Source organism: Rhinichthys klamathensis, unplaced genomic scaffold, assembly GCF_029890125.1.
Source record: "Rhinichthys klamathensis goyatoka isolate OS25496 unplaced genomic scaffold, OSU_Roscu_1.1 h1tg000141l_1, whole genome shotgun sequence".
Taxonomy (NCBI): Eukaryota; Metazoa; Chordata; class Actinopteri; order Cypriniformes; family Leuciscidae; genus Rhinichthys; species Rhinichthys klamathensis.
This window is the reverse complement of record NW_026606676.1, coordinates 1078326-1179572: the sequence shown is the minus strand read 5'-3', so window position 1 is coordinate 1179572 and position 101247 is coordinate 1078326. Positions and strand designations below refer to the sequence as shown.

Here is a 101247-nt window from a genome sequence, read left to right as displayed (position 1 = left end):
TGTTGTATTTGTTAAGTTACAGCGCGTGAATTCTTCAGTTTCTCCCGAAATACATGAAAGTAAGTGGCCGGTGAACTGGGAGAAGAATAGAGTAAACTTTATAGTTACTTACACTGTGTATCTGATATGAATAAAACACGTCGCCAAATATATTTGAATGGATTGTTATTGCTGCTTCCATAGACACCATTGTGTATTTTACAAACTATAAATTTATTGTTTTGCTATAAATCATATCTATTTAAATGTCTGAAACCTAAAATAAACATGTGGTTAAAAACACTGAATAGTTGTGATATATGACAAGCGCTGAGCGCGTCCGTCTTTGAGTGTACACTCATTTAAAGTGTAAGTTACCTATTCACACTATTTTTTCCCCGGCCTTAATTTGAGACCGGCCTTTATTTGTCCGCGATGACCACGCCCCCGGCCACTATCAGAGGCCCGGCGTTTATTTGAATACCGGTCTTTATTTGAGGAATTACGGTAATCAAGTTTCAGTTGTGAACATTTCTAAGTGTTTAAATTCACCTGAAAGTGTACCAACCTACCCATACTTGAAAGCCGTTTTTACCAGTATTTGATAGAGATCATTAAGTCAAGTCAAGTCAAGTCACCTTTATTTATATAGCGCTTTTTACAATACAGATTGTATCAAAGCGCTTCACAGTGATAAGGCTCCTCTGGACGATGCATTATCATGCATACTGTAATTACCATAATAAGAGAGCCTTGTTTGCAGTTGTGCCACCCTGACATGCAAATTGCTAGACAAAAGGTTTTCTCAACAGCTATAAATCTACTGAAATGTATACAATTTGTTTATATGAAAGGTTCAAATGATGCCATAGAATATATTTTTTATTTTTTTATTCTTAAAACACCATTTTAAATAGTATTGTAGACGGTTCATTTGTGCGGACAGTTGCACAACCTGACATTTTGGGGGGGGGTTTAAGATAACAAAACATAAAATATGTATTATCTAAATGTACTAAAAATGAATTTAAATTAAATAGGTTTTATAAAAATTATTTATTAAAGTGATGTATGTCATGAATATATCAAATTATGTTAAGGAAATAATGTACTTGGACACTGTATAATCATGTTTTGTTTTAAAATTAAATATATTATGTATTAATTTATATAGTAATAAGTGTATAGGGTGCATAAGCATTGTAAACATTAAGATTTACATTTTACTTGTTTGCAATGGCTTTTTAAGACCATCACCTGTTTCCTGGAAGTCTCCTGTCCTTGTGAAACCATAGTGAACATTACATGATAACCCTAAAATAACATACAAGTTTAAGAACACAAAAATACTTCAAAACAACTGCAACACGGTCTGTAACCAAGGTAAAGTTAGCCAGAAAATGTGTTTACAAAGGCAGGCAACGCTGGTTGACCACAATAAACATTAAATATTAGCAGATTTTTATCTTTTAAAAACAATATTGCTGTAACTACAGACACATACTACATCCAAATGTCAATGTATTATATACATATTATAAATCAATGCATTTGCTGACTACAAACTACCAAAAGTCACAGTTCCGCTCTCTACCTCCATCGATTTGAATTGGCGCCGAAGCACTTCCTGGAACTATCTGAGGTCTGTGCGAATCACGTGACGACTAAGCATTTTGAACTTCCGTTGTCGCAACTCTCTCTCTATAGATGGGTTTCCATTTCTCAAATTACCCATTATCCTCTGCGGCGCGCCGCCATGTTGTGTGTCAAACGCTGTCAAAAACTTAAACTTTCTATGGTCAAAAAGGGGAGAAAAAATTTGCATGCGTTTTAAATCCGTGTGTTATTCGTTCAATCACATTTTTGTCCCGCCAAAGTCTGATTGGTGCGTAATGTAGATGAACTGCTGCGCTTGTGACAGTTTGAAAGAACGAGTTACGAGCAGAAAGAGAGAGCTGGTTACACACGCGCACTCCCTCTCTCGGAGCCAGGCAAAAGTCAGTTTTGAAAAGTGTAAACAAGACTTCACCGTCTCCAAACTAAGCGTTGTCCCTCGTGGAAAAGTTAGTCTGGAGCCCTGCATTGGCGGTTCACATGCTGTAGCCAGGCGGCTGATATCTGCACAGCCCTTATATATCTGGGTAAAAAAAAAAAAACACGACGCTCCGAACTAATTCAGTGAAGGAGAGAGATGGATAGCAGAGGCACGGAGCGATGTGCTTCAGGTGTAAGTTAGCCTCTGCCTCGTCCAGCTGATGTGGCCACAGAGCAAGTGATGAAGGTGGACAATCGTCAGAGTGTACTTCTGCCGAGCCAACACCTCTCAAGGTCTGTGTCGATAGTAGCCCCCTGGGTAACGTTACAGTGATTTGACAGCCGATGAGAGCTAGCGCATTTAGCTAGCCCATCTTGGAAATGATTAGATATAGTGTCACATCTCCAGAGCACAAAACCTCTAAATGTTCACAAGAGCAGCACATTACTGAACATTAACTCGCATTAACTGCATTAACATGCAGCTCAAAGCTGTTAAGCCTGGAACACACCAAGCCGACGCCGATGAACTAGCGCCGATGAAAGCCAACTGTGTTGTCGCCTCTCGTTGCCTCTCGTCGGGGTAAAAAGCTGCACTTGAACACACCGAGAGAACTACAGCCGACTGTCAGCTAGAATGCGCGTTCTGCGCCTGCGTGTAAATGAGACAACTGTCTATTTCTGCAGATATATTCTCTATATTCGTCATTCAAAAAGGGGAAACCGACGCTGTCGGCTGCAGAGACACAAACCATAAACAAAGCAGTGCGTGCTTACCGTTTTAAATATCAATCCTGCTAAACACTTTCTTTATTCCACTCCGCTCGTGTTAATATTTAAATATTCGCCAAGGAACACCCAGGTAAGATGACGTAACATAAGAACAGCCTTCTATCTGTAGAGTTTTGACTTCTTTGCTCGCTGTTTTGCTATTATTCTCGTGCATGACTCTTTCACTAAGCTGAACAGCCAATCAGAGTTCCCTCTTTCACCGACGGCCCGACGCCGATTCAACATGTCGAATCGGCCGAAACAAAGCCGACGAGGACCAATTTCAGCCGACGGCACGGAACCGTGCCGAACACACCGAGGAAACTCAGTCGGCCGACGCACAAAAACTGCCCGACGGCCGACCGTCGGCTTGGTGTGTTCCAGGCTTAAGTCTTTCTGCGAAAATGTGATTGCTTGGTGTTTGAAAAACCAGATGGGAAAGTTCATGGCGAAATATTTAATGTAGAGTGTTAGATGCGCAATCAACAGATTAAGCTGGGCCAATGAGAACAGAGATTAGTGATGTTGAAAAAAAACATATAAAGAAATATTTGTGGCTACCACCACGTGATCCATGAATGTATATAGCCGAAGCCTATAGCCAACAAACAGTGATGGGAATAACGGCGTTATAAATAAACGGCGTTACTAACGGCGTTATCTTTTTCAGTAACGTGTAATCAAACGAATTACTGTTTCCCCCGTTACAACGCAGTTACCGTTACTGACAAAAAAAATGTGGCGTTACTATAATTGAACTCACTGAAGCGGCTTTGATCCGAGTAGGCTCTCTCTCCGCCATAGGACCTGCAAAGTTTTTTTCTCTGGTGTGTGTGTGTGTTTATGAGGCGCCGGAGTGGACAAAAGCGAAGTGATTGGCGCGAGCGCGCTCAATGCGCGAGAGAGGTTATAAAAATAAACTCCCAAAATATTATATTTTAGTATTATATTTTTTTTTTGGTAAATTGCTCAGTATTATATTGAGATAGCACTTGTTATATTGTTTACTTTTGTTAGGAAGAAAATACTCAGGCTACAGTATGTCTACTTGTTGTGAAGTTGTGTAACAGTTTTATCATTTTAATATGCACAAAGAGTATGTATATTTTTTATTATTATTTATTCATTTTTGGTACATTTCTTAAGAAGCATAATTTATTTTTAAACTTATTTGTTGGCCAGTTGGGGTCTGTGCGATATTAAGTAAACCATCTATAATGTTTTATTGTTCTACTATAGTAATGCTAATATTTAGAATAATATATTGAATTTAATAGGCGTCTCTCACATTGTCCCACAGCAACATTAAAATATAATAAATTATTATTATAAAACATTGAACACTAATCTACGCTATTAAGTGTCCATTTCATTAATTTAACATATTTAATACTGGGGGCATCCAAATTATTTGACATAGGCCTATTTGATTTTTTTTTTTTTTTAAGTAATGCAATAGTTACTTTCTCTGGTAATTAGTTACTTTTATAATGATGTAACTCAGTTACTAACTCAGTTACTATTTGTGAGAAGTAACTAGTAACTATAACTAATTACTTTTTTTAAGTAACATGCTCAACACTGCCAACAAATGTGTCTTGCAGCTCCTAGCTTATAGGCATTGGTTAAATTGTGCCTCCTCGTGTCCACAACACACCTCAGCTCTGCTCTGTCTCCTTCAGCACCAAATGTATACATTTTGTTGAGTGTATATAATGAAAGTTATGAAATAATTGGCTAATATTAACTCGAATTTGGTGCTGCAATGATTCGCCCATCGCAACGATAACTGACCTTCTCGTCGGAGCTGCTTCAGCACTCACCCGCTCGTCAATGTCAAAATGTTTGAGTCCAATTAAAGCAAGTGGGATTTATGTTCACAGAAGCGCAAGCCGAGCGCGAATCCCAACGCAACGCTTCACGCTTCAGTTAATGGGCATACAGTGCGAGATAAGATGCAAGTAGCTAATCTAAACAGCTGTTTGTCGATTTAAGTTTTAAATGATCGACAGAAATAATCAGTTTGATCAAAGACAGTGGATAGGCTTACTATAAGCTCAATTTAACAACACAAGCACCCTATTAAATATATTGCCATTATTATTGTAATATATTTGTATGACGTTACCTCGAATGTGTTCGACTTTTCACTGTTTGTTTGTATCACTCCGCTTGTTCGTGTTTGCGCAATTAACTTGCATCATTAAGCCAGAAGGCGGCGACAAGTGACTGTCTTTATGAGAGAGCAATTGAACCATTGATTAAATGAACAGATTAGCTAGTCCAAAAATATTGATTAATTTAGGAAAGAAAAAGTAGCTGAAACTGATCTTTGATGCTCATACTAATTGCTCATATGCCTCTGGGCCCAGAATGATTGCATTGCCGTTTGTTTAAAATGTAACATCTACAAAACAATCCTTGAATCATTTCTTATTTAAGGACATTCCCGTTTCGAATATGTGATTGTGTATTGTCAACAATATGCATAAACATTCTGCATGTCCATTTTATAGTGTGGATCACTCATTGCGACATTTAAACTAATTCAAACTAATTCTCATGTTAAAGGATCTGTTATCTGATAAAATAGGCCTAGCTACTTCATGCTACTGAGCACTGACATGCTTTTAAAGCTAATGTTGTCCATTTTTTTGGCCTTCAAAACAGGAAAGAAATCTTCTGGCTGGGAGATAGCATCCTTTTTGCAAAATTGATTCTTAGACCCAGGCATTCTAGATGGCTGATAATCCAAGATCTGTGTGTTATCAACTGACTCTCTGATTGTGCTAGGACCAGCCAATCGTCGAGATAATTCAGTATTCGCACTCCCTGCCGCCTCAAGGGGGAAAGTGCTGCGTCCATACATTTCGTGAATGCACGGGGTGCCAGGGACAGGCTGAACGGAAGTACTGTGTACTGGTAGGACTGTCCCTCGAAAGCGAATCTCAGAAAAGGCCTGTGATGAGGCGCTATTGGAATGTGAAAGTAAGCATCTTTCAGATCCACTGAGAGAAACCAATCTCTTGGGCGTACTTGCGCGAGGATATGTTTGGTTGTCAACATTCTGAACGAGCGAATCATTAGTGCTTTGTTCAGGTGTCTGAGATCTAGGATGGGGCGGAGACCGCCATCCTTCTTCGGGACGAGAAAATAGCGACTGTAAAAACCTGCCTCGCTCATTGAGGGGGAAACAGTTTCCACAGCGCCCTTTTCTATTAATTTGCGCACCTCGGTGCGTAAAACATGTGAACACTCCTTTCTCACTTTCGTCTCGACCACAGTCATAAAACGTGGTGGTCTGCGAGCGAACTGGAGCGAGTATCCTTGTTTTATTATGTTCAACACCCATTTCGGCATATCTGGAATGTTTTCCCATGCCGCTGCATGCGCAGATATGGGCTGAATACAGGCTAGGGGCGGGCCGCTGTGACGTAGGGACCCGGCCGGTGAATCGCCTGAGCTCGCAGCTCTCAGAGGCTGTGTCTGTAACGCTCATAGCCCGAGCTGGGGCTGGGTTTGACACTGTATGAACAGTGCTTATAAGTGGGGGTGCATAAACAGTGGTAGGCACACTCGTCACTTTCATAATGTTTCCCGCTTTTACTGGGGATGAATTTATAACCGTGTGAACAGTGCTTGTGTGTAGTGGTGCGTACATGACCGTAGGCACGTGATCTACATTTATGGGGCGTCCAGCCTGAGCTGGGAATGAATTTGGCACTGTTTTGACAGTATTTGGGAATGCACACTTTGTGGACATGTGAACCCTTAGTGACACAGGCAGAAAATGACTCTTTTTGTGATTTCTGTGTGTCGCCGTAAAAACGGCGTTTGTTTGCAGGTGAGCGAGCTCTGTGACTGGCCCATTGGCTGCTGTATGGACATTTCCAGCCGCCTGTGAGGGGACTGGGTAATGCTTGTGACTTTGTAGAGAGAGTGGTCCGGCTTTTGCGAGACACACACTCTCTCTTTTTCTTCCTATGGCTAGGAAGGCTTACGAGGCTCAGTGTTCAGCGCAATCTTGGGCCGAGGTCCCCGTCGCTCAGGAGGCGGCTTGCGGCTGTGGGAGCGCGAGCGGCGTCAAGCGTCAGTTTGTGGCTGAGAGGCGGTGGGGGCTGTTCTGGCCCGCTGCGGCTGAGACGGTCTCTGTCTGCTCTGTGATGAGCTGGAGCGCTTGGGCAGAAAATGGCGCATAGCCTGTGAAGCATTCTGGGCTTCAGTGATGCACTCGGCGAAACCTTTAACTGCCGGTCCAAACAGCCCGCTGGTGGAGATAGGCGCGTCGAGGAAGGGGGCCTTATCTGCGTCCTTCATCTCCGTCAAAGTCAGCCACAAATGGCGCTCTGAGAACAGTCAAATTAGCCATGGCGCAGCCAATAGACTGTGCGGTGGCCTTCATGGCTCGCAGGGCTATGTCAGTTGCGCTGCGTAGGTCCTTGAAGGCTTCGGGTTCGGGGCCAGACTCGTCCATGGAGCGGAGAAGCTTGGCTTGGAACACTTGAAGTACCGCCATTGAATGAAGTGCCGACGCTGCTTGACCGGCGGCGGCGTAAGCGCGACCGGCGAGAGCAGAAGTAGTGCGGCAGGGCTTCGAGGGGTGGGAAGCCTTGGCTTTCCATCCGGTGGTGGAGGGCGGGCAGAGATGATTGGCCACGGCCTCCTCGAGGGGCGGCGTTCCCTCGTAGCCTCTTTCCTTCGCGCCGTCCACACAGGAGAGCGAGGAAGAAAAAGAAGGCTTCAAGCGTGCAGAGTACGGGGCCTTTCCATGACTTGGTGAGTTCGTCATGTACTTCCGGGAAGAAAGGAGAAGGCCTTTGCCGAGGGGCCTGTTGACGCCCCTGCAGAAACCACTCGTCCAGTCGGCTTCGGGTTGGCTCTTCCTTTGAGAGGACGCGAACAATCTCCGTGTCCATAGAGTAGCCCCCACTCGTGCTCGCTAGCGTCGACGGCGCGGGGTCGAAAGCGGAGCCCGGCCAGTCATCAGATACAGCGTCGATGGATAAGCTGTCATCTCCTCCCCCGTCGTCCTCGGACGCGCCGAAAGTCACAAGGCCCACCGCTCTGTTGGAGGGGTGTTGGTCTGGCTGAGTGAACTGAACCGGCGGAGGGGAAGTCAAGAGCGGCGGTGAAGCACGCGGAGACTGGCTCGGCGTGACGTCACTGAGCTCAGGTTCAGGAAGCCTCTGTGAGCGGCGCTTCTTTTTGCACGGCTCAAATAGAGGAATGGTGGCGGTGGGCTCGCTCACGGCGAAGGCGGCGAGGCGAGCGCGCAGTGTGGAGTGACCCAGGTCGTCACATTTAGGGCATCCGCCCTTGGTCAAGGCAGCTTCTGCATGGTCCCGGCCCAGGCAGCGAGCGCAGATGATATGACGATCCCCGTCCGGGAGAGGGCCTCTACACGACGCGCAGGAGGGCATTTGAAACAACGCCTCAGAAATTTGCTCTTTTACAAAAGTCGCAGGGCGAACAGCTGTAAAAGGATACTTGCGTGCGAAGCGCGCCGGATGGCTCAGTAGGATGGCGTTCGTAGGCGGCTGATGGTGCCGACGTCCTCGTAGCAATCCCGCTGGTGTGCTTTTCTACGGCGGCGAAGACTTTCAATAATCCGGAGGATCCAGCGAAGAAGGTGTTCGCTGAAGGAGATTAAATCTAAAGAACTCTCATGACGGGGCGCCCAATATATAGCTCTTGGCCATGCCCATCTTGGCGGGCTCTGACACGTGCAGGCGCGAAGTGCGCTCATTGGTCGCGCGTTCAGAGTCGCCCCGTCATTGGTTCGAGCAAGTTGCCGCAGCACAGCCAATGACCGAGCTGCCTCGCTCATTGCTGTCTGCTGTGCAGCTGCAATGCGTTTTACATAAAGACTTCAATATTTCTCGAGAAAAGGAGTTTTCCCATAGCGTAAGCTACTTACGCAATAGGAGAGACCTCTCGAAAGGGAACCCCCCTAGCAAGATAATTTTTGGGAACTTTTATTCAGAAAAACCCCTGTACAGCCCTGCATGTCGGTGTGATTAAATCAAACAACAAACTGCCAAAGAAGTTGGCCCTGATTCTTTTAAATCAACATAATTTTCTTGTTTTAAAAGATGCCAACCAATATTTTCAAACATGTTCAATTTCATACATTTTCAGAGGGTGAAATCCGTTGCCTGTCTAACATTAAAGGTAAAAAAGAAAAAAGAAGTGAATTGTAAAGTATTTCTCTTTGTTTAAATTAGTACTCAACCCTACCTTACACATTAATACTGGAAAAAGACTGAGCCTCTTTGGTGTAAAACACATTAACAGACTTCCCAACCTGCAAGAAGTCATTTCAGGGAGGTATATCTTGGTGACTGGCGGCGGGGGGGCAGTCGACCGGGGGGGGGGGGGGGGGGGGGGGGGGTGGTGTCGGGTTGACTAGGTTAGGGTTAGGCACACTCGCAAGGTCTCTCGCTCTCTGCGCACGGAGATGTCATGCGCGACTATGCGCGCAGTCAGAGCCGTTAAATATGAGTTTTTCAACGGCTCTGCGTGCAGTATGTTCTATCTCGCTCTAGATTCCGGGAGATTTGAACTAATTTGCGGGCATCAGGGAGACGCTAGCAATATGCGGGAGACTCCCGGAACTTCCGGGAGACTTGGGATGTCTGCATTAAGTAATTTTGAATGACGACCATTCACCGTAAACAAGGGTAAACCCACCGTAAACCCTCCCTATAAAAGCCAATTTAACCACTGCTTATAGGTGTAATCAAATCATTTTGAGGCAAAAAGAACAGTTTACTCAATAAGTAGCCTAGAGGCTGTAAATCACTTTCTGGCGAGTGTAAAACGGCATTTTCTAGGTTGTATTGTCCATTTAAAAGGTATTTCATCAGGTAAAATGAGTGTATACACACTTACACTACAATCTGTCCCTCGTGAATGAAGCCGTCATTTTTAGGCAGAAAGAACAGTTCACTCAATAAGTAGAGGCTTTCAATCACTTTTTGGCAAGTGTAAAACTACATGTTACTGGTCTAATTTGCCGTTTAAAGGCATTGCAAGAGGTAAAATGACTGGATAAGATATAATCTGTCAAATATAAAAACCATGAATGAAATTAAGTAATTTACCACGGACAAAATGGTATGTCTATTTGCAGGTTATGGTCATTTGTTCCTGATAAAAGAAGCTAGACGTGTAGAAACTGGGGCGATACAACTTTAACCATAGATATCCATAATAATATACTTTATTATGGATATCTATGGCTTTAACACGCTGTGCGCGCTCCCGCGGACAGCAATCAGTTTATGGCACAAGATCACTTTTCGGCACGACACCTTTCAGCTTTTTCATTCAGAGTGACTTAAGAAACGGGAAACTCATGAATATTAATGTAGCCCCGCCCGTTGACACAGACCAGTGGTAAAACGTGACGCGTTGTTTTGTCGGACTCTGATTGGCTATTGAGCGACATGAAGGCTAATGATTGGCTTAGCAGGAAATTTGAAAACGTTTGTTGTTGCCAAAATGCAGTTAGCAGAGCGGCGCTAGTTAGCAGAGTTATTAGCGATTGATATCTTTATTAATATGGTTTAAATGAGTCTCGCTTAGCCGTAAACATCTTGCTTCGGACTTTTTGTGTTCAATAAGAAGAAACAATGGACATTAATTCTTATTTTCAGTAAGTAATTTAGCGGCCTGATTATGTTCATGATTCAGGTTCCATTCAGGTCGTTTAGCTGCTATTGTTTTTGTTTTCATATGGTTTCTGACAATATCATGATGTTTTGTTCTATATGACACATCTGTGTGTCTTTCTTTTCTGTGCTAGTCGTGTTTCTAACACATTTTGCACTCGTGCAGACTATGACAGCAAACTTATGACAGTCTTTGAATCCGTGGCTGCTTCTCACACTACTCATAGTGTTCAACTGTTTACTGTGTGAAGATTAATAACACGAGAGAACATTAATAACACCAGAGAAGATGAATAACACGAGAGAAGATTAATAACCACGAGAGAAAATTAATAACACGAGAGAAGATTAATAACCACGAGAGAAAATTAATAACACGAGAGAAGATTAATAACACGAGAGAAATGCATTAAACCAGCTCTATCTTTGTGAAACGTCATCATCTAGTGTGATTGTCACTAATTTATCAGTTGATGTCACTGCTCTTCATCATCATCATCGGTGTGATTGTCTCTAATGTGTATCAGTTGATGTCACTGCTCTTCATCATCATCATCGGTGTGATTGTCACTAATGTATCAGTTGATGTCACTGCTCTTCATCATCATTGGTGTGATTGTCTCTAATGTGTATCAGTTGATGTCACTGCTCTTCATCATCATCATCATCATCGGTGTGATTGTCACTAATGTATCAGTTGATGTCACTGCTCTTCATTATCATCATCGGTGTGATTGTCTCTAGTCTAATGTATCAGTTGATGTCACTGCTCTTCATCATCATCATCGGTGTGATTGTCACTAATGTATCAGTTGATGTCACTGCTCTTCATTATCATCATCGGTGTGATTGTCTCTAGTCTAATGTATCAGTTGATGTCACTGCTCTTCATCATCATTGGTGTGATTGTCTCTAATGTGTATCAGTTGATGTTCACTGCTCTTCATCTTCATCACTGCAGGGCCTTTGAGCTGAGCGTGCGCAGTTATGCTGGCGATGACCCGTTAGACCCCTGGGATAAGTAAGATCATCTTTAAAGTCTTTATTATAGTAATGATGAAATGACCCCCTGTCTGTCCGTCACTCATGGCTGGTTTGGCAGGTTCGTTCAGTTTCTGGAGAGCAAGCTGTCCCTGGAGGAGAGGAAGGGTTTGTCTGTGGTGCTGGAGCGCATCGTTCAGACCTTCCTTCAGGATGAGCGATACCATAACGACCCGCGATACGTCTCGCACTGCGTCAGAAGTGTAGGTCCAGTCTCGCTCTCTCTCAGTCAGACTCAGGCTCAGGATCTGTGAGATGAACACACACCTGCCTCTCTCTGTGCAGGCCAGCTTCTACAGCGACCCGACGGAGGTGTACAGTTATCTTCACGGCCGCGGCGTGGGCACGCAGACGGCGGCGCTGTACCTGGACTGGGCGCATCAGTTTGAGGAGAGAGGGCAGCTGTCCCAGGCTGAGCTGGTGTACCAGAGAGCGCTGGAGAACAGGGCTGAGCCGCAGGACAGTGTGTTGCAGCAGTTCAGGTGAGTCTCTCAGACAATCATATCACATTATTATATATACAGGTGAGATACTCTCAGACAATCATATCACATTATTATATATACAGGTGAGAGACTCTCAGACAATCATATCACATTATTATATATATACAGGTGAGAGACTCTCAGACAATCATATCACATTATTATATATACAGGTGAGATACTCTCAGACAATCATATCACATTATTATATATACAGGTGAGAGACTCTCAGACAATCATATCACATTATTATATATATACAGGTGAGAGACTCTCAGACAATCATATCACATTATTATATATACAGGTGAGATACTCTCAGACAATCATATCACATTATTATATATACAGGTGAGAGACTCTCAGACAATCATATCACATTATTATATATATACAGGTGAGAGACTCTGAGACTCAGTGAATCATATCTCAGGGTCTACACACATTATCAAACATCACACTTCAACAGCAACGAGCATTTTTTTATGAGGACGTCCTCCACACACTCCGCCTCTGCTTCACTCGTGCACTTTAGGTGTTCGTGGGAAGATCGATTTGAACTTGAAACAGACCAAACTCACAAGTAAGCACTAAGCTTGTGTCCAGCGTATTTGCTAGCCGTAGTCTCCCAGGGCGTCCTGAAGTCTTTAACTCGGTTTCCCGTAATATGAATTCTGAGTGTATTTTCCTTAAAATTTGTTTTTTTTTTTAAACTGAATTAATGATCGTCTTTAATGATTTCCACCCATACCGTAACTAAATTATCTTAATTATCACAATTTAATGCTAAACATGTGTGTTCAACACAGAGGAGTGGAGCTGAAGCATCAAATATGGTTTAAAATCCAAATCCACGTCTCAAAAACATTTAATGCATAGAGACGGCGTAAATACATTAGCAGGAATTACAGTTGCAGGAAACAGTGAATACTTTTGTTTTTACAGTTCATGTTCTATAGTTTTTCAGATAACGTGCTTTACCTGAGAACATCTTAATTAACTGGTTTCATGGAAATCACAAATGTCAATTAAAGTCGCCATGAAATCAAGATTGACCCGTTTACTTTTGCTAGCGCACGTTACAGTGGCGAATAAGAAACCCATGCAAGGAGCTTTCATCGAAATCTGAAAATGTTAGACCAATATAGGTCTAAATCCATGTGATCACTTATATCGATGTTATATATATCATCATATCGTCCAGCACTAAAACTTGTGTAGTTTTTATTTAAAAACATCCAATTATGCACAATATACGATGGTTAGGGCTGGGTACCGAGTTCGGTACTTTTTAGGTTCCGACCGAATTGCCTCGATACTACCGAGTATCGAAACATGTCTTGTTTTTCGGTACCACATTTCGGTACCTAAGTGGTTAATCTCGTCAACGTCAGTGAAACAATAAGCATGCAGCATGATTGGCTGTGGCGGAAAAACACTAGTTTACGCGGCTGCCCAGAGACGCGGCTCGTCGCACGTGAGGCTGCAGTGTGTGTGTGTGTGTGTGTGTGTGTAAGCGTGCGTCCCAACCCAGATAGATAGAAAATATGTGGAAATGATCCAAAGTGTACCTATGTCATGTGCCAGACTCGATGCCAGATGCACGCGATGCAATATTTTTGACAAGATCATTGCTGCCAAGATCGACCGGCAACACGGTAAATCTAGGCACTGAAGCGCACAGAATACACTTGAGAGTAATGGTGTTCACATCGAACGCGAATAGAGCGTCAAATACGCGTCTATCGCGTCTAGTTCGACGCTTGAATCTTCAGCTCGAGTTCAAATTTTTCAACTTGCGCGGAAGACGTTCGCGGCAAACGTGCGCGTCACTCGCGACGCCCGGCGCGAATGATGCGTCTATTCGCGTCTTTGCATTGACTATGTATGTAATCTACTCGCACAAATAATTAAATTCGCGTTCGGTGTGAACACACCATTAGTAAACACTTGTTCATTAATAAACAATTAAAATATCTCCTTGCTATTGTTTCCACATCCATAATCATTAGGCTACTTTTGCCAGTGCTTTGCTGCAAGCTTCACGTGCAGGTATATATCCCGCCCCCCAGTAGCCTATATTTAATTTAATTCACATTTATTTGTATAGCATTTTTCACAATACATATCGTTTCAAAGCAGCTTTACAGAAAATGCATGTCTAAATTACAATTTAGAGTGATCTGTTATCAGAGGTGACAGTGTAATGCATTTCAATTAATTTTCATTCAGTTTCATCGTTAATTAATGCATTAAGTTAAAGCAGAAACAATGAGCTCATTGAAGTAAAGAATACATGTTGTTAAATGATTAGGAAACATAGAAAACTTTAGCATTGGTGCTTTTTTACATACTCAAAATATGAGTGTAAAAAAGTCAACAAACTGAAATAAAAATTAGGTAATGTTATATTGTTAAACCTGGTTACATAAAATTGGTATCGAAAAAAGTATCGTTCAGGAACCGGTATCGAAGTCAAGGTATCGGTATCGGTATCGGTACCGAACATTTTGTTACGATACCCAGCCCTAACGATGGTAAATATTTAATAGATGAGTTGTCAATTACAATCCTTGTACTCATTTTATACCAATGAATGACTGTTTTTCTCACCATGATTCAGTCAAGATTTGTAAATTTGCAGATGATACCACTGTTAAACAGAAGTGTCCTTGCTGGCTGAGTGGTGCTCAATTAACAACTTGTCCCTCAACATCCCAAAAACCAAGGAGATTGTTGTTGATTTTAGGAGCAAAAATAGTAAGTTGCTCCAGACCAGTGGCGTAACGAGCCAACACCCTTATGCAGGATTATCAAGGCAAGCACGTGATGACGCAATGTCTTCGAGTAGGCTAACATGAATAGGACAGGATAGGATCATAGAGACACAGGCAGCATATAAGAGGTGAGATGACTGACAAAATCAGGAGTGGCCTACGCACACCAAAAACCCCCCAAAAAACCGGTGACTGCAACATAAAAAAACCACACTGCTGGTGACGGCGCACCATGACACATTGTTACTCACTGGGTGATTCCACAGTTTAGGTCTAACTGCAAGGACAACAGCCTGCTAAATCAATCTTCATGGAGAAAGCCATTCTCCTCAGGTTAACATCCTGAGAAAACCTGGGGTACAGCTGTGTGAAAGGCAGGATAAATCTGGCAATGGTAAACTAGTAAACTTTGATCAAAGTTGAGTTGATGTCAAATTTAATGTATTTAACATGGACAGAAAAACAGTGTAAGTTCAAGCAAAAAGTGTACTTAATCTAATTCAGTTTAATAAAATTCTGGTTGAATCCCAGTTCATGTTTTGCTTTGTTCCTAATTTGGTATAGTTATGAGTCATGCATTGTGTATGGTTCACAAAACTGTTAATAGGACATCCATTGCGGCAGGGTGGCCATCTAATATTATCTGTTCTATAAACTTGAAGGTGCATTTTGAGTCTGGTATGTTCATTAACTGAAAGCCAGCAAAATGACTAACAAATACCACAGGTATATTTTTCAAATTTATTTGCCAAATGTTGAAGACAAAGGAACTCCTACAAGTGTGCTAAGTTATAACGTGCGTAACGTGGACGGAAAAAATTAAACAATCCTGCAAGATTGCCTCTGTAACACAAAATAATACCATTTCATGAAAACTGGCAAAGAATAGAACAAGTTCATAACACATTAAAATAACCTGTTATCAAACTATCAAATTTAAAGATCGTACAGATTGTGTTAACGCACTATTAACGTGTTAACTTCGTCAGCCTAAGCTATATTCTTACGAACATTGGAGAGAAAAAAAAAATTGTCAAAAAAAACAAAAACAGAAAAATGTCATTGACGTTGTTGAATTTTTAATGAACAGCTTATTGAGTCAAAAATACGCCGAAAACAACGTTGGAAGTTGGACAGACTGAAAATTTCCGTCTAATTTACGAACAAGATGTGCAGAATCTGTCAAAATGTATAAAACCACCATTCATGCATGTTCTTTCACGGAGAACGACGCTTTCGGTCCGAAACCACTCGCAATCATCCGACTTGCACACTTTTTATCCTTTCTCACCACAACGATCCTATTTAATGTTTACTTAACAAAAGTTTACCACGTTCGTAACATTTTAACGTTCGTAAACTTTTGGACAGAATCCACAAACTTACCCACATTCGTCGAAATCCGTGAAATCCTTTTAACTCTTCCTCCCACGCAGAGCGACCATGACCTAGACAATCTTATTTCTGACAGGAGAACCGTTGAAACGTTAGGAGATGGAAATTCAGCGTCAGAATAAAATGTTCGAGCGGTATGATTTTTTGACAGAAAATCTCGGCCCCTGTTTCGTCCCGATTTATTAACAGTTTATCATGTAGCAGCGCATATGAGAATTTAACCCACACAAGATGTTTTTATCGTTATGCTACTGATAGAATTACATGGAAAATGTATATCTCCGCTTCCTTTAGAATTTCATTCTATTTAGAACTTCCTTTCATATTTTAACGTGCGTAACTGCTTGGACAGAAAGTGTAACGAACGTTAGTAAATGTTTCCATTGCATCGTGGTAGATTAAGGGAATTATACTTTAAGTGTTAGCAGTAGTATTTTGTAGAAGACGCACCAAAATAAATGTTATGCGCCAAAATTCAGGATTTTATTAAAGGAAATGAAAGAAATGACTTAGGAAAAATCCAGATGCACTGAATGTCCCACCCTGACATCCGCAATTTCTGGGGACGGAAATAAAATAAAGTCTCATTACACGATAATGCCAAGGCTTAGTGGGATAAAAGTAACTTTATTATTTCTTACATCTATCTTTAACAAAATGGTGAACTAAAAATAAAAAATGACAACAACTGGGTATTATTCAATATATATTGTTCATCACACCCCTTGTGGACCGAAACTGTGGAATCGCCCCACTGCTATGACTACACACACATAGGCCTAGGTCCAAATATATAAAAAAAGATGCTCACTTGCATTATAACAGCATTTTCCGGGCTTTCCTCTGTGCGAAGTTGTCGATTAAATCCTTAAGATCCAGATGGCGCGCACGGGCATTCTCAATTGACAGTATGGCAAGTCGCTTCACTCTCTTGCTCCATCTCAATGTCGATCTCCCCCTCCTGTGTCATCTTTTTAAAGAAGCTTCCTAGTTTTGGTAATTTATTAATTTATTTGTCGAATTCCTCTTTTTGTTTGTGCTTTTGAAATTCACTTTTGTGTTTGTAATTTGCCGACTCCATATCTGTCTCAAGTTCAAGTTTTTACTGTTTTGCACGCAATACACGTTCACCCGGGGATTCCCCAGCCCCAATTCGAAACAAATTGCACCAAAATCCATCATTGTTCGTTTCAAACACGTATTTAATGATCAGTAAAATATGTTGTTGTCCAGTGTTGTTTTTGGCAGCCCTTTTAGTTTTAGCCTTAGTTTTAGTCTTTTGGACGAAAATGGTTTTTAGTTTTAGTCACATTTTAGTCACTTAAAAACTTGATAGTTTTAGTCGCCGAAAACGCAAAAAGGTTTTAATCAAGTTTTAGTCAATTTTAGTAAAAAAAAAAAAAAGTCTTTAAAAAATAGAGAAAATAAAATGCGGCTGTGTCAAAATTGGTATCAAGTTCAAAAATAGAAAAGAAATATAAGTGCCACTTTGCAATCTGTTAAAAAAGAAAAGAATAGAAATCCATTTGGCTATTCTATTGATCTATTTATCTATTTAATCTATTTATCCCTGCATTAGTGGCTGCAATGAGCCTGTTTTGAATTGCACAATTTCTCAAAAGTCATGCTCAATGTTCAGCTGAGATCTGTACTTTGTTTTCAGTGAAACTGAAACAGCTGAAAGCCCATCTCACAGAGATATGATGTGGCAAAGGGAAGAAGAAGCACACAGCTCTCTGGCTTTAGCCTACTTAAAAACGTGATATATAGGCCTATATATTTTTTAAATAGATAAAATAGACATAACATACTGTGTTTGATATTGGATTAAAATGATGGGTAGTGTATGGGCAGTGTATAAGATATAAACTAATGATTAATTACTTTAATATTCCTTTGTTCCGATCAGAGCATGTGAGCGGAGAGCGCATTTCTCAATATCCCTCCGCTCGCTCATTCAGCTCAGGCTCGCGCGCTCAACACAGAATGGCCTGCTGGTTCGAGAATATGTGGAATAAGAGCTGCCTCCGACTAAAGTCTTTATTCTAGTCGACTAGTAGTTGTTCATTTAAGCCATAGTGGACAAATCGCCCCTTTATATTAATTTAATTACTTAAATAGGCTATACGGGATATTGAGCGTTATAGCCGCACTCAAGCGCACGACCGCACGCATAAAGCTTGTCACAAAGAACCGGCAAAAGTAATGATTATGAATCTGTAAAAAAAATAGCAAGGAGACATTTAATTGTTTATTAATAAACTGGTGTTTTCGGTGTCGCTGCAAAGATGATTTTGACGATGCGGACTCGGCATGAACGAATAAAGATAAAAAGGCATAAAACGGAAAATTTCCTCCCGTTTTGGAGGAGACCTGTTACGCCAGTGGGGCGCACCCCACACTTTGAGAACCGCTGGATTATACTGAAACTGAAAGTATGTCCATAAATCATATCTCGTCGTTTCCGACCACCAAGCCCGTTTATTGGCTTCGCCGCCATGGTCCTTCGAAGATGTGTGGTGAGTGACTAGCCGCAGCCGCAGTGTGTTGTTGTGTGGAATCTGGTGCGCGCGCGGCATGGGTACCCAAAACAATGATAGGAAGCGGCACCATTGCTGATACTTTTTTAGCTCAAAACAGGCAGATTTCACGCAAAATAGGCAGAAATGACATGCATTGCGAACGCCAGACTTATAGTCATTTTCGTTCAGTCTCGTCTTGTCAACGAAAACTCGAAAACGTCTCGTCATGTTTTAGTCACATTAGAGCCATTTTTAGTAGGGGTGACCCCGAATAGTCGAAGATTCGATGCTTCGATAGGAGGAGCCTGATTCGACTACCAATCTCACGGTCGAATCTTCGCAGATGTGTTATTAAACGAGGATTATGTCATTTTGGCTATATGAGTGTGCTCAATGTCTGATTTCACATAGAACTACTGGTTTTCTGTCAATACGTTAATATACAGCCTATTATGATAATGCTGTCAATAAAAATGTGCAAAGAAAGAAGCTTTTAATAAATATTTTTTTTACGTGCGTGCAGCGTGAATAAATCCAAACACCCCGTGACAGATTTAAGTTTCACTTTCGATCCGTGACCGACAGAGGAGCGTCTTGTCGGCAGGGATTTAAATCTTTAAAAATGTCTGGGATAAGAAAATCTAAAGATGCACACCATCAGAAAGGATATTCTCCAAGGCTGGATTTAGCATCAGGAAAACCATGATCGCACTTCTGCCGGCCAACGTTAACAGGTTGGTTTTCCTCGGGACGTTCTAAAACGCTTAACGTGAAAAAAGCTTTTAAAACGCTTAAATGGCACTTTTACGTGCTTAATGTATGTACACAGTAGGCTACACACCTTAAGAAACCATTCTATGTGCAGATAAGCAGATGAACCCAGAATATGAACGCAACGCGTTTCTCCTATAGAAAGTCACGTAAAGCTTTTTCTTTAACGGTTTTCTATGGGAGGAAAATGCTTAACGTAGCCAATAATAAAACGCATTGCGTTCATATTCTGGGCTCATCTGCTTTTCTGTAGGCTATATAATATGCTTTATTAATAAGGTGTGTACAGAATTTGATCTTTTAATATAACAGTTTTAGGACCGTTAAGCGTTTTTCACGTTAAGCGTTTTTCACGTCAAGCGTTTTAGAATGTATTTTATCCGCGCACACAATTTGAAAAGACTCAAACGGACACAGGCCGAGTGAAAGACTGGATTTTGTTTTCTCGATCAGGTATGGGTACAAGTGATTTCAAAACATTTCAGCCGGTTCTAATTTGATTTTTGGATACTGTGAGCACGTTTAGCTAAAAAGACTGCCGCTCCAGTTTAGCGTTTATTGTTGTTTCTGCAGTTAAAAAGACAAAGTTGACAATCCTGGACATACTTTCGTTATTTTAATAATTTCTTTATTTTTATTTTATTAATTGATCACTCAGGGTGATCTAATTTAACTATTTGTGACTTGTGTTTTGAATATTTGTTCCCCTGCACTTTAGGCATTTTGCACACATTTGTTCTGCTTCTTGTGACTTGATTCTGACTTATTTCGTTTTGTATTTTTATTTATTATAAATGTATATTGTGTTCTTAATTGTTGATTATTTTTCAGTGCATTGATGTTGCGCTGTAGGCTTACTTAGAGCATGCTCGTACAGGCAATTCAGCCGATTTAATTTGATTTGCATGTGAAATGCAAATCCTATCTGCAGTGTGGCCTTTCTGCAGTTATTTATGTTATTTCTTAGTTTTATTGATCCAAAATCTTTTTATACATTTTCTTCTATATCTTTGTGTGATGTTCTGTACATCGCGGCTTTAAAATGTTAAAGCCCCGCCCCCTCCCCAACACCACACACATGATTCGACTATTAGTCGACTATAGGCAGGACTTGACGAATCTGATTCGACTATGAAAATCCTTAGTCGGGGACACCCCTAATTTTTAGCTAGTCATCGTCGCGTTATCGTCATAAAAAAAAAAGTGCGTCAACGAAATCATTTCGTCATCGTTGACGAAAACAACATTGTTGTTGTCATTATTTATTCAAAAAACTTCACGAAAAATTAAAATGCGATCAGACTAAAAGTAGTAAAATGCGATAGTAATAAGGTGCTGGATCGTTGAAACAGACCCTATGATTCTACTGTGACCCATGACCGTTTCCTGAGCGTCACTGCAGCACATCAGCCGTGATGATGGTCAAACTCCTTCACTCTTCCTCCTCTTCATCACACTCTTCTTCACTCCCTCCTCTCTGTGCTGTGCTTACAGGCTCTTCCAGGGACGGGCGAACACTCACATTGCAGCATCAGGTACAGTAACCTTACACTCTTCCTCGCTCTCGTCCTCCTCGCTCTCGTCCTCCTCGCTCTCGTCCTCACACTCTTCCTCGCTCTCGTCCTCCTCGCTCTCGTCCTCCTCGCTCTCGTCCTCACACTCGTCCTCGCTCTCGTCCTCCTCGCTCTCTTCCTCACTCTCTTCCTCACACTCGTCCTCACTCTGGTCCTCCTCACTCTGGTCCTCCTCACTCTGGTCCTCCTCACTCTGGTCCTCCTCACTCTGGTCCTCCTCACTCTGGTCCTCACACTCGTCCTCACTCTCGTTCTCCTCACTCTCTTCCTCACACTCGTCCTCACTCTGGTCCTCCTCACTCTGGTCCTCCTCACTCTGGTCCTCACACTCGTCCTCACTCTCGTCCTCCTCACTCTGGTCCTCCTCACTCTGGTCCTCCTCACTCTGGTCCTCCTCACTCTGGTCCTCCTCACTCTGGTCCTCACTCTCGTCCTCCTCACTCTGGTCCTCCTCACTCTGGTCCTCCTCACTCTTGTCCTCCTCACTCTGGTCCTCCTCACTCTGGTCGTCCTCACACTCGTCCTCACTCTGGTCCTCCTCACTCTGGTCCTCCTCACTCTGGTCCTCACTCTCGTCCTCCTCACTCTGGTCCTCCTCACTCTGGTCCTCCTCACTCTGGTCCTCACTCTCGTCCTCACTCTCGTCCTCCTCACTCTGGTCCTCCTCACTCTGGTCCTCCTCACTCTGGTCCTCCTCACTCTGGTCCTCCTCACTCTGGTCCTCCTCACTCTGGTCGTCCTCACACTCGTCCTCACACTCGTCCTCACTCTCGTCCTCCTCACTCTCGTCCTCCTCACTCTCGTCCTCCTCACTCTCGTCCTCCTCACCCTCGTCCTCCTCACTCTGGTCCTCCTCCTCACTCTGGTCCTCCTCACTCTCGTCCTCCTCACTCTTCACTCTCTTCCTCACACTCGTCCTCTTCCTCACACTCGTCCTCTTCCTCACTCTCTTCCTCACACTCGTCCTCACTCTTCACTCTCTGCCTCACTTGTCACTCTCTTCTTCATCACTCGTCGTCCTCTTCCTCACTCTCTGTGCTGTGATCTTCACTCTTCCTCCTCTTCCTCACTCTCTGTGCTGTGATCTTCACTCTTCCTCCTCTTCATCACTCAGATCACGTGCGGCAGCCGCTGCAGAACTCACAGCTGGTCAATCAAACCCCCCGGCAGAGAGATGTTCAGCCGCAGAGCAAGGTACTGTCCACGTCTGCTCAAGTGTTAGTCTGGAACCTGGGAACTTCGAATAACACTGCACTCTGTCATTTCTGCACGTTACGTCTATATTACAGTGTTTCCGCTACATTCATTCTGCCGTGGCGGGCCGCCACACCTAAAATCATCCCGCCACGGCTGCAGCTTCTCAGTGAGCTCTGATATTGTGTATAGGCTACTATTGTGTTATTGTTAAGCTAAAGGCATAAAAAAACATTGTAAAGCACCATAAAGTTTTCGCACTATATTCCAAGACTTCTAAAGTTGTTCAATAGCATAATGTGAGGTAAAAATGAATATTTAAGTCTTTAAGTTAAAGTTAATGGATACTCATCTCTCCTCAGTCATTCTCCATTCAGCATTCAAACAGCACGTCGTGTTTGGTTACGACAGTAACACGACGACACTCTCTTCAAGATCAATGTTCCCATTATTATTCTTTATTTGTAGATAAAGGTCTATGGTTTGCACTTTGCATAAAATGACTTTATCTTGCTGGAATTTATAGCGCTTTCTAATAGTGCTGTCACTTTTGTGAAAAAATCCTGTTCGATTTTTGAGACATAAGTGTTCATTGAATCGATTGTAAAATCGATTTTCCATGTCTAAAGACGTTTCCATTTTCAACACAAAATATAGGCAAATCCACGGACACCTAACAGGCATTATTAGGACGAGCGTGGGCGCGCTTGAGACGCGCACAAAAATCATTTCTGATGATTTATTGGCGTGAAGTTTCGTGCACAATGACAAACAGGAGTGCAACATTCAGGGATGTAAATTAACACCCTCCAACCCGCCAAATGCGGGTAAAAATGAACTTTGGCGGTAAACGCTGTCAAATCACTAACCAATCTGGCGTGTTTCTATGTTTGTTTACTTTGCTGGGGAAGTTCATGTAAGCCAAATCTGCGTGGATTTAGCGCAAATACGCAACTCGTGAGTCCTCATGATATATTAAATAAAGCGTATTGCGCAGAATCTGCGCATTTCTGGCTTATTTGAACACACACACACACACACGTCACTTGTTGGCATCCCTCTGTCTTCGAGAGACAATGGTTTAGAATCTGCACCCAGGTCAGTCTGTGGTTTGGTTGCAGACTCTACTATGACTGTAGAGTCCGATACGGGAGCGACAGCACCGGTGGCACTTGCTACAGGTGTAAGCAGTGGTGATGTCAATGGGAACAGGCTGAACGCTTTGCTGCCGGCGAGTCCTCTTCTCCTCCCACTGCATTGCTCTTTTTTCTTCGGCTAAAAGGACACCAGTCTTAACGGTGGAACGCCAATTTTCGCGGTCCGATGTCACTGCTTCCAAATCAGCCGGACAGATGCTGCACGTTTTCAAGTCTCGCTTGCAGGCGTCCTTGTAGCGCAGGGTTGGCCGTCCAGATGGTTGTGTTCCTGTGGCAAGCTCCCCGTACAGAACGTCCTTTGGGATACGACCATCATCCATCCTGCACAGGTGACCAAGCCAGCACAGTCGCCTCTGTGTAAGGATGGTGAACATACTTGGCATACCTGCCTGGGCCAGGATGGCTATGTTTGTGTTACGATCCTGCCAGGTGATGCTCAGGAGTCGTCTGAGGCAACGCATATGGAAAGCATTCAGTCTTTGCTCTTGGCGAGAATATAGAGTCCAAGCTTCACTGTCATAGAGTACGGTGCTCAAGACGCATCAATAGTGTTATCCCAAGCCCTCTTTGCTAGTCGAGCCATGGCGGTGGCTGCTTTGCCTATCCTTATATTGAGCTCAGTATCCAAGGATAGGTTGCTGCAGATGGTGGAGCCAAGGTATGTGAAATTCTCCACTACCTCCAGGGTGTGGTCGCTGATAGTGATTTCAGGAGTGGTGTTGACATCTTGCACCATTATTTTGGTTTTCTTGATACTGATGGCAAGGCCAAACTCTGTGCATGCATCTGCAAAACAGGTGATAAGTCGCTGGAGGCCACCCTCAGTGTGTGCAGCAATAGCAGCATCATCTGCAAACAGCATCTCCCGCATGAGTACCCTGCGGACCTTAGTCTTTGCTCTGAGGCGGGCAAGGTTGAAAAGGTTCCCGTCACTCCTAGTATGGAGGAAGATCCCGTCTTCAGAGTTGCAGAAGGCATAGTGCAGGAGCAGGGAGAAGAACACGCCAAAAAGTGTTGGCGCCAGAACACACCCCTGCTTCACACCGCACTTGATTGGAAAAGGGTCTGAGGATTAGGGCTGGGTATCGATTCAGATGTTCAAATTCGATTCGATTTCGAATCACAAGCTCACAGTTCGATTCGATTTCGATTCTCGATTCGACTATAATGAATATAGATGAAATACAAATCTCAGTCTAAATATCAGTTATCATTTTTTAGACAATTTTTTATTACATTGATCTCACCTAAATGTTTGTTTTTACAATGGGGTAATTTTTTTGTTAAGAGTTTATGCAACACATGGAAGCTTGATTTCAATCTTTGAATTAAATTGAAAAAAGTAGCACAAATAAATACAATAGAATAGGCCTAAAAAGACAAATAAAGAGACATAAAAAGAAAAGTTTTTGGGTAGGTCAGAAATACTACAGAAACTGAATAAAGTAATCCAATGTAAAATAACACTGGATAGTCTTTTAGTCCTGACTGAATTAAATACATAGGCTATTAATTCTGATTCCTTACAATTAATGCTATATTATGTTGTTTTGACAACAAAATTAATGACAGACACATATAGCTGCGTTCACTTTAAGAACTACTGCACGGATCCATTACTGTTTCATTATACTGTCTGTCACACGCGTTTTATGCTTATTTAAGACAACAGAGTTTTGGCATCATTTTGCGTGTTTTTAACTGTTAAAGCGATATAATCCACGAAAAAGAACTTTTGTTACTGGCGAGCTGTTTGTTGTGAGGCGGATTTAGGCTGCACGCAATGAAAAACATGCACGAGTGCGCGAGCACAGGATAGTTTAAAATTGCTCCAAAAAAGACGTGAAAATGATAAACGTTAGTTACGATGCAATGCTGGCCCGATTGTGCAAGTGAATCATGTCCCGACTCCTAAACACGAGTGTGTATCGACGCCTGCAGCGCTTGACGCTTGCCTTGTGCAGAGTGAGAAGACGCAGCACGCGAGCCCTGAATATGGAAAAAATCAATTCGTGGCCGTTGAGAATCGATTTTGAATCGACCACATTTAAAAAAACGATTAATAGAAAAATCTATTTTTTTGCCCAGCCCTACTGAGGATGACTCGCCATACTGGACTGTGCCCATCGTATTCTCATGAAATGATATAATCAACTTCAAGAGCTTGGGGGGGCATCCAATCCTGTGTTGGAGAGTGGAGAGGCCAGTCCGACTGACCATGTCGAACGCCTTGGTCAGGTCTATGAAGGCAAGGAACAGAGGACGTCTCTGCTCACGGCACTTCTCCTGTAGCTGCCTAAGGGTGAACACCATGTCAATTGTTGACCGTTTTGCTCGGAACCCGCATTGCGACTCTGGGTACACACGATCGGCGAGCAGTTGTAGGCGGTTAAGGATGACACGTGCAAAGGCTTTCCCCACAACACTGAGGAGGGAGATCCCACGATAGTTATTGCAGTCACTGCGATCGTCCTTGTTCTTATAAAGCGTCAGGATCTTAGCGTCTCGCATGTCCTGGGGTATAATGCCCCCTTCCCAGCATTTGAGCAGGAGGTTGTGGAGGTGGCCAAGAAGAGAGCTCCCCTTTCCTGCCTTGATAATCTCTGGTGGAATTCCATCACTGCCTGGTGCTTTCCCACAGGCCAGTGAATCGATGGCCTTCCCAAGTTCCTCGATGGTGGGTGGCGAGTCAAGCTCCTCCATGATGGGCAGAGGCATGGTATTTCGAATGGCTGTGTCAGCAACAATGTTCTCTCTTGAGTACAGTTCCTGGTAGTGCTCAACCCATCTCTCCAACTGCTTTCAGCGATCTGTGATGATCTCGCCGGAAGTAGATTTTAGGGGAGCAGTCTTGATGGCATTGGGACCAAACGCTTTCTTCATGCCTTCATACATGGCTCGGATATTACCACAGTCTGCCGAAGTCTGAATATCGCCACACAACTTCAGCCAGTAGTCGTTCGCACACTTTCGGGCAATCCTCTTTGTGTTATTACGTGCCTCTCTGAGGGCAGCCAACGTCCTTGCAGAAGGCTGTCTCTTGTGCTCAAGGAGAATGGTACGTTTTGCAGTGATGGCAGGCTCCAGCACCTCGATCCCTGCCACAAACCAATCTTCACTCTTTTGCACCTTTTTCCCAAAGGTGTCTGAGGCGACCTTATACACGGTGTCACGGATGTACTCCCATCGCGTTGTAACACTGTCTACAGGGCAGTTCTCCAGGGCCTCATCAATGGTCCTGGCGAAACATTCCCGCAGCTCTGGCACTGATGTTCTTGCCGTGTTGATGCGAGGGCGGCCCTTCTGCTTCGAGCGGTGGGCTCGTCTAAGTTGAAAACGCACCTTACTGCTGACCAGGGAATGGTCCGTGTCGCAGTCAGCACTGTGATACGTGCAGGTGACGAGCACGTGCTTGAGCATGGGTCTCCGAGTAACAATAAGGTCAAGCTGGTGCCAGTGTTTGGATCTGGGGTGTCTCCAAGACACTCTGTGGTGGGGCTTAGTGGGGAAGAAGGTGTTGGTAATGCACAAATTGTGGTAAGAGCATAGCTCAAGTAGTCGCTGTCCGTTCTCATTTAGCTTGCCAACGCCAAAATGTCCAATGCATTGTGGCCAGGAGATGTAGTCAGCGCCCACCCGGGCATTGAAGTCTCCGAGCTGAACAGGTTGTCTTTCGGTGGAAGCTCCGCGATTTTAGCCTTAAGTTCGTAATAGAAAGCATCTTTATCCTCAGCTGTGGAGCATAGTGTGGGGGCGTAGACGCTGAAGATGTGCAAGGGTCCCGAGAAGGTTGTGAGACGGAGGGTGAGGATACGCTCAGTCCCCTGAGAAGGAGGTTCTACTGATGGTAAGAGAAAATTTCGCACTGCAAAGCCGACCCCATAGAGTCGGCGCTTGTCTTGCTCCAGTCCTTGCCAGAAGAAAGTGTAATCTCTCTCCGTTAGACTTCCACTGGATGGAAGACGTGTCTCTTGAAGGGCGGCAACATCGATGTTGAGCCTTAACAGCTGGTTATTGATGATAGCGGTTTTTCTAGCGTCGTCGGCTTGCTGAAGATCGTCACAGAGGCCGGGGCACAATGTTCTGACATTCCAATTTCCTGGTGCTGGGTTTTACAACCTGCCTGTCGATTTTGTCTAAGCTCCATGCACCCGCTGAAGCAAGCAGGTTGTGGCGGGGTAGTACCTAACTGCCCGGGGGCTGCCCGGGTTAAGGCGGGCGGTAACGACCCAATGGAACACGATGGTTCCTCCCACCGTCGGGAGCAACCCCTAGCGCCTGGCTCGACGCCAAATGAGCCATGACTTATCACTGGTAGACTGCTGCTCCCCGTGTTGTTTCTGCACTGAAACAGTGCAGCTGGAGTGACCTCTCCAGGTGCAGGCCTGGGCTAATAATATGGAGATCCTGGGTTGCCCAGATGTCAGGACCCCCCTCTCAGCTTTGCTGGCAGGATCTGGCAGAAAGGCGAGCCAATACAGTCAGTGTCAGCGCAGCTGCAGGAGTTGCCGGATGGTGACAAATTCCTTCACCATCCGCCAAAGGGGCTCCACTCCTGATTTTCTGTTGGGGTTTACTCCCTTAGCCTTTTGCTTTCCCTGGAGCTAACCACAAGGCAGTGGTGATGGAGTCTGTACAGTTTTCCTTCTCTGTTGAGGTATGATGGTATATCCCTTTGGGTCACTCTTTGTCTGGAACCTCCCCCTCGACCTTACCGCCATGGGTGACCCTACCAGGAGCTTAAGCTCCAGACGGCATTGCTCTCAGGTTCATCGGAACACGCAAGGCTCTCCACCACGACAAGGTGGCAACCCAAGGAGAGCACCCAAGGTGGCAACCCAAGGAGACACACACACACACACACGTCACTAAGGAACAAATAACGGCGCGCTTGCTCACTTGCATTGAAGTAATAGCGAATATTAAAAAGCATTTGGTGAACAGAAAAGACACTGCTATTTTCCAACATCCTACATGTTCTGTGTACTGTATTGATCTGTCCACCTAAAACACATTTTTGGTAAGAAAAAGAAAAAAAGGCGAGGTTAAAATCGATTCCCTATTTTCGCTTTCGATACTTGTGTTGGTTGGTCCGATCGATTGTGCAATCGATTTTCGAACGTAAAGTGACAGCCCTACTTTCTAAATCATATTCCTTTCTCCCGGGTGTCTTTTACAGCACTGGAGTAGAGAGCGCTATGAATTGTTCTTCATGCACACTGTAACTGAAATTTAAAACTGTTAAAAGAAAAGGCTCAATAAACTGTTGCATAGATATAATACATTAAGCATAGATAGATATAATCCAGGGCTTAAAGTATTCCGGCACCGTGCCGGATCTCCGGCATGCGGCCGTGAGGACAAAAAAAAAAGGGAACTTGCATGCAGTTTAATATTTTCGAGTCAATTGATTTCACCTACCAATCATATGAGAGGAACGCAGCTCTAACTAACGTTACAAGCCTATCAGAAGCAGAGCAGGGCGGGTCCTGGCAACACAGTGTGATTGAGATCCACACGTCACGTTAGCGTCGTCGGTGAAAGCATGGAGCGCAAGTTCATGAAGCCTGGGGATGATGTCCTACCCACCGGCGTAATTTCCTATGTGGACAAGGGGGACATGCCCCCCCCCCCCCCCCCCCACTTTCAAATTCGATTATCATTTTTAACCGCACGCCGTCATTGCCACGGAGGAGCAGGACCGAGCCTGTGTAAAATAGCTCACTGAAAGTTCTAATGAGCAAGTATAGCGGTTGCGACCATAGACTGTAAAAAAAATGGATTGCGACACAGTCAGTGATGAAACGCCAGAAACAATAACAGGTGACTAATGTCATCATGGATGAAAAGAAAGAAAGGAGATGTGAGTTGGTTGATTCAGGAAATTAGCTCAGGTCAGGATAATGGGTAACTTCAGACTGTTAGCTAAATATTTAATGTAGAACATTCTGTGTAGCTTACTAAAAAAACATTCGGTGTAACGTTAGGCCTACCATAAAAACGAGTCCACTTCAAGCTGCAATATTTTCTGTCAGCAATGTATGACAAGTGCTGTCAATGTTAACGCATGCGATTCATTTTTGTCCAGCTTTGCAATTAACGCAGCATCCGTTCTTTCTGTCATCCTTTAGCTAGGATTATGATCACGCTCTTATTCACGCAAATGCTTTAAACCATGCATTCATCATGCGCGACAAGACGCGCCGTCAGTGAATGTCCTCCTGACACACACACACACACACGACGCACAGAAAGACGCGCGCCAGTATCGAGTTCTCTTTCGCACTTGAACGAACAATAACACACTTATGCCAAAATGTCCGTTTTGTCGAGTATCCTCACAAGAACTGTGTTAAATGAGTTAAATAAAATCTTAAATGGAAGTAAATAGTAGTAAGAGAATGAGATGCATGAGATCCTGTCAGCAGCGGCAGATCTTAAAGTGACAGGAGCCATTAATTCTGTCTGTCAGTAAAGTTAACCTAAAGAACAGAGGGAACAGAGAAAATTACTCACTGCTCTTGACTAAAGAACGCTTGTAGCTTTGATAAGGATTAATCTATATTTCATTTATAATTTATGCAGTGCGGACTGTTTTATAACCATATTCAATTTCTGTATGGCACAGGTAAATATGACATTTATTATGGGTTTAAGTGAGGATTGTTTTAAGTTCACTTAAATTATAAGTCTAATAAATGTTTAAAATGTTGGGGAAAATCATTTTCATCGAGATATCAGTAGCTATAATATTAGTAATACTGGCCTTCATTCATAAAAAGATGCCATTTAAGATACATCTGTAATACGTGGTGCCAAAATAGTGCCATTGAAGATAACACACACACCCCCCCCCCCACACACAAAAATTCAGGCTCAGGAATGTTTTTCACTTTAATCCCTATATAATCTTTTCGCTTTGTGCTTTGAACTTTTCAATGCGAAGCGCTGTGCGCTGTGACTTCGCGTTGCTTCAAGTGCATCACTCTGCGCACGGGATGCGCATAATCGCTTTGCCGCTCTTATTGGAGACTTTCATATTATAATACTTAGGGGAGGTTTAAACACCTGGGGCAAGGGGGCGTGGCCAATGGGAATATCACTCATGGGCCAGGGCCACGCCCCCTGGGGAAATGGGCCTGCCACCACGGTTAAAAAAATCCTAGAGGAAACACTGATATTACCAAAGCATTTGTCAGTAATACAGTTATTGTGGGGCAAAATGTGATTAATTGCATTGTGTGCTTTTCCTTATGCAGGAGAGCAGAAGCTGAGCTCAAGAGTTCTGTTAAATAATACATGATCTTTTGCTTTGTTTTTCACCGAACTGAATCGAATACCTTCAGAACACTTCAAATATGCAGCACGAGTCACATGGGCTTATTTCATGAGGCTTTTGTTCTGCATCCTCTTTTAAAGCTTTTGAATTTTATACGCAGTTCATTATTGATGTTAATCAAGCTTGTCCGGTCGGGCAAGTAAAATTCACTTTCACGCAACAGAATCATAGCTGTACATGTGCATATCCAGTAGTCATATAGACTCATGCACTGTACTTCAACTCTTCTGAAGTCACATGAGGCTTTGTGTGAGAATCAGACCCATATTTGTTATTTACTGAATATCTTGTTGTCTAGCTCTCTTTGGCATGATCGTGAGAAAAGCAGCAATGTTCGATTCATTCATGAGCAAACGATTCTTTTGAATCGACTTTCTTTAATGAATCAGTTGATCCAGTTCTGAATGATTTGTTGATGAATTGGACTGGCTCTTGAGTTGAACTCCGTGATCCAGTTCATTGGTCAACAGAAAACGATCAGTGCATAACACATGAAGCCTCGTATGACTTCAGACGCCTGGAGTAAAGTGCTGCTACTCTCATAGTGCTTTTGTGTTTTTCTTGAAGCTCGAAAGCTCAAGACTTCATTAACTGTTTGTTCACTCATGTTATAATCCATGAAACTGCAGAGTGAACTGAGGCGTTTCTGTTGCAGGATCCAGAAGCCTCTCCTGCTCCTCGAATGGTGCGCATGTAAGTGTGTGTGACATGGACTTCATGTTCAACAGTGAGTCTCAGACTCAGCCTGTCTGTGTGTGTTCAGTAGAGGCCTGTGCAGGGGCTCTGGAGATGAAGATGAAGATGATGGTGTTGTTGTTCCTCAGAATCTCGCGCTCGGAGAATAACCCGATCCGGCCGGCCAGCAGCAGTGGTGTGGAGTGTGTGTCCATGTACTGTGTGAAAGAGCTGCAGTGTGAGGGGTCCGAGCTGTCCTTCGAGGAGCTCCGAGCCAGACGCTACTTCACTAAACGCAGACAGCAGGAAGAGCAGCGGCGACTGGGTGAGGAGAAGACCTTCACTTTACACACACATTCAGTTACACACTGCAGGAGCTGCACCGTTTCTGTTCAGTGATGAACCTCACACACACACACGCAGTGCTGCGGTTGTAATGTGTTGTTTGATCAGCCGAGGAGCAGCGCAGGCTTTGGGAAGAGGAGGAGGAGGTGAGGAAGATGAAGCAGCTGTTGGAGGATCTGGAGAAGAACGTGACTCTGAACCCAGTGACTCTTACGGTACAGACCCAGACATCTCCTCCTGACCGACATGCTCCGCATGAACACTTCTGTGCCTGTCCCTCTTTACACACACTGGCATCAGAAATGTGAGGTGTCATTAAAAGATGCCGATCTCGATTCACACACCCACATGATCTTATTCCTAAATGACCACGCTTTATCTGTCTATTAAAGCTTAGACAAGTGCGAACATTCAGATCTGACCCCGAGAGACAGTCTAACAACATCACAGTATCAGTATTTCTGTCCTACAGTAACTCAGATTATCACTGAAGTACTGGATTAAGTTAATAGTTCAGATATAAACACTGATGTCTACAGTAATGATCAGAATAGGTCGATTACATCATTATACCAGGAGATGCGACACATGACTTGTCATTGAATCACGCATTAAAGAGATTTCTTCAAAAACGCTGATTCATCCAGTTATGAAAGAAGTCAAGTCTTAGAGTGAGCCATTAAATCATTCATTCAAACCAATTAAAAAAAATTATTTATTTTCAAACCTGGCTGAGCAATTAATATCTTTTTGTCAGAATGTGTTTAGTTGTCTATTCAGAATCGTGATCTCTATTTTAACCCCCCAAAAAATTGTGATTCTCAATTTATCCAGAATCGTTCAGCTCTAGTGTGAGTTACTTTGAATGGATCATGAAAAGTCACCTATAAAATATGTTTTTATTATTATTAGTTAATATCAGGTCAGTATTGATGTACTATATAGCAAATCTCAACTGCTGGATTGTTTACATCACCACAGAATATTGCCCTGCTCAGCTGTAATCTGCATAATGTGACTATAAGGCATGAAGACTGAGATCTTATAAACAAAATTAACACCATGATTTTCTGTAAGGCTGTTTTAAAACATTGTGTATTGTTAAAAGAAAAAAGTACTTGACTGATATTGCATTTCCCCACCCGTGAGCTCGGTTACAGTGAGAAGTGCTTTCAGAGTGTGTGTGATGATGATGATGATGATGATGATGATGATGATGTGCAGGAGAGTCAGACAGCAGCCGAGCCAGTGTCGTTCTCCAGACCTCACACTGGACTGCAGCTGCGCTCTGAGACCGCAGGGCATGCTGGGACAGAGACCAGCCGCTCACTGACGGAGCCGTTCCCCAGCGCAGCGCTCCACTGTAGAGAGAGTCTGAGGACACACACACACCAGCCGTCAGAGAGACACACAGCATCCCTGATCCAGAGCAGCTACTGCACCCAACCCGAGAACACAGACCTGTGAGTGTCACACACACAACACATGACCGTCCCCGAGAACACAGATCTGTGAGTGTCACACACACACAACACATGACTGTCCTCGAGAACACAGATCTGTGAGTGTCATACGCAACATCCTCTGTAACACACACACACTGCTCTGTGCCTGCCTCGGTTGTGAGGTCAATACAGCAGGTGAAAAAGAACAGTCCAGTGTTTTAAAAATCAAAGTGGTTCACTGAACAAACTATTTGCTCAAAGTGAGGACTCTAGTGTTCACTGAAGTGACTCTGATGTGCGTCTCCTGTTTGAACAGAGAGGAAGTGCTCAGTGAAGAATATCACCTCCTGATGTGCGGAAACATTAGGAAACATTTTGACATGTATGTTTTTGTTAGTTTATTTAAAGAGAAACCGAATGCACTACGTTGAAAGTATAAGAATACTTGGCAAGTTGAAAAGTTTGAACTATAAAGTATTGAGAGATGAATGATGATTCGATGCGGTTGTAACGTGTGTGTTTGTGTGTTTGTGTGTCTGCAGTGCTGCGTGTGATCAGGGAGATGCGGATGAAAATGTTACAGACAGTGAGTATTTCTCCTCATTTCCTCTCGCTCCTGTAGAGCTGCTGGAAGTGCACTCACTCACTATCTCTCTCTCTCTCTCTCTCAGCATCATATGGGGCTTTCAATCACTCTCATGTTACTCCAAACTCCTCTCTGGGCTTCGTTCAGGCCACACCGTCCCGTGTTCTCCCTTCTCCCACTGTCAACACACGTGAGGCTTTGGGTAAGACACACACACACACCTGATTCAAAGCTTGAGATCACATGTTCACTTGGGCCACATGTGGGTCTGGATGCTTCACATGTTATGGACCTGCGTGACACTTTTTTATAATTGATGCACAAGGGTTAAAGAGGACTTGTTCTGCCCTCTCTCAGAGTCTTGCTGTAGTTTCAGGCTCTACTAGAACAGGTTTTCCTGCTTGAATGTTGATTATTCTCCTCATATTCTCCATTAGGGCTGCAGCTATCGATTCTTTTTGTAATCGATTAATCTAGCACTTAATCGATCGATTAATCGAGTAATCGGATAAACTTTTTTTAGTGTTTTTAAACAACCAAAACAAATAATGCATAACGAAATGATGTGGCTGTAAAATGATCAAGCATTTGGCTTTTATTTATCAAAAACACAGCAAAAAAACTGGTATTTATTCCAACTCCAACATTTGGCTCCAAAACTAAGCCTATTTATTGCAATTTTTACCCATTTAGTATAAGTGCCAACAATGTTCTATGCTCAATTACTTTGGTAGCCGATTAAAATGTCTTCCCCAAAAGTACGAGTGGATTTGGAGAAGCAGGCTGGGGAATTTCATTTTTTGTTGTTGTCTGTAACTATTTGGAAGACGTGACATACAAACAAGGTCTCGCAAAGACTGCAATACTGATAATTCCTCCATCACGTCCCGGTGTATACAGTGAATGCATGCTGAAATTATTGTTGCGTGGCTACATAAAAGTTTAAGCATATGTGATGCATTGCCGCAATTGGTCTGACTGGTGCGTGAGAGAGACGAGGGTGCGTGCGTGTGTGTGTCTGTGTGAAGGGGTTCTTTTTTAGGCTTTACTCTCTTGCAATTGAACGTGAATAGGTTTACTACTTAAAAACATCAAAGCTAAACATCATATCTAGTCAAATCGCATCACGACATCGCAACAAATACAGTATGGGATTAAAACCAGTGAACATCAATGTATCATAGGTTCACACCAAGCGAAAATTTTATTATTTGCGCGAGTAGATTACATACAAAGTCAATGCAAAGACGCGAATAGACGCATCATTGGCGCCGGGCGTCGAGACTGATGCGAATTGGGAGACGCGTTTGCCGCGAACGTGTTCCGCACAAGTTGAAAAATTTTAACTCGAGCGAATGTTCAAGCGTAGACGCGATAAACGCGTATTTGACGCTCTATCCGCGTCCGGTGTGAACCGTTGTTTCAGCGACGCTTGGTGAGACAGCATGGAGTGGATGTTTTCAGATGCTGAATCATTGAAGTCGTACTGTTGTGGTATGCCAGGTCTACTTTGCAGTAGACACATTGCACCTTGTTCTCTTCCTTTTTAAGTATGTAATGATCCTAAACTTTAGACATTCTCTGCCGTTTATGGACATTTTTACTCTCCGCCATCGCGCCAACTAAATTCAAAATGTATCACGCGCTATTGTATAGTATCCCTGCGCGTATAGTGCGCGTCATAGGAATTTAACGAGGCTTCGAGGCAGAGTTTTTGCCTCGAGGTATTTTTGTAATCGAGTAACTCGATGAATCGTTTCAGCCCTATTCTCCATTGTTGCGGCTCCTCTCTTCCCAGTCTGTCAGTAACGCTCTGTTTGCGTCCTGTCTCTATGAAGCCCCTCCTTCTGAAAAGCACACACTGCTCTGATTGGTCAGCTGGAGCAGTGTGTTGTGATTGGTCGAGCGCTTAGAGTGTATTTGGGAAATGTCCCGCCTCTTACCATAACCGCCAGTTTAACACACTACTAACTAACTCAACCAGGCCCCACCCCTTTATTCTGCGCATGAATTATTATAATGAGGAATGTTGTGACGTGTTCGTTCCCGGAAGAAACTCAAGACTACAATGGAGGCGTTTCAGGAGTTCAGAAACACTGACACTGATATAGAGGACAACTGGAGCTTTACAGAGCTTTTTCATTAAAAAAAAGAAAAAAAGTAAAGTGTGTTGATTAATTTGGTGCACTGCTGGTATTGTTTCCGTATTGCTGTTGTCATTGGTGTGTGTTCCTGCAGGTGTGATCATGGACATGTTTCAGGCACCCACCCTCCTCCAGGAGTCCATGTTCAACAGCATCGTTCAGCCGGAGGACAGTTTCGAGAAGAGCTGCAGAATCAGTACGTCCTGCTCTGAGAGCACACACACACACACACACACACCTCTAACTCATCTAATGCTGTGTCAGATCGTTCTCATGTCTCGTAAGCATCATCATACACACACTTCCTCAGGCTTCCACGTGTTGTCAGTGTAATGATGGCAGTCGTCAGGGCTTTGTTTGCACTTTAGCTTTATATAATTCTCTATCCCCCCTTTAGGGAGTCATTGGACTGATTTAAATGGATAGTTCCTGGATTCAAGAGATATTTGTGTAAATATATATAGCTATATATATTTAACCAGCCTCCTGACAACTGCGCTTGACACTTTAAAAAACTTATTGGTTCAAAATCCCAATCATAGTTGTTTGTTACATCTTGTTTGGTTAATCACGTTCTGATTACTCTGGTCATAATTAGTTAATTAAAACATGAATACATCAATTTGTTTCTATTCAAATTGTCCAAAAAAGTCCAAACCCCTCTTTGACTTTATATGTTTTTATGTCATCGTGTGTGATGTTAAAGAAATTAGCCATAATTAGTCATGAAGATGTGGATGAAGTGATATATCTTTTGAATTTACTGTAATTTGGCCAAGATTAAATAAGGGTTTGATCATGCTTGTAAAGTGCAACAGCACTAATCGTCAGGCCTTTGGAAATAACTAATAACTGATCAATCAGAACTAGGTCTGCAATCAAATAATCAACCATTTATTTTGATGATTGAGTAATCTGATTTCAAAACCCTCTGACCCTCTGACTGTGAGTGTGTGTGTGTGTGTGTGTGTGTGTGTGTGTGTGTGTGTGTGTGTGTGTGTGTGTGTGTGTGTGTGTTCAGCTAGCGCCCCCTCGTGTGTTACGGCAGCCGGCACGACTCCGTTCATGATCTACCAGGACCGAGACGAGCAGGAGAGCGGAGGGTGAGTGATATAACTCTCTCTCTCTCAGTCTGTCCTGGAGAGAGAGGTCTCACTGTGTTCTGTCCCGCAGTTCTGATCCGGCCCGAAGCCAACCAGCCGTGACCCGAGTGCTGACGCAAATACCCCCGTTCAAAGACAACGTGAGTGTGGGAATTCTGGGACATTGCATAATAAACACTGAATGGAAACTCCCAAGATGTGCCTGAATTTAAAAACTCATGCACTCAGTCGAGGTGGATAAATGTTTGACCAGATAACAAGACGTTAGGGCTGGTCCGAACACCATTTTTTTGAGCTTCGAGGCTTCGGTAGTAATGAACATCGAATATTCAAAGCTTCGGCAGTAATGAACATCGAATATTCAAAGCTTCGGCAGTAATGAACATCAAATATTCAAAGCTTCGGCAGTAATGAACATCGAATATTCAAAGCTTCGGCAGTAATGAACATCGAATATTCAAAGCTTCGGTAGTAATGAACATCGAATATTCAAAGCTTCGGTAGTAATGAACATCGAATATTCAAAGCTTCGGCAGTAATGAACATCGAATATTCAAAGCTTCGGTAGTAATGAACATCGAATATTCAAAGCTTCGGTAGTAATGAACATCGAATATTCGAGGCTTCGGTAGTAATGAACATCGAATATTCGAGGCTTCGGTAGTAATGCACATCGAAAATTCGAAGCTTCGGCAGTAATGCACATCGAATATTCAAAGCTTCGGTAGTAATGAACATCGAATATTCAAAGCTTCGGTAGTAATGAACATCGAATATTCGAGGCTTCGGTAGTAATGAACATCGAATATTCAAAGCTTCGGCAGTAATGAACATCGAATATTCAAAGCTTCGGCAGTAATGCACATCGAATATTCAAAGCTTCGGTAGTAATGAACATCGAATATTCGAGGCTTCGGTAGTAATGAACATCGAATATTCGAGGCTTCGGTAGTAATGCACATCGAAAATTCGAAGCTTCGGCAGTAATGCACATCGAATATTCAAAGCTTCGGTAGAAATGAACATCGAATATTCGAGGCTTCGGTAGTAATGAACATCGAATATTCGAGGCTTCGGTAGTAATGAACATCGAATATTCGAGGCTTCGGTAGTAATGAACATCGAATATTCGAGGCTTCGGTAGTAATGAACATCGAATATTCGAGGCTTCGGTAGTAATGAACATCGAATATTCGAGGCTTCGGTAGTAATGCACATCGAATATTCGAGGCTTCGGTAGTAATGCACATCGAATATTCAAAGCTTCGGCAGTAATGAACATCGAATATTCGAGGCTTCGGCAGTAATGAACATCGAATATTCAAAGCTTCGGCAGTAATGAACATCGACTATTCGAGGCTTCGGTAGTAATGCACATCGAATATTCGAGGCTTCGGTAGTAATGCACATCGAATATTCAAAGCTTCGGTAGTAATGAACATCGAATATTTGAGGCTTCGGTAGTAATGAACATCGAATATTCGAGGCTTCGGTAGTAATGAACATCGAATATTCGAGGCTTCGGTAGTAATGAACATCGAATATTCAAAGCTTCGGTAGTAATGAACATCGAATATTCGAGGCTTCGGTAGTAATGAACATCGAATATTCAAAGCTTCGGTAGTAATGAACATCGAATATTCGAGGCTTCGGTAGTAATGAACATCGAATATTCAAAGCTTCGGTAGTAATGAACATCGAATATTCGAGGCTTCGGTAGTAATGCACATCGAATATTCAAAGCTTCGGTAGTAATGAACATCGAATATTCGAGGCTTCGGTAGTAATGAACATCGAATATTCGAGGCTTCGGTAGTAATGAACATCGAATATTCAAAGCTTCGGAATCTCTATGTCTGTCTGTCCATTTACATTTTGATTACTTCAAGAACCGTTCATCCACACGACTTCACAAGGGAGTGCAGTGTCGTATTTGGTCAATATAGATAGACAGGCGAGACTCGACACGTTCAGAATTAATAAACTTTTAATAAACGACAGAACAGCGCGAGCAGAGCTTACAGGTCCTTCTCAAAAAATTAGCAAATTGTGATAAAGTTCATTATTTTCCATAATGTAATGATAAAAATTAAACGTTCATATATTTTAGATTCATTGCACACCAACTGAAATATTTCAGGTCTTTTATTGTTTTAATACTGATGATTTTGGCATACAGCTCATGAAAACCCAAAATTCCTGTCTCAAAAAATTAGCATATTTCATCCGACCAATAAAAGGAAGTGTTTTTAATACAAAAAAGTCAACCTTCAAATAATTATGTTCAGTTATGCACTCAATAGTCAATACTTGGTCGGGAATCCTTTTGCAGAAATGACTGCTTCAATGCGGCGTGGCATGGAGGCAATCAGCCTGTGGCACTGCTGAGGTGTTATGGAGGCCCAGGATGCTTTGATAGCGGCCTTAAGCTCATCCAGAGTGTTGGGTCTTGCGTCTCTCAACTTTCTCTTCACAATATCCCACAGATTCTCTATGGGGTTCAGGTCAGGAGAGTTGCCAGGCCAATTGAGCACAGTAATACCATGGTCAGTAAACCATTTACCAGTGGTTTTGGCACTGTGAGCAGGTGCCAGGTCGTGCTGAAAAATGAAATCTTCATCTCCATAAAGCTTTTCAGCAGATGGAAGCATGAAGTGTGCCAAAATCTCCTGATAGCTAGCTGCATTGACCCTGCCCTTGATAAAACACAGTGCACCAACACCAGCAGCTGACATGGCACCCCAGACCATCACTGACTGTGGGTACTTGACACTGGACTTCAGGCATTTTGGCATTTCCTTCTCCCCAGTCTTCCTCCAGACTCTGGCACCTTGATTTCCGAATGACATGCAAAACTGAGCAACAGTCCAGTGCTGCTTCTCTGTAGCCCAGGTCAGGCGCTTCTGCCGCTGTTTCTGGTTCAAAAGTGGCTTGACCTGGGGAATGGGGCACCGGTAGCCCATGTCCTGCACACGCCTGTGCGCGGTGGCTCTGGATGTTTCTACTCCAGACTCAGTCCACTGCTTCCGCAGGTCCCCCAAGGTCTGGAATCGGTCCTTCTCCACAATCTTCCTCAGGGTCCGGTCACCTCTTCTCGTTGTGCAGCGTTTTTTGCCACACTTTTTCCTTCCCACAGACTTCCCACTGAGGTGCCTTGATACAGCACTCTGGGAACAGCCTATTTGTTCAGAAATTTCTTTCTGTCTTACCCTCTTGCTTGAGGGTGTCAATGATGGCCTTCTGGACAGCAGTCAGGTCGGCAGTCTTACCCATGATTGCGGTTTTGAGTAATGAAACAGGCTGGGAGTTTTTAAAAGCCTCAGGAATCTTTTGCAGGTGTTTAGAGTTAATTAGTTGATTTAGATGATTAGGTTAATAGCTCGTTTAGAGACCCTTTTCATGATATGCTAATTTTTTTAAACAGGAATTTGGGGTTTTCATGAGCTGTATGCCAAAATCATCAGTATTAAAACAATAAAAGACCTGAAATATTTCAGTTGGTGTGCAATGAATCTAAAATATATGAAAGTTTAATTTTTATCATTACATTATGGAAAATAATGAACTTTATCACAATATGCTAATTTTTTGAGAAGGACCTGTATATGCTCCGAGAACGGACACTGCACTAGTGATATAAAACACACACACACACACACACACACAGGTCTTTTAACTTAAGCAATATTTTTAATAAGATATAGTCTTATAATATTTTTCTCACTGACAAAGTAGGGTAGATTTAAATAAATAAAAACGAAATTTAAATAAATAAATAAAAACGAAATTTAAATAAAAACGAAATTTAAATATAGAAAAACGGAAAATAAATGAACGATCTGTAATAGCCTAAATCAAGAACATGGTAGCGATAACAATAACAACATCACACATTTCAATTAACGAACAGTTTAAATAAAATAAAATAAATTCCTTAATATAGAATTAAACAAACTGTAAACAGAACAAGGTAATTTAAAATTATTAATGCGATTGGGAAAACAAATTTCAGGCTGGCTAGCGCAGCTCACGCGACGTCCCAGTAAAATCTCAAAGTCTCCTATATTTCGCAGTAGATTAATTTAGATTGATAATAACGGGTAAAAAGGATAATACATTTAGTTTCTATTATTCTATTTTGCACAGTGTCAAAGCAACGCAGCTTAACCCAGAACACAAGCTCAGGCACTTCTGTCCACACTCCGCTGTTCTGCTCTAGCCAGAGAATACACCCGTTGCAGGAACACTTTTAGTAGTCCAAGAAGAAGCAAATATATTTAAGTAGCTATAACGAAGTTAAATGTTAAGCAATATATTTCACCAGGTTTTATAGTGTAAAACATATTCAAGCGCGAGTGAGAATCTCTCTATGCGCAACAAAAAACTCAGTGTCGGCTGTGATTGGATAACTGCAGTAACCAGTGGACCAATGGCGTCGCAGCGTCTCTAATGTTGGTTTGGTGTTTCTGAAACGCCGGAGTGGAAGTGTGTGATCAGAATGATTGGGTGTAATTCCCTCCAGGAGCGTCTCACACACACGAGTGTGTTCCCGAACACCAGCGTCCGCACGCCAGAGAACAGGACAGCGTTTACTGAGTTTCGTCTGACGCTCGACACACACTCGTTTATGATGGAGGAGAAACAAACTAAAAACAATTGCAGCAACTTCCATTTATCAGATATGTTGTGCCCGTTTCCCAGGAAGTGATGATTGTGTTCTGTTGAACACGGGATTGAAACACTGCTTTATTCACAAGCGTTTTTTGCGATTCCTCCAGTTTTGTGCACGAGTTACACTCCCAGCTTGTGATGTGAAGATGACCCGATATCCCCCAGTGTGAGTGGTCTCAGGACGGTGTTTGTGTTTATCAGGACACTCCGGTCAGCACCGAGTCCATGACGGATGAGAGCGCCGTGTGGGGAGCGAGGAACGTCTCGGTCGGGCCGTGTCCCAACCACACGCGTGACTTCTCCCTGTCCGCCCACCTGGTGTCCACCCCGCTGCACCCTCATGCGCCGCACGCCTGGGACATGCAGCCGGGCCGAGGTACGCGTGTGTGTGTGTGTCGTCTGCTCTTCTTGTGTTGACGTGTGTGTGTGTGTGTGTGTGTGTCGTCTGCTCGTGTTGACGTGTGTGTGTGTGTGTGTGTCGTCTGCTCTTGTGTTGATGCGTGTGTCGTCTGCTCTTGTGTTGACGCGTGTGTATCGTCTGCTCTTGTGTTGACGCGTGTGTATCGTCTGCTCTTGTGTTGACGCGTGTGTGTCGTCTGCTCTTGTGTTGACGCGTGTGTAGGGATGTAACGATATTGACGATATCGCGCTATCGCGGTGGTAAACGTGTCTCGATATCGTCGTGGTTGGGTTACAATATTAAAAGGACAGGTGTCCGTCACAAAGCAAGAGGAATAAACACAGTCCCGCGGATCACAAACTTCCAAGATGCCGTCTGCAAGTGTGTTTATTGTCTGCAACAAATCGCAGAAATCAAGGGAGAAGAGAAATGTAGATGAACTGCTGCGCTTGTGACAGGGCGCATGTTTACCTGAACGAGCAGAGAGAGAGCGAGAGAGCGAGCCCCGGTCGCGCGCGCGCACTCTCTCTCTCTCTTCGGAGCCAAGCAAGCGAAAGGCTCAAAAGGTCTCAAAACTAAGCGCTGTATTGCTCTCTCTCCCTCGCAGGCTCGCACATATTAATCAAAATAAATCGACAAGATGTTTTTTTTTTTCCTGACGTACATGAACGCTAAACAAGTGATATGTTGATGTGCATTTTAGCATTGCTAATATTCCTGTGTTTTCGTCTCGTTCGGGATCCGTTTGAAGCTGAATGCATCACCTGAAAAGCTGGCACGTAACGTTACGTGTCAGTGTCAAATAATGTACACATAATGAATGGCGACTGTAGAAAGTAAAAGCTGAATCCCGGACATTTTGGGTGATCTCGAAATGTGGGACTGATTGTGCAAATCAGCAATGTAACGTTAGGATAGCCTAGCGTAGCAAACTAGCGATTTTTAAAAACGTTAAAAACATTTCAATAAACAACATAGTTGCAAATATATATGTACATAACTGTGTAGAGCACAAAACAAGACTGTCATAATTTTTTAATCAATCATTTAAGCCAAAAATACTTACATTTATGGGACTCTCTGGATGATATGCCTGCCATTGTTGCCGGTTGCGCAGTGCATTCTTGGTACCCCTTGGTTTCAAGTAAGCTCGCGAAAATTCTTGGTTTTAAGGGGTGTCTTCCCCTTCCCCTTAGCCCTATTATTTAGATTATCATCACAAACACTATCGTGAGCTATTTAACAATACCGTGAGCTTTTCCACAATATCGCAATAAATATCGTACCGTGAGGTCAATATCGAAATTGTATCGTACCGTGAGATTTTGATATCGTTACATCCCTACGCGTGTGTATCGTCTGCTCTTGTGTTGACGTGTGTGTCGTCTGCTCGTGTTGACGCGTGTGTATCGTCTGCTCTTGTGTTGACGTGTGTGTGTGTGTGTGTGTGTGTGTGTCGTCTGCTCTTGTGTTGACGTGTGTGTGTGTCGTCTGCTCGTGTTGATGCGTGTGTGTCGTCTGCTCTTGTGTTGACGCGTGTGTATCGTCTGCTCGTGTTGACGCGTGTGTATCGTCTGCTCTTGTGTTGACGTGTGTGTGTGTGTGTGTGTGTGTGTGTCGTCTGCTCTTGTGTTGACGTGTGTGTGTGTCGTCTGCTCGTGTTGATGCGTGTGTGTCGTCTGCTCTTGTGTTGACGTGTGTGTGTGTGTCGTCTGCTCTTGTGTTGACGTGTGTGTGTCGTCTGCTCTTGTGTTGATGCGTGTGTGTCGTCTGCTCTTGTGTTGATGTGTGTGTGTCGTCTGCTCTTGTGTTGACGCGTGTGTATCGTCTGCTCTTGTGTTGACGTGTGTGTGTGTCGTCTGCTCGTGTTGACGCGTGTGTATCGTCTGCTCTTGTGTTGACGTGTGTGTGTGTGTGTGTGTGTGTGTGTGTGTGTGTGTGTGTGTGTCGTCTGCTCTTGTGTTGACGTGTGTGTGTGTCGTCTGCTCTTGTGTTGATGTGTGTGTGTGTCGTCTGCTCTTGTGTTGACGTGTGTGTGTGTCGTCTGCTCTTGTGTTGATGTGTGTGTATCGTCTGCTCTTGTGTTGATGCGTGTGTGTCGTCTGCTCTTGTGTTGACGTGTGTGTGTCGTCTGCTCTTGTGTTGATGCGTGTGTGTCGTCTGCTCTTGTGTTGATGTGTGTGTGTCGTCTGCTCTTGTGTTGACGTGTGTGTGTGTCGTCTGCTCTTGTGTTGATGCGTGTGTGTCGTCTGCTCTTGTGTTGATGTGTGTGTGTCGTCTGCTCTTGTGTTGACGTGTGTGTGTCGTCTGCTCTTGTGTTGATGCGTGTGTGTCGTCTGCTCTTGTGTTGATGTGTGTGTGTCGTCTGCTCTTGTGTTGACGTGTGTGTGTCGTCTGCTCTTGTGTTGATGCGTGTGTGTCGTCTGCTCTTGTGTTGATGTGTGTGTGTCGTCTGCTCTTGTGTTGACGTGTGTGTGTGTCGTCTGCTCTTGTGTTGATGTGTGTGTGTCGTCTGCTCTTGTGTTGATGCGTGTGTGTCGTCTGCTCTTGTGTTGATGTGTGTGTGTCGTCTGCTCTTGTGTTGACGTGTGTGTGTGTCGTCTGCTCTTGTGTTGATGTGTGTGTGTCGTCTGCTCTTGTGTTGATGCGTGTGTGTCGTCTGCTCTTGTGTTGATGTGTGTGTGTCGTCTGCTCTTGTGTTGACGTGTGTGTGTGTCGTCTGCTCTTGTGTTGATGTGTGTGTGTCGTCTGCTCTTGTGTTGATGCGTGTGTGTCGTCTGCTCTTGTGTTGACGTGTGTGTGTCGTCTGCTCTTGTGTTGATGCGTGTGTGTCGTCTGCTCTTGTGTTGATGTGTGTGTGTCGTCTGCTCTTGTGTTGACGTGTGTGTGTCGTCTGCTCTTGTGTTGATGCGTGTGTGTCGTCTGCTCTTGTGTTGATGTGTGTGTGTCGTCTGCTCTTGTATTGACGTGTGTCTGTCTTCTCTCAGAGGAAAGTGCGGTGGTCCGGGCCGTCAGCGGGTCGGAGGAGAACCCTTACGTGCGGCCGCCCACTAAACTCAGGTACGGGCCTCGCTGAACACTCCAGCAGATCGGCTAGTGTGTGTGTAGAGGTAGAGTGTGTGTCTGTTTCAGTCAGTTCATCTGAACTGTTAAATTAATAAACGCATGGACTTGATCTCAGTTTTTGTTTGGGGTCAGTAAGATTTTTTTTTTTTAGTACAGGGTTTCCGCGGGGTTGTAAAAGGTAGTAAATTAAATTATGCCAAATTAAGGCCAGTAAAAAGTAGTAAAAAGTAGTAAACGTCATCTGACGAAGTAGTAAATTTTCGAACCCCCATCCAACTAGGCCTATGAGTTTCAATTTGTGTTAAGTGCAGGACTTTGTTCTAAAATTCGCCTGGATTTATTTATATGTTGCGAGTAGGACCTGTGCGATATCATGTGACGTGGTGTTTGTTCGTTCGCGCGCGCTGAAACAAACTGGGTACCCGGCTGGCCTGGCTTGCTGCCCAACCTGTTCGCGAGTTCGCTTCTATTTCAGTCATCAGTCGGCCGCCAAAGCCATATTTGATCGGTGAGTAGCCTAATGTAGACGACTGACTGCTACGCTTGTGACAGGGTGCATGTTAACTGAAAGAAGGAACAGAGAGAGAGCCCCGGCTGCGCGCGCGCACTCAATTCACTCTTGCTCTCTCTCCCTCGCTCATATTAATCAAAATCAATTGACAGACACGATGGTAAAAGGTCGGAAGACCGAAGTTTCACGTGGCGCAATTGGAAATGTATTTCCCGCTGTGTGTGAATTGTGCTAAAAAAACGTTGCCTTATCTTCTCTCACGGCGTGTGCCACATTCAGCTGACATAACCACACTTTCAATAAAGGAAAAATCTATCCTAAAAAAAACTATTTGTTGACACAAATTTTGTGCGATGTCCTAACTGATGGGATAACCACACAATGCGTACACGTTAGGGCTGCACGATATTGGTAAAAAATCACATTGCGATATTTTATTTTTCTGCGATATATATTGCGATATAAAAACAATTTCACCAGATTACTTAAATAGCTCTATTTGGAAAGAATGAATAATTCTAGAATGACTTGGGTGGTTTTGTCATGGAGTAAATCTGCATAGAAACTAATATTAATAGTATGTTAACTAATGTAGTTAACTAGACTTTAATAAATGGAACCTTATTGTAAAGTGTTTCTGATTTATGTCTCTTGAGTTCAGTGTTGGACAGATCAGTTGTTTTAACCATTCATTAAAGTGAATCGGTTCAAATGAGTCATTAGTTCGCGAATCGGACGTTTCATTAACGGACCACATCGCACAAGATTTGTCAACACAGAAAACATTTCATCACTGGATGAAATCCATCACTGAGTCAACTCAACTCAATTCATTAATATGCGCGAGGGAGGGAGAGCGAGAAAGACAGTTTGAAGACGGTGAGAGTGCGCGCGCGCGACCGGGGCTTTCACTCTCTCTGCTCGCTCTCTCAGTTAAACAAGCGCAGCAGTCAGTCTTTACATCAGTCACCGGTCAAACTTTGGCGGGACAAAAATACGCTTTAGAGGCTGACAGAAAACAGCGCGCAAGTTCCAGTCTTCTTGCGCTTTATGTTTAAACTGACAGGACTTGCAAATTGATAAACTCTCACACTATGATGGTTGAACTTTGCAATTAATCCACGAATCACAAGCGTTACGGGCCGGAGAGCTGCTGGCACGTTGCCTACTGATCATGAATCACCATCAACTACGATCCATACTTGACATCGTACATATCTGCGATGTGACTATCGTGGATGCGCACATCGCGATATCGATGTTAAAATGATACATCGTGCAGCCCTAGTACACGTCCGCTAATGACGCGTCACTTTAATGAATGGTTAACACAACGGATCTGTCCTCATGGGACTTCTGAATCGGTAACACAATATGGTTCCATTTATTAAAATCTAGTTAACTACATTAGTTAACATGAACTATTAATAAACTGCACGTCTACATCATTAAATAATCTTTCTTAATGTCAATTTCACCATATAGCCTACATTATTGAAATCAAAAGTTGTATTTGTTAACATTAGTTAATGCACTGTGAAGTAATATGAACAAACAATTCATGTATGTTGTAAACTACGTAGTATTTTCAGGTTATTTATGTTATAATGTGTAGAAACATTGCAAAAAAAAAAAAATTAGTTTAGACTGGAGTGAGGTGAAACCAGAAAAAAAGTGCAAAGCAAGTTGTTATCTAGCAGCAATTTTTGTTATTTAATTTTAAAAAAAAAAAAGTATCTGGCAGCTAATTCTGTTAAATTTTACAGTATATGGTAGAAAATTAGACTTAAATAAACTTTTAAAATAAACTTTTTAATGCTCCGTTTTTATTCTACTTTTTGATATTGATATGATTATACCAAAACAATTATCACGTCCAGCAAAGAAGTATTTTTTTTTTTAAAAAAGGGCAAGAAAGGATAAGTGTCTGTCGGCCACCACCGAAGACCAATTTTGACCAAGGAAAAAACCCTGGACATTATGGGGAAATGCAAGTTTTCGAAGATATTTCATTACTTTACTTGTCTCTATATACGCCACTACAGTTGCATCTTGAAGTCGTGATGGTATTAAAAAATATAGTGAAGGTATTAAAAGGTATTAAATTCATTTTAAGAATTTCTGTGTATACCCTGTATTAAATGAAAGATAAAATATGATAGAGCAATAGAATGAACAGTGACAGAAACAGAAGCATGCTTTTTAGCAGGATTAATTAAGCATGAAAATATCTGAAGGAAATATATATTTGATGAACAAATTAAGCCAACTAATATGATTTATATTCTTTTGGTTTATCTACTAATACATTTAAAAATTACAAATGCAGTGAAAATTCAGGGATCGGTTACGGTATCGATATCGGCGAGTACCAAAAATGAAAGTATTGGTATCCGTCTCGTTCTGCAAAAAGTGGTATCGTGCATCCCTAATTGAAAATATTTAACGGGTTCGCGTGAGGGAGGAGCAAAGCAGTGCCATATTTGAAGCACATTTAGAGATGTGATTAAATAAATTGCTGTTTTGGGATAGTAATTTCACTGCTTAAGTCTGTGTGTGTGAGAATGTGTGTTTGTGGGTAAGTGTGTGTGATGTGACACACTTTATTATTAATCTTTATTAAAGTTTATGGCTGTTAAGTGTCATTTGTTTTTAAGTGCCAAGGTTATTATTCACCTTATTAGGGCTAAGGGCTAACGTAATGGTTAGGATAACTCAAGGGCTAGGGTTAAAGGGGTCATATAATGCCATTTTTGTACAAGTTAATATGAATCTTTAGGGTCTAAATGAAAACTTTGTAATATACTTTTATCAAAAAGTCTCATTAGTATTTTAAGAAAACACTCATTTTACCAGCTCAAAAATAGCTCTGTTTTCAGCACGCCGTTTCAGTGCACAATCACATGCCTTTAAATGATAATGAGCTTTGGTCACCCCGCCCCTCTGCGTACACAGTTTTTAATAACACAATAACCATAACGCGTTGTTCATTATAAACGTGGGATTATGAATTATATTGAGAACATTGTAACGTTACATAGAATATATGTCGTGTTGGTAGTAAAAAATATTGTGGAGGTAGTAAAAAAGGTAGTAAAAGGTAGTAAATTCATCTCTATGATTCCTGCATAAACCCTGTAGTAACACTTTATTTTGATGGTCCACTTTAGGCATTCTACTGACTTTAAGCTACTTTACAACTACATGTCAACCTATTCTACTAACAGGCTATTTCTAAGGAAAAAAATAAATAAACCAGATTAAGTTCCTCATATTATATAAAGTAGTTAACATTTGGAGTGAAAGTTCAAAAAGGTTAATCAAAGTTGAACTTAAATAATACAAATGTGGATTTCATACATTCATTTCTGAAAACCAAAATCCTGTCATCCAGCATCTCCTCCCTTCCTCTTTCATCCTCATCACCAAAAATGTATTTTAGTTGGTCAGATCAATACATAAAAAATAAAAAATTCACAAATGTAGGATGTTGGAAAATAAGTATTTTCTGTTAACCAAATGCTTTTTAATCTTCACTGTTGCTTCAATGCAAATGAACAAGCGTGCCGTTATTTGTTGCGTAGTGCCGAGTGTGTTCGGGTAAAGAGGTAACGTGGAGAGGGGAGTTAAGTAATAATGACCAGAGCTTCTCTGTGATTTTAGTCCCGTCTGAATGTGCATCTCAGTGATCATCACGGACAATGTCAGTAAAGATTACGGCGACTTTTACCTTCAGTAAAAAGGTCCGGAAAAATGCCCTCAGGTAATGCTAATCCTGTGCGAATAGTAAATATGTATGTAAATATTTTGTCATTTCCTGTTTAAAAGTAGTTTTCCGCAGTTTTTCAAGTATGGAGACGCTTGAAAAGCCTCCAGTTGCGTTCTAGACGCTGGGACGAGTCTGTGGCAAACTCAGTGTTTTCCACACACCATTCAGATCAGAAAGAAGATCGAAAGCACTCGTTAGAGGCACGAAACATCTTTTAGCGTGCTTATTACCAACACAATCCAATCTGAAGTTAATTAATACATCGTTCGACCGGACATAACTGTTTTATATATATAAATATATATATTATATATCTGTGTTTGCGCACGTGATATCAGGAAGCAGCGTAATACACACATGAAGACAGGAGTGACGGCGGTGTGTAAATCGAGTTACTCTCCCACTTCTGCTAGTTTTACTGAGATTTCTCATCCTCTGCGAATTGGCCATTATTATTACAGACGTCCTGTGTACGGAGTACATTGTAGGACATCCTCAGACATATGAAGACAAGGCATCATGCCTCAGAGTAAAAGGCATCACGTCTCAGACTGAAAAGCTTCAGGTCTCAGGAAAAACACTGTCAGGTGTCGTTCAATTAGGCATCAGACGAAATGGCCTCAGACATAATGGCATCGGGCGAAACGGCCTCAGACAAAACGGACTCAGGTGGAGTTTAGAGGTTCGCATAGTTTGCCAACATACAAGCTATATAGCTAGTTGAAATGTCATCATAAAACTCGCGAAATGCATGTTCTCTTCTGTATACAACGTAATTAGTGTAACATTTGAGGAACGCAATTCTATAAATATATCATGATGGGTTAGCGCCTCCATCAGCTGTTGTATCTGATCTGAACCGTGTACATGTGACGTCACATGGGCCGGGGCAATGCGAACCTCTAAACTCCACTTGATGCCGTTTTGCCCGATGCCTTTAGGCTGATGCCGTTTCGTCTGATGCCGTTTCGTCCGATGCCTTTTAGTCTGATGCCGTTTCGTCCGATGCCTTTTAGTCTGATGCCGTTTCGTCCGATGCCTTTTAGTCCGATGCCGTTTCGTCTGATGCCTTTTAGGCTGATGCCGTTTCGTCCGATGCCGTTTCGTCTGATGCCGTTTCGTCCGATGCCTTTTAGTCTGATGCCGTTTCGTCCGATGCCGTTTCGTCTGATGCCGTTTCGTCTGATGCCTTTTTGTCTGATGCCTTTTTGTCTGATGCCTTTTCGTCTGATGCAGTTTCGTCTGATGCCGTTTCGTCCGATGCCTTTTAGTCTTATGCCTTTAGGCTGATGCCGTTTCGTCCAATGCCGTTTCGTCCGATGCCTTTTAGGTTGAGGCCGTTTCGTCCGATGCCTTTATGTCTGATGCCGTTTCGTCTGATGCCGTTTCGTCCGATGCCTTTTACTCTTATGCCTTTTAGGCTGAGGCCGTTTCGTCCGATGCCTTTTAGTCCGATGCCTTTTAGTCTGATGCCTTTTTGTCTGATGCCTTTTTGTCTGATGCCGTTTCGTCTGATGCCGTTTCGTCTGATGCCGTTTCGTCTGATGCCGTTTCGTCTGATGCCGTTTCGTCTGATGCCTTTTCGTCTGATGCAGTTTCATCTGATGCCGTTTCGTCCTTTTGTCCGATGCCTTTTAGTCTGAGACTGTTTCGTCCGATGCCTTTTAGGCTGATGCCGTTTCGTCCGATGCTTTTTAGGCTGATGCCGTTTCGTCCGATGCTTTTTAGGCTTATACCGTTTCGTCCGATGCCTTTTAGGCTGATGCCGTTTCGTCCGATGCCTTTTAGTCTGAGACTGTTTCGTTCGATGCCTTTTAGTCTTATGCCTTTAGGCTGATGCCGTTTCGTCTGATGCCGTTTCGTCCGATGCCTTTTAGGCTGAGGCAGTTTCGTCCGATGCCTTTTCGTCCGATGCCTTTTTGTCCGATGCCGTTTCGTCCGATGCCGTTTCGTCTGATGCCGTTTAGTCTTATGCCTTTAGGTTGATGCCATTTCGTCCAATGCCGTTTCGTCTGATGCCTTTAGGCTGATGCCGTTTCGTCTGATGCCTTTAGGCTGATGCCGTTTCGTCTGATGCCGTTTCGTCTGATGCCGTTTCGTCCGATGCCTTTTAGTCCGATGCGGTTTCGTCCGATGCCTTTTAGTCTGATGCCGTTTCGTCCGATGCCTTTTCGTCCGATGCCGTTTCGTCTGATGCCGTTTCGTCCGATGCCGTTTCGTCTGATGCCGTTTCGTCTGATGCCGTTTCGTCTGATGCCGTTTCGTCCGATGCCTTTTAGTCTGATGCCGTTTCGTCTGATGCCGTTTCGTCTGATGCCGCTTCGTCTGATGCCTTTGTGTGATGCCGTTTCGTCTGATGCCGCTTCGTCTGATGCCGCTTCAACTGATGCCTAATTGTACGAGACCTGACACCTGACAGGGCTCGACATTAAGGCTTGTCCGCTTGTCCGGGACAAGTGGATTTTTTGTAGGACAAGTAGAAGAGAAAATTAGTTGTCCGACCGGATAACAAGTTAAATTTCAAACAAAATAAAATGCCATGTTACTTCACGTTATGTGCCACTCGTTACGTCTATTTTACAGATTTAATTTTACCGATTTGAAACTAACAAATTTTTTCGCGCTGCCTGTGAATGTCCTGAATGTGACTCACAGAAAGACGCGCGCCAGTATAATGCGCATGCACAGACCGCGCGCCAGAAGTTCTCTTTCGCGCTTGAACGAACATCAACAACACACACAATTAAGCCAAAATGTCATTTGTCGAGTATCTTCATAACATAAGAACAGTCTTATGATGGACATAAAGAGTTGTGACTCGTGAGAGAATGAGGCGCGTGTGATATCCGCGTCTCTGTCCACAGCGGCTGCTCTTAAAGGGCCAGCTACCAATAAAGCGTTCTGTCAGTAAAGTTACTGAAAGAACAAAGGGAACAGAGAAAATTACTCACTGCTCTTGACTAAAGAACTTGTGTAGCTTCAATAAGTAGTAGTCTATATATAATTTATAATTTATGCAGCCCAGACTGTTTGATAACTTTATTCAATTTCTGTATATGTCCTACCTGTTAGACAGTTAATTTTTATCCAGACATCAATGGCTTATTGATCATTATAGGTGTTATCAATCATTTAGTTGTTATTGCTAATTTCAGAATTATCACTAATCCGTGTGTGCATTTGGTTTAGAACCAAACAAGTTGACTCATGAAACCATTTGTTTATTATATCGCAATCGCATATCACAACCGCAATATTGAACTCAATAATCGCAATATGACATTTTCCCCAAATCGTGCAGCCCTAGATAAAATTATAAATCTTTACTCGGACAAGTGACTTTTGTGCATGGACAAGAGAAACATAAATTTACTTGTCCGAAGGACAAGTGCCTCAAAAAGTTAATGTCAAGCCCTGCTTGACATTGTTTTTCCTGAGACCTGAAGCTTTTCAGTCTGTGACGCGATGCCGTTTTGTCCAATGACTGAAGCCTTTTAGTCTGATGCATGATGCCTTGTCTTCATATGTCTGAGGATGTCCTAAAATATACACCGTACCTGTGGTAAAATTACATTACTCCATCTACCCTTGTAAAGTTTATTCCGTCCGAATAATAGGGCTTTAGTCTCCGCTCTTACTGCTGTGTGAGCCGGTGTGTGTGTGTGGTTTCCCTGCAGCCCCATCATGGAGCAGAGTCCGGTGGAGGATAAGCCGTCGGAGCTGGACAGCAGCAGGGCTCAGGGCACGATCGTGGGCGAGGGCGTGTCGTTGGCGCAGACTCCAGGGCTCTCTCTGGCCCAAAGCAGCTGTAGCAGCAGACACCCGCTGGCCGCCCTGTCCTTCCCCGACCACACAGCCCTGAGGACGCAGGACGAGTCCATGAGCAGAGCGAGCTGGAGCATCTACCAGAGCCCGGAGAAGCAGCCCACGCGCCCAGACCCAGCGGTCAGTGACGTTCCCAGGCGCGCGCCACTGGAGGAGCAGGACGAGTCCATGAGCAGGCCAAGCTGGAGCATCTACCAGAGCCCGGAGAAGCAGCCCACACGTCCAGACCCAGTGGTCAGGGACGTTCCCAGGCGCGCACCACTGGATAAGCAGGACGAGTCCATGAGCAGGCCGAGCTGGAGCGTCTACCAGAGCCTGGAGAAGCAGCCCACACGTCCAGACCCAGTGGTCAGGGACGTTCCCAGGCGCGCACCACTGGATAAGCAGGACGAGTCCATGAGCAGGCCGAGCTGGAGCGTCTACCAGAGCCCGGAGAAGCAGCCCACGCGTCCAGACCCAGTGGTCAGTGACGTTCCCAGGCGCGCGCCACTGGATAAGCAGGACGAGTCCATGAGCAGGCCAAGCTGGAGCATCTACCAGAGCCTGGAGAAGCAGCCCACGCGCCCAGACCCAGCGGTCAGTGACGTTCCCAGGCGCGCGCCACTGGATAAGCAGGACGAGTCCATGAGCAGGCCAAGCTGGAGCATCTACCAGAGCCTGGAGAAGCAGCCCACGCGCCCAGACCCAGCGGTCAGTGACGTTCCCAGGCGCACGCCACTGGAGGAGCAGGACGAGTCCATGAGCAGGCCGAGCTGGAGCATCTACCAGAGCCTGGAGAAGCAGCCCACACGCCCAGACCCAGCGGTCAGTGACGTTCCCAGGGGCGCGCCACTGGATAAGCAGGACGAGTCCATGAGCAGGCCAAGCTGGAGCATCTACCAGAGCCCAGAGAAGCAGCCCACGCGTCCAGACCCAGCGGTCAGTGACGTTCCCAGGCGCGCACCACTGGAGGAACAGGACGTGTCCATGAGCCCGAAAGCTGCTGCGGGACTGAGCTGGTTCCAGGTGGACGGTTCGACCCACGCAGCAGAACCGGATCTCGATGTCATGATGAGTCCGGCTCCGGTGTTCACTCGGCCCGCCTGGACCGTCTACCAAAACCCGGAGAAACCCCCCGAAACAGACCTGTGGGCGACGGGCCCAGAGCCGGCGGCGGAGCGGGATCTGGACATGCTGGAGGAACAGGGCGTTCTGCTTCCCAAAAAATCCTTCCAGCAGCGGAGATCAGGAGTGAAAGCACTTCAGATGTTACATGAATCTCTGTTAATGAGTCCAAAACAGTCCACTGAGGAGGAATCGAGGAGCCCAGACTGGTTCAGCGCTGACGGCCCTCAGCGGACCACAGAGCCGGATCTGGAGCCCATGACCAGCCCGTCGCAGAGCTGCAGGGAAACCAGTGCTCCCATGAGCCCCATGGACACATCCAAACCAGGTATTCTTTTTATTTATGTAGCGCCTTTCCTTTCCGTAGCTCAAGGTCGCTTTACATTGTACCTTACAATACATTTACACACATAAGAACACGTAAGAACACATATAGCCACATTATCCAAATACATGTTAAGATATGTTTTAGCTGAGTCTAAGGTAGCCATAGATGAGATGTGCATATTTGCATAATTTAGGAGCATTAGCACTATATGACCTTCCACCTACAGTGGACAACCAAAAACGAGGGACAAAAAAAAAACAGGTTTAGCTGATCTCAGGGACGGGGCAGAGTAAAGTAGATTAGATATGGAGGTGCTCAAATGTTAGGAGTAATATGTTACAGTGAATGCGTGATGCCACAGGTAGCCAGTGAAGGTCATGCAGCGAAGACTTCACCGCACACGTGTGTTTACAGTGCTCCTGTGGTGTTTCTGCAGGCTGTGTCCAGCTGGTGTCGGACCCCTGGGACGAGGAGCTGATCGTGTCTCTGCTGTCTAACCTGCAGCCGCCTCTCTCCTCACACCCCGGCCTCACCGCCTGGAGCTGCCGGCTGCCCACCATCACCCCCAAGATGACCGTCCAGATCGGTAATCTACAGCTCCCCGCCTTCCTGTCAGCGCGCGCACCTGACCATAGGTGTAACGATACATGTATTCGCATTGAACTGTTCAGTACAAGGCTTTCGGTTCAGTACGTATTACAAACCGAACGATTCGTTGGACCATTTTTCCTGCCGACCAAAATCTGCGCTGGCGCGACCACCACAATGTTGCACAACCTGAAATGGCAAACATAATGAAAGCAGAACAAAACTGCGCTACTCATTATTTTGTGCTTCACGGACCGTTTATCAGTTTGGACCATCAATGTCAGTGCAGCGCGAGCCGATCTTGATCAAGCCACACTGTTACTACACAGCGCTAAGACATCCAGTAAACAAAGCATTTGAGTTCGCCACTGAAGTAATACCATCGCTGCGAGATCTAGTGAGAAACATTCACATTTCTCCGTTATTAATTGATCAAACAGCGCTGACGTGGAAACCAGGAGAAACATTGTGCCGTGAATGATCTAGTTATAGGCTTTAAGTCCACAGATCAGCAACATTCACCATGGGTTTACTGTAGTAACACTCACTGTAACCATGGAAGTGTGGCAGGAATAGTTTTCAGCTTTTTCCAGCACATCAAAACTCAAATATTATCATATTTAAATGTTATTTTTAATGTGATGACCAAAACATTATTTGTTCATCCTTCAAAGATTACCCCCATTTATAAAACTAAAAGTTTCAAGATGTAGGAACACTCACACTTATTTAAAAATTATTTTTAATAAATAGGAAATTTCTCTGGCATTTCTTTCTTTTTGCTGTATCGAAAACATACCGAACCGTGACACCACTGTATCGTATCGAACCGAACTGTGAATTGTGTGAACCGTTACACCCCTGCCTGACCAGCTTTATCCGTGCTGTACACACGCCTCTTCTACAGTCACTGTACCACAGCGTGTTCTCACAAACATGAATACGTCATCATTTACACACACTCATGTCCTTCCAAACACAAGACTTTTGTTCATCTTCGAAACACAAAAAAGGTGTATATTTAATGAAATAGGGTTCGTACATGGTGCTGAAAGTACTGGAATTTGACTTTTGGAAGTTTAAGTCCTGGAAAACCCTTGAAAACAGCCATTTTTATGAAGAAGTACTTTAAAAGTGCTCGAATTATTGAAAGACACTATATGCTAAATATATTTTTAGTTGTATTAATTAGGGATGCACCGAATCCAGATTTGTGGGGTTCGGCCGAATACCGAATCCACTGGTTAAGATTCTGCCGAATCCGAAACCGAATACCGAATCCTACTCTCATCCTCAGTCCATTAACACAGTAAACACATTAATGAAGTAAACAAAGTGGATTTTTCATTTTATTTTATTACTGTAAATAATAAACACTACTTTTACTTTTATAACTGTAAAAAAAAAAAAAAGAATAAGCAACATTATGCATTTTAACAGCGGCGATGTTGTGTAGCCTATTTAGAGTCCTTGCCACCATGAGACAAATCGGCATTGCAAATTGAACATGTAGCTCAACTTGAATTGCCTTCTTTCACTGAAAGTACTGCCAAACAACACTTTTTCTGCTTACGAGTTCCATTTTCACTTTCTCACAGCCTACTGCATTCGAACGGTCCACCTACTGTAACGAGTGGAAATAAGGTGTGGCCCCTTTAAGAACTGCGCGCCGTATGTGCCGTGCGCCTCGAACACATGCCCATGTATGCGGGTTATTTCTGTTTGATGCTCATTTTTACCTTATTTTGTTAAGTAACGCTGTGGACGGTAGAACGTGTGACAGACAGTTACACAAGTTCGATTGTGGAATAAAGTGCGAGTTGTGAGATGCCAATCGCCTCCGTGAGTAAGTCTGGCCTCTGCAATAACTTTAGCTGTGAGCTATCCCTATTTTTCTTCCTGACACAACGCGTTACACTACAGGCTTGTTCGACTTGAAACGGCGCTGCACAGACAGATCAGTTTATGACATCAAAGTCCCGCGAGAGCAATTCAAAAGCATAAGGAGCCGTCTGCTCTCTATTCGTTCACGCGGTACTTTGATGTCATTCACTGATCGGTGACTTCGACGTAGCGCGCCTAGTGCAAGCCTAGGGTTCGGTTCGGTGGAAAAAAATTCTGAGGTTCGGCAGAAACCGAACCCCGTTAAAATTCCTAATATTCGGCCGAATCCGAATCCTGGATTCGGTGCATCCCTAGTATTAATAAAACAATCTTTTCACACAAAATTAACGCTGCAGTCCCGCTGATATAGATGGAGGCATTTCACATGGCTAAGATATTTATATGAGCAATATCACACTAAAAGTATATGATACAGCTTTTATTCTAGTCAATCATATATTCATGGGAGAAAAAATGAGTTTGATAAGGAAAGCGATATCTTTTTCATAGAATCCTTTTAAAGGGGTCATATAATGGTACATGCACTTTTACAAGTTGATTGTACTGAAATGTGTGTTTCAGTGCCTGTACACAACCATCATATAATGATAAAAATCCATCCAGTGTTTTTGTTTTAATCTCCTTATATGTTTTCCCCTGCCTCAAATCGAGCCGTTCGTTTTTGTGACGTCAGTAAATCGGACGCCCCTCCCACGATTGTTGATTGACAGCAGTGTTTCAACACAGACCCGCCCTGAGCGAGCTGTCATCATAGTCCGTCATTGTTGATATGCTGGAGCTCTGTCTATGAGCAGAATGGCGTCTCAGCGATTGTGGTGTTCTGCTCTTGGGTGTAATAACGAACACAGTCATTTTAATGTTCCTAAATCCGAACCGCTGAAGACGCAGTGGCTGAGTTTGTTTTCGAAGGGAATATTCCCCACGAGCAACGTCAATGCTCTCATGTTTGCGCGAATCATTTCTCAGCAGACTGCTTTATAAACGAGGATCAGTATAAAGCTGGTTTTGCTAAGAAGCTGCTCCTGAAAAAATAATCGGTGGCAACTATTTATGTTCCCTCTGCACCTCCAGAAGAAGTGAGTGTAAAGTTTTATTAACCTTTATATTATTCTTTGCAAATCGCGAAAAAAAGTTTTTCATGACCATTAGTTGTAACATCAATCTGTCAATGAACTAACGTATAGGTTACATCAGTAAACACACAGCGTTCGTATCTCACTACTCTAGCGTTACCCTGCCGGTGCATACAAAAATAGATCAAAGTGACATTGTTAACCAACCATTCAGAAACGTCCTGTTCGAGCCTTAATTGTCGAACTTCTTTGCGGCCGTCATCTTGTTCCGGGTCCGACTCCGGGTTCAAACTGATACGGTTGCACAGATGTGTCCTCAGAGACTCCCGTGCCATTCTCTCTCCAAAATATACCCTCAACTGTTGTCAAGGCAACACTTCACGTGCGTTGTCTAAACGCCCGCAGAACAGAGGGGCGGAGTCAGCGAAGCTCATTATCATTTAAAGACACATGCACTGAAACGGCGTGCTGAAAACAGAGCTGTTTTTGACCAGGTAAAATAAGTGTTTTCTTAAAATACTAATGAGAATTTTTAATGAAAGTATATTAAGTTTTCATTTAGACCCTAAACATTCATATTAACTGGTACAAAAATGGCATTTTATGACCCCTTTAAAAGGTTAAAGTTTCCACAGTCATTGCATGTGTTGCTCTTTATTTGCACCATTTTGTTTTATTAGTTTAATTTTATCCATCTTTTTAGAATTTTAAAAGATAAAAAAGATATTGTTTGATAAATGAGATCTCTGATTGTAGTCCTTAAAAAAAAAAAAAAAAGTAGTGCTTGAAAAAAGTCCTGGCATTATATTTTACAGTATCTGTACAAACCCTGATGAAAGGAGAGCTTTCGGTCCCTCCATTGACAGCTACGCAACTACCAATTTGCCGCTTCAGAAAGTTCATAGAGCTTGTAAAAGTGTTGAGCGGATGTGAAGTGTCTTCATAGTGCCTTCAGGGGCGGCAGTGGCTCAGTGGTTCATGTAGGTTGTCTACAAACTGGAAGGTTGGTGGTTCAGTCCCCGGTTCCACCTGACCAAGTGTCGAGGTGTCCATAAGCAAGACACCTAACCCCGGCTGCTCCCGACGAGCGGGATGGCGCCTTGAATGGCAGACACCGCCGTCGGTGTATGAATGAGTGACTGAATGGGTGAATGTGAGGCAAATGTAGAGCGCTTTGGTGGCCATTGGGTCTGTGAAAGCGCTATATAAATGCAGTCCATTTACCGTTTTTATGTGTCCCTCAGCTGGAGAGTCGCTGCGAGTGGACTTTGTTCTTGGACAGGGAGCGTTCGCCACAGTCTACCAGGCCACCAACCTCATGACCTCACGCAAACTCATCCTCAAGGTGACGAGAACACACACACATCTGACACAGAGATGCTAGTGTTGCGTTTGCATGAGATTCACACATCACTCGCAAAGTTTTGCCTCTAAGTGTTTCACTTTTCAGCAGAATCAACCTGCAAATGTTAGCGGCTTTCCAAACGAGAAAGTGTGTTAAAGGAATAGTTCACCCAAACATGAGAATTAGCCCGTGATTTACTCACCCTGAAGACATCCTAGCTGTATATGACACTCTTCTTTCACACGAACACAGAGTTATATTATAAAATGTCCTGGCTCTTCCAAGCTTTATAATGGGAGTTAATGGGTATATTTTTTTGGAAGTCGATCAAAGCGCATCCATCCATGATAAAAGTGCTTGAAACGGCTCTGGCGGATCAATAAATGTCTTCTGAACTGAAGCGATGCATTCGTGTAAGAAAAATATCCATATGTAAAACTTGATGGACTAAAATAACTAGCTTCCGGCACAAGAGTAACACTTGAACTGACACACAATGTAATGACGAACGTGGTTGTGCTGTTTGTTTGCTCCGCTAGAGAAAGCTTACGCTACTCCTACATCTACGTCACACATCATCAAGTGTTGCTCTTGTGGCGTAAGTCGACTTGCGTAGGCCGTCTGCCGGAAGCTAGTTATTTTAGTCCATCAAGTTTTACATATGGATGTTTTTCTTACACGAACGCATCGCTTCAGTTCAGAAGACATTTATTAATCCGCCAGAGCCGTTTCGAGCACTGTTATCATGGATGGATGCGCTTTGATGGACTTCCAAAAAGATACACCCATTAACTCCATTATAAAGCTGGGAAGAGCCAGGACATTAATAGAACTCGGGATTGTATTCGTGTGAAAGAAGAATGTCATATACACCTAGGATGGCTTCAGGGAGAGTAAATCACAGGCTAATTGTCATTTTTGGGTGAACTATCCCTTTATTATAAAGATAGTGGTGCACATTACCCTGACCCTGATGTGCTACAGTGGGAGAAACTGAGCCAATAGCAGCTGTCTTGAGATGGACATGTCCAACAGCTTGTGTTGTTCCTCAGGTGCAGAAGCCAGCCAACCCGTGGGAGTTTTACATGGACAGCCAGCTGAACGCCCGTCTGCAGCCCAGCGTACGCCACCTCTTCAACACCATATACTCGGCTCACCTCTTCAGCAACGGCAGCGTGCTGATCGGAGAGCTGCACAACTGCGGCACACTGCTGGTGAGGCTCTCAGCCAACCACTAACATGAAGCCCAGGTCTCCGTCTCGGGTCTGACGGCCCAGTAAACAACACATTGTCCAGACACACAGAAGGGTGCATTCCTGTACCGGTCTGATATAGCCCAGGGGGACGAGCGAGAGAGTCGCTGCGTTCCAATTCACATACTATCCGTCCTAAACGGTATTCAAAAGTAGAATTAGTGAGTCCCAAATTGTAGTGTGTTGAAATGAGTGTTCCTAAGAGACCCGGATGGTCTACTTTTTCCTTTTTTTGCACTCTAACGGCTAATATTGCCCACAACCCATTGTGCTATGGATGAGGATTCAATTAGAACTACAAACTACTTAAAAAGTAAAAAAAAAAAAAAAAAAACTAAACTACAAACATGATGGATGTGCGAGACCGACGGTTAAGCAGAGCGGTTTAGATAAAGGGGTTTGAGTGATTAATAATCAGTAGCATATCTACCCTGGCGAAAATATATTTATTCAATGTTGTCCACGTTATATTTCATCTAAAACCGCATTGTGAACTTTTATAATGATGCGTTTGGTCAATTAACTATTAAGTGCATCATTATCCAAACATGAGGAGAGTCTCAACTTTAAAACGGCAGGATATATAGTTTTATTTTAAAATCTAAATGTTGGCTGTTTGTGAATAATGAACGGATGATGTTTTGTCCGCAGAGCGCTATAAACCTGTACAAGAGTCGCAGTGAGAAGGTGCTGCCGCAGCCGCTGGTGCTCTACTTCACCGTCTGCATCCTCCACATGGTCCAGCAGCTCCACCAGGCCCACATCATACACGCCGACATCAAGCCCGACAACTTCCTGCTGGGGGAGAGGTGTGTGTGTGTGTGTGTGCGTGTGCGTGCCAGACGGCGGCCGCTCAGTGACTGACCCATCTGTGTGTGTGTGTGTGTGTGTGTAGGTTCCTGGAGAACGACTGCTTCGAGCGGGATCACCTCCAGCACGGCCTGGCTCTCATCGACCTGGGCCAGAGCATCGACATGACGCTCTTCCCAGAAGACACTGCGTTCACAGCCAAGTGCATGACCTCGGGCTTCCAGTGTGTGGAGATGCTGAGCGGACGACCCTGGAGCTACCAGGTACCCTCCACCACTCGGAGCACACCTGATCTTACTCGACACCTTTCTCGTCACTATGATCTGATGTTTGAAAATAAGTTTCTTGCACCACAGTGGAAAATTAAACAAGGGTGTATAAGTGGCAGAATTATCAGCATTAAGCCCATTTACACCAGGATTATTCAAAATTATTCAAAATAAATATAGAGGAATAGCACAACTATAACGATAAAGGCACAGTGAAATGATATCATTGGAATCACTTGCAGAAAGATTTTTTTTCCAGCTGATGAACGATAAAAACATTGACCAATCAGAATCCTGCTTTAACGAGCTCGAGCATTTAAAGCGGCAGACGACAAAACTGCAGTGTGTGCTTATAATTAACACAAAGTTATCGTGCGCTGGTGTGAACCAAGCGGCAACCCTCCCGTGTCTCTCTTGAGTCCAGCACTAGTGGCCAGTGGGTGAACTGCAGGTTACACTCAGAGGCCGGCTGCAGAAGACACTCAATCCCATAAACCCCCATGTTAAAATGGGTCCTTTCAATTGGAGGGAGCTGGCCCGAACCCTAACCTCTAAATTTCATCTTGTGAAAATATTGAATTTATTGCTGTTGTTGTTTTTCCATTGTTGTTTTTAAAAATATCTTTTTGATTTCTTTTAAAAAGTAAAGTAAAAAAAAAAAAAAAACATTTATTTTATATTTTATTTTTAAATCATGAAACTAAAAATGTGTCCTGCATTTTCACGTCACTACTGAAACAGTGTGTGTGCATTGGCAGAGACTGATTTTAACCACATCTCTGATGTCTCTCTCTCTCACTGTAGATGCGTACCATCATTTAGAGGGAAATGTGTTCAAAAGTCTGAAAATCTGTGTGTAACTTTAAGTACTGTCACTACCAAACAGTGTTTTTTTCTGCAATTAAGCAAACTTTTTTGGGTGTAATTCCATAAAATGTAGTTTGTGTGTGTGCAACTGTTCAGAACTGTGCTAGGCAACCTTGTGCTGATTAGCATCTTTGAGTTAGTGACAATTTTAGATACTTTTGAGCCTAACGAAACCGTAATGACCGAAACATGCCAATGTTTTGGTAGCGACAAAAGGAACACATAATCATTTATTTGGGGTAAATAAATTTGACACAGTCATTAGTATCCAAGTATGTTTTAGTATGCGAGTTAAAATTCTGTAATGTGCCGTCACGACCAAAACATGCATGTTTTGTCTAAAATAAAGTATATTTAATTTTCAACTAAGATGTTAGTGTTTGATAAAAAGGAATATATTTAAACTAATGAATCCTTAACTTTGAAATCAGCAGGAAAACAGTGAAAAATCAGCCCTGTTAATTATTCATGCCCCAGTGCATGATGGGAACTCCACTATTAGAGAAGTTGAGTAGGTAATTTTATATCGTTGATATTTACGCTTTAATTTCTACAAGCTTGAATTGAGTTCTAATGTAGGATTTACCTGGTTGTTTTGAATAGTTGCCTGAACACTAGTCTCTCAGTAGCATTGATTCAGCAGACTCCCGTTCATCAGTGCAGTCAGGCTGGGTTACTGTCGCGCTCACGCCTGTGGTCTCGCCCCCTCAGACGGATTATTTCGGCATCGCCGGCACCGTCTACTGTATGCTGTTCGGGACCTACATGCAAGTGAAGGAGGACGGCGGCGTTTGGAGGACCAACGGCGTGTTCAAAAGGTGAGAGGGTCACGTGTGACGGGGTGTGCAATACATCATATCGAAATACAAAAATGCAACTATGTATTGTGGATAGTTCACCCAAAATAAAAATTACTGTGTGAGAAAAATATTCAGTTTTAGTGTCAGTACTACATTAAACTACTATATATAATGTATAATAATGCAGTGGGGGAATATGTGTGTGTCCTGATAATGCCAAACGCCTGATGTTAGCAGTAAAAGTGGCCGACATTATATTAAATATATCTAGTCAGTGACAGCACAAGCATATTCGTCTATAATAACTCAGTTTTCATCTCCAGAATCATGAATGTTGTTATTCTGGCGTCTCTATTGTCCCTGTGCTTTGGGTTCCAGCACTGAGTCCAAGCCTGTTCATTTACACACACTATGCAACACAAGTCTAGCATTTAAATCAACAGTAAAAAAAATGTTGTGAACCTTTTATCATTTGTCTTGGAGTATCGCAGTAAGATGGTATCGTGAGTTCAGTGTGGTGATATGTATCGAATCGTGACATGTATCGTTACACCCCTAGTGACAGACTCGCCAGCTCTGAACACACTCTCTCGTTAAACACCGACTCTCTCTCTCTCTCTCTCTTCTCCTCTCTCTCTCTCTCTCTCCCTCTCTCTCTCTCTCTCTCTCTCTCTCTCATCTCTCTCTCCCTCTCCCTCTCCCTCTCCCTCTCTCTGTCTCTGTGTATCTCTCTCTCCCTCTCTCTCTGTCTCTCTCTCCTCTCTCTCCTCTCTCTCTTCTCTCTCTCTCTCCCTCTCCCCTCTCTCTCTCTCTCCTCTCTCTCTCTCTCTCTCCTCTCTCTCCCTCTCTCCTCTCCTCTCTCTCTCTCTCTCCCTCTCCCTCTCCCTCTCTCTCTCTGTTCTCTCGTCTCTCTCTCTCTCTCTCTCTCTCTCTCTCTCTCTCTCTCTCTCTCTCTCCCTCTCCTCTCTCTCTCTCTCTCCCTCTCTCTCTCTCTCTCTCTCTCTCTCTCTCCTCTCTCTGTCTCTCTCTCTCTCTCTCTCTCTCTCTCTCTCTCTCTCTCTCTCTCTCTGTGTCTCTCTCTCTCTCTCTCTCTCTCTGCTCTCTCTCCTCTCTCTCTCTCTCTCTCTCTCTCTCGCTCTCTCTCTCTCTCTCTCTCTCTCTCTCTCTCTCTCTCTCTCTCTCTCTCTCTCTCTCTCCCTCTCCCTCTCCCTCTCTCTCCCTCCCTCTCTCTGTCTCTCTCTCTCTCTCTCTCAGGATGGTCCACGCTGAGCTGTGGCAGGACTTGTTCCAGACGCTGCTGAACGTGCGGGACTGCCGCTCTCTGCCGTGCCTCGAGGGCCTGCGCCTGCGCCTGGACGGGGTCCTGCAGGAGCACTACAGCCGGAAGCTGCGCTCGCTGAAGAACCGGCTGGTGGTGCAGATCCTGGAGGCCCGCTCCTCGCGCAGGTGACGCCCCTGCTGTGTGAGAGTGTGTGTGTGTGTGTGCTCACTGATACTGCCTTTTACTGTCGCTATTTGAAGTTGTGAAAAAGTCAATGAAGCCTTTTGTAAATTTCAATAAATCTTGGTTCTCAAACCCACTTGTGTTTGCAGTTTGCCTTTGTCACAACTAGATGACACTGCTGGACAGGAAGTGGGTTCAGGTCACCCTTATGATCCGTTGCGGGTCAGTTTGACCCCTTTGATTTTGAGTTTGTCGGTTTTTTGAGTTTTTAATGGTTTTTAAAATTGTCTTTTTCTCATTTTGGGTCATGTTCATGCAATGCAAAGTAGTTTTTGCACACAAAATTACTGTAATGTTCGTTATGTTCACAATTTGACCCGCATATGTTCTCAGGCAAGTGTATAGACCCAAAATAACATTTCTTTTTTATGTTTTGTTATTTTAGTTTTTTACTACCCTATGAAGCTTAAAGGAGCTTTCCCCCACTTATTTCAATACAGAACAATATTTTGTCAGCCACATATGGTAAAAGTTAATCATTTCTTTATTCAATCTCTCTGAAATGCAATTAAACCTGTTGAAATTGTGAGTTTTCTGATTTAGGGTCATGAACATGCATGCCAAGTGTCCACCTGCTGATGTGTGTGAAATGATGTCAGTGTGACCCGTATAGACCAAAGCAGATGTACAGACCCAGAATACTAAAGTCGTGGTTATGTGTCCGAGCTCTCCAACTCTAGTCCTGAAGTGCCACTGTCTTGCGGAGTTTATCAACTTTTTGGTTTCAAAGTTTGTTAAAATAGAGTTGTTTTACCGGTTAACTGTCTGTTATTGAGCATATAGACTTGAAAATGAAGCATTTAAACATTTAAGTTGGAGAGGTCAGAGTGCAGTCTTAAGTTTGGTGTCTTATTAAAGGAACACCACGATTATTGTAGAATAAAGTTTTTTAAAATTACAGAAGTCTTAAGTTTATGAAAATGTAAAGTATATATTTTATATACAGTATAGTTTGCAAAATATGTTCAACTCTCTAAAACTTCAAGAGAATTAAAGCTGAATATGTGAAGTCCTGTGCCAGTGTTCAGGGTGATGTGTAGAGTGTGTGTGTGTGTGTGTGTGCAGTCCCACTCTTTCCCACTAGATGACTCCAGACTCCAGATGAGGGACTCGTCCATTTCCACACCTCACTGATCTGGTATTCATGTATTTCCATGCGTTTTTTTAAGAACATACAGAAAGAGTCGGACCGTGTTATAGTTTGCCTCCACATCACAAATGAAGAATCTATCGCCATTTATCTATTGTTCTGTCATTTCTTTTGAAAATCAGCCTCCAAATATGAATACTAGAGTCTGAAAGCTTTCAAATGAGATATATATATATATATACAGTTAGTCAAGACTACTTCAGGTTTAGACTAAGACATTATTGTTGTAAATGTATGATGTCCCACAAGGTGTCGGGGAAGGAGCAGTCTTAAAAATACTGGTGAAAAACATCTTTACAAATCATAAATGCAGACATTTATTCTTTGTAATGTGTGAAACGTATTGATATTAAAAGTTAATGTTTATACCTGATTGAATGGCAGAATTCCCTTTATAACCCCAGTCAGCGGAAGAGTGTGTTCACATGCGTCTCCTCCCCGAAACATATATGCATATCCTCATCTGCATATCATTAGCATATGATTATTCATCCACGTGATAACATGTTTAACGGTACCAGACATTAGGAGAATATGAGACACGGATGTGCGTCATTACTTACATTAAAAAAAATCATTTAGTAGCCTTTCCTTGCCTTGTTTTGGAATAAATAAATCAAAAAATGTAAAATACATTTCAGAGAAAGTTATTCTCAATCTTTTCCACTGGCCAAATAGTATTTTTAATAGATTATATTTTAATGGATAGGTCTTGTGCATTATTTGCATGAAACTATTTTCTCAGTCAATCTGCTATTATCATAAGCAATCCTTTCTGTAGTTAAAACATTAAAACAGCATGCCACAGGAAATGTGTTCAAAAGCATCGCATCCACAACAAATACTTCTATTTATTGAAATGTTCACAATCACAGTTTAAATAACTAAAAGAATGATTTAAACTATCTTTTGCTTCTGATATAAACATTTAGATTAAACATGCCATTCTCATTAATGGAGTTAAACACTTAAATCATTCTTTAAGTTATTTAAACTGTGATTGTGAACATACACTGTATTTATGATTAGGAATCATTTTATTTAGCAAGGACTCATTAAACTGATCAAAAGTGACAGTAAAGCGATGGCAGAAGTAATATTGTCCATGGGTTAAGTGAACTGCAGCGGCCGGGTGACCATTTCTTCCATTAAAGATAGCGAGGAACGATAAACATGCCATCACAAGATCAAATGTAAGAGGGTTTCTATGCAATATATAAAATAAGGCACCTGAAACATAACATTTTCTCCAAAACTACTCAATATAAACATCTTGTGTAATAGATGTAAAAATAGATTTTTGTTTTGTTTGATATAATTATATCCCTCAGTTCACAATGGGTTGATCAAGTCACATTGAGAAATGAGTGTCTCTCTCTCTGGAACGTCATCTGCTGGTGTCGCTGTTGGACAGTGCTGCTCTACATTAGAAAAACAAGTGATTTACTCACTCTTTCTGCTCATATTTCATAACATTCATTTTGTTTTTGTATATATATTTTTATTTTCTGTCCTTTTTTCCCCATTCATTGGCTCCCTGCAGAAAGTCCCCTGTGTGCCGGTCTGAGGGCCCTGTGATAAAGAACTGAATAACTAACATAGCGGCCCCTGATGCTCGCTCATCTGAACTCAGAGCGGAGAGAACGAACTGAGAGACTAATAGAGAGTCATGTACATATAAGAAGGCGAGGAGCTCGGACACACGGAGGCCCTCAGGAGCCCCTCAGGGCCGACGCTTCATCAGCAGACACACGAGAAACATGCACTCAACAGCAGGCGGACAGATAGTGTACAGAACACGAGTACAGACATACACTTGATAAGAAGAGTAGAGTCATATACTTGATAAGAAGAGTAGAGTCACACACTTGATAAGAAGAGTTGTCATACACTTGATAAGAAGAGTAGAGTCATATAATTGATAAGAAGAGTAGAGTCACACACTTGATAAGAAGAGTAGAGTCATATAATTGATAAGAAGAGTAGAGTCATACACTTGATAAGAAGAGTAGAGTCATACACTTGATAAGAAGAGTAGAGTCATACACTTGATAAGAAGAGTAGAGTCATATACTTGATAAGAAGAGTAGAGTCACACACTTGATAAGAAGAGTTGTCATACACTTGATAAGAAGAGTAGAGTCATATAATTGATAAGAAGAGTAGAGTCACACACTTGATAAGAAGAGTAGAGTCATACACTTGATAAGAAGAGTAGAGTCACACACTTGATAAGAAGAGTAGAGTCATACACTTGATAAGAAGAGTAGTCGTACACTTGATAAGAAGAGTAGAGTCATATACTTGATAAGAAGAGTAGAGTCATATACTTGATAAGAAGAGTAGAGTCATACACTTGATAAGAGGAGTAGAGTCATAACTTGATAAGAAGAGTAGAGTCATAACTTGATAAGAAGAGTAGAGTCATACACTTGATAAGAAGAGTAGAGTCGTACACTTGATAAGAAGAGTAGAGTCGTACACTTGATAAGAAGAGTAGAGTCGTACACTTGATAAGAAGAGTAGAGTCGTACACTTGATGAGAAGAGTAGAGTCGTATACTTGATAAGAAGAGTAGAGTCACACACTTGATAAGAAGAGTAGAGTCATATACTTGATAAGAAGAGTAGAGTCATATACTTAATAAGAAGAGTAGAGTCATATACTTGATAAGAAGAGTAGAGTCACACACTTGATAAGAAGAGTTGAGTCACATACTTGATAAGAAGAGTAGAGTCATACACTTGATAAGAAGAGTAGAGTCATACACTTGATAAGAAGAGTAGAGTCATATACTTGATAAGAAGAGTAGAGTCATATACTTGATAAGAAGAGTAGAGTCATATACTTGATAAGAAGAGTAGAGTCATATACTTGATAAGAAGAGTAGAGTTATATACTTGATAAGAAGAGTAGAGTCATATACTTGATAAGAAGAGTAGAGTCATATACTTGATAAGAAGAGTAGAGTCATACACTTGATAAGAAGAGTAGAGTCATACACTTGATAAGAAGAGTAGTCATACACTTGATAAGAAGAGGAGAGTCATATACTTGATAAGAAGAGTAGTCATATACTTGATAAGAAGAGTAGAGTCATATACTTGATAAGAAGAGTAGAGTCACACACTTGATAAGAAGAGTTGAGTCACATACTTGATAAGAAGAGTAGAGTCATACACTTGATAAGAAGAGTAGAGTCATATACTTGATAAGAAGAGTAGTCATACACTTGATAAGAAGAGTAGAGTCATATACTTGATAAGAAGAGTAGAGTCATATACTTGATAAGAAGAGTAGAGTCATATACTTGATAAGAAGAGTAGAGTCATATACTTGATAAGAAGAGTAGAGTCATATACTTGATAAGAAGAGTAGAGTCATATACTTGATAAGAAGAGTAGAGTCATATACTTGATAAGAAGAGTAGAGTCATATACTTGATAAGAAGAGTAGAGTCATATACTTGATAAGAAGAGTAGAGTCATATACTTGATAAGAAGAGTAGAGTCATAAACTTGATAAGAAGAGTAAAGTCTTACACTTAATAAGAGTAGAGTCATATACTTGATAAGAAGAGTAGAGTCATAAACTTGATAAGAAGAGTAAAGTCTTACACTTAATAAGAGTAGAGTCATACACTTGATAAGAAGAGTAGAGTCATAACTTGATAAGAAGAGTAGAGTCATACACTTGATAAGAAGAGTAGTCACACACTTGATAAGAAGAGTAGAGTCACACACCTGATAAGAAGAGTAGTCATACACTTGATGAGAAGAGTAGAGTCATATACTTGATGAGAAGAGTAGAGTCGTACACTTGATAAGATGAGTAGAGTCATATACTTGATAAGAAGAGTAGAGTCATTTACTTGATAAGAAGAGTAGAGTCATACACTTGATAAGAAGAGTAGAGTCATACACTTGATAAGAAGAGTAGAGTCACACACTTGATAAGAAGAGTAGTTGATAAGAAGAGTAGAGTCACACACTTGATAAGAAGAGTAGAGTCATATAATTGATAAGAAGAGTAGTCACACACTTGATAAGAAGAGTTGAGTCACATACTTGATAAGAAGAGTAGAGTCGTACACTTGATAAGAAGAGTAGAGTCGTACACTTGATAAGAAGAGTAGAGTCATATACTTGATAAGAAGAGTAGAGTCACACACTTGATAAGAAGAGTAGAGTCACACACTTGATAAGAAGAGTAGTCATACACTTGATAAGAAGAGTAGAGTCACACATTTGATAAGAAGAGTAGTGTCATATAATTGATAAGAAGAGTTGAGTCATACACTTGATAAGAAGAGTAGAGTCATATACTTGATAAGAAGAGCAGAGTCATATACTTGATAAGAAGAGTAGTCATACACTTGATAAGAGTAGAGTCATATACTTGATAAGAAGAGTAGAGTCATATACTTGATAAGAAGAGTAGAGTCATATACTTGATAAGAAGAGTAGAGTCATATACTTGATAAGAAGAGTAGAGTCTTACACTTAATAAGAGTAGAGTCATACACTTGATAAGAAGAGTAGAGTCATAACTTGATAAGAAGAGTAGAGTCATACACTTGATAAGAAGAGTAGAGTCACACACTTGATAAGAAGAGTAGAGTCACACACTTGATAAGAAGAGTAGTCATACACTTGATAAGAAGAGTAGAGTCATATACTTGATAAGAAGAGTAGAGTCACACACTTGATAAGAAGAGTAGAGTCATACACTTGATAAGAAGAGTAGAGTCACACACTTGATAAGAAGAGTAGAGTCATACACTTGATAAGAAGAGTAGAGTCATAACTTGATAAGAAGAGTAGAGTCATGCTGTAGCTGAAGCCACATAAGGAATGAATATTTATATTGCTGTTAAGTACTTAAATGAGTCTTATTAGACAGCTGCTATTTTATAAATATTCTTCCTCTGTTGATTGCCCGGACATGTGGTTGTGTTCCCGCTTTACTCACGCGAGAGTTCCGTCGCGGAGCTCCAGGGAATCCCCGTTGACGTCAGCCTAATCAGCTGTAGGAATGACTTTTACTTCCGTTTAAAAGAGCCGCAAAAGAGGCGTTCAGGAGCAGCTCCACTTTTGCTCTTTTTGGACTACCGATCGATCGCACCTCAGAGTTTCGTTGTCAGTGACTGTGGATGTTTGACTCTTCGTGGAAATACGCAATTGTTTTATTTCTCCTTGGAGATCGCCTCACAGGACAGCGCTGTTCCTCTTCAAGTGCACGGACTGTTGACGGTTTACCGGTGAGCCCGATTCAACGCACACACATACATTGGACTGGAACACTCACCTACAGGACTTATTGTATATATTGTAAATATTGATTGTTGGTGTTTTCTATCTGATACACTTTGGGGTATCATGCCATCTTGCTTGTTCTTGTTGTTGTGAACATTGGGAGCAATACTTTTCAACACTTTGATACAGGGTATCGAACGTATATTTGATGGTGTATCCTGCCTTAACTAGGCTGAGTGTTACAATGCACTTGATAAGAAGAGTAGAGTCGTACACTTGATAAGAAGGGTAGAGTCGTACACTTGATAAGAAGAGTAGAGTCGTACACTTGATAAGAAGAGTAGAGTCATACACTTGATAAGAAGAGTAGAGTCATACACTTGATAAGAAGAGTAGAGTCATACACTTGATAAGAAGAGTAGTCGTACACTTTATAAGAAGAGTAGAGTCATACACTTGATAAGAAGAGTAGAGTCATACACTTGATAAGAAGAGTAGAGTCATACACTTGATAAGAAGAGTAGAGTCATACACTTGATAAGAAGAGTAGAGTCATACACTTGATAAGAAGAGTAGAGTCATATACTTGATAAGAAGAGCAGAGTCATATACTTGATAAGAAGAGTAGTCATACACTTGATAAGAGTATATACTTGATAAGAAGAGTAGAGTCATATACTTGATAAGAAGAGTAGAGTCATAAACTTGATAAGAAGAGTAGAGTCATACACTTGATAATAAGAGTAGAGTCATACACTTGATAAGAAGAGTAGAGTCATAACTTGATAAGAAGAGTAGAGTCCTAACTTGATAAGAAGAGTAGAGTCGTATACTTGATAAGAAGAGTAGAGTCGTACACTTGATAAGAAGAGTAGAGTCATACACTTGATAAGAGTAGAGTCATACACTCTATGAGAAGAGTAGAGTCATATACTTGATAAGAAGAGTAGAGTCATATACTTGATAAGAAGAGCAGAGTCATACACTTGATAAGAAGAGTAGTCATACACTTGATAAGAGTAGAGTCATATACTTGATAAGAAGAGTAGAGTCATATACTTGATAAGAAGAGTAGAGTCATAAACTTGATAAGAAGAGTAGAGTCATACACTTGATAATAAGAGTAGAGTCATACACTTGATAAGAAGAGTAGAGTCATAACTTGATAAGAAGAGTAGAGTCCTAACTTGATAAGAAGAGTAGAGTCATATACTTGATAAGAAGAGCAGAGTCATATACTTGATAAGAAGAGTAGTCATACACTTGATAAGAGTAGAGTCATATACTTGATAAGAAGAGTAGAGTCATATACTTGATAAGAAGAGTAGAGTCATAAACTTGATAAGAAGAGTAGAGTCATACACTTGATAATAAGAGTAGTCATACACTTGATAAGAAGAGTAGAGTCATAACTTGATAAGAAGAGTAGAGTCCTAACTTGATAAGAAGAGTAGAGTCGTATACTTGATAAGAAGAGTAGAGTCGTACACTTGATAAGAAGAGTAGAGTCATACAGTTGATAAGAGTAGAGTCATACACTCTATGAGAAGAGTAGAGTCATATACTTGATAAGAAGAGTAGAGTCATATACTTGATAAGAAGAGTAGAGTCATATACTTGATAAGAAGAGCAGAGTCATATACTTGATAAGAAGAGTAGTCATACACTTGATAAGAGTAGAGTCATATACATGATAAGAAGAGTAGAGTCATGAACTTGATAAGAAGAGTAGAGTCATACACTTGATAAAAAGAGTAGAGTCATACACTTGATAAGAAGAGTAGAGTCATAACTTGATAAGAAGAGTAGAGTCCTAACTTGATAAGAAGAGTAGAGTCGTACACTTGATAAGAAGAGTAGAGTCATATACTTGATAAGAAGAGTAGAGTCGTATACTTGATAAGAAGAGTAGAGTCGTACACTTGATAAGAAGAGTAGAGTCATACACTTGATAAGAGTAGAGTCATACACTCTATGAGAAGAGTAGAGTCATATACTTGATAAGAAGAGTAGAGTCATACACTTAATAAGAAGTGTAGAGTCATACACTTGATAAGAAGAGTAGAGTCATACACTTGATAAGAAGAGTAGAGTCATACACTTGATAAGAAGAGTAGAGTCATACACTTAATAAGAAGTGAAGGGTCATACACTTGATAAGAAGAGTAGAGTCATACACTCTATAAGAAGAGTAGAGTCATACACATGATAAGAAGAGTAGAGTCATACACTTGATAAGAAGAGTAGAGTCATACACTTGATAAGAAGAGTAGAGTCATATACTTGATAAGAAGAGTAGAGTCATAGACTTGATAAGAGGAGTAGAGTCATACACATGATAAGAAGAGTAGAGTCATATACTTGATAAGAAGAGTAGAGTCATATACTTGATAAGAAGAGTAGAGTCATACACTTGATAAGAGGAGTAGAGTCATACACTTGATAAGAAGAGTAGGGTCATACACATGATAAGAAGAGTAGAGTCATACACTTGATAAGAAGAGTAGAGTCATATACTTGATAAGAAGAGTAGAGTCATAGACTTGATAAGAGGAGCAGAGTCATACACTTGATAAGAAGAGTAGAGTCATAACTTGATAAGAAGAGTAAAGTCACACTGCATGAAAAGTGGGATTTTCATCAGTAAGCGTCACTGTAGATTGTCGTGGAAGTTCAGGTTTACGACAGTACACGGCAATTTACAGGCAACACTGAAAACTGCCGTGAATTGTCGGAAATTGACGTGGGCCTTGCTTGGCAGTTGTCCCCCCATGACCCCCCTCCTCCTAATTCTAGGGGAGGCTTTAACATGTAAATGAAAAAGCTGTGAGCTATACAAATGCAAATGAGGGTAGCAAGGGGAGTTTTACACCAGGTGAAATTTTTCTAAAATGTATTAACTTCATTCTAAGAAAATCTCTGGTGTAAATAGATCAGGCTCAGTATAGCCTAATAGGCTTTATGCCGAGCGTCACGTGACCAAGCCGGAAAACAGGTCACATCGCTTCCGATTCAGGTCTTTTGTATGTGCTTCATGAAATTTTTTGCAGTTTTACTTAAGATAACTTAAAAGGAGCACGCAAAAATGAGCATAACCAATGTCCCTCGCATGTGCAGATTGATATTTAAAAGTTTTTTTTTATTTTTCTTCTTCACACTAACGTTTAGATATTTAAACAGCATAAAACACCAATAACAAAGTGAACTTAGTAGGTTAGCTGATTACCTTAAAAATCCATAGATATCGTAGTTAGGTCTTACGGCCGTTAACACTTTCTCTGACAAGCGGATGCAATGAGACCTGTTTTCCGGTTTGGTCACGTGACGCTCGGCATAAAGCTAGGGTTGCCACCTATGTCTGATAAAAAACCGGGACATATTACCCGCCCAACTGGGGGGGGGGGGGGAGAGGGGTGTTTGAAGACCAAAAATGAACGGTTGAACACCAAAATTTAAATTTTAACTGTAGGCCCGCCTATACACCAAATGCTGCGCAAAAATATATCCTATATTCGCGTATTTTCAGATTTTTGTTCATGATTTTTTTTTTGCCCCTTTAATAAGCATTTAAAATATTCACAAATTATATGGATAAAATGGTTTTCTAAGGCCAAACACTATATTTCTAAGGCTATAGATGATTTATAGGCTATTATAAATGTTTCTGAAAAAGTAACGAGGCATTTTAATTGTTTATTAATAAACTAGTATTTTCTAAATCGGCTGCAACATATCTCCATCTCCGCTGTAAAGCAGATGCGCCTTTAGAGAAGAAATTCATATGGATTACATAATCAGACTGTATTTTCTTTTGATTCGAATTTGTTCGTTTAAAAGTGGACATTTCAAGCTTTAGCCTATGGGCTTGTTTATTTTGAGACGCGATCCAGTTCACGGAGACCATAAAAGAGCGCGACTGATTGTTTTATTTTATTTTACAAAAGCACAACGTTTTCTTGTTATTGTGAGTTTACACAAATAAAAGTAGTTGCGAATGATGTATTGTTGCGAATGATGTTTATTTTCTATGACCAGAAATGATAGAGTAGTAGGCCTATTTTAAGTTGTTTCCACTGTTGATAGAAAAACGGAAGTGCTCGCGCCCGCGCCTCGTGCAGCAAGCGCGCTCCACACTCAGATTACATGCGCTTCTTATGCGCTTCTTGAGGCAGACTCGACTCACACTAGCACACACACGCAAGGTCTCTCGCTCTCTGCCGTTGCGCGCGCTACACAGTTTGAACATACATATTCACGTAGCCTTTCGAAAACCGGGACATTCAGTGTCCCGGGAGAGTGCGTAAATTTCCCGGGACAGGTTATTAAAAAGAAGGACAATCCCGGTAAAACCGGGACAGGTGGCAACCCTACATAAAGCCTATTATAGACTCTTAAATTTTAGCTTGAAATTGATATATTTAATGAAAGTATTAGGGCTGTAATCGACCAAATAATATCTTGGTCGACTGGTAGACTAAAAATGAATTTAGGAAAAAACTAAACGTTAAGTGAATTAGCTGCGCACCTTGTTGTCCGCTTAAATGAATTATAAATAAACACACGAGTCTGACGGCTCGGACAGAGTTGCATCACGTGCACCTGCGCAATATCATAGCCTATGATTTCCGAAAATAGTACTGTTGTCAACTAGTGATATCATCACAAGAACTGTTGAGGAATATGGAACATAATAGACCATTTTTTTGTCATATGTGTATTATAATAACTGACAGATATTATCAGTGCAAGCCGCTCTGTGCAGCTGAACACAGGAGCTCAGCTTCGCGGCTGAGACACGAATAGACTATTAACTTTTTTAAATGCTGCCACACTGCCGATTTCTTTGTTGACACGGTAGAAGAGGACTAGCTATGAATTAAACGCTCTACAATTAAATAAATAATAATCAGCAAACCTTCTAGTAGCCTACTTTCTTCAGTTTGTCTCGGGCTAATCCAAAAGAAGGGAAAACAAGGGGGTGTTCTGAAGACAGACTGTTACCTGTGAAACAGGGGTGCTCTGAAAACACCCCCATTTCAATTAGTGCTTTCCACCTGATGACATGGACGCAGCTGAAACTGTTTAATGCTATCAGTGGACTGTCTCGTCAGCCTAACATACTCAGTTTGCTGACGATGTAAATGAGCAGTTTACTTTAGTAAATTGTAGGTTGCTTTGGAATCGAAAAACTCAGTGGAAGAAAGACTCTAGGAAGAGAAGACGGGTGCACAATCCTAAGATTGCGGTAAGACTGCTATCTAAACTAAGATTTTTTAAGTAGCACAAGCTAAAAGTAGGCTTGCAAAAGAGCAAGTGTAAGTTGCTTTATAAAAGTGTATTTTTTGGTCTTGTAATTTACAGGAAACAGTAACGTTACGCCGTCTTCACAATTCTGAGAAAAATTGTAGGCGCTACGAACCGGAGCAATGGTAAGATTAAAAATACTTTAATTCTCCTGTATAAGGAAATAGATCCTTTAATAGATATGTTACCGATCTTAACCGTACACTTTGTTTTCTCAGACTAACCTCACCTCATAACGAGGCCGTGACCTCATTTGCTCGGAGCTATGTCTGCAAGTCCAGATACATGCTGATAATGATGACATTGTGTAAGTAACTTTTACTATTTTCTCCTTTATTGTGTAATTTTACAGTGACTTATGTTGTTTATTCATATCACTCTCATTTAATTGTTTTCCAGCTGCCTGTAAAACATATTACGAGACAGTGCGCAGGAGCTTCAGGTACAAGCAGCCAGATCTTGCATCGCAGGCGGAAGCTGTGAAGAGTTCAGCTCGGAGTCGAGCGAGAATTAAGAGGGAAGAGGGTAAGATTTATTTGATACGATCTGTTTTTGGACAATGTGACTATTTTTCAGGTGAATTAATAGATGTGTTGTGGTCATACGCGGTGCTGTACTGATTGTCTTTGGTTGTGTTTACAGCTGTTAGAAGCGAGACAGTGTGCTAGCTGAGGATGAGGTGAGCCTTTGGAAGCGCGCTACCACATGATGTCTGATGAGGAAGATGGCATCGTTGGCGGGGTGTGGATTGTGTGACCTCCGTCCTTTCGCAGCCAGGAGCTCACAGAGCTCTGTGCCACGCTGAAGTCGACCCCAATTTGTTGTGTGGGTGGATCTCCTACGCTTTGTACATATAGTTGTTTGTTTGTGTTAATAAAGCTCTTTCTTTGAATGAACAGCATGTCTCTGGCAAAATTATTTTTTCTTGATGGTAATAATAGATGGTAATTGTATATGAATATAATACAACATAATAGATATGAATATATATATATATAAATACATAATTTAATAGCATATCATATGAATATATATATATATATATATATATATGAATATATACATAATTTAGTATGTAAATGTATTATTATTACAATTTTGGGGTTTACATTTATAATGAGGCAGGGTGACCAATAGCAACAGATCTGCCAACCAATCACGAGTGATTTTTCTTGTTTAAATGTAGTGGTTTCAACCAATACTGAGTGAGGTAATTCAAGCCATTCTCTGGCAAGGCGCGCGCGGGCGCTGCTATTCATATGCTAATTAGAGCCATTAGCACCTCCGCTAGCTCTCCACATACGTCATATGGTACGTTTCCGTCCGTATGTGGCACAGGCGAACGCGACGTTCGCAGGCTGTAAATTGTCATTAACTGACGAAAATTAGGGAGATTTCCGACCGTTTACAGGGACGAAAATCCCACTTTTCATGCAGTGTCATGCACTTGATAAGAAGAGTAGAGTCGTACACTTGATAAGAAGAGTAGAGTCATATACTTGATAAGAAGAGTAGAGTCGTACACTTGATAAGAAGAGTAGAGTCGTACACTTGATAAAAAGAGTAGAGTCGTACACTTGATAAGAAGAGTAGAGTCGTACACTTGATAAGAAGAGTAGAGTCGTACACTTGATAAGAAGAGTAGAGTCGTACACTTGATAAGAAGAGTAGAGTCATATACTTGATAAGAAGAGTAGAGTCATATACTTGATAAGAAGAGTAGTCATACACTTGATAAGAAGAGTAGTCATACACTTGATAAGAAGAGTAGAGTCGTACACTTGATAAGAAGAGTAGAGTCGTACACTTGATAAGAAGAGTAGAGTCGTACACTTGATAAGAAGAGTAGAGTCATACACTTGATAAGAAGAGTAGAGTCATATACTTGATAAGAAGAGTAGAGTCATACACTTGATAAGAAGAGTAGAGTCATACACTTGATAAGAAGAGTAGAGTCATATACTTGATAAGAAGAGTAGAGTCATATACTTGATAAGAAGAGTAGTCATACACTTGATAAGAGTAGTCATACACTTGATAAGAAGAGTAGTCATACACTTGATAAGAAGAGTAGAGTCGTACACTTGATAAGAAGAGTAGAGTCGTACACTTGATAAGAAGAGTAGAGTCATACACTTGATAAGAAGAGTAGAGTCGTACACTTGATAAGAAGAGTAGAGTCGTACACTTGATAAGAAGAGTAGAGTCGTACACTTGATAAGAAGAGTAGAGTCATATACTTGATAAGAAGAGTAGAGTCATATACTTGATAAGAAGAGTAGTCATACACTTGATAAGAGTAGTCATACACTTGATAAGAAGAGTAGTCATACACTTGATAAGAAGAGTAGAGTCGTACACTTGATAAGAAGAGTAGAGTCATACACTTGATAAGAAGATTAGAGTCATACTTGATAAGAAGAGTAGTCATACACTTGATAAGAAGAGTAGAGTCATATACTTGATAAGAAGAGTAGAGTCGTACACTTGATAAGAAGAGTAGAGTCGTACACTTGATAAGAAGAGTAGAGTCGTACACTTGATAAGAAGAGTAGAGTCGTACACTTGATAAGAAGAGTAGAGTCATACACTTGATAAGAAGAGTAGTCATACACTTGATAAGAAGAGTAGTCATACACTTGATAAGAAGAGTAGAGTCGTACACTTGATAAGAAGAGTAGAGTCGTACACTTGATAAGAAGAGTAGAGTCATACACTTGATAAGAAGATTAGAGTCATACTTGATAAGAAGAGTAGAGTCATACACTTGATAAGAAGAGTAGAGTCATATACTTGATAAGAAGAGTAGAGTCGAACACTTGATAAGAGTAGAGTCGTACACTTGATAAGAAGAGTAGAGTCGTACACTTGATAAGAAGAGTAGAGTCATATACTTGATAAGAAGAGTAGTCATACACTTGATAAGAAGAGTAGTCGTACACTTGATAAGAAGAGTAGAGTCGTACACTTGATAAGAAGAGTAGAGTCATACACTTGATAAGAAGATTAGAGTCATACTTGATAAGAAGAGTAGAGTCATACACTTGATAAGAAGAGTAGAGTCATATACTTGATAAGAAGAGTAGAGTCGAACACTTGATAAGAAGAGTAGAGTCGTACACTTGATAAGAAGAGTAGAGTCGTACACTTGATAAGAAGAGTAGAGTCATACACTTGATAAGAAGAGTAGAGTCATACACTTGATAAGAAGAGTAGAGTCATATACTTGATAAGAAGAGTAGAGTCATACACTTGATAAGAAGAGTAGAGTCGTACACTTGATAAGAAGAGTAGAGTCGTACACTTGATAAGAAGAGTAGAGTCATATACTTGATAAGAAGAGTAGAGTCGTACACTTGATAAGAAGAGTAGTCATATACTTGATAAGATGACAATAATAAACAATATTGTTTTCAGACTCTTAATTGTATTTGATTTACAGTTAAATGAAAATGTATTATAGTTTACATGTATATTAAATGAAATGAGTTGAACCTTGAGTGCTTTTTTGACCCCCTTAAGCACATATTTAATGTAATTTCATTATTACTTCAATTGTCTTTGAAATATGGTTGAAATTACTGCTGAATACTGACAAGCATTTGTAGTCAACTAAAATATACTTTAATGTATTTCTAATAACACGTGTATGTCATGTGTTTAAATACAGTTGTAATTAAAGGAGCACTTCACCCATTTCAACATTAATCTTTATTAAAAGTGGGTTATATATGTAGTCGAAATGTAAAAGAAATTTTGAATTTGACCGAGAAAAGACAGAAAATAACTTTAGGGCGCATTTGTATGTAAGAGAACAACTCCCACAATGCACCACATTGCACAGCTCCGCAAGCCACTCCCACTAATCCAGAACAGCGCAAACATCAGAGAAATCCCTCTTCCGTCTACAAGGCTAACGTTAGCTGCCACCAGAGTTAGAAATTAATTTCACACAAAATGTCTAGTTAGTTGGCTGTGGCGAGCAGGACGAGGGCGAGGGACGTGAGATGACTGCGCGAGGCCGGTGGCGTGAGTGATAATGAACGACACCTGTTAGACGCGCCGGTCTCTCTCGGATCTCTCACGGAGGAGCGGACGCATAAAACGAGGAGCGACAACAGTCCAGATCGAGAGAGGAACAGGCCTGATTTTATGGTGTGTTTTGTTTCTGTTGTGTGTGGCCAGCAGTGAGGGGCTGCTGGCTTATACTTTTGTTTTGTATTTGTTTATTTTACTATTAAAATGTTTAAATGTTCGCCGGTTCCCGCCTCATTCTTCCCACAACAACGAACCCGTTACATTGGCAAACTCATTAGTGAATTACTCCTCGTTTGTATTTCTTTCTATATGTTGAATTATTGCGTGATACCTGGATGTTCAGTCAGAACATATGCGGTGCGAAACTAGGATGGTTCACATCACAACACAAACGTCCGTGTGCTCATCTGATTCAGGGATTTCATCCAGGAGAAATTGCCATCGTTGAAATTCTCTGCAGCAGACGGACTCTATCTGTGTCCGTACCACACAGCGAGAGCACAGGCACCAGCAGTCCGCCCAGCTCGAGCCAGTCCGGGCTCCTCGTCCGCGACAGGCGCAGGTCTTCTGACTCGACTGCAGAAGCCGCAGCAGCCGCCTCCTGTTCCTCCATCAGCCTCAGCTGCTCTTCACTATATTGCGGCTCGTAAAGATAGCCACGAACACCGGATTCGAGCAGCAGAATTTCAAAATCCTCTTTTTCCATATCATGTTTAGTTTCTTCCGTCAATGTCGCAACTTCCTATCTCCACAGCGCTTGTTAGCTTAGCTTCCAAACAAGATGGCGGATTTTGCTTTCTGTATCTGCAAGTGAAGTCCCACCCACTGATCTGTAATAGGTCTGTAGCGTGAGTGGGTCCCACACCATGAATAAATAATGAGCTTGTGTTTGTGGTCTCTACACTTTTCAATGAAATGTGACTTCCTGCTTATTATGACGCAAAATGATGATTTTTACATCATAATAAGCAGGAAGAAAAACACTTAAATCCTTATTTCTCCCATCTCAGGGAAAAATAAAGGAAAAATCCACGATCATTATAATATATGACTGGGTTTCTAACAATACAAAGCTTAATGCAAATGGGTGAAGTGTCCCTTTAAACATTTGTAATCGTGAAGTTGCAATTTAGTACATTTAAAATATATTAATTTTAAAAGTAAACAAATAACACTATTTATACACAAGTACTTGCACTACGTATATTTTAGTACATTTTGTTTAAATGTTTATGCCAAAAGATTAAAGCATAGTGAATTAAAATGCTCTTTATAGTAAAATTTATTTGACATTATTACAACGTGCACTTTTTAAACATGTACTTAAGTGTGTTAAGCACCATAGTCATGAAAGTGTCTCTGTAACAATGCAGAGCAAGAAGCAGGATCCAGCAGTGTTTTTATTAAATAAACTAGAACTATGACAGACTCAGACTTCGGAACAGAACAAAGGACATGCAACCTAACAACATCAATAACCCACAATGACTGAACTAAAACACAGGGCTTAAATACACAGACAAATAAGCTAAACAAGATAACAAGGGGGCATGGTTAATAAGAAACACCTGGGAAGACTAATCAACATAATGGGAGACAGCTAAACATGAAAAGACAGGGGAACACATGACAGACGAGAACAAGACACAAAACCCACACCGTGACACTCTCTTTAAGTACACTTAGTGGCCTTTATCTGCAAGTACAGTTTTTTAAATATACTTTTAAAGGGGTCATGACATCAGAAGCCAAACTTGGGCCTCGAAGAGATGTAGACGTGTCTAACTGAGCTCTCCCACATGAACCTTAAAATTCATCAACAAGACACTTTTTTCGTTGTTTGAAGCCATACAGTCACTGTGTGCATTGATAAACCGAGATAATTTTTTTTTAATTCTGTTAATCGAGTTGAGCCGCTTTTAAATATGCCGGACCTGAGGGAGGCTGCTAAAGCTAGCGAACCAGCGGAAAGCACGAGCTCGGGCCAGTCAGCTATATGCAAAATGAAGAAATACGCAAGCAAATCAGTGGTTTGAGAGACGAGCTAAAGGGTGCAATCGATCAGGCTAACATCAAAACTAACGCGCTAGAGGAGAGCACCGCAGGCTTGGAAACTGCAGCTAACACTCACTCGGATGCTATTGATAATCTGGAGTAGCAGGTGGCTGAACTGAAAAAAGAGGTGGTGAGCTTGGCGGCAAAGGCTGAGGATTTGGAAGCGAGATCACGGAGATGTACTCTACGCATCTTTGGGGTTAAAGAAGGACTAGAGGCAGGCGTTTCAGCGAGCACCTTCATTGCAAAACTTTTACAAAAAGTGATAGGCCTGGACGAACCGCCCGTTATTGACAGGGCTCACCGTACTTTGCAGCAAGCCCCGGGAAGATGGGCAGCCACCGAGAGCTTTTGTCGTCAAGTGTCACTACTGTCAAGAGAAGGAAAGCATTCTACGGAAGGCTGTTACATCTCCAAAACTTGTATCTGAAAATGGCGACACTATCAGAGTGTTCCCTGATTACACGCAGAATGTGGCGCGACAGAGAGCGGCTTTTGGTCAGGTGAGACAGTTATTACGGCAATGCGAGGGAGTAAAATACGGGTTGTTGTATCCTGCAAAACTGAGGATTACGACTCGGGACGGCCAGCAGAAGAGCTTTACTGACCGAGAAAAGGCAGTTACCTTCGTCAGGGGACTTAAGAGTGACTAATATGGGAGTCTGTTCGGCTACAAACCTCGGTATATTTGGTGGAAGTATTGGAGTGAACCAATTGTTGTTGGGGATCAATATCGCTGCAATGTAATGCCATGGGACATTGGATCAGTTCAGTGACATTGGACAGTGGGTGTACTGATGGCTAGTTGCATATGTGGACTGAGGAGGTTTTTTTTGTTTTGTTTTTTTAGAACGGTCTTCTAATATATGTAGGAAACAAGTATGGATAATTTGACTGGTTTAAAGGAGGCCTAATATTATTATTATATATTTATTTATGCAATTATTTATGTTCTATTTTTCTTTATATACAATAATTCATATATGTCTGCTTGGTTTTTCATGTTTCATTTAGAACCGTTTTCTAACATTATACTTGAAATCAAGTACTGATAACCTTTTTCTCTCTCTCTCTCTTCCAGGTACACAGGGATATTGAGTAATTGTTCTAAATAGCCTTGTTAATTTTATAAATGTTCAGCTAAATGGTTACTATAAGGTTTATGTGTGGCCTCAGCTCCATTCGGTAAGTTTTATTTTCTTCTTTCTATTAAACTTCATAGTGGCTTAGGAGGTTCTGGGGTGCAGTCTCTCATTTGGGGAGGGACCAGCAGGGGTTTGTGTTGTTAATGGGTGATTTAAAAGTTTTCTTTTTATTCTGCACAGTTGGGTTTTTTTTCTGTCTTTGTGCTTTTGTTCCTTTTTCCTTTACTTTCTTTATCTCCTTTAGAGTTGGGGATGAGTTTTCACAATAGCACTCAGTTGGACTTTATCTGCCATGGGTTCGGCAGATGGAATGGATAGACATGCGACTAAATTTGTGAGCTGGAATGTGAGGGGACTCAATCATCCTGTAAAGCGAAGTAAGGTGTTTTCACATTTAAACATATTGAAAGCAGAGATAATTTTCCTACAGGAAACACACCTTCGCACAACAGACATTCCTAAATTAAAGAGAGGATGCGTATAACACGTCTACCACTCTGAATTAAATTCTAAATTTCGCGGTACAGCCATCTTGATTGGCAAAAATGTACAATTTATACAAACCAGTGTTATTAGTGATAAATGCGGCGTTTTGTGATTGTCCAGGGCAGACTTTATAATGTGCCGGTGGTCCTAGTTAGTGTGTATGCTCCAAATTGGGATAACCTAGACTTTTTTAAAGAACTGTTTGGCCGTATACCAGAGCTGGGCACACATCATCTGATTCTAGAGGAGATTTTAATACGGTTCTTAAACCTTCTTTAGACCGTTTCAAGTATTTACAGCCCCTCATTCCCCCTCTAAATCTGCAACTATTATAAATGCTCTTTGCGGTTCTAGTGGCGTAGTAGATCCATGGAGATTTAAAAATCCTACGTTAAAGGGGTTTTCCTTCTTCTCCGCTGTTTATCAAACACTCAAGGATAGATTTCTTTTTGCTGGATCAAAAAATGATTTCATCAATTAAGTCTTGCAGTTATGAAAGCATTGTTATTTCTGACCACTCTCCGTGTCAGGGCACGCACATGCAAACAGGTAAGATCCAAGTGCATTTATTGGGTAATCCGTAATCATAAATCCATGCAGGCAAACGGTTAAAATCCATACAAGGTAATCCAAAAACAAGAGTAACAGTAGGGATGGCTGACGCGAAACAGTCGTTCCGAAGCTTTGCGAGATCCCGAAGCGCAGATGTTTCGAAACACTGATTCGAAGCGTGATTCAAAACACCCATGTCACGTGACTATGGCCAAACGAAGCCTCGAAGTGTTTCACGAAGTGTTTCATCAGGTGTGATCCGCCGAATCAGCGTTTGATTGGCAGGGTCGGGAACAGACCACACAATCGCACATCTGTATAAAAGTGAAATCAACGCATATTGACCTCGTGGGTTTTTGTGAGAGAAGTTTGATTTTGAGATAGCGGATTTTTGGTGATATAGTGCGATTTGTTTAGTTATATTTAGGCTTACATTTAAATTTACACAACACATTGACTGATAGGCTAGAGACACAGAGTATAGTGACACATTAATAGATACATAGATATAAATATATATAGCCTAGACAGCTAGATTAATATATAGATAGATATAGATAGATTAAAGATAGGCTACATATATTTTTACATAGATACATTTATAGATACATATCTAGATAGATAGATAGATAGATAGATAGATAGATAGATAGATAGATAGATAGATAGATAGATAGATAGATACATAGATTATAGATACATATCTAAATAGGCCTACATATATTATAGATACATATTATATATACATATCTAAATACATAGATAGATTGTAGATACATATATCTAATTACATAGATAGATTAGAGATACATATCTAGATAGATTTGGATAGATAGATAAAATGGAGGCTCCCCAGAAGAGATGCCGTACATCTGTGGTGTGGGAGCATTTCTATTTAGAAACCCCAAATAAAGTGAGATGTGTGTATTGTGATCGGCAGCTCGCCTACTGCAACAATACATCATCCAGTAGAAACACAGAACAGTTTATTGGAACTTTTTGATACTCGTATCCATCAAACCCAGATGATACACAATGCTACAGCTGATGCCACAGTGGAAGTGAAAAAATACCTCAACGATGCGTATTTGCCCAGAACTCATGATCCACTAACTTACTGGAAAGAGAGAGCCGTAATCTTTCCTCATTTGTATGTATTAGCTAAAAAATATCTTTGCATGCCAGCAACAAGTGTCCCTTGTGAGAGGATTTTTTCAAAGGCTGGAGAAATTATCTGTAAAAAAAGAAGTAGGCTAAGTCCTTCCACAGCAGAGAAATTAATATTTTTGAATAAAAATATGTAAAAAAGTGAGACATTGTGGCTTGATTTATTTTATTAATATTCATTTTGCAGGACCAAAATAACATTATGTACAGTGAGGAGCCTATAGGTTGCAAGATTCACATATTAGAAAAGTACAATAATAAAAAAACAACAAATTTTCATGGCTCGTCAAGGTTGTTTCAGATCAACACCTGCAAGTGACCACTAGGTGTCACCGTGGAGACGGGTGTCGGATTGATTCGAAGCCTCGAAACAATATGGACCATTTGGTTCAACTGTTTCATTGCTTAACGAAGCCTCGATCTGCCCATCACTAAGTAACAGACTTCCTGAAGCAGTGTGACATTCAACAAGGACTCCGTGACAATGACTGAACAGACAGGGTATAAATACACAGATACTAAGAAGGTGAGGGGAAACAGCTGCGTGCGATGATCAATGATGAGACAGACAAGGATGATGGGAAATGTAGTAAATAAGTGTAGGACACCGTGGAGGAAGAGGACCTCTAGTGGTTACCCAGGAATACACAAACCAGACACTGATACTCCGGTCACTATGGAGCTTTGACTCCAGGTTAAAAGTCCAATTCAATGTAATTTGCAATTTGGTACATCTTTGTTGTCTGATGAAACATTTGTAGACTTTTTTTCAACACAGATTGATTTCTTTATTGAAACTAACCAGCTGCCAGACACCGATATTTTAATACTTTGGGAAACTCTTAAAGTATATATTAGGGGTCAAATAATAGAATACACTGCCCGTCTTATAGAAGCAGGTTTAGACGCTACAATGAGTTGATCAATCTAATCCACGATGTTGACCAGCAACACTCCTCGGCCCCTACAGCTGACCTCCGCAAAAAAAGAACAGCATTACAAACTGAAAGATCTTCTTGCCTCTATGGAGGCAGGAAAGAAATTTCTGAAATCAAGACAAAACTTTTACGAGCATGGAGAGCGGGCAATTTTATTACAAAAATACAAACTGCGGATGGAGAAGTTAAGCTTGACCCCAAAGACCTTAACGAGCAATTCAGAATATTTTATTCATCCTTATATTCTTCAGACAATCCTAGTGACCATGTATTTCTTGACTATGTAACTCTCCCGACTATAGCTGAGGAGGATAAGGCCATCCTTGAGCAGCCGAGAGTCGAAACTGAGATTAGTCAAGCAATTAGATCAATGAAAAATAGAAAGGCACCAGCCCCAGATGAGTATCCAATTGAGTTTTATAAGGCTTTTGCCCCTAAGTTGATACCTTTACTGTGCCTCGTCTACAATGAATCACTCAAACAAGAGAAGCTGCCTACATCTATGACCCAAGCCACAATATCTGTGCTTCCCAAAAAGGACAAAGACCCCACTAAATGAGTCTTATCACCCGATCAGCCTACTCACATGTGATTATAAAATACTTACAAAGATTCTCTCCTTAAGATTGGAATCTATAGTACCAAAAATTGTGCATCCTGACCAGACAGGCTTTGTAAAGGGCAGGCAGTCTTTTCACAATTTACGTCGCCTCTTTAACATTATATATTCTAAACATTCGATTCACTTGCCAGAAATAGTGATTTCACTAGACGCGCATAAAGCTTTCGATCGAATTGAGTATGGACACCTTTTAAAATTCGGCTTTGGTCCAGTCTTTGTTTCTTGGATTCAGATGTTGTATGCAGCACCCCAAGCTAGAGTGAGGACTAATAACTTTAATTCGCAATATTTCACTGTTCAGAGAGGGACACGACAGGGTTGTCCGTTGTCCCCTCTTCTCTTTGATCTGGTCATTGAGCCACTTGCTGCGGCATTGCGATGTAATAACAATATACGGGGTATCACAAGGGGCGGCCTGGTTTATAAAGTGTCTTTGTATGCCAATGATTTGCTGATGTTTTTATCAGATCTGGACACTTAAATCCCAGAATGCCTAGACACCATTTCTCAATTTGGTAAATCTTCTGGGTACAAGATTAACCCCACCAAAAGTGTTTTGTTTCCAATTAATGTTTTGGCTCATACCTTTGACTCATACCCATTCAGGACTACATAGGGCCCCATGACATACCTGGGAGTAAGTGTCACAAGTAGATATAAGGACCTATTTCAAAATAACTTCAAATCAGCCTTAGGACAGATCAAGGAGAACCTTAATCGTTGGTCTACTCTGCCTCTGTCCCTGGCTGGACGTATTAATTCAATAAAGATGGTAACGTTACCTAAGATCTTGTACTTATTCCAAACAGTCCCAATCTTCATACTCAAATCATTTTTTAAGGAGCTTGACAGGCACATCAGTACATTTATATGGAACAAAACTATACCTCGCGTACGGAAAACAGTTCTCGAGAGACGCAAGGAGAATGCTGGACTAGCTCTACCAAATTTGTTATACTATTATTGGGCGGCAAACATTCACAAATTAGTGATATGGTATGGAGCTTCTATTAGTGGGAGTAGTCCGAGTTGGTGTCTGATGGAACAACATTCATGCTCGTCCGTCTCTTTGGCCTCAATGCTGTGTGCTCCACTGCCAGTGGCAGTGGGTGCACATACGGACAATCCTATTGTAAGAGGCAGCTTACGCATATGGACCCAATTTCGCAAACATTTTGGTCACATACAACCTTTGGTGTCTATGCCTCTATCCTCAAACTTTTTTTTTAAGCCATCGCTTATAGATACGGCCTTTCTCACCTGGGCTAGAAAAGGCATAAACAGTATAACTGCCATACATATTATTTCTGTTATTTAACATGTTTTGTTATATTTGTTTAATCTATTCATGAATATTGAGTGTTGATGTTAACTAGGAACTAAAGTACATTTTGCGTTGCACACGGACACTTTTTAAGGTGCAACAGGAAAAACAGACTTTTGGTGAGAAGTTATTCTCCGTGTGTGGAGTAGAAGAGTTACTCGTGTTTTGAGCCAAGAAGTAAAGATGTTTTTCATTTTTGTTTTTTGAACCGGGTATTTCAAGTGAACTCATTCCCTCTTGGTTATATGCAGCCAGCGAGGTATGTGTATTACGTTCGTATTCCCCGAGTGTATTTGTATTTACCTCTTTATAGTGTGTGTGAACGTGTTTATCTTTTACATTGTCATACTGTAGTTTGACGGTGGATTTCATTGATGGTGAATGTGACGAAGGAGAGAAGGATGACAAGTGCAATAAATCCATCAGTAACCAGAACCATGGTGTCGTTTATTTCCTGGAGGGAGTGATAAACAGTATGGGAGATCTTTTTGTAGATGGCACGTTCGTTTCTTTTGATTATTTGGTTAATGAATTAAGTTTACCAAAAACACATTTTTTTAGGTAACTTCAGGTCCGCGATTTTGTCCGTTCCCAGTTTTGTTCATTCCCCTTAAAACCAAATATCGGCCCTCTTGATCATTGTCTGACGGTCAAGCCCCATCTCTCGGGTGGTGTCTCCAAGCTGTATACTGCTATCCAGGACATGAAATGCCCATCTCTTCTGTCTCTTAAGCTACAGTGGGAGGAGGACCTAAATACAGAATTGACGGACGAAATTAGGCAAAGAGCTATACATAAACTATACACATCGTCTATCTGTGTTAGGCACAGGTTGATACAATTCAAAGTATTTAATCGCCTGCACTTCTCTAGGACCAAATTAGCCAAAATATATCCTGATGTGGATCCCAACTGTACACGTTGCCACCAAGGCCCTGCTTCTCTGGCTCACATGTTCTGGTCATGCCCAAGCATAGGCACATTCTGGTCGGAGATATTTAATACATTCACCTACATTTGTAAAAAGAATATCGATCTAGATCCTATCATTGCAATATTTGGGGTGGTACATAGTAAAGTTGGCGTTTCAAGAGGCCAATCTCAATTCATAGCATTCTCTACACTGTTAGCCCGCCGTCTAATTCTTACAAATTGGAAATCTTCCTTACCCCCAAAACACTCAGGTTGGGTGTGCGAAACTATGTCCTTCCTCCAGATTGAAAAGTTATGAACTACAGTCCAAAACTCAGCAGAAAGGTTTCAGAATGTATGGCAACCTTTCTTGGACTATTATGAAAATGCATTTGATGCTAATTCTTTAGATTAAAAATGTATGCTCTCGCCTCCCCTTCTCTCTTTTTTTTTTTTTTTTTGTGTTCTGTGTGCATTCTCAGTATTTGTACGAACCTTGGATGCCAATCTGCGATGAAAGGGGATATGTGAGATAATGTATATAAAGTATGAGGTTTGTGGATGGGGATGCCTTGTATGACATAAACATTTTTTTGTGTTATGTACATTTAAAACAATAAAAACACTTTGAAATAATAAAAAAAACATCCTGCAACTTTCAGAGCTTAAAACGTCCTCCTCATAATAAACAAAGCATTTATTTACATTCTGACAGAGTCCACGCTTGAGACTGTTGACCACAGGATAAATGAAAGAGTGAAAGAGCGTTCAGTGGAAACAAGTGGATGGTTTATTTTAATGGATTGCGTTGGAGGATTATATGTTTGTTCGGAGCATTTGACTGCAGATTGTTTTGTAAACGAGGCACAGTGTAATAGAGAGTTTGCAAAGAAGCCGCGACTGTATTGGATCTGACAGCAGCCGCATCACTGAATGCTGAAAATGAACGTTTCATGTGGATAATGTTTTCAAAACACTTACAATATCGAGTGGGCGCTGATACTGTTTCCTATGCAATGATGTTAGCCAATCATAACAGTGGCCGTAACTAAAGGAGCCGCGCCTTAAAAATGGGTTGAAAATAAAAAGTGTTTCCGCACATATATTTGTTGGTGATTTGTATAAGTGAACCTCAAGGAACATATTAAAATACTAAAATGACCAAACAAATCCATGTCATGACTCCTTTAAGATTGGAAGTTCACTACAACTGCACAATCAGTACACATAATCACACTTTGTTTTAATTTTTGGTTATAATGACTTCAACGGTCACCTATAAATGACCTTTTGAAGATCAGAAAGGTTAGTCATTCTTAAATGTCCATAATGGTCTGAGAGCTGTTTTATATGGTGTCAGATAGTTCAAATTTAACTGGCTGCTGTTTAACTTGTGCTAGCCAATCAGAGAATTGTCCATCGTATTCTCCAGACACTGAGAAATGTCATCAGCACACGCAGTATCAAAAGTCATCTCACATCATACCATCATGATCGAAGCCATGAGCAGATCTCTAATCCAGGACATAGGATAAATATTTTAACAGATGAAATATTTGAAGGCACTTGTAGGCTTTGAAGTGCCTCTGGGTCATCAGTGATGAGGTTGAGTCCCAGAGCTGCTGGATCAACACTAGTTCACAGAGAGAGGCTTATGGCTGAAGGTGGTCCTGCAAGAGGTTTAGCCCTGTCACAGTGGAAGCGAAGAAATTGTGTACTTCAACGCTTTGCACATTCAATTAATCTGAATATGCTTTCAGCACTAAGTAATAGTGTGATACACATGAACATGAACACACTGCACTATGTTTTAATTCATTGCAGTAATGGTCTGAGATCAGGAATAAAGACGGCTCCACTGAAGAGACCAGTTGTTGTGTATTTCACCTTTGCTGCCTGGCGCTTTATAAACTGTGTTTAAGTGATTCACCCACGTAAGATGATTCATCCTCGACTGTTAAAACACAATATCAGAGTGATCAGTGATACTCAAGCCACTGATATGGAAACCTGATGGAAATCCCACACTGCTCTCCACACTTCATGACTGAGGCGATCGCTGTTGCTCTTGATGAACAGACACACACCATGTCACCGTCAGTGGAACAAATTTGTTTTTAATTTCATCTCAAGAGCTTCAATCACCTTTCTTGAAATTGTTGCCTTGGATACCTCTCTAAAACTCATGAATATCTGATCAAATGTCAGGCCCTTTGAAGATCTTTGTGTGTCGCCTTACTCAAAAAGATCAGCCTTCCCCCCGTTTCCACTGGTTACACCACAGACTGAGGATTCATTAACAGCCCCCGCAAATAATGTGGTTCAACGTGTGTCAGTCACAGGGCTTTCTGTGTCTAGAAGGAACTACAGACAGCTTGGATGTGGCAGGATGGACTGACTTTAAACTTTACACGCGAATCAGGGTTTAAAAGGTCTTAAGATCTGAAGAGAAGGACAACGCTGAAGTAAAAACTAAACGGTACCATTCCTTCGGTACCAAGTCAACACTGAAATTTGAACATCAAATGATACCAGTCTTTCTCCAGTATCCAACTTAAAATGAAAGTGTTATTTTAGTCAGTACTCGAAAAATAGTAACACACATTACTCTCAACATTGCCCATATGTAACAAATTCAACTAATCTTTAGTCATTGAGCCTACAAATTATGAATATTAACGTCAACCAGTGGCGGCTCCAGACAATTTTGATTGGGGGGGCAATGGGGGGTCCTGGTCATTTCAAGGGGGGTCTCATGAAAACCAACAAAAAATACAGTGGACACGGCTAATAACTGCATATTGCTGCTACTTAACAAATGGTAAATGGTAAATGGACTGCATTTATATAGCGCTTTCACAGACCCAATGGCCACCAAAGCGCTTTACATATTGCCTCACATTCACCCATTCACACACCGACGGTTTTTTGTTTTTAATTAATTAATCAATTGCAGTTTGCAAACAATATGCTCGAACTTTAATTGCCATAGCCACACCCATGACAGAAAACATATTTACAAAATAGTATCCTCCTCATCCTCCAATTCCTCGGTGTCCTCTGTTTCCAGTCTATACTAAGAAATCCTATGAAAAATTATTTACAAAATCTTCTGCAGGACAGTTCAATTCTTTACAATAATATAATATATTATAAAAGAAAATTAAGCTGTTACACTGAGATGGTTTAGGAAAACCATAAAGTGTTTTTATACAGTCAATTAATTGTACAGGCAGCATTAAACCATCAAAGTTAAATGATTATTTATAGCTTATGAATTTCCTAGCCTAAATTTTTTTTAGCAGGGGGTTTCAAACTTTTTAATGGCAATGAGCCCTAAACAATACCCTTGTGAGATTCTTTATTTAGGCTTATAATATAATAAAATATATGCCCAATATAATATAATATAATATAAAAAAATGAATTGAAGTATTTGAAGTGATAGTTTAAATGCTTCAATTTGTTTTCATATTATATTATTATAATATGAAAACAAACTGAAGCATTTACTGTAAATAGCTAGATCTAATAGCTAAATATTTTCAAGAAAAGTCAATATGTGAACTCTTTTATAGTAGCCTAATCTAACCATGCCTGAAACTATTTAAATCTATGTAAACTAATGATGTATTTTGAGTTTGCACGCGGGTGGGTGTGTAATTGTTACCGTTCTGTGTCCATCATCCGTTATTTCCACCACTTTAATCAAACCACTCTTCTTTAAAACATGATATTGTGATTTTATTTCACATGTCTTTGCGTTTCTCGTCGCCTCTCGTATTGAGATATTTGGTCCGCACACACGACTCACTGCCAATCACACGCGCTCACATCATTCTCTTTCTTTGAAACATGTTAACTGCACTCACCAGTTTGAGCACTGCAATTATTTCTCACATACAATCAAATGGATTTCCCCACACATTTCGCGTCAGTCCTCTGCGTGGCATATTATTCTTTTCTGCGCGGCCGCGGCATCAGAAGTGCACGACCGCGCACGCGCGCAGCTTAGAGGGAACGTGATTCTTATGTTTATATTTTGTATGTCGAATAAATTATTAATTATTATTGTTCTGCGTAGTTTGAAGATAAACATTTTTAAATATTTATCCCGGATATATATTTCTTTTAATCAGGAAGGGGGTGGGGGGTCAAATGGGGGGTCAAAGCATTTTTTGGGAGGGTCTTGAGACCCCCCAAGACCCCCCCTGGCGCCGCCTCTGACGTCAACCTTATGTCAGTAAGTTACCATGTTTACACTGTTCTGGGTCTCTAACACAGTTTACCATAATTGTACGTTATTTGACTGCAGAATGCATCTTTTGACCAGTAACAATCAGGTATTTCAGAGAGACGTGTAATAATACACCAAAATGTCAGGAAGTCAGTCGAGATTGATATCTAACGGGCGAACTGTCACAGCAGTTTGTCACACAGACACATTCTGTATTTTTCCATCTATACAACAGTTTGCTGGTCCTTGAGCAGAGCAGTTCACCTCTAGTTACTCTAGTTATTGTTCGCATGGGAACTGTACTGTATGTCGCTTTGAATTCAAGCATAAACGACAACATGATTGATAATGATGTTTTGAAAAGAGTTCAGTTCTGTGCTGATTTGAACAGATTGTACTGATGAGAGATAATTAAAAGTTATCCATCAGGTAGTATATTCTACCATATACAGAAAGACACCTGTGAACATGGACTGTCACTTAAAATATTTGTAGCACAAGCTGAGACACACTTCTCACAAATCTTTTTGACTTGATAAACATCTCCACTCCTTTTATTCCTCAGATATGTCTCTTACTGGCACTAGAGATCAGGGCCTTATGTTTAAAGCCTCTGAGAGTACAATTTTAGTCTTAAGTGTGTCAAAATAAGAATGACGTAATTTTACTCTCATTCCTAGACTTAAGAATAAATGTGATTCATAAAAGTGTCAAGACTAGGTCTCAGCTCCTGAATTATTTAAGATTGCTAAAGAGGTATTCTAGGAGTATCAATATGGCAGCAGAAAGGAGGAGAACACACACTTTCCAGCAAACATTATTTATAGTTATATGATGACATGGAGTTGATAAAACGATACAAGCTAGATTGTCAAGGTATTCTTTTTGTAATTGACTAAAATAAATTTGATAACTTCTCCCTCTGTACAAATCAATGCTCTTATTGCTGTAATGAAAGTAATAATGAGATATATTTTTGTTGCCTAAGAAACTGCTTGTGCTCACCAGTCCACAGTAAGCAGGGTCTGAAACAGCACTACTGTGGCACTGACCACACCAAACATACGGTAGTGGCCGAAAGTGATGTCACGAGGGGATATTTGTTTTTATTGACCCTACAATTTCGCTTAAACAATTAAAATTTGAGGAAAATATTTAATATATTTTTTAATTGTTAAATATGAGGGAAGAACAACTAAACCTGGTTAAGGTATTTACCTGACAGAATTATTTGGCAAAAAAAAGGCACAATAGGTTTTATTTGACTATGAACAAAAAGCATAGAAAAATAAAAAACTCACAGGAAAAAGCATACATTAACTACAACATAATCAGTTATTAATATTTTGTTGGATCTCTCTTGTTTTTGCACGTGTTCATAATTTATTTCTTTGACAGCCTAATCAAAAAAAAATGTTGCACAGTTTGGCACGATTCATTGCTTTGTTACAAATACTACGCAATATGCTTACAAAATCTTTAACACATTTTGAGGAAATGATGCATGTGTATTGCAATTTGCATTAAAAGAAGGAAACCTGTTTTTACAACCTGTTTAGGACATTTACAAAGTGTTCAGATACATACTGTGTTAACTGTTTTGAGAACAGTGATCTGAGTTTGGAGAAATGTGTCAAATCGATTGAGGAAACTGTTAAGTGCCTACTCAGTCAATACCAGCAGAGACAGTGTTTGCTTAAAGTTGCTTTCAGCTTCTTTATAAAAGTCTCCTAGTCTTAAACAAGTCATACTTTTAACTAAGAATTTGTTGCCACTTAAGCCAAAGCTTAAGCCTATCCTTAAGAGCATTTTTGAGAAGTTTTATTCATACGGCCCCAGATTTTGTCTTAGATGTTTCCCCTACAATTTCTCATAAGAAGTAAAAAACCCAAATATCATCATACACTATCTTAGAGTCTAGAACTATAAATGAATGTGGAGCAGCTCAGTGTCACGTTTAGTGTTTGTGTTCATGTTATGCTTGCCTGTGACGTCCATTTTCCCCTTGTGTTTCATTGATATAATCCCTGTCACCTGTTGTCTTGTTAATTGTTGTTGATACATGTTTGGTTGTTCTGTTCATGTTTCTTTTGTTCCAGTTTGTGAGTATTCGAGTTTGTTTAAATAAACACTGCTGCAATTAAGATCCTGCATCCTTTCCTGCTTCAACCACCCCGTGACAGAACGACAGACCAAAAATATGGATCTAGCAGCAGTAAAGATTCTCCTCCTCTCCCAGGGGGATCTGTCCCTCGAGGCCCACATACAGTGGTATTTGGATTTGGTACCTTTCGTCCATTATGATGACACCAGCCTCTGTGTGTTTTTCCGAACAGGTCTCAACTCAGAGACCAGAGCATGCCTGCCCGGAGATGGGCCTCGGGGGAGCTTTCAGGACTATGTAGAGTGGGTGCTTGTCCACAATAGATCCCCCTTTACCATCGGGGAGAGTGAGGAGAAAACCAGCTTGCCAGCCATCAGTCCTGCCACCAGATCGGTCTATGGGCGATCAAGACTGATATCCAGCATGGCACATCCACCGCTGATGTCAGCGCAATGTGCCAAGATGGCCGCCCGTCCAGAGTCTCGTCCCGCCGAGACCGCCGGTCCAGAGTCTCGTCCCGCTGAGACCGCCCGCCCAGAATCTCCTCCCACCGAGACCGCCGGTCCAGAGTCTCGTCCCGCTGAGACCGCCCGCCCAGAATCTCCTCCCACCGAGACCGCCGGTCCAGAGTCTCGTCCCGCTGAGACCGCCCGCCCAGAATCTCCTCCCACCGAGACCGCCCGTCCAGAGTCTCGTCCCGCTGAGACCGCCCGCCCAGAATCTCCTCCCACCGAGACCGCCCGTCCAGAGTCTCGTCCCGCTGAGACCGCCCGCCCAGAATCTCCTCCCACCGAGACCGCCCGTCCAGAGTCTCGTCCCGCTGAGACCGCCCGCCCAGAATCTCCTCCCACCGAGACCGCCCGTCCAGAGTCTCGTCCCGCTGAGACCGCCCGCCCAGAATCTCCTCCCACCGAGACCGCCCGTCCAGAGTCTCGTCCCGCTGAGACCGCCCGCCCAGAATCTCCTCCCATCGAGACCACCCGTCCAGAATCTCCTCCCACCGAGACTGCCCGTCCAGAATCTCCTCCCACCGAGATCGCCCGTCCAGAGTCTCGTCCCGCTGAGACCGCCCACCCAGAATCACCGCCCGTCCAGAATCTCCTCCCACCGAGACCGCCCGTCCAGAGTCTCGTCCCGCTGTGACCGCCCGCCCAGAATCTCCTCCCACCGAGACCGCCCGTCCAGAGTCTCGTCCCGCTGAGACCGCCCGCCCAGAATCTCCTCCCACCGAGACCGCCCGTCCAGAGTCTCGTCCCGCTGAGACCGCCCGCCCAGAATCTCCTCCCACCGAGACCGCCCGTCCAGAGTCTCGTCCCGCCGAGACCGCCCGCCCAGAATCTCCTCCCACCGAGACCACCCGTCCAGAATCTCCTCCCACCGAGACCGCCCGTCCAGAATCTCCTCCTACGAGACCGCCCGTCCAGAGTCTCGTCCCGCTGAGACCGCCCGTCCAGAATCTCCTCCCACCGAGACCGCCCGTCCACAGTCTCGTCCCGCTGTGACCGCCCGCCCAGAATCTCCTCCCACCGAGACCGCCCGTCCAGAGTCTCGTCCCGCTGAGTCCGCCCGCCCAGAATCTCCTCCCACCGAGACCGCCCGTCCAGAGTCTCGTCCCGCTGAGACCGCCCGCCCAGAATCTCCTCCCACCGAGACCGCCCGTCCAGAGTCTCGTCCCGCTGAGACCGCCCGCCCAGAATCTCCTCCCACCGAGACCACCCGTCCAGAATCTCCTCCCACCGAGACCGCCCGTCCAGAATCTCCTCCCACTGAGACCGCCCGTCCAGAGTCTCGTCCCGCTAAGACCGCCCGTCCAGAATCTCCTCCCACCGAGACCGCCCGTCCAGAGTCTCGTCCCGCTGTGACCGCCCGCCCAGAATCTCCTCCCACCGAGACCGCCCGTCGAGAGTCTCGACCCGCTGAGACCGCCCGCCCAGAATCTCCTCCCACCGAGACCGCCCGTCCAGAGTCTCGTCCCGCTGAGACCGCCCGCCCAGAATCTCCTCCCACCGAGACCGCCCGTCCAGAGTCTCGTCCCGCTGAGACCGCCCGTCCAGAATCTCCTCCCACCGAGACCGCCCGTCCAGAGTCTCGTCCCGCTGAGACCGCCCGTCCAGAATCTCCTCCCACCGAGACCGCCCGTCCAGAATCTCCTCCCACCGAGACTGCCCGTCCAGAGTCTCGTCCCGCTGAGACCCCCCGCCCAGAATCTCCTCCCACCGAGACCGCCCGTCCAGAGTCTCGTCCCGCTGAGACCGCCCGCCCAGAATCTCCTCCCACCGAGACCGCCCGTCCAGAGTCTCGTCCTGCTGAGACCGCCCGTCCAGAATCTCCTCCCACCGAGACCGCCCGTCCAGAATCTCCTCCCACCGAGACCGCCCGTCCAGAGTCTCGTCCCGCTTAGACCGCCCGCCCAGAATCACCGCCCGTCCAGAATCTCCACCCACCGAGACCGCCCGTCAAGAATCTCTACCCACCGAGACCGCCTGAACTGCTGGCTTCGCCCTGAAGGCTTCCTGCTCTGGGTAAACCACGCCCTCGTCAGCCTCCAGGGTGCCCACCCTCCCACCCCTGTTGATGTAATACGGCTCGAGGCTGCGCCTTGCGGGAGGGGGAGGTTCTGTCACGTTTAGTGTTTGTGTTCATGTCAGAGTATGTGAGCGGAGTGGAGCGGGAACAATTTTCCCTCCGCGCTCCAAGCATTTAATAATCACTCCGCTCCAGCTCCGCTCCGGGTTCACCATTTACCGCTCCCCGCTCCACTCCTCGCTCACTGATATCAGAAACACCGCTCCGTCTTCATTCCCCAAGGAAATTGCGGATAAAGTATTTAAGTAGCCTATGCTTTAAAATCTCACAAAATTTATCCTCATCATAATATATAGGCATATTAAATAAAAAAATAAAAAACAACATTAGAAGAATAGTTGCAATGTGGTTTATTGGATAGTGTGCAAACTTTTCCTATGACATGCTATGCTTATTACAGGTTATCAGCATTATTAGCATAAGTTAAATATCATTGCTGCTTTTTGCAGAGCACATTTTGTTTGGAAAGAAGAAAATAACTACGTTTTCATCAGTTATTTTATCTACGGGTGGGTCACTACATTTCTTACAGATTTCTGCTCAATCGAAATCAAATACCGACAGTACTGTAAGATTACATTTGTTTGAATGCAATGCATTAGTGAGAAAGCGATTGCGTGTGTGAACATTACCTGTTTAAAATGTGCTTTCACCCGATCCAGCCCGATCTCATGAAAGTGCGTATCTATAGCACAAATTTTATTTCTCGTACCATTTATACGCCAAAAATAGTTTTTGCTTGCATAGCCTATGATAAGCAGACAGTTTTCGCATGCATACGATACGCACTTTATGGCAAGAACGCACTTCACACCCATTATCCTAACCAAGGGGTTTAGTGTGTTTCATTTGCACGCAAAAACTATTTTTTGGCATATAAATGGCACGAGAAATACGCACTTTCATGAGATCGTGTTGCCCGAGCATATTCAGTAGGCTTGATAAATATAACCTCCCGCAGCCACTCATGTCCATCGGCGTCATCATAATAACCTTCACATTTTTTTCTGATTTGAGCGATCCATCTGTATCATTGTAGCGCAATGTGTTTAACGTGTGAATCCTTACTAAAAATGCAGTTCTATAATGAGCCGTTGGCATGAATTGTACTCGTGATGGAGCGGTAGTGGAGCGCTCTCGGAGCGAGTGAAAACCACATGAAAATCCGCTCCGCACTCCATTCAAAATCATACCGCTCCGCTCCCACTCCACTCCGCTCACATACTCTGGTTCATGTTATGCTTGCCTGTGACGTCCAGTTTGCCCATATGTTTCATTGATATAATCCCTGTCACCTGTTGTCTTGTTAATTGTTGTTGATACATGTTTGGTTGTTCTGTTCATGTTTCTTTTGTTCCAGTTTGCGAGTATTCGAGTTTGTTTAAAGTGATCGCCTCTGGCGATCACTGCGGCTTCTCACCCACTCCACATATTCTGCGACACTCCCTCGAGGACCTTTCACGGATAGTGAGCAAAGCACGCCAGATCTAAGAAGTCCCACATGTGATCCTCGAGGGAGTGACCCCCTGCTACAGTAGGAGTAGACGGACAACAGGAGTGTCCATTTTTTCTTTTTCTTTTTCTTGTACTTGTGTTGAAGGTATTGCATAATAATTGAATGTCACTTGTCATTTCTTCGTAATTATTTTTAAAATGTACTAGCAATTAAAAAATTGTAAAGCAAATCCCACTGCAGTGTAGGGTGTCCATATGTAATGGAGTACAAAGTAATGACAAAAGATGACAAAGTTAGATTCACACACATGGCGAAATCAGGGCTATAAAAACACCAACTACTAATAAGCAACATCTGAATGTAATGAGATCAATAAACCAATAAGAAAGTAACACAAATGAAGACAAAAGCACATGGTATGAACACAAGGGAAACATAGGGATCACATGACACATGAAAACAAAGAGCCCAACCAAACACCATCCTTACATATCCCCCCCCTTTAAAGGGTGCCTCCGGACACCCAAACACCACAAGAACATAAACAAAAAGTCCTGGAGGGTGGTGGAGAAGAGGCAGTCCAGGGGGAGGGATGGAGGGCCAGGCCCGTGAAGTGGAATGAGGTCAGGATCATGACATGGCAATGGCAGGCCTGGGCCGTTGAGCATGGGAGGATCTGGGCAATGGAACATAGCCAGGCTTGGACCATAGCATCGAGACAGACCTAGACTGTGGAACAGCGGTGGATCTGGTCCATGCAGCAGAGGTGGGACTAGACAGTGGAGCGATAACAGGCTTGGACTGTAGAGCTAAAGCAA

General features: G+C 42.2%; 1 protein-coding gene across 1 annotated transcript; it reads left to right on the top strand.

Annotated features, from left to right (window-relative positions):
- Positions 1 to 10252: 10252 nt before the first annotated feature.
- On the top strand, positions 10253 to 65174 carry bub1 (BUB1 mitotic checkpoint serine/threonine kinase). The gene is made up of 26 exons (XM_056257695.1): positions 10253 to 10441; positions 11419 to 11478; positions 11560 to 11701; positions 11784 to 11980; positions 20943 to 20983; positions 22137 to 22216; positions 31368 to 31405; positions 31537 to 31712; positions 31841 to 32036; positions 32125 to 32224; positions 32957 to 33195; positions 33720 to 33763; positions 33849 to 33965; positions 36002 to 36103; positions 36929 to 37010; positions 37081 to 37150; positions 41883 to 42057; positions 45069 to 45141; positions 53105 to 54684; positions 55121 to 55270; positions 59495 to 59595; positions 60648 to 60809; positions 61500 to 61657; positions 61744 to 61921; positions 63506 to 63612; positions 64849 to 65174. Exons 1-26 carry the CDS (start codon positions 10419 to 10421, stop codon positions 65042 to 65044), a joined length of 4587 nt encoding a protein of 1528 aa, XP_056113670.1. The 5' UTR covers positions 10253 to 10418; the 3' UTR covers positions 65045 to 65174.
- Positions 65175 to 101247: the final 36073 nt, after the last annotated feature.

What these genes read in the sequence shown, in the direction of transcription:
- bub1 (XM_056257695.1), top strand. Translation starts at nt 10,419, where the DNA reads ATGGACATTAATTCTTATTTTCA. An exon ending in CGAGAAGAGCTGCAGAATCA is followed by an intron (nt 36,104 to 36,928) that starts GTACGTCCTGCT and finishes GTGTGTGTTCAG; the next exon opens with CTAGCGCCCCCTCGTGTGTT. An exon ending in CAAGATGACCGTCCAGATCG is followed by an intron (nt 55,271 to 59,494) that starts GTAATCTACAGC and finishes TGTGTCCCTCAG; the next exon opens with CTGGAGAGTCGCTGCGAGTG.